At 36.2% G+C, this 116,698-nt stretch overlaps 8 protein-coding genes and 1 long non-coding RNA gene across 15 annotated transcripts; 7 read left to right on the forward strand and 2 right to left on the reverse strand.

Annotated features, from left to right (window-relative positions):
- Nucleotides 1-1,917: 1,917 nt before the first annotated feature.
- Nucleotides 1,918-60,019, reverse strand: LOC121739977 (phospholipase A1). The gene is made up of 8 exons (XM_042132645.1): nucleotides 59,984-60,019; nucleotides 53,731-53,845; nucleotides 52,636-52,781; nucleotides 51,464-51,557; nucleotides 50,905-51,056; nucleotides 3,855-4,055; nucleotides 2,992-3,160; nucleotides 1,918-2,013 (listed from the first exon to the last, which is right to left on the reverse strand). The coding sequence occupies exons 2-8, from the start codon at nucleotides 53,820-53,822 to the stop codon at nucleotides 1,953-1,955; spliced, it is 915 nt and encodes a 304-aa protein (XP_041988579.1). The 5' UTR covers nucleotides 53,823-53,845; nucleotides 59,984-60,019; the 3' UTR covers nucleotides 1,918-1,952.
- On the forward strand, nucleotides 18,311-29,693 carry LOC121739976 (aldehyde dehydrogenase X, mitochondrial-like). The gene is made up of 11 exons (XM_042132644.1): nucleotides 18,311-18,388; nucleotides 23,362-23,466; nucleotides 24,150-24,417; nucleotides 24,824-24,940; nucleotides 25,941-26,128; nucleotides 26,836-26,938; nucleotides 27,250-27,431; nucleotides 27,709-27,870; nucleotides 28,198-28,355; nucleotides 28,804-28,878; nucleotides 29,537-29,693. Exons 1-11 carry the CDS (start codon nucleotides 18,359-18,361, stop codon nucleotides 29,610-29,612), a joined length of 1,464 nt encoding a protein of 487 aa, XP_041988578.1. The 5' UTR covers nucleotides 18,311-18,358; the 3' UTR covers nucleotides 29,613-29,693.
- Nucleotides 18,328-42,001, forward strand: LOC121739975 (aldehyde dehydrogenase X, mitochondrial-like). Of its 2 annotated transcripts, none has more exons than XM_042132643.1 (11): nucleotides 18,328-18,388; nucleotides 33,358-33,462; nucleotides 34,506-34,773; nucleotides 35,157-35,273; nucleotides 36,032-36,219; nucleotides 39,089-39,191; nucleotides 39,649-39,830; nucleotides 40,057-40,221; nucleotides 40,654-40,811; nucleotides 41,093-41,167; nucleotides 41,850-42,001. In XM_042132643.1, the coding sequence occupies exons 1-11, from the start codon at nucleotides 18,359-18,361 to the stop codon at nucleotides 41,923-41,925; spliced, it is 1,467 nt and encodes a 488-aa protein (XP_041988577.1). In that variant the 5' UTR covers nucleotides 18,328-18,358; the 3' UTR covers nucleotides 41,926-42,001. The 2 variants fall into 2 exon arrangements, with proteins under 2 accessions (XP_041988577.1, XP_041988576.1); XM_042132642.1 differs by lacking the exon at nucleotides 18,328-18,388 and adding an exon at nucleotides 32,180-32,296.
- On the forward strand, nucleotides 54,342-55,495 carry LOC121739979. Its single transcript, XR_006037514.1, has 2 exons — nucleotides 54,342-54,551; nucleotides 54,664-55,495. It is a non-coding gene; the product is annotated as an uncharacterized LOC121739979 (long non-coding RNA).
- A 3,973-nt stretch (nucleotides 60,020-63,992) lies between the features above and the next one.
- Nucleotides 63,993-74,677, forward strand: LOC121739974 (sodium/hydrogen exchanger 9B2-like). Of its 6 annotated transcripts, none has more exons than XM_042132635.1 (13): nucleotides 63,993-64,139; nucleotides 65,636-65,717; nucleotides 69,998-70,021; nucleotides 70,933-70,960; nucleotides 71,046-71,188; nucleotides 71,292-71,523; nucleotides 71,611-71,780; nucleotides 71,860-72,074; nucleotides 72,245-72,416; nucleotides 72,560-72,714; nucleotides 73,366-73,530; nucleotides 74,002-74,185; nucleotides 74,562-74,677. In XM_042132635.1, exons 2-13 carry the CDS (start codon nucleotides 65,660-65,662, stop codon nucleotides 74,618-74,620), a joined length of 1,605 nt encoding a protein of 534 aa, XP_041988569.1. In that variant the 5' UTR covers nucleotides 63,993-64,139; nucleotides 65,636-65,659; the 3' UTR covers nucleotides 74,621-74,677. The 6 variants fall into 6 exon arrangements, with proteins under 6 accessions (XP_041988569.1, XP_041988570.1, XP_041988572.1 ...); XM_042132636.1 differs by having other exon boundaries at nucleotides 65,636-65,703; nucleotides 69,996-70,021; XM_042132638.1 differs by lacking the exon at nucleotides 69,998-70,021.
- A 3,402-nt stretch (nucleotides 74,678-78,079) lies between these two features.
- Nucleotides 78,080-80,413, forward strand: LOC121735953 (protein fuzzy homolog). Its single transcript, XM_042126963.1, has 8 exons — nucleotides 78,080-78,204; nucleotides 78,311-78,432; nucleotides 78,557-78,824; nucleotides 79,021-79,218; nucleotides 79,299-79,498; nucleotides 79,572-79,750; nucleotides 79,996-80,128; nucleotides 80,256-80,413. Exons 1-8 carry the CDS (start codon nucleotides 78,127-78,129, stop codon nucleotides 80,311-80,313), a joined length of 1,236 nt encoding a protein of 411 aa, XP_041982897.1. The 5' UTR covers nucleotides 78,080-78,126; the 3' UTR covers nucleotides 80,314-80,413.
- A 2,115-nt stretch (nucleotides 80,414-82,528) lies between these two features.
- LOC121735936 (polycomb protein Sfmbt-like) lies at nucleotides 82,529-91,294 on the reverse strand. Its single transcript, XM_042126940.1, has 10 exons — nucleotides 90,978-91,294; nucleotides 89,788-89,996; nucleotides 89,259-89,489; nucleotides 88,395-88,567; nucleotides 87,360-87,498; nucleotides 86,661-87,136; nucleotides 86,038-86,239; nucleotides 85,150-85,324; nucleotides 84,292-84,521; nucleotides 82,529-83,617 (listed from the first exon to the last, which is right to left on the reverse strand). Exons 1-10 carry the CDS (start codon nucleotides 91,087-91,089, stop codon nucleotides 83,249-83,251), a joined length of 2,316 nt encoding a protein of 771 aa, XP_041982874.1. The 5' UTR covers nucleotides 91,090-91,294; the 3' UTR covers nucleotides 82,529-83,248.
- Nucleotides 91,295-94,707: 3,413 nt separating this feature from the next.
- Nucleotides 94,708-109,388, forward strand: LOC121735943 (piggyBac transposable element-derived protein 4-like). The gene is made up of 7 exons (XM_042126950.1): nucleotides 94,708-94,869; nucleotides 95,423-95,506; nucleotides 95,789-95,872; nucleotides 95,949-96,019; nucleotides 96,105-97,685; nucleotides 102,652-102,654; nucleotides 108,220-109,388. Exons 1-7 carry the CDS (start codon nucleotides 94,732-94,734, stop codon nucleotides 108,260-108,262), a joined length of 2,004 nt encoding a protein of 667 aa, XP_041982884.1. The 5' UTR covers nucleotides 94,708-94,731; the 3' UTR covers nucleotides 108,263-109,388.
- Nucleotides 106,248-107,509, forward strand: LOC121735962. Its single transcript, XM_042126974.1, has one exon. It carries the CDS (start codon nucleotides 106,279-106,281, stop codon nucleotides 107,332-107,334), a length of 1,056 nt encoding a protein of 351 aa, XP_041982908.1. The 5' UTR covers nucleotides 106,248-106,278; the 3' UTR covers nucleotides 107,335-107,509.
- Nucleotides 109,389-116,698: the final 7,310 nt, after the last annotated feature.

The following is a 116,698-nucleotide window of genomic DNA, read 5'->3' on the forward strand; positions in this document are numbered from 1 at the left end:
CTGGCCTGGTTTCAATGAAACCGGCCACCGTCACCGAAACCGGTGTGGGAGCTATTATTATTATTATAAGTTTAGTGAAAGGTTACTTTGTAGAAGAAGAATTTTGTAAATATTATGTCCCCTACAGTTACTGTTCGTAGCACCCCTGCTACGAAAGCTCGTAGGAACATTCAGCGCGGCTAAAATGGTCGCTTTGGAGAATCATATTATGAATCATAATATGACTATTTTTTTTAAATCGCAAAATGCAAGTCTGCTTGCTATTCATGTCTAGTAATTCGTACTTATTTGACATTCGTCAGTTTGACAGTTTTGACAATTCATTTGCTGAATTGATTGAGAGGAATTGCTAAATGTGACCATTTTAGCCCCGCAGGACTCAGGATCACAATTCACAATATCCATACTTAATATTATAAATATGTAGGTGTGTCTGTCATTCTGTAACCTTTTTGTTGAAATTGGAAATAGAGATACTTAGTTTGAATCTTGGGCAAGGAGAAGTTAGAAGAAACTTTTAATAAATTGAATAATCTAATAATTTAACTTTAATTAACTTAGCTCTTAAAATAATGATTAATTTCTTAGTTTTAATCAAATACTCTTTCTTAATAAAATCTATTAAAAAATACTTGCAATTTTTTATTGTTTTATTACAACTAGAGTGGGTAACTAAGCAATTATCCATAATCTTAGTACTTGCTAAACGTTCGATAAAACATTATTTTTGGTCATCTTATAACAAAGAAAATATGGTAAAGAATGTAACTTTCTAAGTAATGTTATAACTTATAACTATTAGCTTGACACTAAAATAAATAATAGAAACTACATAATGCTAGAATAAATAAAATTCTTATCAATTTCATAGAAATCTTTACAGGGGTTCTAACAAAAAGAAACGAAAGATGAAGCTAACTAAGCTACCGCCTAAGGCTTAGAAGCACTGACCTCTATAATACACTGGACAGGCGATCGCTATCAATAAAATGTGCCTATTTGAAAGTCGCCATATTGGCGCTGATTGCTATGTGAAAGCAGTAGTGAGTGTACTTGGAACTACTATTTTGCAAATGGCGGTTGTAATTTTCTATGTAATTAGTTCACAGTACGCTCACCGCGGCGCTTCAAATCGGCACAAAAAATAGCTGTCATTTTGTATGACATAGCCTGTCCACTGTCCACAGTGTTCCCAACTTAGGGGTTTTCCCCCCAGATTTAGGGGTTAAATAAGTGAGATAGGATTTTTTTAGGGGTCTGAAATTTTTAGGGGTATTTACAGGGATTTTTTTACTTTTTAATATTTTTAAATTGTTGATATTAATATTAATTATTTCTTGACCTAGCGACTTCTAGCGACATCTATTACGTAATTCTATGACCACTCTGTGGTGACTGGCGGCAATACTGATGGTCCGATTTACATTAAATCGTAATGATATCACTTCTGCAACATTTAATCCAACAAATAAAATGTTGAATTTATTCAATAATAATACGACTTCAAAACATCTGAATCTTCAGATGAAGATGAAATATTTAACATATTAAATCAATTATTATAATAAAAATATTTTAAAACATATTTCAGTATATTATTTCTAAACTATTATAAATTTATTTATATATGCATATTTTAGGGGGAAAACAGAAAAATTAAGGCGATTTTAGGGGTTTTTGACACCAATTTAGGGATAAATATTTTTGAGAGGTGGTAACACTGACTGTCCAGTGTATTATAGAGGTCAGTGCTTAGAAGGCATAGTACTTGTAAAGTGTAGGCATTGCCGATCCTAATTAAATAAAATACTTAAAATATAAATAATATATAATTTAGCATAATTTGTGAAAATCCATAAAAATTTTATAAAAAAACTTGATGAAATGACGATACTTTAGTAACTCTTAAATTAAGTAAAACCTTTGACGAGTAAAATTAAACTAAACTTGTTCTACTCAAATGGACAACTCTCCACGTGGTCCGACATATCGACGCAGTACATTCCTCTTGACCTGAAATTAAACAAATAAACTGTAAAATAAAAAAAAATATCCATAGCCGAACGTATAACCTCCTCGTTTTTGGAAGTCGGTTAATAAAATCAAATGAACATGTCACATTTCATATAATTTTGCCATTTAATAATGAAAGTAACAAAAATTCATACAAAACTGTCATTTAATGAGAAAAGATTATCCGCATTATGATAAGAAGTAATGCGCATGGGCGTAGCGAGGTACGGGCAGGGGGGGGGCAACTGCCACTTTCATACCTAAACGTGGAGCGAAGAGAGTTGCGGGGTGAGAGGGGAGGCATTCAATCTAATTTTATTTTTACCTCACCTACAAGACTATTGTGAGATATACTCATATGTTAAAATAATCTGCCCCGCCCCCCCCCCCCAAAGACCTGTGGGCCCCCCCTATATAGAATCCTGGCTACGCCCATGGTAATGCGCTTCGTGATTTGGACCATAAATGCAATTTTGACGCATGTATCACTGGAAGCAGGCAGCAGCGAGAATTAATATCATAGTAAAATATTATCCGTTCGCAAGAATTCCGTACATTGATACGAGTACACGATAACACCACTAGTATTTTTCACTCGCAAGTTTAATATTGCTATCGCGTTGTCACAGGCGCACGATAGTAAGGGAATGTTTGTAAGTAAGGGATCCGGACACTTCAGTTTTGTATATAAAGTTAATACACCTAGCGGAATAGAGCAACAATCTCGTGCTGTCAAAGCGAAACCAAAATTTGTTAAATTGTCAATGTGGCGATAAGTGCCGACTGCCGACTGGACGTCAAACATATGAAAAAAATTGGTTCTGCTGTAATGTATCACACGTCTCTTTTTACCACGCAGTGCTACTGATAGTGACATCTCGCTTGCTTTTGTTTCTCTATTCCGCTAGGTATATTGACTTTATGGTTTAGTACTTGAAAATATCTTATCTCATATCATAAACAGTCAAGTATACTTACGATTCAGGCATCTCGTCACCCAACAGGAGTGGTTTCCGCGAGAAGTTGAGTCCCCACCGCCCCTGTTTGGGGCAGGTGGTGTCACAGGGCACGCCCACTACCTTCAGACGCCGGCGGACGCTGGCCGCGAAGTAGCAGGAGCTCATGAAGTGGCTGCAGCGGGCTACACCTGAAATTTAAAATAAAGGTATTGACGATTGGCAGCTGCCAGGTGATGTTTCTGATGCAGCGAACTGCGAAAAAGCAGCTATATTTTCATTATTCTGAATTTATAGGGCGATGCTACGATGCATTTTCGGGGTTCGCGGCGTCAGTGTACTATGGTGGACCGTGAAAGGAATGTAAGCTTTAAGTGATACCTATTAATTGTAAACACTGTAGGTAGGCACAAAGATTGTCCTGTAACGCAAGGGTCAATAATTCAGACCGCAACGTGACGCGTAGATGCATTTCTAAAGTACTAAATTGACAGATTTCAATAAGCTGAAATGCTGAGTACACAAAAAAAATACAAATACACACCAAATATTATCTGTCAGTCACATATTGAATCCTATTTGTGGAATTTTCCTCCTTAAGACCAACTCAGCAATTTTATGAGGAAACGCTAAAAATAAGAATCATCTTCCATATAACAATGCCGTTGTTGCTTGAACTAAAGGGAAATATTATAAAGATTTAAGATTATTTTTTAAGAATTAGGAAAAAAGAAATACCCTATCACTCGTCATTAGCAAAGATGCTATCTTCTGTTTAACGTACATACACCCTACAATTAAATACATAGACTGCCTAGTGCCTATATCATAGTAGTAAAAACATAAATGGTAGTTCTAATATATTCTAATTCGGATAAAACTTACGCATCAAATTAGGTCCCTGCCTGGCACACCCTGGCTGCATTCGTCCGCCGTTGATGCAGAAGTCTGCATGTCCTACCAGACCAGTTTCTCCCAGGAATCCGGCATTTGTGTGTAGTACCTGGACCACGTACGCGTCGTCTCGTCCTAATCGAAATTGGCTGGACCCATACTCTGATATTAAAGGGCGAGCGGGGTCTAGGCCTGAAAAGAAAAAATATATGTAGTAATTACATGTATATTATATTTTACTACATCGGTACTAATATTATAAAGCTGAAGAATTTGTTTGAACGCGATAATCTCAGGAACTACTGGTGCGATTTGAAAAGGCTATAGGCTTTTATAATATTAAAAGGTAAGATCAATTGGAGCGAAGAAACAGGAAAATGTGGAAAAAACGGGGAAAATTGTAATATGAAATTGCTTATTATCTTAAGAACTACGGGAGCAATTTTTATGTTATTTGGCACACATGAAGAATAGACCACGTGAAGTGACATAGGCTATTTTTTGCGGAAAAAGTTAAAATGGTTTCCGTGAAATCCCTAAATTACGCGGGTGAAGCCGCGCGAAACATCTAGTAAAATATATGTAGTAAAATATATTATGTAGTAATAATACATAATTATTATATGTGTACAGGGTGTAACAAAACAAAGTCATAATACTTTACGGTGTGTATGTGCCACTGATATAGAGTTTACTGTGAAAGTAGCAGCGCCGAAAGAGCAATTTTTATGTTAATATGGGCAAGGGCTCCAGCGTCATTAATTTGACCATACAAAAGTAAAAAATACTCTTTCAGCGCTGCCACTTTCACAGTGATCAGGAATCGATACACTTTGTTTTATTACAACTTACACCCTAGTTCTAGTTTGTGTCGTATCATTATATTTTGGCATTCTAATCATTATAAGATGCGTAGACAATGCTCAAGTCCCGTTTCTACCAGAGATGTGATTTGGAAATTTTCATTTCATTACATTTTATTTTGAGAACCAAAAGAATATACATTTACTTATATTGGATAAGTAAACAATTTCTACCATATATGGCTGCTGTTAAGCATTAGTGTTTCATTCCACATAAAATCGGATTTTGAGTTAATAATGCAGTTTTGTTCTGTATAACATAAGGTTTACGACGGTGAAATCCATTTTTTTTAAAACCAACTGTAGCATATTCTAGAGTACAAAAATGGTTAATGCTTATTCCTGTAAGTGAGGTTTTGTATATAGCATTTATGTACTGTTTCTAAAATGATTTGCGCTTAAACCGCTGAACCGATTTTGATAAAATTTTGTATGCAGATACTTTTAATCAATAAAAATGACATTAAATACTTTTTTCCCGGAAAATGTACGGTTCCCGCGCAGTCAACAAAAATAAATTTGGCTTATGATATGGATATAGAGTACATGTAGATATTACGTAAGGTTTTGGAGAAGGACATAGGATAATATTTTTTATCGTGGAAAATGTTCGGTTTTCACGCAATAAACTTTATTAATTTGCGTTTAAACTGCTTAACCGATTTTGATTAAATTAAGTTAATGTAGAAATAATTAGTTTATCACGTGCAGAGTTGGGCAAAAAGTAATTAGTAATTTTAATCAGATTACAAATTAATCAGATTGATGAAGTAATTGTTGTGCATCTGAAATTACCCGTAAGTTAATTAATTAATAATATGTATAAAATGTATTCTAATTTTAGTTTGCAATTAGATTAATAATTTAATTAGACTAACGAGTATTTCAATAATTATGCCCAATGTCCAATGCTGGTAATTATAATAAAAACCGGCCAAGTGCGAGTTGGACTCGCCCATGAAGGGTTCCGCAGCAGGAATAAGGTTAATTTCTATGAAATAAAAAGGTTTTTGATTTATTTTTATATTTCAGTTGATTTAATGAAAGGTAAATTAAAGTTTACCATTTATGACGTATAAAAAAACTACTTGCTAGATCTCGTTCAAACCAATTTTCGTTGGTAGTTTTTATAGTAATGTACATATATATTTTTTTAAATTATCATGAAGAAGTTACTTTAGAAGTTAGAGGGGGGGGGGGGGGGCACACACATTTTACCACTTTGGAAGAGTCTCTCTCGCAAACTATTCAGGTTACAAAGAAATTATATTAGAAACCTCAATATGATTTTTTAAGACCTATGGGTATCTATACCCCACACGAATAGGTTAGACAAAAAAAAATATTGTTTCAGTTGTACCTAGGGGAATCCCTAAAATTTTTGATAATTTTTCAATTTTCGTATCAAAATTTTAATGCGGTTCACAGACTACATCTACTTACCAAGTTTCAATAGTATAGCTCTTATGGTTTCGGAGAAAAGTGGCTGTGACATACGGACGGACAGACAGACAGACAGATAGACAGACAGACATGACGAATCCATAAATCTCTGCGGGAAGTGCGGGAAGGGAAGAAGAAGCGGGAACTCTCTGTCTTTTCCCGAGACATAACGTATATCTGCATACCAAATATCATCAAAATCCATTGTAGCGGTATAAGCAGAAATCATTTTATTTAGCGCCTGGGAACCGTATACATTTTTCCGAGATAAAAAGGATTTTCCGGGACTCAAAGTATCTCCATACCAAGTTTCATCAAAATTTATTCAGTTGCTTAGGCGCAAAATAGGAAACTTTATAACGCGGTAACCGTACATTTTTCAAGACAATAATTAGGTATCTTAATAATTATCTTATGTCCTCTCACGAGAGTCAAAGTATGTGCACACCAATTTTCATCAAAATCGGTTCAGCGGTTTAGGCGCAAATCATTTTTGTTTATCATACAGGTACCGTACCTTTTTCCCGGATGTAAAGTATCCTATGTCCTTTCCCGACACATAACGTACCTACATACCAAATATATGTATATATAATTTGCTTGGGAACCGTACATTTTTTCGGAATAAAAAGGATCCTAAGTCCTTTTCAGGGACTCAAAATATCTCCATACCAAATTTCGGAAAAATCGGTTCAGCGGTGTGGGCGTGACGAGGTAATTTTATATAATAGGACATTAATGTTATATGTAATAAGCACTATATAATAGCAATATAGCATTAACCATTTTTAAACTTTTTCTCTTAAAAACGAATGTAAAATTAATTTCTTTTTTCATAATCATAATCTACGCATTTCAACAAAAAAAACTGATACCGCACAATAACATTTTTTTGCTTAAAATAAGCAGAAAATAAAGATTATTCCAAAAAACCTTAAAACGCCGATTACACAAAACTAGTAACTACTAACCCGATGTAGGATGACACACCAATGCTTAACAGCATCGAATTATATGATAATGAAATTGAATTGTAATAATATATTTTGCAAAAATACATTATTATTTATTATTCATTATACTTACCTATGTATGAAGCGAAATTTATAAATAGGTACCAAGACACAGATTTTAAAATATTATGTAAATATTCAAATAAAATATGTGGCGCCATAAAGTGTAATAAAATGTATTAAGTATTTTATTTCTTGGTTTAGTATTATACTATGTTTATAACCATAATATTTCGTGTAGGTACCTACCTACACGAAATATTATGGTAATACATTATTATTATACCTATAATAATAATTAAGTAATTAGGTAAAATGCATTTTTACAGAAAACAAGGTTTCCGCAATTATTATTTCCCACATGAAATTGCGCGAAATAATAATTATTATAAAATATAATATGAAAACAATAAGCGAGAAAACATAATACCTACTATGAAGTTTTTCAATATATTATTGTATTGTATCATTCGATACCCACATTGCAGAAGTACATAAAAAATAACAATTCTGCTATCTTGGATCATCCGCCAATCGCCATATTATGGGATTTACCAATGATATTCTATGTTACTAACGTAACTAGATTGGAAGTTTACGGTAGCAACGCGTTGCCACTTCGAAGATGCCTGCAGGCATATCTCACATACATAATGACATAACGAATATATGACTTGACATTGTCTTTTGAACAAAAAAGTGGTTACGCATTTCTGAGAATCTTTTGTAAGACATTGCTACTCTAGTATTTTAGAAACTCATTGGGATTTACAATGAAGTTTTCGAGCTACTCTCAACCATCCCTGTCAATTGATACCCATATTGTAGATGTTCATTAAAATAACTACTCCGCCATCTTGGATGGGCCGCCATAATGGATTTAGAACGATGTTACATTATTTTTTGAGTTACTCTCAACAAACCGTTTCGTATCCATCTTGTTGAAAAAAATTGAATATAACTATTCCGCCTTCTTGAATTGTCCGCCATATTGGATTTAGAATGATGTCACACACCATATCGTGCATTGTCATCCAAACTAAGCGTGTAATTTGGATGACAATGCACGAATGCACAAAATTTCAGCTCAATCAGTTGAAGATGATAATATTATCTATACTCCACTCGGGCTAACTTGTCGCTAGCGGTCATTGCCTCCCTGTCAAAAACTTGTCATTTTTCATATAAAACCACGATAAACAATATCTGACACTTCATTGTCAATCGCGGTTTATATGGAAAATGACAAGTTTTTGACAGGGAGGCAATGACCCCTAGCGACAAGTCAGCCCGAGTGGAGTATAGTTAAAAATTGAGTTCAAAAATTCCATTCGAACTAACAAAAACTAACTAAAACTTTTAAAAATCGTTACAATATTTTAAGAGTTTGTTGTTAAGTTGGTTGTAAGTATATGAATTATTTTAATTAATAACATAATAATTATTATAACTATTTTTATTGCGTGGGACTTAGTGTAAAAAAAATATATTGATAAGAAACCGTACTATTTTCGGGATAAAAACTATCCTATGTCCTGTCCCGGGACTCAAAGTATCTGTATACCTTTCATCAAAATCGGTTCAGCGGTTTAAGCGTTAAGAGGTTACGGACAGACATACAGACACACTTGCATTTATAATAAATTAATATGCATACCTAACAAGTAACAACGCCAGTATCCAGCCACCCAAAATGTATGATTAAGATGAAGTTTATCTGTTGAGGGTCAAGTTTTCCCTGATAATAATTTATCAGTTCTAGTACTCTCTCGTACCTCCACATCCACATATAACATATTTTTGCAATGTCATAAGTCATAACAGTGACTTACTTACTGTTATTGATAAATGATAAGTACACTTTTATCATATCTTAGTCAGGTAGTATTTAGTAGGTAAGAACAATTAAGTCCAATTTTATTGACCGACTTTCAAAAAGGAGGAGGTAAATGGTAACACGTTCGGCTGTATGTAGTTTTTTTATGTATGTTCAACGATTACTCAGCCGTTTGTGGTACGATTTTCAAAATTATTTTTGTGTTGTATAGGGTTTGACTCGAATTTGGTACCATGTTCATAAAAGTGGTAACCAGATGATAGGATCCATGGACCAAGAGTAATCGAGGGAACTCGTCGAGTTGTTTTAAGAACAGAAAGTATATGCTACTGTGCAATTTATACTTATTCATCATAATCATCATCACTACCATTACACCATGCATCATCATTCATCACATTGTGGCTCTATTATATTATGCATTTTTCATAATTTTTTAGATCGAGGCGAGTTTTTCGAGTGATTTTTTAAATTATTTTGTTGTTGTCTCGTCGTTGTTTTAACCCATCGACCGTGGAACGGAAATGCTTTCCGTTCTTAAAACAACGCCGAACTGATGATGATGAATATAATTTGCTACTGTGCAAATTATATTCTTCATCATCATCATCATCACTACTATTACACCATGCATCATCACATTATGGCCCTATTATTAATACTTTTCACAATATTTTAGATTTTAGTCTCGGGTTTAACTGGCAATTTTGAAAATTATTTTGTCGTGTTAAAGCACATGATTCCAATTTGGTGCTACGGTTATCAAGGTGAAAATTTGATAATGGAATCCATGTCGTGTGTAGGGAACTCCTCAAAACTTATATGGAAACATTATATTATAGTGACTTCGGTTTTATTAGAAGTATTCTAAGCATATGCTATCAAAAAGTAAGATTTTGCACCAGGTATACCATGATCCCAAAGATGCTGAGAGAACTCCTGACTCCTTATAGATAACTAGTTTGGGGATTTCGGCGTTGTTTTAAGAACAAAAAGCATAATATGCTAGTGTTCAAATTGTATTCATCATAATTCAGTAATACTTAATCATAAGTCAATAAGTAATAAATAATATTTTACAGTAGCAATTTAATTACAGTTCAGTGCTTATATTAGATTTACACAATGGATTTACAGGTCTCTAATTATTCATATTCAGGGTAGTGTCATGGCTTTTAAGACATAGTGTATAACTTTTTTAAAACCGCCTAAGTACAGTTAATACTTGCAATAGTATTCATACTTAATCCTATCTACTTACAACTGTCAGCCTTATGTATTTACTTTAAGGTAAATAACTAAAAAGAGTGACATTATAATTTTTAACAAAAAAATTAAACTTTCAAGGTGGGAAGGACCAGTTAATTTAATCGTGAGTTCAGGCAATGTCTGAAATTTATGGGATTGCTATTTGGTACCGACTTCAAAGTAATGAGGACTATAATATTACGAGGGCTGCTATTTATGTATCCGGAACTGGCCACTTACAAGAACAATATTTAAAAAGTAATTACAACATTTGAAAATAGAACTCTTTGGTTGAAGAATACATTTTGTTTCATGTGACTGTCAATTATTTTTCCATTGTGGCGTCATTTTGAAAATTGCGTGTCTTCATTTGCCATGGATTTAACGCGTGAACATTTTCGTGCAATGATTTACTACGATTTTCGGCGTGGGCTAAATCAACAACAGTGCTTTATTCAACTCACCGCAACTTTTGGAGATGAAGCACCATCAAAAACCACTGTTTATCACTGGTACAGTGAGTTTAATCGTGGGCGGTCTATGCTCACGGATGAAAATAAAGAAGGTCGCCCAAAAACAGCTGTTGTCCCACAAAATATGCTGTGCGGGAAGTAATAATGCGTGATCGTCATGTTACATATCGCGAGATAGAGGCGTCCTTAGGCATAAGTATGACGAGCATACATAAGATATTACACGAACATTTGGCTGTAAAAAAAATATGTTCGCGTTGGATTCCGCACAACTTGACAATCGATCAAAAACGGGCTCGTGTCGATTGGTGCAAAAAAATGATAAAAAAATACAACCGTGGTACGTCAAAAGCCGTTTATAATATCTACACAGGTGATGAATCTTGGATCTATGCATATGACACCGAAATTAAACAACAGTCAACGGTGTGGGTGTTCCAAGATGAGCCGAAACCAACAAAAGTTACTCGTGCAAAAAGTACTTTGAAGCAAATGGTCGCCTGTTTTTTTGGAATTAATGGACATGTGGCTACAGTGCCATTAGAGAATCGTAAAACGGTTAATTCTGAATGGTATACGACCATTTGTTTACCAGAAGTCTTTGAAGAAATAAGAAAGGACAACCGACAACGCAGAATCATATTACATCACGACAATGCTAGCTGTCACACCTCAGCTGAAACAACTCAGTTTTTGGAGGGTCAAAAGATCGAATTGACTGGTCATCCGCCGTACAGCCCTGATTTGGCACCTAACGATTTCTTTTTATTTCCATACGCGAAGAACAAATTACGTGGTCAACGTTTTTCGAGCCGCGAAGAGGCTGTTGATGCGTTCAAAATGCACGTTTTGGAGATACCTCAATCAGAATGGAAAAAGTGCTATGAAAATTGGTTCCAGCGTATGCAAAAGTGTGTCGATCATCGCGGCGAATATTTTGAAAAGCAATAAAACCATATTAAATGATATATGTTTGTTTCTTTTTTTAATTCCGGATACATAAATAGCAGCCCTCGTATGTACAGAAATAGTTGAGATTTAGACGAATTCTGAAAAAGGCACTATTAAAGTGTAAGAATTATTTTATACTTACTTTTTAGTAAGGAAATCGATTTTTTTTTTGTTAATTAAGTTATACTTTTTAATTCATGTAAAGATGCTATTATTGTTTTTAACTTTTTACCTTGGAAGTCGGTTTCATTTTTTTGTTATCTAATAAGTATTACAATCCCGGAAGACGATTGACTTAAATGAAATTGATATATCATTGTTTTATCTGATATTTGCCTAACGGAATACACGATTCACTTATTTTGACTCGATAGTTATATTTTTCGAAATCATGAATCTGTCTGGGCTTTTCAACAAATATGTTATGTAACAGTTATTGAGTTACTATCATTAAATAACTTGCACTACTACAATCACACACTTTATAAAAATATAATGGCTAAAGGAAATATTAGTATTGTATTAAAATAAGTAATCATCAAAATCATTTTTGGGACTTACGACCTTTACTTTCGTGCTATAATGCGGGAACCGTTGTTGCGCGATATTTTCACCATTAGCTACAGCGCAAAGTACAATGGTCGGTGGCACGATTCCTGGAATAATATCACGATTGGAGGATAGCGGGGTGTGTAGGCGGGGCTAGCGTGCTTTGATATTTCTGACAGTAGGCTCTAAATTTCCCAATTCCGTCTCGGAAACGAATAAAACTCACGTTAGTTCACGATTCCGAGATTGGGAATTTTTGCACCCCGTACCACTTACCGTTATACCACCAATTTTTTTTAACGTTTTCAACGTGTTTTCAATGTATTTTAAACTGATTGAATAACGACCGTAGTCCATACAGCTGATCGCCAACGATATTACACATTGGTGTTTACTGTTTAATATCGTTGCTGATCAGTGATCACACTCAAACGCCACTAGCGTTATAAAGTAATTAAATAATAATATGTACTTACTGACTTTTGAGTTTAAATAATTCCTAAGCATAAAGTAATATTTTAGTAGTAGTAGTATAATTTTTGTCATTGTCACGGTCTGTCGGGGCACCGCCAAGTAAACTCGACAATAGCAACTTTTGCATTTTGTATCGACAAGTCGCTGATTTTCTCGATTCGGTTCGCTGTGAACTGACCCTTAAACTATACGTGCAGTCCCCCGACAACCTTGACAACAATTATGGACTAAAATATTACTTTATACTTAGGAATTATTTAAACTCAAAATTCAGTAAATATTATTTAATTACTTTTTAAAGTTGTTTGGCGGGGTTTTTTTTAAATTTCTTAATTTAATTTTATTTAATGCTTTTTAAATCTGTGTTGGTTCAGAATAATTCCTATCAACAGGATCATATTCCAATGAATACCATCCATGAATGTCTTCTTGGATGAGGTCGTCAATATGAGCCCAAACATGAAATCTCCACTTAGTGATGCTGCAGCAGCAGCATGCAAATATTTACTGTTTATCTACATCTTATTAGTTGTCACAATTAAAATAAGCCCAAACACGAAATCTTTGCTCTAAGTTGGTGAGGAGTTGGGTATCCTATTGATTACCAGGTGATGCTGCAGCACCAGATCAACTTTTCATTAATGTGTAAATACTAAATATTCATAAATGTCACAAACTAGAATGCAAATATATAAAACCTATCAAACGACTGCAAGTTGCTAATCGGGCTTTCGCGAACCAGATAAACCGTGATTTTCCAGCACTGAGCAGGCTGATGATGATGAACTATGGCTAAGAACACTCTCGATCATGTCAGCTTTCAAACAAAAAAAACTAGATCAAAATCGGTCCACCCGTTTGGATGCTACGATGCCACGGACAGATACACACACAGACAAACAGACAGACAGACAGACAGACACGTCAAACTTATAACCCCCCTCTTTTTTGTCGGGGGTTAATAAATAAGTGTCATTGAGATGTATGTGCTACTGGGTGTTCAATTTTTTACATAGATATTTAGTACTTTCATAATTGAATTAGATGTACTACGGAATTTGACCTTTTAAGTATACTTTAACAAACTTTGAATTACATCTTCCATAAAATACATCAAATAATATTCATGTAAATTTTTGAGCAGATCGGACTAAGGAATCGAGTAGTTCCATACTAACTTTAAATCCCCCCTTTTTTTACCCCTTCTCCGTATGACGTAGGCGTGCAATAACAAGGGATTTTTCGAAATTCCTCTCCCAAGGCTCCCAAGGGGGTGAAAGGGGATGTTAAAGTTAGTATGGGACAACACTTCCTTCCTTCCTTCTCCTTCGACGAACCGAGTCTTATATGCTCGAAAAGCATAAATATTATTTCATGTAGTTTATTTATACAAAATATAATTATTCATACTTTGTTAAAGTATGCCCTTAAAAGTAAGTAATAATAAGGAGATGAAAAGTTATTTTAGGTGTGAGTTGCTGCTGTATGTTGCAATAATCGTAGAAACTTGAAAGGGAGGACAGATTTCGGTATGACATAGGCGTGCATTAGGAAGAGATTTTTGAGATTCCTCTTCTAAAGGGGTAAAAAAAAGGGGGGATTTAAAGTTAGTATGGAACTACTCGATTCCTTAGTCCGATCTGCTCAAAAATTTACATGAATATTATTTGATGTATTTTATGGAAGATGTAATTCAAAGTTTGTTAAAGTATACTAATTAAAAGGTCAAATTCCGTAGTACATCTAATTCAATTATGAAAGTACTAAATATCTATGTAAAAAATTGAACACCCAGTAGCACATACATCTCAATGACACTTATTTATTAACCCCCGACAAAAAAGAGGGGGGTTATAAGTTTGACGTGTCTGTCTGTCTGTCTGTCTGTTTGTCTGTGTGTGTATCTGTCCGTGGCATCGTAGCATCCAAACGGGTGGACCGATTTTGATCTAGTTTTTTTTGTTTGAAAGCTGACATGATCGAGAGTGTTCTTAGCCATAGTTCATCATCATCAGCCTGCTCAGTGCTGGAAAATCACGGTTTATCTGGTTCGCGAAAGCCCGATTAGCAACTTGCAGTCGTTTGATAGGTTTTATATATTTGCATTCTAGTTTGTGACATTTATGAATATTTAGTATTTACACATTAATGAAAAGTTGATCTGGTGCTGCAGCATCACCTGGTAATCAATAGGATACCCAACTCCTCACCAACTTAGAGCAAAGATTTCGTGTTTGGGCTTATTTTAATTGTGACAACTAATAAGATGTAGATAAACAGTAAATATTTGCATGCTGCTGCTGCAGCATCACTAAGTGGAGATTTCATGTTTGGGCTCATATTGACGACCTCATCCAAGAAGACATTCATGGATGGTATTCATTGGAATATGATCCTGTTGATAGGAATTATTCTGAACCAACACAGATTTAAAAAGCATTAAATAAAATTAAATTAAGAAATTTAAAAAAACCCCCGCCAAACAACTTTAAAAAGTAATTAAATAATATTTACTGAATTTTGAGTTTAAATAATTCCTAAGTATAAAGTAATATTTTAGTCCATAATTGTTGTCAAGGTGTGTCGGGGGACTGCACGTATAGTTTAAGGGTCAGTTCACAGCGAACCGAATCGAGAAAATCAGCGACTTGTCGATACAAAATGCAAAAGTTGCTATTGTCGAGTTTACTTGGCGGTGCCCCGACAGACCGTGACAATGACAACAATTATACTACTACTACTAAAATATTACTTTATGCTTAGGAATTATTTAAACTCAAAAGTCAGTAAGTACATATTATTATTTAATTACTTTATAACGCTAGTGGCGTTTGAGTGTGATCAGCAACGATATTAAACAGTAAACACCAATGTGTAATATCGTTGGCGATCAGCTGTATGGACTACGGTCGTTATTCAATCAGTTTAAAATACATTGAAAACACGTTGAAAACGTTAAAAAAAATTGGTGGTATAACGGTAAGTGGTACGGGGTGCAAAAATTCCCAATCTCGGAATCGTGAACTAACGTGAGTTTTATTCGTTTCCGAGACGGAATTGGGAAATTTAGAGCCTACTGTCAGAAATATCAAAGCACGCTAGCCCCGCCTACACACCCCGCTATCCTCCAATCGTGATATTATTCCAGGAATCGTGCCACCGACCATTGTACTTTGCGCTGTAGCTAATGGTGAAAATATCGCGTAACAACGGTTCCCGCATTATAGCACGAAAGTAAAGGTCGTAAGTCCCAAAAATGTTTTTGATGATTACTTAATTTAATACAATACTAATATTTCCTTTAGCCAAAGCCATGACACTACCCTGAATATGAATAATTAGAGACCTGTAAATCCATTGTGTAAATCTAATACTGAACTGTAATTAAATTGCTACTGTAAAATATTATTTATTACTTATTGACTTATGATTATTACTGAATTATGATGAATACAATTTGAACACTAGCATATTATGCTTTTTGTTCTTAAAACAACGCCGAAATCCCCAAACTAGTATCTATAAGGAGTCAGGAGTTCTCTCAGCATCTTTGGGATCATGGTATACCTGGTGCAAAATCTTACTTTTTGATAGCATATGCTTAGAATACTTCTAATAAAACCGAAGTCACTATAATATAATGTTTCCATATAAGTTTTGAGGAGTTCCCTACACACGACATGGATTCCATTATCAAATTTTCACCTTGATAACCGTAGCACCAAATTGGAATCATGTACTTTAACACGACAAAATAATTTTCAAAATTGCCAGTTAAGCCCGAGACTAAAATCTAAAATACTGTGAAAAGTATTAATAATAGGGCCATAATGTGATGATGCATGGTGTAATAGTAGTGATGATGATGATGATGAAGAATATAATTTGCACAGTAGCAAATTATATTCATCATCATCAGTTCGGCGTTGTTTTAAGAACGGAAAGCATTTCCGTTCCACGATCGATGGGTTAAAACGACGAGACAACAACAAAATAATTTTAAAAATCACTCGAAAAACTCGCCTCGATCTAAAAAATTATGAAAAATGCATAATATAATAGAGCCACAATGTGATGAATGATGATGTATGGTGTAATGGTAGTGATGATGATTATGATGAATAAGTATAAATTGCACAGTAGCATATACTTTCTGTTCTTAAAACAACTCGACGAGTTCCCTCGATTACTCTTGGTCCATGGATCCTATCATCTGGTTACCACTTTTATGAACATGGTACCAAATTCGAGTCAAACCCTATACAACACAAAAATAATTTTGAAAATCGTACCACAAACGGCTGAGTAATCGTTGAACATACATAAAAAAAATACATACAGCCGAACGTGTTACCATTTACCTCCTCCTTTTTGAAAGTCGGTCAATAAAATTGGACTTAATTGTTCTTACCTACTAAATACTACCTGACTAAGATATGATAAAAGTGTTCTTATCATTTATCAATAACAGTAAGTAAGTCACTGTTATGACTTATGAAAACCCCCTATATACTAAATTTCATAAAAATCGTTGGAGCCGATTCCGAGATTCCAATTATATATATATATATATATATATATATATATATATATATATATATACAGGATGTAACAAAAACAAGTGATAATACTTTAGGGTGTGTACGTGTTCCTTGTAGAGAGTTCACTGTGAAAGTAGCAGCGCTGAAAGACCAAAATTTTTTTTCACTTTTGTATGGGGAAACTCGTGACGCTCGGGCCCTTGCCCATACAAAAGTGAAAAAATTTTTTTCGTCTTTCAGAGCTGCCACTTTCACAGTAAACTCTCTACAAGGAACACGTACACACCCTAAAATATTATCACTTATTTTTGGTACACACTGTATATATATATATATATATATATATATATATATATATACAGGGTGTAACAAAAATAAGTGATAATAATTTAGGGTGTGTACGTGTTCCTTGTAGAGAGTTCACTGTGAAAGTAGCAGCTCTGAAAGACGAATTTTATTTTTCACTTTTGTATGGGCAAGGGCCCGGGCGTCACGAGTTTCCCCATACAAAAGTAAAAAATTTTTTTGGTCTTTCAGCGCTGCTACTTTCATAGTGAACTCTCAACAAGGAACACGTACACACCCTAAAGTATTATCACTTATTTTTGGTATACCCTGTATATATAATTGGTTGCTCGTTATGTAGTAATTGGTGATAGATAACATTTTAATATTAACATGGATTAAAATTTTGGTCTTTCAGCGCTGCTACTTTCACAGTGAACTCTCTACAAGGAACACATACACACCCTAAAGTATTATCAGTTAGTTTTGTTACACCTTGTATAATGCTGTAAGCTGTTTGATGTTTCGCATGCTAGTCTGTGACCTTGACAACCAATTCTCACCTTATTCATCCTAATATGAATTCATCTGGAATCTACTCGCTGTTTTGTTGTTCCAGTTATGCTACACGATTTAAGACCTTACGCTCCTGAAAGAGGCTTGTATTTCGCGTGGCATTCCTCCGGTAACGTAATCTATTTTGAGATAATATACGATATATGTACAGCACGATAGGCGTGGAGGGGCCATTGGGCAAGTGGGCTCGCGTGCGGTGACATCAGTTATAGACGTGTTATAAATAACGTTTTGTATTCACCATGGCCAAGGTCGACATCAAATATACGAAGGTATGCTTATGATTTCTTGTACAAAGTACTAGGTTTTTGCCGGCCTATCGTTGTGTATTTTTATACTTTTTTGATAAAATATCCAACATGTGGCGTAGACGTCTTGCCACTTGCCTATCAACAAGATGTTAAGATTTATGCCTGAGATTTTAGACGGTTATGTTTAGTTCTACCTGTAAGCTGTATGCCGATTCCTGGCTATATTTAAATGCATTTTTGAAGCACTGCAGTTACAGTAGTTTCGGTAAAATTGCGAAATAGCATGTTACTTATAAAAATTTAATGTGACTAAAACACATCGACCGATAACAAACATGGAACGAAATAAGATGAAAGCTAGAGACAATTTTGATAATTTATACTAATGAATAAAAAAATCGATTATCAGCATTGAGATAATATAAGTACTTACTTAGGTACTTACAGTACTTATATCTCAATGACTAGCTAATATAATACTAGAGATCGCCCAATGGTCGAAATTCGACCTTACTTGCAACGACATTAGGACTACTACCTATATTTTTGTAAAATTTAGGTAGTAGTTCATCATAGTTTTTTTCAATTCTTGTCTCTGGGACTTAGCAAAATTGGTGTCAAAAGCTTTTTAAAACCCTGGTGGGGTACCAGGGTTTTAAAAAGCTTTTGACACCAATTTTAAATCAAAATACCCAAAACAGCCGTGTGGTGTGCACATAATATGTTTTTTTTTTACTTAATTAAACTTTTTTATACCAAATTTTAAAGCTTATTTAGCGTTACACAACTTAGCTGCATAATGCATTACACAACCTTAACTTTGCCCAATGCCCATAAACTATTTATTATTGGTAGACAGACTGTTTCTGATATCTATGTTGGTAGGTGAGTTATTTAATAACATGTATAACAATCGAAAGAATCGCAAATATTAACTCAACATGGTACCACCTCTTATAGAAATACATATGAGCAAGCGATAGCGCGATCTAGGCGACTCTTGGCGCCATCTGTTCCAGTTTTTGGAACTAACTTAATTTGAACAAATTTACGCATAAACACCCCCTTACAACCCCTTTTTCCAGTTAAAAAGTAGCCTATGTCCTTTCTCAGGCTTTAAACTATCTGTGTACAAAATTTCATTACAATCGGTTCAGTAGTTTTGGCGCTGTGAGTTATTACTTATTAGTTATTAGTTAATAACGTGTACTTATAACAATCGAAAGAATCGAAAAATGTACCTCAACAGGGTACCACCACTTATAGAAATACTCATGAGCAAGCGATAGCGCGATCTAGGGGACTCTTGGCGCCATCTATTTTGAGTTTTTGGAACTAACTTGATTTGACCAAATTTACGCATTTTCACCTCCTTACAACCCCTTTTTCCAGTTAAAAAGTAGCCTATGTCCTTTCTCAGGCTTTAGACTATCTGTGTACAAAATTTCATTACAATCGGTTCAGTAGTTTTGGCGTGAAAGCGAGACAGACAGACAGACAGAGATACTTTCGCATTTATAATATTAGTATAGATAACTGTGCGAAATTTCATGCACCTACGTTTCCCCACTTTTCGTATAAAATGGTTACAAAGTTTTTCTCTCACGTATTAATATACTCGTATAGATATATCATATCAGCTAATATAATAATTTTATCATTATTGGGTAGTTAGCCGTTTCGGACCAAATATCGCGATTCGCGGACCGCGGTATGATTTATGAAACACTCAAGTTATTTAATACTTAATAGTTAATATTTTTTTCATTGCATCATCTACCTTAAGAAGTAAAAATGTATACTTACTTAATTTGCTAACAAAAAAGTAACGTAAAAAAATCACACATAAAATTTATAACTGAGTAAATTTTTCACCTACCTCCATTACAATAATATGGTACAACGGAAAGCATCTCGTTATTTAATTAAATAAATTACTGATGTAATAAGTCCATAGTCATGGGCTGTGGTCATGGGCATAACTGAATAAATACCAAGCTACTACGTACTTCTTCGCAAGTCATAACTCATAACTGAAGACATGAGTAGATGAAGTGGATAACTAGCATTTTATAACATAAGGGCAAATACTGTCTGTCCGTCTGTATGTCACAGCCACTTTTCTCCGAAACTATAAGAGCTATACCTACTATTGAAACTTGGTAAGTAGTTGTAGTCTGTGAACCGCATTATGATTTTGAATTTTGATACAAAAATGGAAAAAATTATTTAAAAATTTAGGGGTACGTACAACTAAAACAATAAAAACCTTATTGCTGCTGCGGAACCCTTCGTGGGCGAGTCCAACTCGCACTTGGCCGATTTTTATTTTTACTTGTTTTTTGGAACGAGTTTTTGCTATAATTATTTACAGCTGATGTCCTTGAGTATGATAATATTATCATACTCGTATCATATTTTACATAATATGTAGTGATGACTCTTATTTTATTTTTCATCAAAACATCGCGCGTGATAAATAATAATTGATTAGGTTATAGTACTTTATATTCACAATACGGCACTCCGGCGATTTCTAAATTTGTGTTGTGTCACGTTGTGTTGTGTAGTTACAAAGTTGTAATTCGGCATGAACAATGAACATAATATAATGATACCGACAAAATGGTACCGTATATAAAATCTTAAAATAGTACAGGTAGGAAAATAAGAAATGTCTCAGATCACGTCATGTAATAATGTGAGCTGAGGCTTTCTTATTTACTGCCCATGGTGCGTATACTATTTTTCTCATCGACGGAGGCGGAAAACGGCAACATCGGTAAGCGCAGCGGGAAGAAAGTTGACGTTTTCCGCCCGGAGGTGAGAAGAAATATTTTTTATGGTACCTCCCCTACACATCAAGTGGGGATGATTTTTGTTCGCGTCCACCCAACCGTATGGGCTATCGTTGGATAGGTCTTTTGAAAACCATTTTTGAAGGATCATTTTCCGATTTAGGGATCCATTTGTGATACTATACGAGCTTTTGCCCGCGGCTTCATCCCCTATTTTAACCCCTTGGAGGTGGAATTGATCAAAATCCTTTCTTAGCGGATGCCTACGTCATAATATCTACCTGCATGCCAAATTTCAGCCCGATCGGTCCAGTGGTTTGGGCTGTGCGTTGATAGATCACCATGTCAGTCAGTCAACTTTGAGTTTTATATAATTACTAGCTGTCCCGGTGAACTTCGAGTCACCAGTCACTTTAAAACCTTCCTTGGACTTCTACGAATATTTTAAAACTAAAATTAGCCCAATCCGTTCAGCCGTTTTCGAGTTTTAGCGTTACTAACACAATTGAAAATTCATTTTTATACTTATAGATATAGATGAAGTTTTGAAGTGAAAAAAATCGTTAGAGTCCAGTGCCCCCCCCCCCCCCCCCCCATGAACCGCATGAAGGGGGGGGGGGGCTTCAACCAGCTAAACAGCTAAACGGTTGCTTCTGGAAATGTAAAAAAAAACACAGGTGTAGGAAATATGCTGAATTTAAAAGGAAAATTATCACGGACTTCATAAGTTATTGAGTAATTTTATAGTCGATCGACTAAAAAAATGTATTCCGCGAAGTTTATAGGAACTTTTCGTTGATGATGTTGTTACTTGTGAAACACGTGTAAAACACATTATAAATGTACATTCATTGCCCAGCTCATTCAAAAACTAGCGGTACTGCGGAACCTTATATTTTTTTTACATTTCGAGGATCCACATAATACCAGGGATCGTGGTACAGTATCCTGTGCCATGTTCATTTACCTGAGTGGAGTCCTATTCAACAACTTTTCGCACTGCACTGCCCTAATACTGCACCAAAGCACTTAATCCGCGCCGCACCAGCACCACAAAAATATTATATAAATTAATTATTGTGCGTAAAATGTTTTAATTAAACGCACGTAAAACGTTTTAATTAAGTGTTCTCAATAGTTTTTTTCTGTTATCTTAGATACTATTTTCATTCATTTTCATTTCATTTCATTTCATTCATTCAATCATTCATATTATGTAGTCAGGCTTAGTATGAATTTTTGTTGTTTTGTTTGTGCGTTTTTGTTTTCTCTGTCTCTATTGTTGTGCTTTGTTTTATTGTAGTGTACTGTGAACTTTGTTGAATAAATGTCTATTATTATTATTATTATATTGTCGTGGCCTGACACGCGCTTGGTCGGTTTTTCGGGTTCCGTACCCAAAGGGTAAACACGTTTTTTTTTGTTTTTAGATTGTAATCAATAACGACTACACTTGAAATATTCATAAAATCATTTATTACTTAAGTATATTATAAATATTTTGTACTTTAATAATTAATAATAAAAATAAAATACAATTTCCTTACAAAAAACACAACATTTGCTCTATAATTTTACAAAACCCTTCGTGCGCGTGTCTAACTCGCACGTGGCCGATTTTTTTATAGGTTATCTATAAGTATATTAATAAGTGAGAGAAAAACTTTGTAACCCCTTTACGAAAAATGGGGAAACGTAGGTGAATGAAATTTCGCACAGTTATAGTTTATATGGTGAAGGAGTGCATCGAGCTAATATTATTTTCAAATTATGCTTTTATCATATTATATATTTTAAACAAATAAAACGTTACACACACTACGACACTACTACTAGGAAAAATGACAGATTTTTGAGTGACAAGCCTATACATACAAATTATACTCTTTTATTTATGGTTGAAGTCTGTTGACAACAAGTTGACAAATTGAAAATGGATGTTTTTTTTAATTTAATTTTAGATACTATTAGACAATGCGCCAGTCTGAGATCAGCTGAGTCCTAAAGACAAGAATTGAAAAAAACTATGATGAAGTCAATCAGATGTGGTCGCTGAAGTCAATATTTTTTACAAAATATAGGTAGCAGTCCTAATGTCGTTGCAACTTGCAAGTAAGGTCGAATTTCGACCATTGGACGATCTCTTGTAACAATTAATTAGCTAATATCATAATATGGGTAATATATTATTTGCAGCTGTTCATCAACAACGAGTGGGTGGACTCCGTGAGCAAGAAGACCTTCCCCACCATCAACCCCCACGATGAGTCCGTCATCACCCAGGTGGCTGAGGGAGACAAGGTAACCTTACTATTTCTATTACCTAGCTGTTCCCGTAATTTTATTCTTTCACTTCCCCGTAATCTACGAATTTCATCATTTAATCGACGCAGTTGATCGACGTTGCTACTTGCTGTTGTATGACCAAGGGACATAGGGTTTTATTTATATTTTACTTTAGGTAATATACCATCATTATTAGTTCACAAAATTGAACTAACAATGCCACCCAACAATCTATTGTCCAAATAGGCAATTTACAAGCTTTAGCATCCTACGTAGTCTGTCACAAATCACAATTAGCATTGTTGTGATCTGAATAGTATGAAAAGGAATTTGACTAAGGGACCTATCAGACAAAGAGCAGTCACGCATTCAAGCATTCTGCGCGGTTCGCATTCTACGTTCGAGCAGTCATGCAAGATAGCAATTCTAACGCGGTTAGAACGCCCCCTGTGTGAGTATCTCTATGTAACGTAATACAAGACAAAGAGCGCAAAAGTGGCCGCTTGACCGCTCTCTATCTGATAGGTCCCTATAAAGGACAAAAATTTGTAAATCGTGGTAATTAATTTTCACATACATTGTTTTCTGAAAAGAGAAGACAAATTGAGTTAATTTATTGCTTTGTGAAATCTGGATGTCGAGAAACGTATAAGGCTTACAAATAAACCAACTGTATAACCATAAAATTTGCTCTCTAGGCTGACATAGATCTGGCTGTCAATGCAGCAGTCAAGGCCTTCCACCGGTACTCCGAATGGCGTACCATGGACGCCTCCCAAAGGGGTCGCCTGCTCAACAAACTCGCTGACCTCATGGAGAGGGACAGCGAGTACTTGGGCAAACTGGAGACCTTGGACTGCGGGAAACCCGTCAAGACCGCAACCGGAGAGGCTGTGTGGTCAGCGCAAGTGGTCAGATACTTCGCTGGCAAGGCCGACAAAATCCACGGCAATACTATCCCTGCTGGTAAGTTGATAAGCAATGATTCATTAGAATCATTATATTGTGCACTATACGAATAGCTGCACGCCGAATGACGGTCTACGCTTTTTTCCTTCTCAAAATTATTATTAACTAAAGCCAGCAACTGTTGTTAGCATCTTCGTAGAAATTTTTTACACATTTGAACATACTACAGAAACGTAACTGTGCCAATGCCCAACAGTTACGTTTCTTATTGCTCGTAGATTGTGATGAGATGATACAATACTTAATCTCAAGATCTGTAGTCTACAGTCATCGTGATCTATATCTTTTTAATGATCAATAATTTTTTGTGTTATCAATGTAAATATTATAACTTCATAAGTGACGATCAATATACCTGAAATACTCTTTGGAAGAATAAAACTATGAATTTATGCGACTTAAGATGGACCCGTCATCTCCATGACCATGAAGGAGCCAGTTGGTGTTTGCGGCCAGATCATCCCCTGGAACTACCCGATCCCCATGTTCGTGTGGAAAATCGCCCCAGCCTTGGCTGCAGGTAAATTTGAAGCTATGAATTATCCGACAATTTTGAGAATCGTGCAAATTCAACATAAGCTAAACCTAGGTCATATAAATAGCATCATTAAGTACTTTTATAAATGCCTACCACGTAAATTCGTTTGAGCTTAACACTACCTGCCTTGCCTTGTTGTGCACACAATATTTCAACGACCACAATATACCAAATGATGTGGTGCATTAATTCAAAATGTGTAGTCGCTCGTGAAACACAATCATGTTTGATGGATTCTCTAGACTTGAGCAATTTAAAATTTAAATAATGCAAACATGAATTTGGTGGTCTAATTTTTTTAGGATCCTGTAACGACATACAAAGTATATTTACATTTTTATTTAGTAGCAATGTATCGAAAATTTTTGTCTGTTATTTGCATCTCAAAATGGAACGTATATGTTCAAATACTAAAGAAATTAGGAAAAAACTAATTAATTAAACTAACTATTTCATTAAGCTTTGGCGTCTGTAAAGACCTGGATTCGTGGACATAATTCTTTAGGGATTATAAAATTTAGGATGGGAATATATAAATTAGGGTCAACCAAGTATTCTTGATTACAGAACCCTTAATCGGAACCCTAACAAGCTGATTACTATTTGTGTATAGATAGGTTAATAATTATTAACCTAACCTAAGTTAATAATTATTAACCTATCTATAGGTTTAAGAGTAAGAGCACAGAATAGATAATAGTACAAGTAGTAAGAGTAAGAGTTTATCGTTATGTATCTATAAGTATACACAATCCATATTTTAGGACCATCAAATCAAAGTATGAAATCCTTTCAATCTCTGTTAGCTTTCGAGATTTTTCGCAGATAAAAATGTTGTTCGTCTTATCAAAATGCAGCTTCTCACAAAAACTTTGCTTAAAGGTATTTAATCAAAATAAATGTTCTAGGGAACCCTGACTATAATATTATATTCCCATCATCAATTTTAATGTTATCTAAAATTCTGAAATATTTCATACAGGTTGCACAATCATCGTGAAGCCTGCCGAACAGACACCCCTCACAGCGCTCGCTATGGCTGCCCTCGTTAAGGAGGCTGGTTTCCCTCCTGGTGTGGTCAATGTTGTGCCTGGTTACGGACCAACCGCTGGTGCGGCTTTGACCAGCCACCCCAAAGTAGACAAAGTAGCTTTCACCGGATCCACTGAGGTGATTTTTGAGATGATATTATAATTACGAAAACTTAATAAGCGTTGACTATTGAGTTAGTTGGATTAATGAACAATGACAAGCATTATTATTATTTTTATTATTATTATTTATTAATTATTTCATAAGTTTGGATTAACATAATATTTTAAAAAAATTCAAAAGAGGTATAAACCTGCTAGTGATGTTAAATAAGTGTTATTGTTATAATTATAAAGGGAACTGAAGTCGATCATTTGGATAATGGTGTTGTTATCCTTCACAGACAATATTATCACTCTTAGCATAAACAATTAAATGTAAGTACTACAATAATGATAACGTTGTCAGAACAATATGCTATGGAAATAATTATTGAGATTATTTCTATAGAGCCTAATATTTATACAATAACGGAATGAGTATACTTTTAAATGAGAGACTTCTTGCCCATTTCAAAAATTTCCTCAACTTTAAAAAAAAATGTTACTTCGTTTTTATCTTTAAAGTTGTTATCATATTATATACTTAATTATAATAGGGGTCGTTTGTCATCTAAGTATAAAACATTATTACATCATCAACATTGTTATCAAAATTGTTATATCGTTCAGTTTATCTATGCTTACCAGTCTGTACTCGTTAAGCTGTAATCTGATTTTAAGACTTGGCAATGACTTTGCTAACTAATAAACATTAATCGCAAATTCTGTCATCCAAATTTTCAGGTCGGCCGCATCATAATGACTGCAGCATCCCAAGTGAACCTGAAACGTGTAACCTTGGAGCTCGGTGGAAAGAGTCCTCTGGTGATCTTCAACGATGCTGACAGTAAATATCAAGCTTTATCTAAAGTTATTAGTGGCTTGGCCTTACAATCTCATGAGATTCAAGTTTTTGCAACATTCAAAACGATTATTCTGACATCAAGTCTTAACAGCCATTAAATAATGTTATCAACACATTGAGGAAAAACAATTACAAATATAATTTTTGGTAGCAACAACAAGTCTTCAATAACAAAATTAGCTATATTAAATATCGAAGCAATTGAAATTTATCAAGGTCACAACATTAGATTAGAATATATACAATATAGGAAAATTGTCAGTGAATGTAATTTAATAGAGTGTATTTTTTAGTCGACATGGCTGCGGAAATCGCTCACGACGCTGCGTTCGCCAACGGCGGACAGTGCTGTGTCGCTGCCACCAGGACTTACGTGCAATCTGGAATTTACGACAAGTTCGTCGCCAAAGCTGCTGAGGTTGCCAAGAAGAGGGCCGTCGGCAACCCCTTCGATGACGTCCACCAGGGACCACAGGTTTGTGAAAATATCTACAGCCTCACATAGAACCTCATCCTTTTTGAAAGTCAGTCAAAAAGTTGCGTAGTCTAGATAGTAATTAGTAACCTAATCTCATTTCATGTTATCATTATTCATATCATATTATGTATTTATTTAAATATAAAATAGAGCTTGAGGATAAAACTTATTCTATTACAAATTTAAAAAAAACAATTAAAGAGATAATAATAGACTGTTGACTGAGGAAAAAAGCTGAGTTTTATTTAATTTACATTAAATTTTAACTTTACAGATTGATGATGAAATGTTTAATAAAGTGATGAACTACATCAATATCGGAAAAGGCGAAGCTCGTTGCGTAGCCGGTGGTGACAGGAAAGGCAAGAGTGGATACTACATCGAACCCACTGTCTTCGCTGATGTTAAGGACAACATGAAAATCGCGAGGGAAGAAGTGAGTATTACTAATGTAGTTTGAAGCAAAATAATAAACGAAACGCCATCCGCTACAAAATAATCAATATAAAGAAAACAATGCAGAACTTCATAGTAAGATAATAAATGAAGAAATTAATGTCCAGTTTTGTCTAAGCAGACGATAAAGCGGAAAAAAAAAACAAATTATACGAAGTGGCTGGCACTATTCAAATCATATTGGCATAAATAAAACTGTTATCTTTTAACAATGCTGTTATAAGCAGAAACCAAAAGATGACAATTCGTGTTACATTATCGAATCCATTGGAATAATTTTCATGAATTTTTTATCTTTTTCTTATAGATCTTCGGCCCAGTCCAAAGCATCCTTAAGTTCGAGACCTTCGAGGAAGTGCTGGACCGCGCTAACGACTCCAACTACGGCCTGGGAGCTGGTGTCATCACCAACGACATCAACCTCGCCATGAACTTCGTCAAACACGCCAGAGCTGGCTCTCTATGGTAAGTATTGAGATACAAAATATGAAATCTCCTACTCCTCCTGCTTCTTCTGATTAATTTCATTGTGAGTCCCAAGACAGATTTGGCTTACCCCTCGGGCACCCCTGAGATCATATCAAAGGGTTTTTCGTGGTTCCACTGTTGATTCTGGCGACACATTAATTGCAGTGGGGGCCATTTGCCCGTATAAAGAAATACAAAATATGAAACTGAAACAAAATCCTTTGTAGAGTTAAAGATGGATAAATATTGAAAAAGCTTGTAAATGTTGTGGGTACATTGTCGTATCGTACCTATATTCTGAAACGCCAAAATTAGTAGATACATGACATATTTAGGGAATTTTAGGGAAGTAAAAATGTTGCTAATATTCATATTATTTTTCAAATACCGTGGTCTTTTTATGTTTTAAAATAAAGAGCTGACGATCCTTACCTATTTATTACAGGGTCAACATGTACAACTTCGTGACACCACAAACACCTTTCGGCGGATTCAGAGACTCAGGACTTGGACGCGAACTGTAAGTATCTTAAACCTTTACCTAATTCCAGTTTTACTCTAGGGGCAATCGGGGCTAGTACCCAGGACAGCAAATTTTCTAGGGCAGCAAAATTTGGAAAGTAGATAAATTTTTAATATAATCATAGACAAAGGAAAATATTAGTCTGGTCTCTGCTTTTAGTGATATTTCAGTAGGTGATGGAGCGGCAATTTTTCAGTGCCCCGGGGCGGCAAAAGTTTCCCGTCCTGCTTATTTGTGAATGCAAAGTAATTGGTTTATTCATAGGCAAATCACGGATGTACGTAATTTAGTCACAATCCGACTTTCAATTTCGGTGACGAATGTCCTTCTAGCTTGTTACACGCGCCTAATAACTATGTAGCTAAAAGCCGAGCTTTGTGAGGACTCGCGTCGTTTTTCGCACATCCACATATTATTATATACTTAAATAAAATTAATAGGCGTGATAGTTTTTCCATAAATAGTAGTCACAAAGTGCTCAGGTTGTGGGATATACTAGGTCTCGCTCCGCTCGCTTACTAATTTAAAAGAGAATTTTCGTTTAGATTTAGGCAAGCTAGATACCTCTTAGTAAGGCAACTGCTAGCCACCCCACTAAAAGCAACACCAGAGATATGATTTGGTAATATTTTCATTCTGTTTTTTTTTTTCACAGTGGTGAAGATGGAATCCAGCAATACCTAGAGACGAAGACTGTCACGATAAGCCTGCCAAAAGCCCAATCAAAGTGAATGAATCGTAAACTGTTATACCCAGACCAATTTTTTACAATGTTGCTATTATATAAATAAAATATTTTTTTTATTTAACAATATCTTGTATTTTTCCCAGCCCTAACATTTTTTTAAAGTATAAACTCGACTAATAGCTATGTCCACACTATGCAATTTCATCTTCAATTTTCGTCATCATCTTTTTTTCAACTTTCGTTTGGCATCTATACATATTAAAAAACAAAGTCGCTTTTTTCCCTCATGTCCCTTTGTTCCCTTTAATCTTTAAAACTATACGCAACGGATTTTGATGATTCTTTGAGTGTTAGATAACCTATTTATCGAGGAAGGCTTATAGGCTATATTTTATCACGCTAAGACTAATAGGAGCGAAGAAATAGAGGAAAATGTGGAAAAAACGGGGAAATTATTTGAAAGGGCTAACTTGAACGCGCTAATCTCAAGAACTACTGGTCCGATTTGAAAAACTCTTTCAGTGTTAGATAGCCCATTTATTGAAGAAGTCTATAGGTTATATTTTATCACGCTAAGACTAATAGGATAATGTGGAAAAAACGGGGGAAATTATTTGAAAGGGCTAATCTCGCGAACTACTGGAACAATTTTTATGTTATTTGGCACAGATAAGAAGTGGACCATGTGAAAGATCATAGGCAATCGATTTTAATCATTTTTTCAGTGGCTATATATTTTATACCCGTGCGATGCCGGGGCGGGTCGCTAGTATTCAATAATTGAATGCGTCAAAATTTACCCGCGTTGAAGAAAAGTGTCATGCCACACGTGCGATGTTGACTGCGCTATAACGCATGCCCTTGATGAACAAAAAAAAGGCACAGTGTGGACAAAGCTAATACGAAACAAAATAAAAATCACTTTCCTTACGCTCATTTTGGGTAACTTTGACTTGCGGCTTAACTTTGAACAATACATTATTGTATTGTTCAAAATAAAAACGTGGTTCAAAGTTTCCCAAAATGACTGTACTTTTAACTCAATTATGTAATATTATGTACAAAAAGCTGTCGGCTGTCGTACTCCCGTGAATATTTGACATTTCCAGAATTTGGTAGAGGGGGACTGGGACTGGACTCTAACGATTTTTTTCCAATTTAAAACATAATATTTCACAAATGGATCCCTAAATAGGAAAATGATCTTTGAATACATGTAACAGTAGTTAGGTATGATTTATCGATACTTAATATTATAAATAATAATATCTATGGACGCTTCACACCACGTCAGTCTGGCCCCGTGGTAAGTACCTGAAGGACTCGTGTATATAAAGCGGAAGAGTTTGTTTGTTTGTTTGAACGCGCTAATCTCAGGATCTATAACTAGTCCGATTTGAAAAATTCTTTCAGTGTTAGATAGCCCATGATCTATATTTTATCACGCTAAGACTTATAGGAGCTAAGAAATAGAGGAAAATGTGGAAAAAACGGGGGGAAATCATGAATACATTATTCATTACTACCCTTGGCCCGCATAATGGCCGATACCGCCGCAAAAGCTACGTCCCGCAATTTTGAAATCAATACTAATATTATAAATGCGAAAGTGTGTCTGTCTGTTACATCTTCACGCTCAAACCGCTGAATTGATTTTGCTGAAATTTGGCATAAAGATACTTTGAGTCCCGGGAAAGGACATAGGATTCTTTTTATCCCGGAAAAATGTACGGTTCCCTCGCGATAAACGAATTTTGGCGCAACAGAGTTGCGGGTGTCATCAAGTCTGTAATATCTTCGAAAATATTCATTTAAATCATATGCTGTAAGGGGCAAATCAACGATGTATTTAAAGTATTTTAATTGAATAAGGATTAATGCCGTATTTGTTAAAATCGCTTCAAAAATTAGCCCCTATTTGTAGTAAAAAGTAAATTTAAAAAAAAATGTTATTGTGGGATATCTGAGATAGAGATACCATCGCGAAGTTTTCTATACTTAGACCTTTTTCATTGTGTACATTATTATACTTAGTACTTACATTATTTTGATAAATCTCGTAGGTAGGGTACAGCCTGCGTTTGCATTGTAAGCGGAAAAAATGTAATTATTTACGACATCAGATTAAAAACCTCAAAAACTAACAATATTTCTCCACTACCTAATGAATTTATTATACTTATAAACCTTCCTCTTTAATCACTCTATCTGTTAAAGAAAACTGCATCAAAATCCGTTGCATAGTTTTAAAGATTAAAAACAAAGGGACATGAGGACAGAAAAAGTGACTTTGTTTTATACTAAGGTGATAAGTACCTAATATATTATATTAACATAATAATATATATCTATTACGCGCTTGTCTGTGACCATGACAACCAATTATAACCCCCTTATTCACCCTATTATGAATTTATAAATCACGCTGGAATCATTGAACTGCACCATATACTGGCTGTTTTGTAGTTCCAGTGCTGCTACACGATTTTAGACCCTATTCTCCTGAAAAAGGCTTGTATTTCGAGTAGCTTTCTTCCGGTAACGTAATCTATTTCGAGATAACACACGTTATAACTTATATACAGTATAGCACACGATAGGCGTGAAGCGCCCTGCGCAGTGCGCCAAGCGGTCATTGAGCAAGTGGGCTCTCGTGAATTGACATCAGTAGACGTGTTATAACGTTTTGTGTGCACCATGGCCAAGGTCGACATCAAATATACGAAGGTATGCTTATGATTTTCTATGCAAAAAACATTAATCAAGTTTTTGTCGGCCTATCGATGCGTATTTTTTATACTTTTTTGATAAAATATCAAACACGTGGCGTAGATTTGCCAATAAACAAGATTTTAAGATTTGAGCCGGGTATTTTAGACGGTTATGTTTAGTTTTACCTTTAGGCTGTATCCTGGCAATATAATAATTTACACAGATCACCGGTAGAACTAGACATATTATATTTTTATGTTTTATACTCACATTAAAATTACGCAGTTTTAAAGCACTGCAGTTTCATTAGTATGCCGGCAAAATTGCGAGTAAGTTATAAAATTCAATGTGGCTAAAATATTTGGAGGTATTTTAGCCACATTAGTTCCAAAGTAACCAAATTCAAATTTAAAATAATTTGCTAAATATAACACAAATAATTGTAAAAATAGTAAGTATAAAATAATTATTTATTATTTACAGATGTCCTTGAGTATGATAATAAACCGGATTATACATAATATACGCCCTCTTTTTAGGGTTCCGTACCCAAAGGGCAACAACGGGATCCAATTACTGAGACTTCGATGTCTGCCCGTCTGTCTGTCTGTCTGCTGTATCTCAATAACCGCTATTTGGCCGTAACAGGGCGACCAGCGTCGTGCATCTTTGATATCAAAATTTCCAGATTGAAAACGCTTAAACCAAATTTGTGCTAATCTCACAGATACTGCATTAGGTCCATAAACATCACAAATTTTTTAGCGGCTTGTGTTGCATTTTTACCTTTTTTGTAATAAAATTTTAAAATGTATCGAATTTCTTCATTAGAATCACTCATTTTAACAATAAGAAAAACAAATGAAAATCTCACATTTACCTACTTAATTTAAATTTGGAATTGTCTTCTGGAAAATTAAAAAAATAATGATAGGTACCAAAATCAGCCATATACAATTGGTATAGCTCAAGAGATTTTAAGACAAGTTCATACATACTTTAACGCGAAAAGACTTTTTCCCCAACCTATTAATTAATTATCAAACATCATAATAAGGGAAATATTTTATTTGCAGCTGTTCATCAACAATGAGTGGGTGGACTCCGTGAGCAAGAAGACCTTCCCCACCATCAACCCCCACGATGAGTCCGTCATCACCCAGGTGGCTGAGGGAGACAAGGTAACCTTACTATTATACCGTAATAACCTGAAAGTCCGAAACCGTGTACATCCTACTCTTCCTAATAATCTTCGTCTGATTAATTTCGTTGCGGGTCTCAAGACAGCTTTAGCATGTCCCTCTGAGATCATATCAAAGGGTTTTCGTGGTTGGATACCGCTGTCAAACCTGGTGACACAGGAGATACAATGGTGGGAATGTGTGGTGGGCCAAAGCCCGTTAAAAAATAACCTTACTATTACTTAAGCAGCAGGGTTAGCATAACAACATTAAGAACGGGAAAGAATAGTCATATTGTCAGATTTTAGTTACAAAATGGCGGAATTCCTTTGCCAATCTGTCACTTAGCCTGTTCTTCCGTGGAAAAAAATCTTTCTATTGTGACTAATCCTGCTACTAGCTGTTACCTTCTCACAAAATGAAAGTTCTTTCACTTCCCAGTAATCTACTTATACCTGCGTCTCATCCTAGTCGATGCAGTCGTTGCTGTCGTTCATGACCAATAGACATACTTTTCTTTCATATTTTACTTTATTCTTCTATGGGTATTATAATATACCTAAACTGGAAGATTTAACACAAAATTTAAAACTAGCAATGCTACCCAACAATATTTAGTCCAAATAGGCAATTTTTAAGCTTTAGCATCCCACGTAGTCTATGATCTATCACAAATCACATTAAGCATTGTTGTGATCTGACAAGTATGAAAATTAAAAAGTAATTTGACTGGGAGTTGGGACCTATCAGACAATAGAGCGGTCACGCATTCAAGCGTTCTGGTTAGACGCCCCCTGTGTGAGTATATCTATGGAACGTAATACAACACAAAGAGGGCAAAACTAACCGCTTGAACGCCTGACCGCTCTCTATCTGAGAGGTCCCTAAAGACTGCAAATCGTCGTAATTAATTTTCACACACAGTTTTTTCTGAAAAGAGAAGACAAATTGAGTAAATTTATTGCTTTGTGAAATCTGGATGTCAAGAAACGTATATGGCTTACACATAAACCAACTGGATAGCCATAGAATTTGTTATCCAGGCCGACGTAGATCTGGCTGTCAATGCAGCAGTCAAAGCCTTCCACCGGTACTCCGAATGGCGTACCATGGACGCCTCCCAAAGGGGTCGCCTGCTCAACAAACTCGCTGACCTCATGGAGAGGGACAGCAAGTACTTGGGTCAACTAGAGACCTTGGACTGCGGGAAACCCGTCAAGACCGCAACCGGAGAGGCTCTGTGGTCAGCGCAAGTGGTCAGATACTTCGCTGGCAAGGCCGACAAAATCCACGGCAATACTATCCCTGCTGGTAAGTTGATAAGCAACGATTTATTACGGCATGGTCTTAGCTTTTTTTCTTCTGAAAATTATAAACTAAAGCCAGTCTATTGTCACACATGTGACATGATGGACATTATGAGCTATCCATATCAGTGTTCCACAAACTTTTTTATTCAAGGTACATCTAGGAAAATAAAAATATTTGGTGGTACACCACAAATAAATCAGTGTGTATACTTGTATAGGGCTTACTCTGAGCTCCTACTGCATCCGTTCGTCGATCGTCTCACACTTTTATCGATCAATCAATTTTCGAGTAATCAATGTTAGTATAACTTCAGAAGTGACGATCAATATACTTACCTAAATTACTCTTTGGATGAATAAAACTATAAATTTATGCGACTTAAGATGGACCCGTCATCTCCATGACCATGAAGGAGCCAGTTGGTGTTTGCGGCCAGATCATCCCCTGGAACTACCCGATTCCCATGTTCGTGTGGAAAATCGCCCCAGCCTTGGCTGCAGGTAAATTTGAAGCTATGAATTATCCGACAATTTTGAAAATCGTGCAAATTCAACATAAGCTAAACCTAGGTCATATAAATAGCATCATTAAGTACTTATATCAATGCCTACCACGTAAATTCATTTGAGCTGGATACTACTATATTTCAACGAACACAATATACCTAATGATGTGGTGCATTATGGTCAATAATTGTATATTGCATGCAATGGTTAATTCAAAATGTGTAGTCGCTCGTCAAACACAATCCTGTTTGATGGATTCTCGAGACTCGAACACCTTAAGTAATGCAAACTGATTGAATTTGGTAGTCTAACTTTTTTAGGATCATGTAACGACATACAAAATACAATCGAGGAAATTTATTCCTAGGCAGTTGACGGACCTGCGTCATGTGGTCGGCTTATGTCAATTCAATGTTAGCTGTGATCGGTCGCCGGTCGGATCGGTTTGACTTAACGCGACCAAATTACTTAGGTCCGCCATCTGCCTAGGAATCAACTTCTCTGATAGTACATATAATTGATGACATTTTAGTAGTAACTTATAGAAGCTAATTTATGTTTGTTATTTGCACCTCAAAATGGAACGACAATGTTCAAATACAAAAAAAAATCAAGAAGAAAACTATATTATTATTTTATCAAACTTTAGCGTCTTTAAAGACCTGGTAACTAGACACATTATTATTCAGATTTTAGGGAATATACTGTTTCTATTAGAAATGATATCTAAAATTCTGAAATATTTCATACAGGTTGCACAATCATCGTGAAGCCTGCCGAACAGACACCACTGACAGCGCTCGCTATGGCTGCCCTCGTTAAGGAGGCTGGTTTCCCTCCTGGTGTGGTCAATGTTGTGCCTGGTTACGGACCAACCGCTGGTGCGGCTTTGACCAGCCACCCCAAAGTGGACAAAGTAGCTTTCACTGGATCCACTGAGGTGATTATTTGAGATGATATAGCTATAATTATTACATTACGATTGCACTGTACTGTACAACATTTGCAAACTAAATAAGCGTTGACTATTGAGTTTCTTGGATTAATGAACAATGACAAGCATCATTATTATTATATTTATTTCATAAGTTTTGAACTTTTGAATTAACATAATATTCTACAAAATTAAATTACTGAAATTAAAAAAAGCCCCCTCCAAACAAATTTAAAAAGTAATGAAATAATATATTTACTGACTTTAAGTTTAAATAATTCCTAAGTGTAAATGAGATTAAATATAGCTAAGAACCCTCTCGATTAAGTCAGCTTTCAAACAAAAAAAACTAGATCAAAATCGGTCCAGCTGTTTGGATGCTACGATGCCACAGACAGCCAGACAGACAGACAGACAGACAGACAGACAGACAGAGCGACACGTCAAACTTATTATAACACCCGTCTTTTTTGTCGGGGGTTAAAAAATGTAAAAGAGGTACTAACCTGCTACTGATGTTAAATAAGTTGATAATTTAGATAATGGTGATGTTATCCTTCACAGACCAAATTATAAATACCTAAAGCGGGAAACAAACCTCCTGACGACCCAAAATCTTACCGTCCGATAACGTTACTGCCTTGCTTAGGTAAATTACTAGAACGTCTCATCGTACCTCGCCTGCTACCCGGTGGCCCTAAATTCCATAGCCACCAGTTCGGTTTCACCGCCGGGAAATCGACTGTGGACGCGGCGTTAGAAGTAAGAAAAATAGTTAATTTGTCGGAAACTAAATACGTGGTCGCTATTTCATTAGATATTTCCGGGGCCTTCGACCATGCCTGGTGGCCGATGGTGCTATTAAAACTAAAAAATCGAGGGTGTTACTGCAATATTTATTCTATAATACATTCTTACTTTTCTAACGGTCAAACTAAGCTTCGTCTAGGACATTGTACACATGTCAAAGATTTAACGTGCGGCTGCCCTCAAGGATCGGTAATTTCGCCTAAATTATGGAACATCGGATTCGACGATTTGTTAAGTCTTCCACTTCCACCGCTTTGTATACTAGTTGGTTACGCCGATGACGGGTTTCTTATCGTTCAAGCAAACTCGCGTTCCGAAATTGAGTCTAAAGCCAACAGTAGTCTTAATTTAATATCTGACTGGGGTAAGCGTAATCGTCTGAAATTCGCCGCGCAAAAAACTTACCAAATTCTTTTAAAAGGTTCCCTTATATCTTCCCCTAGCATTAAACTTGACAATATTAACGTTAAACGCAAACAGTCGCTCTGTTATCTTGGTTTTTACTTAGAAAATAAATTTACATTTTTAGAACATATAATTCAAACCGGTGAGAAAGCGAAACGCAACTTTTACTCCTTTACCAAAATATCTACTTCGACATGGGGCCTTTCATTCAAAACCCTAAAATTAATTTACACTGCTACTTACCTTGGTAGCATTTGCTACGGGGCCCCCGTGTGGGCCGACAGAGCAACTATCGGCGCGGCTCGTCGCAAGTTGCTACAGCGTCGTGCGACAATGTACTATCATAACAAAAACATTGACAACCCGTTCTTTTTAAGCGCTCGCGATAAAAATAAAATAGCAAGATTGTTTGAACCTTTAGAAAACTCTTTGCAAAGCCTAATCTCCGAATGGCAGACGCGTTGGGACTGTTCCACCAAAGGGCGACATCTTTATAATTTTTTCCCTAATATTCGTGAACGACTATCCAAACATTGGATGGATATTGATCACTGCGTTTCTCAATTCCTGACCGGTCATGGAAATTTTAAGGCCAAACTCTACGGATTTAATCTGGTAGCATCACCCATGTGCGAGTGCTCGACCGAAGGCAACATGTTTGAACAAACAGCTCATCATGTTCTCTGGGAGTGCAGTCTCTGGCAGGACGAAAGAACTACAATGCTAAACAACCTACTCTGCACATCTGGTGTCGCATACTACGGTGATCTCGTGGACAGCGCTAGGAACTTCCGTGCCTTCAAGCGTTTTTGTCACAATTACTATTGGCAACAGTCTAACACAATAAATTAATTTAGCTGTAGCATAGTAGTCACTATTATTATTAACGTTAAATTCCCGTGGTGCTTTTCCCCTTCAGTTCTTTGACTTTCGGTCACTGCAACTTTGTGCAGTCTCCCGCTTTATATTGGGGAGGGAATCTGGAATTCTTCCTACTCCTCCTATTTTCTTCTGATTAATTTCGTTGCGGGTCCCAAGACAGCTTTAGCATGTCCCTCGGGCTCCCTGAGATCATATCAAAGGGTTTTCGTGGTTGGATGCCGCTGTCGATCCTGGCGACACAGGAGATACAGTGGTGGGAATGTGTGGTGGGCCAAAGCCCGTTTTAAAAAAAAAAAAAAAGACCAAATTATAGACAATATTTCTGTTAGCATAAATAATAAAGGTACTTCAATAATGATAACGTTGTCAGAACAATATGCTATGGAAATAATTATTATTACTATAGACTAGAGCACAATAAATATGTTATTATAACAACGGAATGGCTACTTTAAAGGGCTAAAGAATATGAGGGACTTATTGCTCATTAAAAAAATCCTCAACCTTTAAATAAACATGTTATTTCTGTTTATATCTTTAAAGTTGTTGTCATGCAATATAATAGCATTCGTTTATCATATACATAGGAGAAATGATTACATCATCAAACTTGTTATCAAAATTGCTATTTGTAGTTTAGTTATCTATTTATTACTTATGAGTACTCTAATCTGATTTTAAAACTTGGCAATGACTTTACAAACTAGGAATAGGAGTATAATATTACGTCGAATTTTTCATAAACATTAATCGCAAATTCTGTTATTGAAATTCTCAGGTCGGCCGCATCATCATGACTGCAGCATCCCAAGTGAACCTGAAACGTGTAACCTTGGAGCTCGGTGGAAAGAGTCCTCTGGTGATCTTCAACGATGCTGACAGTAAATATCAAGCTTTATCTAAAGTTATTAGTGGCTTTTCCTTACAATCTCATGATATTCAAGTTTTTGCAACATTCAAAACGATTATTCTGACATCATCACATCAAGTTTCAACAGTTATTGAATAATGTTATCAATTCATTGAGCGAAAACAATTAAATAATATCGTTTTCGTTGGCAACAAAAAATCTTCAATAACAAAATTACCAGCCATATTAAATATCGAAGCAAGTGAAATTTATCAAGGTCAAATTAACCATCTTTGGTACAGAATTCAATTAGAATATGTTACTGGTTTTCTGCCTGGTTTGCGACTGCGCCCGCACAGCTCGAGGTTCCCTGGACATGGGACGGGGCAAGTGTGTCGACACAAGTAGCGTTCCACACAAGGGCCCGTCCCACATTCCAGGGGACCAGCGTCATTCCATCCATGTCATTTAATAGAGTGTATTTTTAGTCGACATGGCTGCGGAAATCGCTCACGACGCTGCGTTCGCCAACGGCGGTCAGTGCTGTGTCGCTGCCACCAGGACTTACGTGCAATCTGAAATTTACGACAAGTTCGTCGCCAAAGCTGCTGAGGTCGCCAAGAAAAGGGCCGTCGGCAACCCCTTCGATGACGTCCACCAGGGACCACAGGTTTGTAAAAAAATAGCCAAACTTAGAACCTCATCCTTTGGGAGTCAATTAAAAAGCTGCGTACTGCGTAGTCCAGATAGTCACCTGATCTCATTTCATGTTATAATAATTAAGATGCAAAATAGTGCTTAAGGATAAAACTTGTTTAAAAAAAACTATTGAAGAGATAATAATAGACTGCTTATGGCATGTAATAGTTATTTTACATTATATTTTAACATTACAGATCGACGACGAAATGTTTGGCAAAGTGATGAACTACATCAAAATCGGAAAAAGCGAAGGAGCTCGTTGCGTAGCCGGTGGTGACAGGAAAGGCAAGAGTGGATACTACATCGAACCCACTGTCTTCGCTGATGTTAAGGACAACATGAAAATCGCGAGGGAAGAAGTGAGTATTACTAATGTAGTTTGAAGCAAAATAATAAACGAAACGCCACCCGCTACAAAATAATCAATATAAAGAAAACAATGCAAAACTTCATAGAAAGATAATAAATGAAGAAATTAATTTTAAACCAAATTATGGAACGCTAAAAATAGCACTATTCAAATGCATAAATAAAACTGACAACTGTTATCTTTTAACAATGCTGTTTATGCAACCAAGCCAAGTAGATACCAAGCAGATTAACCAAATTTAGATGACAATTCGTGTTACATGCTATTCACATTGAATTAAAATTTAATTGAATCAATATATTTTAATGACATAGCAGAGACCAAAATTAGCTGACACTATCATTTTGACATTGAGACACATAGATGATAGAATCCATTGGAACAATTTTCATGAATTTTTTATCTTTTGTTTTATACTTAGATCTTCGGTCCAGTCCAAAGCATACTCAAGTTCGAGACCTTCGAGGAAGTGCTGGACCGCGCCAACGACTCCAACTACGGCCTTGGAGCTGGTGTCGTCACCAACGACATCAACCTCGCCATGAACTTCGTCAAACACGCCAGAGCTGGCTCTGTATGGTAAGCATTGAGATACAAATGAAACTCAATGAGGATTCTCGGAGTTATAATAAATTGAAGATGCTGAAAAAGCCTGTAAAATTTATAATTTGAATGAGGATTTTGTATGGTTTTGGATTCCCGGCAACAGCTTAAAGCAACTTTATGAAATTTTGTACCTATTTAGGGAGTATTAGCTAGGTCTAATTGCGAAGAAATGGCGCTATTTTAGGTAACAACGCTTTTCTCTTAGCGTTTTTAAAATTGATGATAAGAAACTTGATCATCCTGATTTGTTACAGGGTCAACATGTACGACTACGTGACACCACAAACACCATTCGGCGGCTTCAGAGACTCGGGAATTGGTCGCGAACTGTAAGTACCTTCCATATTTTTTGCTCTTTCCTTTTTCCTTCTCGCACATTACACTATACGTTAGTGGTTATATGTATAACATATACTTGATTTACATTTTATATCATGTGCTCTGAAAATATAATTAGAGGCATCAAAGAAAATAGTGAACAATTTAAGTTTTTAGTTAGAAAATAGTGAAAAATAGTGAAATTTATGCTATTTAACCTTTTTTTTTTGTTAAGGAGGGGAAATACGTTACGTATCCCCCACCCCTTCGGGGGAAGGGGCGGGGGTATGTGGGACTCCATCTACGAGGTTTACCCACTAAAACCCCCCCCATGCCCTCCTTCCAGCACCATTTCAGTGTAGCGAAATCAATTTTACTGCTATATTAGTAAAGTAACTAGCCACACAAGTACGACGAAAATCATACAGTAATATAATCTATATATATAACTCAAAAGTGACTGACTGACATGGTGATCTATCAACGCTCAGCCCAAACCACTGGATCGATCGGGTTGAAATTTGGCATGCAGGTAGATAATATGACGTAGGCATCCGCTAAGAAAGGATTTTGATCAATTCTACCTCCAAAGGGTTAAAATAGGGGATGAAAGTTTGTATATAATAATACTTCTTAACGCGAGCGAAGCCGCGGGCAAAAGCTCGTATTTTAATAAATTTATTATTTTTTCAGTGGTGAAGATGGAATCCAGCAATACCTAGAGACCAAGACTGTCACGATAAGCCTGCCAAAAGCCCAATCAAAGTGAATGAAGAGCTAACTGCAGTACCCGGACCAATTTTTTACAATGTTGATAATATAATAAAACATTTAAATATATTTTACGATCTCTTTTATTTTTCCCAGCACTTAATTTTTATAACTATGAAAAATATTCTACAGAAACAGAAATAAGATAAAAATAAAAAACAAACCCAGCCGACAGATCACAGCTAACATTGAATCGACATGATCCGACCAAATGACGTTGGTCTGTCAACTGCCTAGGAATCAATTTCCTCGAAGGTACATACAAAATACATAAAGTCATAGTTATTATGATAATGACCATTTTGGTATGTTTTGGTTGGTAATAGCCTTAATACAGCTTTTTGAATGTTGATGATTATTTGATTTATCAAATACTGAGCTGCCCTACTGATGTTGATCACGTAGAACGAAGATAGCAATATCTAAAGTAAACAAGTAGTTCTATAAAGTAGCAATCACTATACAGTAAAGTGCATCTGTATTCTTCACCTTGTATTTTCATTACTATACATTATGTAACGTTATGATAGGTTATGATAATATGCAAATAAAATAGGATAAACAAACCCATAATACTTCTTGATGAATATTTCTTTCCAATGAAAACTTTATCGATTTTAAGCTTGAGAATAGGTAAAAAGGAAAACTCTATGCCCTAGTCCACTTTAATGTTTCTTACAAAGTTACTTTAGCTTGAGTAGCAACTATTTAGTTAGTAACATTATGTTAGCTAAATGCTAAAGTATTTTTTCCTAACAATTTGAACTCACGCAATATTATTCAAATCAAAAATAATTCCAGGTGAGACCAACGTATTTTTTTACGTCCGTGGGTGAGACCAACTGGCTTAAAAAGTCTATCGGCCTACCACAAAAATGGAAGAAACATTATGATTATAATTTGCTCTAAAGATTTTTACAGGCATTAAAGAAAAATTGCTAGCTTGATCTATTGTCTGTAGCCTTGGTAATTTTACTAATAATAATTAATCTTGTCATTCATCGTTCTTTTGATGAAAGCGACTTATGTATTAGGAACTATTCCTTAAATCTTATAGCTTTAAACGAGCAATTCTTGTATACAGGGTGTAACAAAAACAAGTGATAATACTTTAGGGTGTGTATGTGTACCTTATAGAGAGTTCACTGTGAAAGTAGCAGCGCTGAAAGACCAAAAATTTTTTTCACTTTTGTATGGGCAAGCGCCCGAACGTCACGAGTTTCCCCATACAAAAGTGAAAAAAAAATTTGGTCTTTCAGCGCTGCTATTTTCACAGTGAACTCTCTATAAGGAACACATACACACCCTTAAGTATTATCACTTATTTTTGTTACATCCTGTAAGTATATATATAGTTGGAATCTCGGAATCGGCTCCAACGATTTTCATGAAATTTAGTATATAGCGGGTTTCGGGGACGATAAATCGATCTAGCTAGGAATCATTTTTAGAAAATGTCATTTTATTCGTGTTTCATCGAATACCGAGCAAAGCTCGGTCAAATGATCGGTCGGTCGGTATTACTAACGTTGTTTACAACATAAACACGTGCTCGCATTATGGGAGAAAGTGTTTTGCATGATATTGTTATTATCAGCTATCTACTTTACTAGTTATTATAGCAATACCTACTGTATTTTCTTCTTAGGTAAGTACAACCTAATATAAAGTAATCTAATATTAGGTATATAATAACCCTCCCGGCAGTCGGGTAAAAACAAGTCGGGCTTTTCTTTCTGACGCTACAACTCCACTCCCCACCCTAATGGCTGGTTTACACGTATTAAGTAGATAAATAGTAACTGTTGGCGACTGGCTGGACAGACCATTCTGTTTTTAAATATTGTATTTTTTACTTTTCTATGTCACATTTTTTCCTTTTGACGTTTTTACTGTTTTTGTGATTTAGTCTATCTTGGAACATTACAGTTGTCGCTTCACTTGGTGTTATCATTTGGTAGTTACAGTTTTCCTCATCTTCGTATCATACAGTCCATCTCTCCCGTCGTTATCATTTGGTCCTTCTTCGCTGTAATTTAGAACCATTATTTTGTCTTCATCGTAGTTTTAAAATCGTCTTAGTTCTAGTTCATTGTCGCCTTAGCGTAGTACTATCATTAATGCGTTGTAGTATCACCTTATTTCACTTTATTCGTAGTATCCTTCTCTTCACCGTAGCTTATTTTCGTCATTTACTTCACTTTACATTTTAATCTTTCGTTTGCGCATTTTTTTAGAACTTCATCATGTTGACGCGTTCTAAGAGTTCTAGAAAATCCATCGCAGAAGCGGCAACTGCCGAAGCCGAGCAAACCCAGTGCAGTGATCGTTCGCTTCACGACGTTCGCCTGGTTTCGAACACTGGTTCCGAGATTGACCCGGCATCGTTGGCTGGGAGAGTCTTACAGCCCACAGACACAGCGCCTTCCGGCGCGTCGCCAGGGCCCGAGGCAGACGACCATCCCAGCCGGCGCCGAACAGGGGAGGCTTTCTTTCAAAGCACTAACGCGAGTTCTTGCAGTGGTCGAACCGGAAACGAGCGCACGCAGTCTTCGCGCTCTTCAGCAGCCGTAAGGGCAGAAAGGTTGGCCCTGGAGGCGGAGTGCACGCGGCAGCAACTGAAGTGGCAGCGCGAGCTCTCACAACGCGACGCCGAGCGCGAGCGCGAACTCGCGCGCCTAGGGGCCGAACGCGAGCGCGAACTCGCGCGCCTGGAGGCCGAGGTCGAGCAAGCGGAGCTTCGTGCGAAGCTTGCCGCATCGGAGCTAAAAGATAAGTCTCGTTGTAGTTCTTACTCTAGTTTACGACGTACCGCGTCATGGGTACGCGGGCAAAACATGGCAATTGCAGGTGACAGGCCAGGTAGAACCCCAGCTGTGACTTTGGGAAACACCCAAGGTCCACCCGTACAGCTGGCGGATCTGACCTTCGAGGCCTTGTCACCACGTGCTACCGCCAACCCTTGCCCACCCACACAAATGACGGGTACTAACGGAGGACTACCGAGAGCTGATTCATCGTCTGAACCGATCGCTCGACTCGCCCAAGCCATCAATGCTCTCGCCGACCGCCCTAAAAGACCCGAACTGGTCCCCTTTGCTGGTGAATTAAGCCAATGGCTTGCCTTTAAATCCAGTTACGATAGAAGTAACGCAAATTTTTCCGCAGCGGAAAACATTTCGCGGCTGCAAAACGCGATTCGCGGACCCGCCTACCACTCCGTGGCGTCCTTGCTGTGGACGTCTCTTGACCCTCAGGAGATTATCGACGCCCTGCAGCAGACATACGCCCGGCCGGAAATTCTGGTGGCCCGAGAAATCTCGGACATACGAGGCAGTCCTAAGATAAGTACCCCTGAACATTTAAATGCACTTGCGAACAAACTGCGAAACTTAATTAGTACAATCAAAATTTTAAATCAAAATGACTACTTGTACTCGCCCGAGCTTTTCCGCTCTATTCTATTAAAACTAAACGAGCATACGAGGTCTCGATTTACCGACTTTGCCGCCGCTTGTATGCCTTCGTCTCAAAATATGACAAAATTAGAGACGTTGTCAAAATTTCTTTTAGCGGAGGCGGACAAACAACTTAAGTATAACTTTGTATCCGATATTGTTAACGTGACGCCCAGGCCGCCTGTTTATACTATGCACAAAACCTTTCCCAAACGAGTTGAGTCGGTACACGCAACAACGTCCGGCAACTCCGTACCCACTTGTAGTTTTTGCAAGAAAGGACAACACCTCATAAGAGCGTGTCAACCATTCCTTTCTCTATCGGTAAGCGACAGGTGGCAGTGGGTAAAAGACTCAAAAGCGTGTTATCGATGTCTTAAAACTTACCCACACTCGTGGAATAACTGCCGCGGAACTAAACGCTGCGGGGTCGACGGATGTCTCAGACGACACCACGCACTACTTCATGGCCAAACTGACATTACATTACGCGCACCGGCCGACGTGCAGGTAACCAATACCAGTACCGACGTTCAAAGTGCCGTCACAAGCGCCACCATACGTAACAGTAGCGAAACAGAAGCACCGCTACAGATATCTAATACTGACCTCCCACAATTTCCAGAAACTCCGCAGCCCGTCAACTTCCCGCGCGGCCTTCTTAAAATCATTGCGGTCACTATTGAGGGCCCCGACGGCGAGTATGAGACGACGGCACTACTGGACGAGGGCAGTACCGCGACGCTCATCGACAGCGAAGTAGCGACTCGTATCGGTGCTGTTCCCATCCGACAGGAGCGGGTCAGGTTAGAGGGGGTTGGCGATATGTCGAAGGTCGTGGACGTAAGTTATGTCAACTTCTACATCCGTGGTCGCAATAAAACCGAACGACACCTTGTCGAAAACGCAAGGGCCATTAAACCCCTTAATTTACGGGTGCGTAACGATAAAGTGAGCGTGGTAAATTACGACCACTTGGCGGCTTTGTCCACCGACCTGACGACAAGCAGCGACCCCCCTTCCATACTTATCGGTGCCCCTGACTGGCATTTGACAGTCAGCCGTGAGGTGCGTTGTGGACGGAAAAATGAACCTGTCGCCTCGAGAACCCTCTTAGGGTGGGTACTCCACGGTGCCTCGTCTAACTCTTCCAAGCCAATGCAATTCGTGAACCAGCTCAACGTTCACCAGCACTGTGACGAGTTGGACGCCTTGATTAAAAGTCAATACGATATTGACTCTTTAGGCATTACAAAAAGCCTACCTCGCCAGAGCGTCGACGATGCACGCGCCGTCAGTATCATTGACGAGTCGGCTCGACGACTGGCGGATGGCAGGTTTGAAGTTGCTTTACCCTGGAAGGAGCACTTACCAAACGTTGTACCCGATAGTTACCCACAAGCGTTGTCCCGCCTTAAGGCTCTTGAAAGGCAAATGTCAAAGGACCCAAAGTTTGAAGTAGCGTTTAGAAAATTTATTACGGATATTCTATCTAAAGGATATGCCGAGGAATGCGAACCTAGTACCTACCACGGAAGCGACCAGCATCGTAGTCGCGTCCGCTGGTACCTACCTATATTTGGTGTCTTCCATCCGCAGAAAAAGAAGTTGAGAGCCGTTCACGATGCTGCCGCTACGACACGAGGTGTCAGTTTGAACAGCATGTTGTTACAGGGCCCGGACCTCCTGCGATCTTTGATAGATATACTATTCAGGTTTAGAGAAGGGCCCGTAGCTTTAAATGCGGATATAAAGGAGATGTTTCCCCAGATTAAAATAAGTCCTAAAGATAGGGACGCTCAGCGCTTTCTTTGGCGGTCAAACGGAGTGGTACGCGAGTATCGTATGTCGTCGATGATCTTTGGCGCCGTTTGTAGCCCTTTTATAGCGCTCCACCTTAAAGATAAAAACGCTAAAGAATTTCAATCGACTCACCCAGAAGCCTGCAGCGCCATCTTAAACGATCACTACATGGACGACTACCTATCTAGCCATTTTAACATCGCTGACGCAGCACGAATAGCTTCGGAGGTAGTCATGGTTCACAAAAATTGCCAATTCGAAATGCGATCCTGGATCTCCAACGTGTCAGACGCATTATCTAAAATTCCAAAAGAACTCCGAAGCGATTGTGATGACGTCTACTTACCCTCTAACAAGGAAGTAGGCGTTCTTGGCGTCAAATGGAATCCCGCCCGAGACACTCTCACCTTTCGGGCGACCACTGAAACGACTGACGAAGCCGTTACCAAACGAATTGTTCTCTCAAATGTGATGAAGCTGTACGACCCTTTAGGTCTTCTCATGCCCATCACAATTTGGGGACGCATTCTTATACAAAAATTATGGCGCGAAGGCGTCGGTTGGGATACGCTACTGCCAAGTAAGTACGTAGAAGAATATAAAGCATGGTGTAAACTCCTAAGGGAAGCCTCCTCTATAGAGGTGCCACGATGCTACCTTCTCAACCTGGAGCGGAGTGACATTCAACTTCATGTCATTTCGGACGGTGGAGAACAAGCATACGCCTGTGTCGCCTTCTGGCGCGTGATGTACACAGATGGCACCGTGTCTGTAGCCCTAATCGGTAGTAAAGCGCGAGTGGCGCCACTGAAGCCGTTATCGATACCCCGATTAGAGCTACAAGCAGCGCTAATTGCATCACGTTTCTCGCAAACAATTAAAAGTGCCCACCGTCTAAAACCGTCGCGGACAATATTTTGGACGGATTCCACTACAGTTTTGAAGTGGATTAGGAGCGACGCGCGTAATTTTAAGCCCTTCGTAGCGCATAGGTTGGGAGAGATAGCGGAACTCTCCAACCCGTCTGATTGGAGATGGCTCCCTACCTCTCTCAACGTGGCTGACAATGCCACGAAGCCTAAAGTTTTGAAACTCGAGGCTAACCATAGATGGTTTTCTGGCCCGCCTTTCCTTTTGCAGACTGAGGACTTTTGGCCAAAGGAAACGCAAGCCAATACCGCGAACCTTTCAGATTCCGAATTAAAGCCAGAAATCGTTGGTCTTCTTACCGAAGAACCTTTTTCAAAATTCCCAGTGCCCGATCCGAGACGTTTTAGTAGTTGGCTGCGCCTTCTGCGATCCACTGCACGCGTTTATCAATTTGCTAGATTGTTTATGTCCAAAATAACTCGTTCGGCTGATCTTAATTCTTCAATTTTCATGTCCATAGGTCCAGGGAGCACCACGTCCCTTCAACTTCTAGAGTCCGACCTCGCCTGGGCGGAGAAGACATTATTGAGACACTCGCAATGGGATTGCTTCGCCGAAGAAATCACACACCTGCGGGCCTCGCAGCCCCTCCCCAAAGCCAGCCGAATAGCGTTTCTCTGTGCGTTCCTGGACAAAGATAACCTCCTGCGGGCGGACACCCGCATCAAATTGGCATTAACGGCTACCGAAGACGTAAAAGCCCCAATAATATTGGACGGTCGGAGCCACATCGTGCGATTATTAATAATGGAACTCCACGTAAAGATGGGACACGGGTTTGACGAAACTGTTCTCAACGAGCTTCGACAAAGATACCGAATTATTAACGCTAGAAAAACCATTAAAAGCGTCTCGAGCTCTTGCGCTGGGTGTCGAAGATTTAAGGGTCGCCCGGTCCTACCACCAACTGGAGACCTGCCCCTGGAGAGGCTGAACCACCACACAAGACCATTCACGTTCACTGGCCTAGACTATTTTGGTCCGTTCGCCGTAGCTGTGGGCCGTCGTCAAGAAAAAAGGTACGTCGCCCTTTTCACATGCCTAGTTACGAGGGCTATACACCTGGAAGTGGTTACAACGTTATCTGCCGACGCCGCAATAACGAGCCTAAGGCGGTTCATCGCTCGAAGAGGATCGCCCAAGCAAATCCTCTCTGACAACGGAACGAATTTTGTCGGTGCAAGCAAAGAAATGAGAAAACTCCACGGTGGCCCCGTTATTGACTTCGCTACGAATGGAAGAATACGATGGCGCTTCATCCCCCCGGCCGCGCCTTTTATGGGGGGGGCCTGGGAACGGTTAGTGCGCACCGTGAAGAACGCGCTCAAGACAACTCTCAAAAACAGGTCCCTCCCCAAAGAGGACACATTCAGAACATTGCTCTTAGAGGCTGAGGCAATCGTCAACTCCCGGCCACTGACGTACGTCCCCACGGCGACCGACGCTCCAGAAGCGATAACACCATTCCACTTTCTAATAGGCACGTCATCGGTGGTTCCTTGGACTAACGACCTGACAGATGGGGAGTTTTCACAACGCCAGGAGTGGCGGAAGGCACTTCGGCTGGCGGACCACTTCTGGGCTCGATGGCTGCGGGAGTACCTGCCAACGCTGAGAGAGAAACTGAAGGAGTCCCAACCATATCAAGACATAAAGGAGGGGGACGTGGTGCTGATCGTGGACCCTACCCTTCCGCGCGGCTTGTGGCCGCTAGCTAGGGTCTTGAGGACGTACCCCGGTCAGGACGGTCGAGTCCGCGTAGCGGACCTCCTCACAAAGGGAGGTACGCTGCGCCGACCGGCTAGAAAATTAATTGTACTGGAGGCCCAGCCAGTTGCCACCGAGTTTTAGTGTCCCACTGGGGGGGGGTATGTTGGCGACTGGCTGGACAGACCATTCTGTTTTTAAATATTGTATTTTTTACTTTTCTATGTCACATTTTTTCCTTTTGACGTTTTTACTGTTTTTGTGATTTAGTCTATCTTGGAACATTACAGTTGTCGCTTCACTTGGTGTTATCATTTGGTAGTTACAGTTTTCCTCATCTTCGTATCATACAGTCCATCTCTCCCGTCGTTATCAGTAACTAAATTCTAATTATTGTCATCTAGTTTAGTACCTACTTACTAAATTTTAACTTGCTACTTGCTACTAAATTTTGTGTTTACATGCAATTAATAACTTAAAATTAAGTTACTTACTTAGTTAACTACTTATCAACTTAACACGTGTAAGCCAGCCATAAGTGATACCTATTATTTTAATTAACTATTAATACTTATATCGTGCTTTTAAAATAGATTTTTATGCCTTTAAAGACATTTTTTAGGTTTTGGCGCACCACTAATTCCCACCACTGTAAGGAAATCAATCAGAACATAATAAGGAGTGGAAAGAATTCAGCTTTTAAAGCCAGTTATGTGAAAACTTCCTCTACGTCAGGGCCTTTTCCTTAGAACCTTAGAACACCCCTTAGGGGGGCGAGCCGCGCATTTGCCCAGAGCCGCAAAAAAATGAGGGGCGGCATAATTGATTACTCCTATCTTCCAACGCAACCATTAGCCATCTGACCAAACTTTGAGAATTTTACCTTGCAACTTACTTCAGGTGAGTAGAAATATTTGAGTAGTTTACATTATATTTCCCCCATCATCCCTCAACCTTAAACTAACATAATAATATGGCTTTCTGCATGTAAAGGGCGGCGAAAATTATCTTTGCCCAAAGCGGCTAAATAGCTAGACCGGGCCCTGCCCTACGTAAGGCATTGTAAGTTTGTAACTCACCAACAATTTTGTACTGCTTCTCGGTTAGATGCTTAGACATCATACCGCAGACGTGGGCGCCCAGGGAATGGCCCACGCAAGTTATACCCTTGGCCTTAGCTCCGTACTGGGTCAGGTACGAATAGAGTTGGGCAGTGCACTGGGCTGCTAGTCTGGAAAAAAGGTAGTCTTGTAGATAGTTAGATAAAACTCAACAAAACAAACAACAAACCCCAGAATCTTGATTGGCGTCAATTCCCTAACTTTTACTTACTCGTACTAATTTTTTACCTTTTTCATACGATCAAAAAATGTTAGTGTCTGTTGCAAAAGCTTTTAAAATGTCCAATTTAATATTCAAATTGGTTATCTCTTTCTTACTGAGCAGCTTCAGTTTTATGCTAATTGCTAAGGTACATAATATTATAACCGATAACGTAATATAAGAGATATTTTGGGAATCATAAGAAGAGAAACCAAGAACCGTAAACGATGAGTCGGAAACGGTCGGTTCGTACTAGTATAATTCCGTAGCATTAGCGTTGAATCAAAGACTAAATTCTCGCAAACAATCGCTTACCTCATATTAGAGAGTGCGGACAGGTAGCATGGGAAGCGGCTGAGAGGCGACCAGTCTACCATGAACACGTTGTAATCCTTCCGAGACAGGTAGGCTGTAATCATAACAGAAATTGTGATGTCGTACGCCTATTTCATTTGCTAGCATTATACAAACCAGATATCTTAGAATTATGGTAAAAATATTTGAAAGAGATGGTGATAAGGAAAAGGTGTAGCCTCATCTTATCCGTTTCATTTACGATAGAAGCTATCGATCGCAAATGAGTACACATGAACCCTAAGTCACCTTTATCGGAATAAGTTTTACGTTCGTCCCTACCAGGGTAAAGTTTTATAATTTTTGAGAAGCTCCAATAACACGTAGGTAAATACGGGGATTGTTATTCTATGCCTTTTAAACTCAACAAGAGTCAATAGCTTACATACCACATACCACGGCATCACAGAATTCCGATGTGTGAATAAATAAAAGGCAAATGTGCACTTTTTATTTATCGACTTTGTGGATTGCAGTAATCTCTTACTATCAGGCGATATATCTGCTCGCATCTATCATTAAAAAATATATAATGATACTCCCCACACCGGTTTCGGTGACGGTGGCCGGTTTCATTGAAACCAGACCAGGTACGCAGGAGTAATTTTATAGTGCTCAAGTGTGTGCGCAGTACACAAGAGCACTCTCTATTCCTTTACTCTCATAACCCAGTGGGACGGAAGACCGACACGACTGGCGAGAGATCAGGCGCAGGACCGACTTTTTACATGCCCATCCGACGCATGGATCATCTTAGTGGTCTAGTGGTTATAGAGCGCGGCTCTTGACTCGGAGGTCGTGGGTTCGATTCCCGCGTTGGAAACATGTTATTTCCAAGTTTGGTTAGGACAATGAAGGCTGATCACCTGATTGTCTGACAAGTAAGATGATCCATGCGTCGAATGGGCATGTAAAAAGTCGGTCCTGCGCCTGATCTCTCACCGGTCGTGTCGGTCTTCCGTCCCACTGGGTTATGAGAGTAAAGGAATAGAGAGTGCTCTTGTGTACTGCGCACACACTTGGGCACTATAAAATTACTCCTGCGTAGCTGGCCTGGTTTCATTGAAACCGGCCACCGTCACCGTAATCGGTGTGGGAGCTATTAAAAAATATATATTACCTCTACAACTTACCATCTCTAAGGAATGTCATAGGAGTTTTGGAGTGGGTTCCATTGAAGCCGTGGACGATAAACACATTCTTCCTCGAAGCCTTCCATCCTCGGTAGGGTAGTTTCCTGATTGTGCGCATGTCTATCCATTGGTTTATTGGAAATTCTCTGGAATTGAGGTACCTTTATTAATTTATTTTTCTCTATAAAATATGTTTAGTGTCGTAACAGTAGTAACAATTTTATTTAAAAATCGTCAACACATAATATCTCTTGGTCAGATCAAAGACATTTTGTTTGTTTCAAACAAAACGTGTAAGGCATTTTAAAGAAGTGAAAATGTATGTTTATATTTTAACGGTCTTATGAATTAAAGATATTTTTATGGCAACTTTGAACTACTTCCAAAGCCTACACGTTCGAAATTGTTATTTTACTCATCCTACTAATATTATAAAGGCGAAAGTTTGTATGTGTGGATGTATGTATGGATATTTGTTACTCTTTCGCGCAAAAACTACTGAGTGGATTTTAATGAACTAGGTACAGCTTATAAATCAGAATACCACATGGCTACAATTTTTACCGACTTTCAAAATGGAGGAGGTATTATTTTCGTTTTTTAATGTTCTTTTGATTGATTACTCCGCTGTTTGGGAACCGATTTTCAAAATTTTTCTTTTGGTATAGGTTATCATCCCAATTTGGTATTATATTTAAAAAAGTGGTGGCCTGATGAAGGGATCCATAAGTAATCGAGAGAACTCCTCAAAATTTATACGGAAACATATTATGGTGACTTCAGTTTTGTGAGAAGTATTCTGAGCATATGCTACCTACAAGTAGAATTTTGCATCAACGTATATCATGGTCCCGAAACGGAAAGTACATCTATGTAAATCACATTCATCATCATCACTACCTTTACACCATGCATCATCACAATTCACAGCTCACAGTATGATCCGATTATTGATATCAATTAAACCGCGGGTAACACCGCGGGACACAGCTTATATCATATAAAAATATGTACAGAGTGTTCCAAAAAGTATTTTTTGTTTATTATTCATTTAATAGAATTACTATAATATAATAGTGGGTATATTTTACTTACGGGGTGTACAAAAAGAAGTTAATTTCGGAACTAGGACACTGGTTGTCCCTTTTCATAATACAATGGAGGTAGCGGAAATCCAACATGGACATAACATTTGCATCTGCTTCATATCCTGTAAAAAAATCGCTTAGATCAGAATTAGGTAATGCTGCTCTACGCATAATATCTTATAATCTAATTTATTTATTAAATACTATTAAAATTAACAAATAGAAACGCAATTGTTACATAAATATCTTCTTATAGCAAATTAGTAATAGTCGAAAAATATGCCGCTGTTTATTATTTTTGGATTATTTTATATAATAATAATAATAATAATAATAATAATCATTTATTTGCCAGAGTGAAATGTACAGTTAGATGGTCTTCATAATAAAATACATAATCATAACACTCAACTAAACTAATAGTATGCAAATGTCATATTTTATAAAGTTTAGTCTAAAAGGTGAAGGAAAGAAGTAGAAGTACTTAATACTAAATGTCACATGTCATTAATGGAGAACTGTCAGAAATAAGTACCAACGAAAAAATCTTTTACTTCATAAAAACAATTATTTAAAAGCCATTCATTTAATTTTCTTTTAAAAGGAATGAAACTTAATTTTTCTAAATCTTTTGGCAAGTTATTATAGATTTTAATAGCCATAGAATAAGGACTTTTAAGAAACGTTGTGCTGCTACATTTGGGCATGATTAATTTATTAGGATAACGTTGTGATCTTTTTGCAACATTGTTATCCTTGTTTTGTACAAAGTATTTTGGATGTTTTTTAACAAAGATGCACATGTCTCTAATGTACATACAAGGCAGCGTAAGTAATTTCAATTTTTGGAATAAGGGTTTGCAACTTTCAAGCGGCCCTACACCACAAATTGCTCTAACACATTTTTTTTGCAATTTAAAAACTGAATCAAATTCAACAGAGTTGCCCCACATTATAAGACCGTAAGATAAGATGGATGACACATATCCGTGATATGCACATAGAGCTGCCGATATTGATACAGTCTTTGCTAAGCGTCGCAGTGCATACACGAACTTGTCAAGCTTGCTACAAATATAGTCAACATGTGCTTTCCAGTTGGAGTGCTGGTCAAACATAAGTCCTAAAAATTTTAATGATTCCACTTCCTCTACAATAATGTTGTCATAAGTGATTTTCTTGGGTATCTGCATTGCATTATAATATTTAAATTGCATTATTTTCGTTTTATTAAGATTAACTTGTAAGTCATTTTTGATCAACCATGATATTATATCATTGAGTGCATTTCTTAATTCTTGTTCGTAAAATAATATGTTTTGGCATTTGACCAAGATTGTAGTGTCATCAGCAAACAGAATTTTTAGATGTTTAGTTGCAGTTGTGACGTCATTTATGTATACCAGAAAAAGAAATGGACCAATCATACTTCCTTGTGGAACTCCTATGTCTAAATATGCATACCTAGATTTATAAGTTTTTTTAAAATTACCAACAATTTTTGTAATTACTGTACACACCTTCCGATTACTTAAATAGGATTTTATCCAGTCATATGCCTTGCCCCTGATTCCATATTTTTCTAGTTTAGCCAGTAGAATGTCATGATTAACTAAGTCAAAAGCCTTGGTCATGTCTAAAAATATCCCTGTGATAGGTATTTTGTTATTTAAACTTTCATGTATTATTTTGCTCAAATAAAAACAGGCTTCTGTAGTAGAGCTATTGTCTCGGAAACCAAACTGTTCATTAGCTAGCAGATTTTCTGAATTGAAGAATTTTTTAATACGTTTTAGCATGACTTTTTCAAAGATCTTTGCTAAAATCGGAATTAAAGTTATTGGGCGGTAATTATTTATTTCAGTTTTATCATCTTTTTTGAACAGAGGCCTAATAATTGAAATTTTTAGTCGACTAGGAAAGACACCTTGTTCTAGTGATTGATTTATAATTTTGGTAAGTGGATAGCATAATTGTACAGCACACTTCTTAATAATATCTGTCCGTATCTCGTCATAACCCACAGAATTGGTATTCTTTAAAGATAATATTATGTTATAGACTTCACGAGGATCTGTAGGGTGTAAGAAAATTGTGTTTTTATTCGTGTTGATCGGACAAGTATTTTTTTCGTTTGTACTTTTCCCTTTCTTTGGTCTTATATTTCCTATATTAGTAAAATAGTCATTAAATATTTTGCAGATGTCATTAGGTTCAGTATACACATTCATATCTTTCTTAATATACGCAATGTCATTATCTTCATTATTATTTCCTAAGTTTTCATTTATTATCTTCCATCCTGCTCTGCACTTGTTTTTTTGATTATTTATATATTTAGTGTTTTGTATTTGCTTTGATTTGTATATACATTTTTTTAGTAGATCATTATATTTTATTAAACGCTGTTTTGTATTGTAATTATTTATTTTTGAGATTCTACATTTTAAATACATTTTTCTTTTTACCAAACATGATTTTTTTATACCTTTAGTTAGCCATAATGTTCGTTGTCTATTCTTGTTATTACGTACTTTTATCAGTGGAAAACATAATTTATAAAAAAGGACTATTTGATCATGAAATGTATTGAATGTAACTTCCACATTTTCTTCTTCCCTTAACTCTGAAAATGACAAGGCTGAAATATATAGAGATAGACTTACTTCACTAACTGTTGAACCTCAACTTATAATCTCGGCTTATACAGTATACTAAGTATAGTATGTATCTTATTTAGATCATATCATTCAAAGGTCAATGGAGGCTTAACATTTTAGCCACATAATATCTCGTAATAGCTATAAACTATAAAGTAAAAGTGTAAAGTGACTTTCACCCCCTCGTATTCTCAGACAGGTTTGTAGACAGGAAGAATATTACTACAATATTCAAGACGTATTTCCTGGTAATTCTTCCCTATAATTGCTACTACGACTATTGAATAAATCTAATAATAAGTAACAAAATTCTAGTGTCGCGGCGTGTGTTATCTCTTCAGAAACGGCTCGACGGGATGAGTTCAAGTTGTTAGAGAATCGGCCAACATCTATTTTTTTTTATTTAAAAAGAGAACTATCCTGAATCATTTTATACGTGGGAGAGCCATGCTTCGGCACGAATGGGCTGGCTCGACCGGAGAAATATCACGTTCTCACAGAAAATCGGCGTGAAACAGCGCTTGCGCTGTGTTTCGCCGAGTGAGTGAGTTTACCGGAGGCCCAATCCCCTACCCTGGTCCCTTCCCTACCCTCCCCTATTCCCTTCCCCTCCCCTCCCATCCCTACCCTCCCCTATTACCCTATTCCCTCTTAAAAGGCCGGCAACGCACCTGCAGCTCTTCTGATACTGCGAGTGTCCTTGGGCGACGGAAGTTGCTTTCCATCAGGTGACCCGTTTGCTCCCTTATTTCATAAAAAAAAACATGCATAGCTTGAAGTTGGTATCGAGATGCTGAGATTATGAGGGTAATGTACTTACAACATCAGACATGACAACTCCTCTCGGCAGTCGGCTATGGCAGAATAGCAATTGCCGGATCAGTCATCACTCATCAGTCATTCACCAAACAAAGTTATTGCGTATTCGATAAGAGGTATAGTATAATACTTTTGAGTATTTAAGAACAAGATTAAAAACACGCTGTAGATTACAGTTTTCACTTTCGTTTAATCGATGGGAAACGCATTTTCCCTTTTACAATGGATGTCTTAATGGTTCATAGTTTGTTTTGTAACATAAACAAATATTTTGCGGTTTAACGCTTCCGTGATCTTCTGTAGGGTTGCTTAGAACATTGGGTCGTCGAAAACATTGTCTGTTCTTTTTTTTTTTATACACGTTTAGAGTTATTTTACCCTTAACCCAGAATATGAAGTAGTTAGTATTCATAACCTTTTAATCGTTATAGGACTTTATGTAAGTATATTACATTTTTTACCGACTTCCAAAAAGGAGGAGGATATACGTTCGGCTGTATGTATTTTTTTTGTATGTTCAACGATAACTCAGCCATTTGTGATCCGATTTTCAAATTTTTTTTTGTGTTGTATAGGGTTTAACTCGAATTTGGTACCATGTTCACAAAAGTGGTGATCTGATGATGGGATCCTAGAGGAATCGAGGGGACTCCTTGAAATTTGTATGGAAACATATAGTCATTTCAATTTTTTCTGAAGCATTCGAGGTAAATGCTACCAAAAAGTAAGATTTCGCACCAGAACTTTTGAATCCTTATAGATACAGGTTCGGGGATTTCGGCGTTGTTTAAACAACTGAAAGCATAAGCCAACACATCAATTTATTTGATCATCATCATCATCAAAATCATAATCATGCCAAGGGGCATCTCATTATGACCCAATTATTGATGCTTTTCGTGATATTTTGCATCGAAGCAGATGTTTTTGATGATCATTTCGCTATTTGTGGACCGATTTTCAAAATTCTTATGTTGTTGTATAGGGTATAATCTTGATTTTGTATAATAATTACGAAAGTGGTGAGCTGATGATGGGATCTATGAGCAATCGAGGAAAAGTCTTGAAATTTATCAAAAGACTCATAGTGGTTAAAATGTTGTTTCTAGTAACTTAAACATATGTTACGAATAAGAGAAAGTTCATACGAAGGTGTCTCTTGGTCCAAAGGCACTGAACAGAACTCCTGGACCTTTAAAGATAAAACTTTTTAAATTGCAGCATCGCTTAGATAACTGCAAGCATTTACCACAATTTCGCTTACAGTAACATAATGTGAATAGTTAACATTCGTAGTGGTTATTTACGCATAAAGCCTCATCTTGTAGATAACTAAAAAGAGTGAAATTATTATTTTTAACAAAAAATTAAAACCGACTTCCAAGGTAAAAACAATAATAATATGAACTAAAAAGTGTTAAATAACTCTTACTCTATAATAGTGCCTTTTTCAGAATTCGTCTAAATCTCAACTATTTCTGTACATACTACAGTCTTCATTACTTTGAAGTCGGTACCAGTCCCAAAAGCTTCAGATATTCTGACATTGACTGAACTCACGATAAAATTAGCTGGTACCGACTTCAAATAATGAAGACTGTAGTATGTACAGAAATAGTTGAAATTTAGACGAATTCTGAAAAAGGCACTATTATAGAGTAAGAATTATTTAACACTTTTTAATTATTAATATTATTATTGTTTTTACCTTGGAAGTCGGTTTTAATTTTTTGTTCAAATTAATATTTTTTTTGTAAATTTAAGTAAGTAGGTAAGTTTGAAGGTAGATAACTTTTGAAAAAGGTTTTAGAGATTAATTAATGGCTTTCAATTAGTTACAGAATAATTCGCAAAATACGTTTGATGATAGTGATGATGTAGATTGTAGAGTATATTTAGCTTGATCACAACTAGGTATTTGATATTTTCACAAATCACAGCGCTCTTTTGAGAGATTAATTTTGGAGAACGATATACAGGAGTTTCATAATTTGCTTGATCTTAAAGATACGAGTCGTAACGGATTTTGCGATCATTTTTGAAGAAATTTACGCTTGTTTTTTACCTTTTAAATTAAAATAGCTGTCATTCAGATTCTCGTACTTAATTTAATGTGTTTTATGGCTAGACTGTTATTAACTATGTAGGTAAGTTGCTAACTGGTAAGTCATCAGGAACATATATCATAACTTTATATTATAAATACTAGATGTTGCCCAAAACTTAGTTTTAACTTTACCGGGTCTTATGGTACATAATATTGACTTGCGCACCCAAAGATATTAAAATATTATGATGATTACAATTGAAGAGATTGACAGATAATGTATGTAGTATGTATGTATGTATGTCAGAACATGTTATGGGGTTTATATCACTCTGAGTGCGGCAGTTATCTAAGTAGATGAAGAGTTAACAGATAGAAAGACAGACACGTACTTTGCCATATAAAAATAATTATATTTATTACTAGATGACTCATGACGCCCGCAAGATATATTATGTATTTAAGGATCATCTGCTAGACTGTAGATTACTATTACATAGTACAGATAATATCTATTAAGTATCTGTTGGTGTCTGTGTACGTTATAATATTATCTTTCTGTCGCATCGTAGCTCCTAAACGGATGAACCGATTTCGATTAAAATTTTTATTGATTGTTCAAAGAGTGACTCGTGTCTTCTTAACTGGTATTCGTCACCAGTTTAGAAGTGCTTGAAATTTTCAGGGATAACTAAGCTTTTTAAATATGACAAAACATATTTAAGGGTTCTTACCAACGTTGACGTACAACAGGGTGAAGAAAACTAACGTTTTTATAACACACATGATTCGCTTTGGATCTATCTCATAAAACTAAAATCACACCACTTTCACCATCACAGAAAAATTGCACATTATTTTAAAAATATAATACTACCGACCGCCGTGTGATCCAAGCATAACGGACTTGATTCAACTGGCTCGAGAAAGGCTCGGTTTTCACATTCGTATCAAACGAGTATTAGCCTTAAGTCGAATATCCATTAAAAATACGAAAAAGTTTACTCATTATTTCGGTATTGTCAATGGCTGGTTTCGGAGGTTTTTAGGAAAGAGTTAATCTATTAGTGCTTTTGATTGGCTAGCGTCAAAATATTAGCCAATCAAAAACGCTATTGCAAAAATAAACTCCAGTTATAATAAAAAACCTTCAATATCTAGGAATAAAATTGCTTTTGCAGCTTTAAACAGTACTGTGTTAATAGCTACAATTAAACTATAGACAGATGAGAAATTAATTTCGCCATGAATTTTCGAAACCTGTTTATATAAAATATAGATATATATATATAGATATAGATTCACTTTCGTTGGGCTGAGCATTCTCTATGTAGAGTTCTGCAGAGTAAAGGATGTGTATTATTTTTACATTTATTTTTAATCGTGGTATTACCTATTGCATACCAGAAAAAAGTTTCATTTAAGTATCAATATAATTATAAAAAAACTCTAAAGCCTCTGCATATATGGTAGTTGTTTGAGAACCAAACTTGACAACGAACGGTACCCTAAAAGGAAAGTAAGCAAAATTACACCGCGGTCGATCAATGTGCGACTTTCAAAATATGTAAATTAAACCATTGAGTAACTTTTTCTATTTAATTCGTCAGTGGATAAGAGCCATAAATAATAATAGGTGTCCCTCAAGGTAGACTTTAGGTAAGTACCTAAATAATATTTCCAAAATATAGAGTTTGAAAAAACATCATGTCTACACAGCATGTAACAAAACTAAGGGTCAATTTATACTAGCGCAGAGTCGAAGCGTATCGAAGCGAATTATTCTGAGAATTTAAAAAGGCGCGCGCATCCGCGCGCACTTTCGCGAATTCGCTTGACCACCGCTTTTTGGTGCGCGCGCATTCTCACGCTTCCAAGCGCACACAAGAGAATCTACGCGTCGTCACTGTACTACACTCTGGCGAATCCGCGCGCATTCGTTCGACTTGTTGCGAATTTGACGCTTCGACGCGCTTCGCTGCGCTTCGACTCTGCGCTATTATAAATTGACCCTCACCTAAGTGATAATACTTTAGGTTGTGTATGAGCCCCCTATATAGAATTGGCTGTAAAAGTAGCGGCGCTGAAAGAGTTAATTTTTTTTGTTACTTTTGTATGGAAAAATTCATGAGGCTGGAGCGCTTACTCATGTACAAAAAAATTTGCTCAGTCAGAGCTGCTTCTTTCACAGTGAACTCTATAAGGGACACATACACACCCTAAAGTGTTATTTTGCTATACTTTGTTTTGTTACACCTTGTTTTGTTCTTAAAACAAAACTACTTATTAGAAGAAGACCGTGGTAACTTCAATTGGTTGGAGATGGTACTTGCATAATAAATAATAATCAATCCATATTAAATAGATATTAAACTTACTATACCAGTAATTATACTAAACTCTTAACGCTTTAGCCATTGAACCAATTTCGATATGTGTGAACGAAACCGCGGGTAACATTATTATTGATTATGGGACTCAGGGAAAACTTCATACTATTATCACTTACTGTTTATCAAGTATTTTAATGTTTACATGCAGTAGGTGATAATCTTATTAGAACACTAGCTGTTGCCCGCGACTTCATCCGCGTTAGGAAAATGTGATAACAAAGATAATGAAAAAGAATAAATTTTCCCTTTTTAAAACCCAAATAGTAAAAATAAGAATTTATTACAAAGACTTTGAAGATTGTCTGTCTGTCTGTCTCCAGACTGTATCTCAAGAACCGCGCTAGCTAGATAGTTGGCATAATTAATCGTTTTTCTATTGCCGTTATAGCAACAAATACTATAGACAAAATACTTAAAGAAAGTATTTGAAGGAGGCTCCCATAGAACAAATGCCTTAATTTGGCCTTTTGCCGTCAATGTGATTACAAAATACGTATTTAAATTTTATTAATCACTAAGTACATGCTATAAAACAAAGTCCTTAGTTTTGTCTGTCTGTATGTATGATCGTGGTATACTTGTATGGTCTAATGTAACGTGATGATACACGGCCTAATTATAGTAATGATAATGATTAGTATTTAAATTGACACATTGACATTTAAATATGCTTTTAGTTGTTGAAACAACGCCGAAATTGCCAAACAGGTATGCCGTATCTAGAGGTATAAGGATTCAAGAGTTCTGTACAGCACCTTCGGAACCAGGGTATACTTCGGCGCAAATTCTTATTTTTTGGTAGTTTATGCTTAAAATCCTTCAGAAAAGCGTAAAATTACTATGTGTTTCCATATAAAGGAGTCCCGTCGATTTCTCATGGATTGCATCATCAGATCACCACATCAGATCATTTTGTGATCATGTTATCAAATTTGGGCTACATCTCATTCAACAACAAAAGGATTTTGGAAATCGGTCCACAAATGCCGGAGATGTCCGCGAACCATTATAAAAAAAGTGAAATATATCCTCCTCCTTTTCGGAAGTCGGTTAAAAAGTAGCCTAAGTTATTCCTTACTACATCAGCTACGTGCCTAAAAAAGTCCTGTCAAAATCGCTTCAGCCGTTTCAGAGATTAGCCGGACCAAACAGACAGACAGATAGACATACAGACAAAAATTGTAAAAAATGTTGTTTTGGTATCTGTAACCTATAAACATTCTTATGAATGTAGTAAAAAACGGTTCTTTCAATATTACAAACAGACACTCCAATTTTATTTATAGAACTTATTATTATAGCATGACACGCGGATACAAACAAACTTTTTAGCTTTAATAAATATGTGTCTGTGTGTATAATAAGTGTTTACACCTACGTTTACACAGATAAACGAGTCACATGATAGTGTCACGCGAATTTGTTGTTTTTGTAACTGCCTGTTACCATTATTGATATAGAGCAAAAAAGGCCGAAAAAATCTCGTTTGTTGTATGGGAGCCCCCTTTAAATATTTATTTTATTTCGTTTTTAGTATTTGTTGTTATAGCGACAACAGAAATACACAATCTGTGAAAATTTCAGAAGTCTAGCTAAAAGCTATAGCGGTTGTTGAGATACCGCCTGGAGGCAGACAGACGGACAGATAGACATCGAAGTCTCAATAATAGGGTCCCGTTTTTACCCTTTGGATACGGAACCCTAAAGACCCGACCAAATTAACGTGTTTGTATTTCGTTTTCGTAGCATTTACGTAGACCTTCAACAGCCAGCCAGGGGCGCCGACTCCGTGGGTGCTCGGATATCACCCACGAGAGGTAAATAGTGGGTGCCGAGCACCCACGATTATGATTAAGTATCTAAAATAATTCTCTTTCTCATCTTTTAACTAAATCTAAATAATATAGATAGACTGTATGGGTACTGTAGACTGTAGGGGTATTTGGGAATAATAAACGTAATTCGCGCGCCTAAAAACAAACCTAGCTTTTTGTTAAAATAAAATCGCATTGAATAAAAAATAACGTCTGCACTCTGCACATGTCAAACTACTGTGTGTTTAATAAATAATTAAGTATCTTTTCTAGTTATCTTGTATTTTACTGTGTGATTTAAATCAGAAAAAATAAGTAAGTACATAATATATTAGTATTATTAGTAGCTAGGTTAATTACAAAAGCTGGAGCACCCACGAGAATTTTAAAAACTCGGCGCCCCTGCACTGCCCTGCAGCCAGCCATTGGTATGGAGCTTTATTTACATTATAAGATCTAAATTCTAAATGAAACGAAATAAACCCTTGCGCATGTGACATTGCAGTGAACTTTAGTTATAATATAGAGCGCTCGCTGCGCGTCATCATAACCTTCGCCATGACTATACGCGGTACACGAACACCCGGTTTGTTTTCACAACAACATGGACTTCGACAAGAGCGCGTGTGTCGTTTAGTTTGTGTTCTTATTACCATTTAACGTAATTTTCCGATACTTATTAGGTAAGTTATCTACTGTTTAAGGAGACGATTATCATCAATTCGTGAATTACAAAAATTTTCAGTAGCTTTATAAGTAACTAGGTATGCGTACTAACCAACTGTATGTTACTTATAAATATTGAGTAGTTTATGTAGACTGGATAGAGTTACTTCGGATGTACTAAAATATAATAGTGATATTCAAACTAGGTAAGTTTGGAGTTACTATTTATTTAACTAAGTAAGTATAGTTAATTGATGAATTAATAATGCGTTAAGTATGTAAGTACTTATTATAATAATTAAGTGGTGAACTAATATTACAATGTTTACTTATAGTTTTGTGGCAAAGCAAATAAATTTTATATTTTTGGTAATTTTCAACTCTCTACCTCCAAAGTTTATTGAAATATTGTTCTCATAATAGATTGACTCATTGACAGCTGATAGTTTTGATACTTAAGCATTTTTGGACGTATTCCGAATCTTTAACCATCTTAATAATAAAAATATATTTACAACAAACTTCTATTAAAATATTTTAATGTCAGCTTGCCTTTGTCTGGCACATGTTGGTAAAGTTGCATCACAGATTAGTTCATGACCGACAACGGCAACGGATCTTGAGTAGTTATTCGCCCTGTAAATATTTTCAGTAGTCAGTAATCAGTCGATAAGATAAGAGTGCCAGTGCGGTGATTGGCTTCTGAGCTCCGAGTTCTGACTTCCGACACATTATGGATCTGAGATTTTAGTTTAGTTTAAGAACGCGCTGATTGTCAGTGTCAAATGTCAAAGTAAAAATTCATGTCTATTTCCTTCTTTTTGTTTGTACACCACTAAATATTTTGCCAACAATAATAAAAAAAGAATTGGTTTCGTACATATGGCAATTGGCAACTGTATTATTATAATATTATAGCCGTAAAAAAAGATAATATTTATAATTTTTAAACTGAATCTAGTTTCAGTTTAAAAATTATAAATATTATATTTTATTAAAATACATTGAGATATAAGTACCTTTTTTTTTTTTTAATGAAATAAGGGGGCAAACGAGCAAACGGGTCACCTGATGGAAAGCAACTTCTGTCGCCCATGGACACTCGCAGCATCAGAAGAGCTGCAGGTGCGTTGCCGGCCTTTTAAGAGGGAATAGGGTAATAGGGGAGGGTAGGGATGGGAAGGGAATTGGGGAGGGTAGGGAAGGGAATAGTGTAGGGGATTGAGCCTCCGGTAAACTCACTCACTCGGCGAAACACAGCGCTAGCGCTGTTTCACGCCGGTTTTCTGTGAGAACGTGGTATTTCTCCGGTCGAGCCGACCCATTCGTGCCGAAGCATGGCTCTCCCACGTATATTACCTACTTAGAATATAGATTAGTGGGAGTACATATAATTAATGTCTTATCCCCTTTCTTACCAGTATTAATCTTAGACAAATATTGAGTTTAACAAAAGCACATAGAAGCAAACTAACACTGCATAATACCTATTTCATAATGTTGACATTTCCAGATAACACCGTAATTTAAGAATATCATGGTAATAATATACGGAACTATGGACTCTTACGACCGCGACACCGATGTAAAAGCAGGTTTGTGACCTATATTAAGTATAGTCTTTAATTTAATATACTTTAAATTGATTTGTTTGCCTGTTTTTTTTTTTGACATGCGTGATGCGGAATTTTAAATTTTAAATCAACAGTATGTTTTGATAAATCAAGATAAATGTCTAGTACCGACATTTTATAAAACACTAGCGACCCGCCCCGGCTTTGCACGGGTATAAAGTATAAATAGCCACTGAAAAAATGATTAAAATCGATTCAGCAGTTTTGATTTATACTCATTACTAGCTGTTGCCCGCGACTTCGTCCGCGTGGACTTTATAGTTGTTACCGTACATAGATTGAGTCGTTTACGCGCAAATAAGAAAAGTATATTGTGTGGGAACCGCACATTTTTCCGGGACAAAAAACATTCCTTGTCCCAGATTCAAATTAGTATCTCCAATCTCCATGCCAAATTTCATCAAAATAGGTTAAATAGTTTATCATAAAAGTTTATTGTGCGGGAACCGTATATTTTCCGGGATAAAAAGTATCCCTTGTTCTTTCCCGAGACTGAAAGTATTGCCATACCAAATTTCATCAAAATAGATTGAATAGTTTAGACTTTAGGCGATAATCATAAAAGTTTATTGTGCGGGAACCTCCGGGACAAAATTAGTATTCCTAGTCCTTTCTCGTGACTCAAAGTATCTCCATACCAAATTCCATCAAAATAGATTGAATAGTTTACGAAACAGTTTTAGTTTACAAATCATAAAAGTATATTGTGCAGTAAACAGTATTTTTTCCGGGACAAAATGTATCCTATGTTCTTTTTCGGGACTCAAAGTATCTTTATAGCAAACTAGCTGTTGCCCGCGACTTCGTCCGCGTGGACTTCAGTTTATAGTACTTTATAGCGCGCGATGTCAACAAAATTGGTGTCAAAAGCTTTTATAAAAAACCCTGGTACCCCTTAAATCAATACAGCTGTGCAGTGTGCACACAATAAGTATTTCATTTTTTTATATTAAACTTTATATTTTATGCCAAATTTTAAAGCTTATTTAGCCCTCCGATTACACAACTTTACCCATAAACTATTTATCATTGATAGATTTAAGGTTACGTCACAGATAAAGTACTGAGTTATTTAATACCGTAGAATAGATATAACAATCGAAAAAAAATCGAAACTTAAATGTAAGATGATACCACGTCTTATAAGAAGACTTTTGAGCAAGCGTCAGCGCGATGTAGAAGACGCACGGCGCCATCTATTATGAATTGTTGGAACTAAATTTGAACAAATTTACGCATTTTCACCCCCTTACAACCCTTTTTTCCAGTAAAAAAAGTAGCCTATGTCCTTTCTCAGGCTTTAGACTATCTGTCTACAAAATTTCATTACCATCGGTTCGGTAGTTTTGGCGTTTGGCGTGAAAGCGAGACTGACAGACAGACAGACAGACAGAGATACTTTTGGCGTTTGGCGTGAAAGCGAGACTGACAGACAGACAGACAGACAGACAAAGATACTTTTGCATTTATAATATTAGTATAGATTATGTGCACACTGCACAGCTGTTTTTGGGTATTTTGATTAATTAAGGGCCGCGCTACACCGGAATGGCAGCGGCGAGGCGAGCACTTTCAGCGCTGCCATTCCGGTGTAACGCGGCCCTAAGAGGGGTACCACTTACCAGGGTTTTAAAAAGTTTTTAAATTTGACACAAATTTTGTTGACACCGCGCGCTATAAACTAAAGTCCACGCGGACGAAGTCGCGGGCAACAGCTAGTTAATATTAACGTGTATAACAATCGAAAGAATCGTAAAACCTACCCCAACATGGTACCACCTCTTATAGAAATACGCATGAGCAAGCAATAGCGCGATCTAGGGGACTCTTGGCGCCATCTGTTTTGAGTTTTTTGGAACTAAGTTAATTTAACCAAATTTACGCATTTTCACCCCCTTACAACCCCTTTTTCCAGTTAAAAAGTAGCCTATGTCCTTTCTCAAGCTTTAGACTATCTGTGTACAAAATTTCATTACAATCGGTTCAGTAGTTTTGGCGCTGTTGTTTTTGAATTTGATGTCTAAGTTGGTAGGTGAGTTATTAGTTAATAACGTGTATAACAATCGAAACAATCGAAAAATATAGCTCAATATGGTACCACCTCTTATAGAAATACGTATGAGCAAGCAATAGCGCGATCTAGGGGACTCTTGGCGCCATCTGTTTTAAGTTTTTGGAACTAAGTTAATTTGACCAAATTTACGCATTTTCACCCCCTTACAACCCCTTTTTCCAGTTAAAAAGTAGCCTATGTCCTTTCTCAGGCTTTAGACTATCTGTGTACAAAATTTCATTACTATCGGTAGTTTTGGCGTGAAAGCGAGACAGACAGACAGACAGACAGAGATACTTTCGCATTTATAATATTAGTATAGATAATATTCTAACGTATTAAAAACTATAAACAAAAACATACTAACTAATAAGTATGATTAGTTCTATGTTATAATAAAGTAAAAAATAAAACGCCATCTGTTGAATCGTATTAGAACTAAAATGTTCATTCCATCGATATATTTCTGGATTTTTTATAATATTATACATAAAATATGTTTAAGATTTTTGAAATTTTATTTTAATACACATCCAAGACCCAGGAAAATTGAAAACTTTTTGTTCCGCCTGCGGGACTCGAACCCAGGACCCCCGGGATGAGCGCTGGCCACGCGCAATGCGAATTCATTTTCATCGAAATTTTCATGGAAATAAGATATTTTCCCACATCAAAATGTAGCCTATGTCCTTTCTCAGACTCTAGAATAACTGTATACAAAATTTCATTGCAATCGGTTCAGTAGTTTTGGCGTGAAAGCAAGACAGACAGACAGACAGACAGACAGACAGACAGACAGAGATACTTTCGCATTTATAATATTAGTATGGATTAAACATCATATTCTAACGTATTAAAAACTATAAACAAAAACATACTAACTAATAAGTATGATTAGTTCTATGTTACAATAAAGTAAAAAATAAAACGCCATCTGTTGAATCGTATTAGAACTAAAATGTTCATTCCATCGATATATTTCTGGATTTTTTATAATATTATACATAAAATATGTTTAAGATTTTTGAAATTTTATTTTAATACACATCCAAGACCCAGGAAAATTGAAAACTTTTTGTTCCGCCTGCGGGACTCGAACCCAGGACCCCCGGGATGAGCGCTGGCCACGCGCAATACGAATTCATTTTCATCGAAATTTTCATGGAAATAAGATATTTTCCCACATCAAAATGTAGCCTATGTCCTTTCTCAGACTCTAGAATAACTGTATACAAAATTTCATTGCAATCGGTTCAGTAGTTTTGGCGTGAAAGCAAGACAGACAGACAGACAGACAGACAGACAGACAGACAGAGATACTTTCGCATTTATAATATTAGTATGGATAGCGGTCGCCCGCGGCTCCGCCCGGTGCAAAAAGCATTAAGACTCGGTCAGCAAAATGATAATGCCAGGTCAATTCACAGACTCCGACACTAAATCGACAACGACGCAGTCATTATAGGTACCTATAACGCAGGCTGCACACTGCACAGGTTGTCTTCCTCCCGCACGCGCACCCTCGCCTTGGTGACGCCCACTATCGTAATATTTTAATTTCGCCATATACTTCTAAACCAAACGTCCAATTTTAATCATTCAAAGACCAAATATTATCTACATAAAATTTACTTAATGATGAAATAATTTATTTTGATAAGGATTATTAGCATGAGTAAAATAAATACGTTTAAATGTAGTCCAAAAAAAACAAGATTTTTAAATAAAACAATGGTTGTTGTGCCTCACTTGACATAGATAGGTATAGTGTGTCGCGGACATTTTTGTAGATCTTTATTTACTTAGAACATTGTATGGTTCTATCTTTTATAGTTTAGGCAGCGTACGCAAAATAAGTAAATTTTCTGGTTGTCTCCGAAAAACTAAAATATCTTTTGAGCCTATTCATTACAATTAAACAAACAAACAAACATACAAATAAACAAACAAAGTTTACCTCTTTATAATATTAGTATAGATAAAAAGTAACCTATGTTACTCGTAAATAATGTAGCTTTCGAATGGTGAAAGAATTTTTAAAATCGGTCCAGTAGTTTTTGAGCCTATTCATTACAATTAAACAAACAAACAAACAAACAAACATACAAACAAACACACAAAGTTTACCTCTTTGTAATATTAGTATAGATAATATGAATGACATTATTTTTGTATTTTCACATTAAAGGTGTGCGTGTTTATACGTTTACCGGTAAAACAAATTTGTTTACTTTTGGGATTTTAATTATTATCTAATTCACAACTTTCATTTTTTTTTTCGCACATTTTATATCTTAAGTAACACGGATTTATGGCAATAATTCGCCCAATGGGGTCTGGGGTACCAGCAACTGGAAGGTTTAGCTGCTCCGCTACTGTACTGCAAAGGGCTGCTCAAAGTACTAGCTAAGGTGTGATCTTAGTTGGTGTTATCACCAATTTTTCACTGGCTATACAAGGTGTCTCTCCGTGTGGCTAAATGATGAAAAACCATATTTTCAAAGTCAGAATCGCTTGCTTGTCTATCATGGGTTAACGTAGAGAGGCCACCATGGTATCACAGTTGGCGAAAGTCCCTAGTGTTTGAAATTTGAAAAGGTTAACATTATAATTGACATGGAAAGGTAGTTTTAGGTTTTTCAGGTGTGCACGTATTGTATTGGGGTTATTAAATTCTAGTACCTATATAGTACCTACCTACTACGTTTGAATAGTCTAATACGATACGTATAACAACTATTTTTTTTAAGTCTAACTACTTAGTTATATCGCATACTTGAGTACATAAGAAAAACATTATTTTTTGGGAAATTTTTGCATGCTGCATGCTACTGACAAATGCATAGAACATAAAAATATAAATACTTATGTACTTAAGTAATATTTTTTTTATTAACATTCAAGTATTTTTCGTGATTAAAACTACGATTCTATAACCAGAGTGTAACACCTGCTTTTAAAAATGGAATCACGAGATCTAAGCAAATCTGAAATTAGCTTTTCATTGGAATAAGTTGAACCTACACCAATTTCAGTTTCGCTTAGATTAGTGCAGTTCCAATTATTGTATTGCAAGTAGGTACCTAATTTAAATAACTAGTATTTACACTTGTTTTTTCACAGATCGTCCCGACAGGGAGAATGAATTCAAGTAAGTACATACTACAATCAGATGCACTTGAGTATTACCAAAAGTATACGAACTAACGTTTCTCAGTCAGGACGTGACATTGCAGGTGGTGGCATTCGTTTTGTTTACGATGCCACGAAGAGGACCGTACGCCGTCCCATGAGCCAACATGGTGGAAAAAAGTCTTCCCCTTTCCATTGTTCCCGACGTTCCGACAATCAGCACAACAAATATGCATAGCGATGTTCTGTAAGAATAAAAAAACATATTTTGATCTGAGAAATGCAGATAACAATCACTTCCAAAGTCCAAACAGAGCATTTGACAAAATCGTCAAAAAAATATTTTTCAGTTTTACTTACTTGGGGGATTCTATACGCCGAGCTCGGAAGCCCATTCAGCATAAATGGAGAGCTCCTGAGCATGACAGTTCTGGTTATCGCAGCGTACTTAATCGGTTGGGTCTGGTTAAAGATTACAACCTTGCCTGCTCTTATTGGCATGCTGCTTACTGGAATAATTTTTCAAAACTTGGGTTTAGTCCATATAAGTGATACTTATAGAAAACTTAATCAAGATCTAAGGTTTGTGTTAAGGATCTTTAAAAAAATTAATACTTTCCTGTTAGGTGATGGTTAATGGATTCTAAGTAACTTTTCTTTTTATTTTAGGAAAATCGCCTTAGTCATAATACTTACGCGAGCGGGCTTAGGATTAAACGCCAATGTTCTTAAGAAACACTATGTGGCTGTTTTGCAACTGGGCCTTCTTCCTTGGCTAGTCGAATGCTTGGCCATTGGAGTAACTACACACTTCTTGTTATATTTGCCTTGGATTTGGGGTAAGCCACAGTGCGACGTTATAGCATCAGAATACAACGTGATATACAATAATTACAATAAGAGTTGCTTTCTTTTCAGCATTTCTCTTGGGCTCCATGATTGCTTCCGTATCTCCTGCAGTGGTTGTACCATGTTTGTTCAGATTACGAGATGTTGGCTATGGGGTGAATAAAGGAATACCAACTTTGCTACTAGCTGCAGCAGCTATTGATGATTCAGTTAGTGTCGCTGTTTTTGCGATAATATTAAATGCTATGTTTTCTTCTGGTTCTATGACTTTTAATATCATCAAGGTATGTTTTATTTATTGTTGTTTTTCATTTAGGGTAATAATTCGAAAGTGTAGTCGTAGCTCTATAATCTTTATACTTACCTAAGATATGATTTTAATAGGAGTCCACTTACGTCTTCTGCTATGAACTTTTTGAAGCTTTTTAACAAAGCAAATCTTGTAACATTTTAGGGACCTTTATCAATATTAGTTGGAGTTTTATTTGGATCTTTATGGGGTGCGCTATTATCATTTATGCCAGAAAGAAACGACACTTACGTAGTTACTCTACGATTCCTGGGCCTGTTCTTGGGGGGATTATTCTCATTATTCATATCAAGTTTAATAGAATGGAGTGGTGCTGGTAAGTTTCAATTTATTTAAAAATCGTTTCGATAAAAATATAATATTAATATGATAATATGTACCTAGGTATTGTGACCTTAGATTTGATGAGCAAAATAAAAATGATATCACAAAGTCTAACCCTATTATTCAAAATTCTAGGTCCATTAGCAATTATATCATCCGGGTTTATTGCTACTTATTTCTGGGAGAAACAGGGATGGCCTGTAAATAAAAACCCAGTCAGCGATCTGTTTAGAATCCTGTGGATATTCTTCGAGCCTATACTTTTTGCATTTACTGGTGCTCAAATAACGGTAATTTGATTAGTTATTTCTTCTTTTCTCTTTTGATATTTAATAATGTTACGTGCTAGGGTTCGAGGATTTGGAGAGAAAGACCTGGTGACTCTCTTGAAGACTTTATTAACACTGCACTAAACACTAGGTCACAACACTTAGCACTAAGTCCAAACACTAATCACTAGGTCCAATCACTAAGCACTATCACTGTCCTAGGTCGTAGCCAAGTCGTAGGTTTCACTGGTTCACTCACTATTGATCACTTGTGTTCACTCCGAAATCACCTTGATGATCGCTCGAACCGAACTGAATTGCCTGGCCTGCCTGCGGCTCTTTTTATATGGCGAGACGAATTCCAGAAATTTCCCGATTCACGTAAACAAGTAAACAACCGTGGGAAATTTCTAGGCGGCTCGGGCATGTACCACAATAAAACTGCCGTCCTTGCGATAAGTGCAGTAAGTTGAATTTAATTTAGACCTTATGGACTCAGTCATAAGGTCTAAATTCAAACACGCTAACAAATAAAGGGTAAACACGTAAACAAACATTGGACCTTTTTAGAAGGTTCGAGTATGTACTTGCGCACCACGTGTCCGTATACCATGTACCGTAACAATAACAAGCTTTTAATGCATAATTATTACTTTATCTTTTTCTATCCAGCTGAGCGCTTTGGATCCGCAAGTGATTTCTATGGGAGCAGTGTGTCTTGTTTCATGTTTGATGCTCCGTATTGTGTCAACATTTCTTTTGAGTTTTGGATGCGGCCTTAATAGCAAGGAGAAACTATTCATTGGACTGACATGGTCAGCCAAAGCTACTGTTCAGGTAATAATACACACTGCACCGGTTTCGGTGAAACCAGGCCAGGTACGCAGGAGTAATTTTATAGTGCCCAAGTGTGTGCGCAGTAGACAAGAGCACTTTCTATTACTTTTACCCAGTGGGAGGGAAGACCGACACGACTGGCGAGAGATCAGGCGCAGGGCCGACTTTTTACATGCCCATCCGACGCATGGATCATCTTACTTGTCAAACAATCAGGTATCAGTCTGCATTATCTTAACCAAACTTGGAAATAACATGTTTCCAACGCGGGAATCGAACCCACGACCTCCGAGTCAAGAGCAACGCTCTTAACCACTGGACCACGGAGGCGTTACTGTTCAATTAAATTAAATCATATTAGGTAAATACTTACAAATTTGTGGTAATCGACAGACATCAGTGAAAGTCACCTCATCCACGCAATATTCTTTCAACAAGATAACTTTATGATAATTGATAATAATGTTCCAGGCGGCTTTGGGACCTGCAGCGCTAGACTTGGTGAATAGTGGGCTAACAGCTGGTGGAATTTTGGCAGAGGAAGAACATTTTGCCAAGGCAATTCTTGCAGTCAGCGTGTTGAGCGTCATCATATCCGCACCACTAGGAGCCATTCTGATAGCGATCACTGGACCACGTTTGCTCAGTTGTGATGGTTTGCCATTTTTTACTGATTATTATAATTATTACTAGCTATTTGACCGAGCTTTGCTCGGTATTCGATAAAACACAAAAAATGACATTTTCTAAAAATGATTTCTAAGGTAGCTAGATCGATTTATCGCCCCCGAAACCTATACAAAATTTCATGAAAATCGTTGGAGCCGAATCCGAGATTCCAATTATAATATATATATATATATATATATATATATATATATATATATATATATATATATATATATATATATATATATATATATATATATATATATATATATATATATATACAAGAATTGCTCGCGTAAAGATATAAGATTACGATGTTCTTTACATATATTAAGTATAGCTATTTTTTCTTATTTTTTTAGGAAACGGCGTTCAGAAAAGCGATCCACCTCCAAATGAAGATTTACAGTCTACTTTATAATTTATAAAATATTTATTTCGAACGTTATTAAATCCACCAAATGTAGTTATTATAATATAATATTATGAATTATTATAATAAAAGCTGCAATTATAACATTTTAATTGAGTATACTTATTAGTCTACGAGTAATAAAAACTACCTACTTATCTTAGCTCATTTATCGAGGAAGGCTATAAACTATAAGGGTAGGTATTTATCCAAAGAATTCTATTTAAACTGGGTAAATAGAAGTCTTTGATTTTATCACGCTACCCGCCGTACTTAAGAGACATTTAATTATGATTAACCTTCAATTTAATGAAGAGTTGGACAGGTAGGTAATGTTTCAGGATTAAGTTTTTTAAATTAATTACATTTAAGTAGGTACTTCATTAATGTTCCGAATTAATGACCGAAGAAACAGAGGAAAATGTGAATTAAGTATTATTTTTAACAAAAAATTAAAACCGACTTACAAGGTAAAAACAATAATAATATGAACTAAAAAGTATTAAATAACTCTTATTCTTTAATATTGACTTTTTCAGAATTCGTCTAAATCTCAACTATTTCTGTATATACTACAGTCTTCATTACTTTGAAGTTCATATTATTATTGTTTTCACCTTGGAAGTCGGTTTTAATTTTTTGTTAAAAATAATAATTTCACTCTTTTTAGCTATCTACAAGATAAGGCTTTATTCGTAAATAACCACTACGAATGTTAACTATTCACATTACCTATGTTACTGTAAGCGAAATTGTGGTAAATGATTGCAGTTACCTAAGCGATGCTGCAATTTCCAAACTTTTATCTTTAAAGGTTCAGGAGTTCTGTTCAGTGTCCCTGGGTCCAGGGACACCTTCGTATGCAATTTCACTTATTTCTAACGTATGTTTAAGTTACTAGAAACAACTTCTTAACCATTAATTATTATTATATGTGTTTTAATATATTTCAAGGATTTACCTCGACTGCTCATATATATATATATATATATATATCATATCATCAGATCACCACTTTCGTAATTGTTATACAAAATTTTGATTATATCCGATACAACAACACAAGAATTTTAAAAATCGGTCCACAAACAGCGAAACAATCATCAAAAACATCAGCTTCGGTGCAAAATATCACGAAAAGTACCTGTAAAAGTATGCTTTCAGTGGTTTAAACAACGCCAAAATCCCCGAACCTGTATCTATAAGGATTCAAAAGTTCTGTGGGGTACCTTCGGATCCAGGGTATAACCTGGTGTGAAGTCTTACTTTTTGGTAGCATATGCCTCGAATACTTCAGAAAAAATTGAAATCACTGTATGTTTCCATACAAATTTCAAGGAGTCCCCTCGATTCCTCAAGGCTTCCATCATCAGATCACCACTTTTGTGAACATGGTACCAAAATCAAATGAAACCTAAAAAGAATTTTGAAAATCAGACCACAAACGGCTGAGTTATCGTTGAACATACAAAAAAAAAAGATACATACAGCCGAATGTATTACCTGCTCCTTTTTGGAAGTCGGTCAAAAAAAACAGTAAGTGCTTATGAAGTTTATCTCACGAACTACTGGAGCAATTTTATGTTATTTGGCAAAAATATAGAGATAACCACGTTAAGGGACATAGATCTTTTTTTTGTGGAAAAATTCACGGTTTCCGTGAAATTCCTCATTTGCTAGTACTCGTACTACTTACAGCTAGATTAACAGATCAGTGATCAGTCTTCACAAATCTGAAATCACGTGTGCAACCCAATAATTACTGCTTGGTGAATGTTTTATTGTTGGGTAAATGCGAATAATATGTGTGCTGCACAAAATTTAATATCTAATGTAATGTAATGTAATGCAATGCAATGCAATGCAATGCAATGCAATGCAATGCAATGCAATGCAATGCAATGCAATGCAATGCAATGCAATGCAATGCAATGCAATGCAATGCAATGCAATGCAATGCAATGCAATGCAATGCAATGCAATGCAATGCAATGCAATGCAATGCAATGCAATGCAATGCAATGCAATGCAATGCAATGCAATGCAATGCAATGCAATGCAATGCAATGTAATGTAATGTAATGTAGGGAAACATGTGGTGACTTCGGTTTCATGAGAAGTACTCTAAGCATATGCTACCAAAAAGTAAGATTTTGCACCGAGATATACCTGGTATACCGTGGTTCGGAAGGTGCTGAGAGAACTCCTGATTCTTTATAGATACAAGTTTGGAAGTTTCGGCGTTGTTTTAAGAACAGAAAGCATATGCTACTATGCAAATTACATTCATCATCATCATCATCATCATCATCATCATCATCATCATCATCATCATCATCATCATCATCATCATCACTACCATATTATACCATTTCATAGTCTTTTAGATCGAGACTCGAGTTTGTCAAGCGATAATTAAAAAAAATCTATACCTACCTAATATTAAAAACCTGAAGAGCATGTTTGCTTGAACGCGTCAATCTCAAGAACTACAGGTCCGATTTAAAAACTTATCTCAGTGCTAGATAGATCATTTATCGAGTAAGACTATAGGCTATATTATATTATCACGCTAAGACTAATACGACCGAAGAAACTCAGGAAAATGTGGGAAAAACGGGGGAATTTTTTTTATGGGAAAATGTACGGTTTCTGTAAAATTCCTAATTTACGCGGGCGAAGCCGCGCGGGACATCTAGTATTATATAATTATGTAGGTATCATTTTTTTTTCTTCGCGGCTGGCATACTTAATATAATAATAATAATATCTATGGACGCTTCACATCACGTCAGTCTGGCCCCGTGCTAAGTACCTAAAGGACTTGTGCTACGGGTACCAGACAACAGAAATATATTTAATACTTTTATACTATACATAATTATATTTAAGATTTTCATTATATCATACACATATTTAATACACATCCAGACCCGGGAACATTGAAAACTTTTTGTTCCATCGGCGGGATTCGATCCCGCGACCCCCGGCTTGAGCTACCAACGCGCTCACCACTGAGCCACAGAGGTCGTCTATCGATATTCGATACCTTGTCGATAGGACCGATTTTTTTTTTTTGCATTGTAAGTGTTCTGAAACGCTTTGACTTGAAATATATCTAAAATAACCAAAAAATAAAACTGGCCAGTATACTGACACAATATCACACAAGTCACAACTCACAACGCAAAGAACGCTTCCTTATGGCAAAATTGCCTACTTAATGTTTTAAGAAAAGAATAAAATGTCAGCCGTCCGATTCTGTCTGTCAAGTGTAAACAGGTAGTTGACGGCTTCAAAGATGCAATTTGCAAACACGTCTTGTTACTTCACCAGACCTTCGCTACATAGAGCAAAGTCCTTTAAGCCACTCTGACATTGGCAACTCACCGAGGCGGCCATTTTTAAAAGAAGAAGAACTAAAAAGTAAACAAAAACAAAATCAGAAACATTAAAAAAGTTATGAATTATAATATTGTTATAACTTATAAGTTATACATTCATATACCAAAGAAATGTCAGTTATAATTATTGCTGTAGCGGCTGAAAGTGGCGTTCCAATATTCTCAAGAAAACGAGGAAGCAATGATAATGTAAATCCCAGTATAAATTGCTTACTTGGTCTTTATTACACATAGCCTAATTGTATTATTTTAACATTCCTTTCCATATTATTCAATTTATTTTACAATTTTCTAGGTTCAATTCTCAACGATTGCATCTTTACATGGCATCAATATGTTTAGTAAATGCCATAATATATCAATGGTAGACACCAAAGTTGATAATGGGACGATAATTTGGAAAGAATACTGCAAAAGGTTTGTTAACAGAATTGCCAACACTGCATACCTTGTATAATGAAGTGTAAAAGTTAAAACTAATATTTAAAATTAGATGAAAGACTTATGACAAACTACTACTGCTATTTTCTCATTGTTTCAGCATTACTCTCATAGGGATTGTAACTGGTGGTCTAGATTGTGACATAGAATTACTGCTGTCCTACATTTATGATTTGATGATATTTTGCATTGGCAAAAAAGAACTGGAAAGTTTGAAAAACATTGACCAAATAAAAAGAGATTTGAGACAGTGTTATCCTATTATGGACTACTTTTTAGAGTCCTTAGACCCAAATTGCATTCCGCAAACTACTATTATATTGGATCTCATACAAAGTATGCTATGTCCTCAAGCTCAACAGCTACAGGTAAAAATAACAATAATTCTTGATGTCAAATAAATGGAAACATCAAACATGGAATCTTTTTATCTAAAATATTGTGCTGTATTTTTTTGTTGCTACTAGAGATAACAAAAATTGTGTTTAAATATCTTTACCTATTTATGGGTACAATTAAATTATAAAAATACAGTTAAAATTCTCTGTTTTATAATTGTTACAGCAAGTTTTAGATTCTTATGCTGAAAAAGTGACAGGGAGGTGGGCATGTTTGAGTATCCATGGTAATTTGGTGGCAACAAGTTCAGATTTCTGTGAACTAGATCCAAGAGAAGCCAGGCTTCTTTTGTTACTGGCTTCAGCACAGAATGGGGCACCATTGAGAGATACTTTGGTGTACCTGCCTCAGATGAGTCCCAACGTAAGTGAAATTAATGAACAATTTATATTTTTTTAATAATTACTATCTCAGAACAAAAATTATTATTTCTAAACTTTCAGGTTGCATTTAGAGCAGTGACATGCAAACTTCTAGCTGATGTGTATGTACTGGTAGTATGTGGTGCTACCCCAGCCTTATCAGAAATTGATGAAATCGTACTCCAGTGCTGGGAAGGTTACACACAGATCATAAAGGAAGCTAAATTAGTATATCCAAGAAATGTTCCAGCAAGTATTACATTTGAACCTGTGTTGTTAGGGTATGTATTTTTTTTTCATTATTTTCATAATTATCCTTGACTAGTTAACTTATAACCTTTTATTCTGTTCCAGAATCCTATTTATAAACATAGCAAAAAGACGCTGTGTGTTTTCGAGACACCTCCATGCAACAAACCAGAAAAGTAGAACTATGTCGGCCAATCACCGAATTGATATTCTACGCACATTTTTTATAACCACTGCAAAAGATCTAGCGACGGAATTTAATATAAAAAGTCTAGATGAAAAAGGTATGAAAAAAATTATACAAACGTTTTTGGAAAAAAAACTGAAGCTTGATCTATTTGTGGAAAGGCAAGGGTAAGGCCCAACTCACACTAGGGCAGTTGAAGCGTTACGGCACGTCATGTTTTTTGCCTACAGGCTACAGTAGTACTAGTACTAGTAGAATAATAAAGAAATATGCTTTGGCGAAAAACATGACGCGTATCTTCGATGCCACATGAGATATGATCCTAATTCATAATTTTTTCAGATACAAATAATTCACTGCCATGTATGAGTGAGACATACTGGTGTTCGGAATACCACAAATGTCACGCGCAGCGGTCGGGAGACTTCATGTGCTGCGCGCTGTACGCACCTTCCGTTCACACGCACACTATGAGGTAAGAGCTGCAGTTGAAAAATTATTCCTAAGTTCTTTGAGTATTATGTTGTTCTTTTTTATTATTCTCTAACAATAATATTATGTTATGTCCTTTCTAATATAATATAAAATGTGCTCAATTGCAGATTGCTGACCAGTAAAATTCTTCAAGACTTGATTACCAGCAAAGAAATATACTGGTAACTTTCAACACCAGTTTAAAATCTTCGAAAATCGTGTGATCCCATGTCCGTCCATTAATTTACTACTTTTATAGTTAGGTCTAAATAAAATAATACAACATGATAAAGTATTTAAATATATTTATTTCTAAGATTTTCAAAAACTAAAACCCTGCAGTCCAGCAGCCGTGGGCACATCGACCATGGTTGCTGGAAAGTTTTCGAAATGTCGGGAAAAAGAAAAGTAAACCGCCATAAATACATGTTTAAAACTATGTATAATATTCGATAAACATAAGAAACCAATACAGTATAACACAATAAAATCTGGGTCTTATTTATCCAACATCACAGTTGGACAATTTTTTTGTAAAAAAGTTACCCATCAAGTTAAAATAATGGTAGTTTTACAAAATTGACGAATTGTAATGTTGGTTATATAGGGACCTGGTATATAAGTCACTATCAAAGGCAATTCGATCAAATCCGCAAACCTATTGTAAGGCTAAATGCTCATAAAAATACATTTTCGACTTCGATTTATTGATAACACGAATTTGTCAGCAAAATCGTTTGCAGTTAAAACTTATTACACAGGTAATGTTTCTTAAAAACATAAACGACTGTTTCTAAAAGTTGAAAGCAGTTATTTAACTGCTTAATATTATGAAGAAGAGATTTGAAAACATTTAATTAATGTTTAGGTACAATTAATTCGTCAACAACCTTAGTCTTCTACGATTTACAGTCTACACTACTATTATAAAGAGGAAAGATTTGATTGTTTGTTTGTCTTGAATAGGCTCCGAAACTACTGGACCGATTTGAAAGATTCTTTTACCATTGGAATCCTACATTAATTCTGCTGAACATAGGCTAAATTTTATTTTGGAAAAAAATAGGGTTCCGTAAGATATTTGGGATTTTCGGACGCAAGGTGTAAAAAATCAACCAGAAATGTTACTTTTTTCGCGTACGCTGCCTAAACTATAAAAGATAGAACCATAAAATGTTCTAAGTAATTGTAGATATTTTAAATATCTACAAAAAAGTCCGCGACACACTATACCTATCTATGTTGAGTGAGGCACAATAACCATTTTTTTATTAAAAAATCTTGAAATGTTTTTGGACTACATTTAAATGCCTTTTATTTTACTCATGGCATTAATTCTTATCAAAATAAATTATTTCATTACTAAGTACAGTTAATGTAGATAATATTTGGTCTTTGAATGATTAAAATTGGACGTTTGGTTTTAATGTTATGGCGAAATTAAAATATTACGATTTCTGCTGCACGTCGTCAAGGCGCGCCGCGCGGGTGGGCTCGCCCGGAAAGTCCTCGTAAATATTAATTATTATTACCTCGATCATGGGAATCGCAGACACAATAAATTTATAATATAATAGTTATGCGACAGCCGGGTGCCGCTTCATAGATGGGATAATATTATAGTGCTTCATTAATTCATTACGTTTTGAATGACTATTGACTAAGAAATAAAGATTGAAAAAAAAATATTTAAAAATCAATGTCCACCCGTGCGAAGCCGGGGCGGGCCGCTATCGGTGTATTAAAACGACGATACTGAAGGCATTAACGAGGTTTTTTTTCCAGGTCTGACTTCATAAAGTATCAGAAGTGATTTGACAAATCCATTCCCGTTAAAAATTACATTACAAGGCTTTGAAGACTACAAGCTAAAACTTACAAATTATAAAATATCACAATTCATTTCCACGAATACAAACTTAGTTTAACAGTTGCATCGAGGGGGAAAGGTATTCTAATCACGATATGATAAAATACTGTACATGCATGCAGTATCAGCAAACACCGAGATAAAAGTATGAAAAAAATTGTCTGAAGCAGGCACACAACACAATATTAGCACCGGAACATCGCATTATCTTTTTAAATAATATTGTGATATTCATAAAATCGACCAATATTTTTTTTTCCTAGTCTTTACATGATACCATTACGATCTACTGGTGTCATTCAAATCTTTGTCGACGAGTTCTTGATTTAATGGCGGCTCTCGACATAGGCGAACGCGTTGGCCAACGCGTCTGCAGACGCGTTGGCCCAATGTGTAGAACGGGCGTTCGCGCGTTGGCCAACGTCTAAATACCTACGGCCAACGCGCGAACGCCCGTTCTACACATTGGGCCAACGCGTCTGCAGACGCGTTGGCCAACGCGTTCGCCTATGTCGAGAGCCGCCATAAGACAGACCATAAGATGGTGTCTCAAGGTTGCAATACATGATATTTTTCCGACTGCGCAACACAAATAGTTATGTATTATTTATATGGCTTAAACGAGTTGTAATCCGTTTTGTAATGCCATGTAAATATGTAAGCTTGGTGCGCATCTGGGGGCACGGGAGTGCCCCCCGCCAAGATGAGCCAAGCGAAGCGCGCAATAAAATATACTGCTTGTGACTGAACAGACAACATGATTTTTCATTTTTTCAGGCATTTACAATGCATGTGACTAGTGAATTAATATATTCAATCAAAAATGAATACAGAGTCATGTTTGATTGAATATTTGTGTGTGAGTGAAAGCATACTTAATTCTAAATAAAAAACACATTATACCGTAAAACTAAAAGCTGCAACGTGTAGATTAATTCCTAGTAGGCAATTCCATTGTAAACACGATTTTAATTTAATGACTATAAAAATAGTAACTCTCAAGGAAACCAACAGTCAAAGAAATGGTAAAAAAGTGACAGTATACATAAAAGAAACCATACATTATATTCATTTCAGATAAAAATTTCATGTTTCCACTCCAGTCTCTAAGTTAAAATCTGTGCTGATTTCATTGAAATTTATCGTCAAATTTATTATTCATACTAGTTGTGATTTTTTTCGTAACTTATAAAATATATCATTTGGCTGTGAGCGGCGATCACTGCATACTTAAACTGGTTATTACCTGTGCTATTTAAAGCCTAGCAATCTGCACTGTGGTTGCTTAATTTTACACTTCAATTGCTGTATTAGATCGAATATCTTCAACGAGGGGCCGACTTTCATCTCTAGGAGCTCGATTATTTCATCTTTAGTGAGGTGCAGCATCGCAGATCCGGTGATGTGTGCGAAGTTAACACAGTACGGCTGACAGTCGTTCACTGTAAGGAACTTCGCTACATCCGCTTCAGTCCAATTCTCCGGGTCCACTGAATTTAGTACATCTAAGGGCACACTTGTGTTCACTAACCTAGGTATAACTTTGTCATCTTCGCTTTTTAATTCAGGCTTGTCTTCTGTCATCTCACTAGGAACTTCCGGTGGTATTTCGGTGGGAATCTAAAAACGATAAATCTATATATTAATACGCGAGCGAAAAACTTTGAAATCCTTTTTACGAAAAATGCGGAAACGTAGAGCATGAAATTTCGCACAGTTGTAGTTTATATGGAGAAGGAGTGCATCGAGCTAATATTGTTTTAAAATTATGCTTTTATCATACATTATTTTAATAAATAAAACATTACACACACTACAATGCGCACACTACCATGTTTTGACTGACAAGCCTATACACACCGCACACGAATTATACTCCTTTGTTTATGGTTGAAGTATATTGACTGTTGTCAAATTAAAAATGGATTGTTGTTTTTTTTTTTATTTTAATCTGAAATATGCAATACTTTAAACGGGGAGCCAAAACAAGAAGATAATTATTATTAAGAAATTTTAAGGTCGAATTTCGACCATTGGATGATCTCTAGTACAAGTTTAAATATAATGATGATGCTTCAGATTATTATTAAACAGAAGCTGCTCGCAACTTTGAGATCATTCTTTCTTAATAGAAGGGGAAAGCGCAGTTTACGTATCTTTGGCTTGGCTACTTGGCTCTCCTTTTTAATTTTGACGAATATTTTGGGCCGGTGCGCGTAAATATGGGCACGCTATTGTTATAAGTTAAAATTCTAAAATATAATAATCGTGAAAAAAAAAAAACAATATCTCACCGGAATTTTCATGTCTTTTTCATTCTCAACTTTTTTAACTACTGGTTCGTCCACCTCCATTTTGACTTCAAACTTTACGTCGTCGGGTTGCGACTCGGGCTGGGAATGCTGGGAGTGCTGGGACACTTCCGAGACGCTGGTCGGCGGGGACAGACTCTTCACGTCGCCCATGTCGGAGTTCTGGGAACTCTCCTCGGTCGTGTTAACCGGAGGGGCTGCTACTTTATTGCCTGTAAAAACATTGCGCACTTCAATTTGTTAACCTTGTTGCTATGATAATATATTTTGTGTTCCTATCCAAATTTGTATTTAATAAGAGACAATAAAGTTTTTATTTATTTATTTAATTCCTGTTAAGTTTACTTCACTTACGTGTCGTTTCCAACAGCAGAGCATAATGAGACTTGGTGGCGCACAATGTTATCCATACTAATATTATAAATGCGAAAGTGTGTGTATGTCTGTCTGTCCGTTACCTCTTCACGCCCAAACCGCTAAACCGATTTGTCTGTTTGCTATGAATATACTGAGTCCCGGGAAAGGACATAGGATACTTTGTATCCCGGAAAAATGTACGGTTCCCGCACGATAAACGAATTTTGACGCAACGGAGTTGCGAGCGTCATCGAGCACTTAGCAGACGAATAAACGCCCTAAACGTCTAAACCACCCCCTTGACCCCAACTCACCGTTCCGTCGTCTCCGCCTCATGGGTCTCGGCGCGGGTCGTCGGGGCGCGCGCGCGGGCTGCAGCGGCCCCTCCAGCCGGTGGCAGACGGCTCGACACCAGCCCACAGGATACATGTGCCACTGTATTAGGCCCTAAACGCCCCTTAACCCCCTATAACCCCAACATACCGTTCCGCCGTCTCCGCCTCATGGGTCTCGGTGCGGGTCGTCGGGGCGCGCGCGCGGGCTGCAGCGGCCCCTCTAGCCGGTGGCCGACGGCTCGACACCAGCCCACAGGGTACACGTCGGTGCTGTGCGCCCACAGCCACTGGTCGTACTCGCCGCCCCAACCGTCGAAGTGGACCTGCAATGGAAATGTTATACCAGTATTACACATGGTTGTTGAAGATATTGAAGGCCCTTTTCGCCCATGTTGATAAATCGTATAAGAAACTTTCTATATAAAATCTACCATGTGAGTCATGCTCACAAAGTATAAAAATGTTGAAGTAACGTTTGAGTGTCATAACTTAGACTAAAGTTTTATAAACTACAATATAATATGGCACTTTTCAATGTTTCTATGTTTACTTTTTCGTATATAATAGACTTGAGTCTCTACAGGTGCTCCCTCACTTAGAGCATTCGCTTGTAATGTAATGTTACAAAGTCCAGCAAAGCAAAGTGAAGGAGGAGAACCGAGCATTATAATGAGCACCTTGTAATGATACAATGTGTAATATCTTGATACAACTTGTAACATCAATGCTACGTGACAGTGAAGTCAACTTATTATAATAAATCTATGGACGCTTCACACCACGTCAGTCTGGCCCCGTGCTAAGTACCTTAAGGACTTGTGTTACAGGTACCAGACAACGGAAATATAACGGAACCAGGAACTTTTGAAAACTTTTTGTTCCGTCGGCGGGATTCGAACCCGCGACCGGACCGGAGATTTGTAACTTAATTTCATCTGGATGAATTTTAAATTGAAAACGTTGGGGTGCGCTAAAACATAATTTGTTCTCTAAGTGGGCAGTAGACAAAATAAGTTTAGGAAGCCTTGTCCTATACCTTGAGAAGATCAGCGACAACCCTGGCGACAGTAGCGACGCACACGAGTCGCGGGTCCATCAAGTCCGCGCACTCCAGCCGCATGCCCGCCACGAAGCCGTGCGACACGACGTGCCCGCGTGCGCCGAACAACGTGCGCGGCGCCGCGACCCCGCCCCCGTCGCGCAAATACCGCTCCCAACTGAACTGCTCGGCCGTCCAACTGAAATATGATATAAAATTATATACAAGGTGTAACAAAACTAAGTGGTAACACTTTAGAGTTTGTATATGTCCCTTATGTAGAGTTCACTGTGAAAGTGGCAGCATTGAAAGAGCAATTTTTTGTGACTTGTATGGGCAAGCACGCGTCAAGAATTTGTTCATACAAAGGCGAAAAAATGTTAGTCTTTCAGCGCTGCTACTTGTGTAGAATGTGTGGCCTTAAAATAATTATAATTATTAAATCAATCACACTCAGCTGTAAAAGTGAAATATTATAATTTGATTTTTAATAATGTAAGGCCTGAAAAATAATGATTTTTAATAACACTCACATATTATAAGGCCAGTTACTTTTTAACACAAAAAAGGATTTTTAATTAAGACATGCAGTGAAGATAAGGCTAGGAATTTAAACTTACCCCGCTGGAGGAACTAGAGGTATATTGTTGGCTAAGGCGAAACCCACGGGGAAAATACACGGAGATCTTTGATGGTAACAAAACCAATCCGCGCCAGACGCGTCCGCAGGGTAACAATCAATTCGGATCATCATGTAGCCCTCGTTCAAAATCTGCATCACGGTAGCAGCACAAACGGCTGACAAATTTAAAGGATCTATGGCTTCCAACTTCATTCCCTCGGTAAATAAAGGTGGTTCATTCGTTGGATATTTATAAAACATTTCCTGGGTACTGTCGCTGGGCATAAGTCGTCCGGCTGCTACCCTCTGGCAGTAGCTTTGAGGAGCGTCTAAGGGATGGCCCACTCTGAACGCCCAACCGACCGGATGTATAAGTGGTGAATCTTCGTGACACCAAAATCCGTTATCTTCAGGTGAACTATCATAGTACTTAACATGTAATCTTTTACCAACTATTTCAACCACACTTGCTACCTGCAATTTGCATAGTTCAATAAAAGATAGAAGTCTTGCATAAATAATATTATTCACTCTAATAGTAGCTGGCTATCTGGCTATTAGTTATGTATGAGTCTTTAATCTATATGTGATGAGTTTTATAATGGATTTACACTAAAACCTAGTGTTGATTGAAACAAAGAACTTATTACATAATTTTCCAAATAGTTTTTGGAAAATAACAAAAGTTGTTGCTTACCTTAACTTGTGATATTCTATTTTTATCTACCACTTCCATGACTGAACCAACTGAGAACCTTGATATGATACTATCATTTAACTTAGTATAAAAGTTGGCTGGCAAAGTTCTTGCTCCAGTTAATTGTTTTACTAGAAACCTGAAAAGTAAATTGGAAAGGCATTTTATATCACACTTGACACTCCAAGCGGCTCCATCTGCGTAAATCTGTGGCTACTAACATAAAACTTCGTCTAGTAAGTTCGTGAGAAGCGCATTCGAACAAATAAACTTTCCAGCTTTACAAAGTTAGGCGGGTCCACACCAAGGTCCACACTCCACACAAAGCGAGCCGCCTCGGGCGAGGCCAGCCGCGCGCGGAATGCGCCGTACGCTCGCTTGGTGTGGACATTGCTCGCCCAAGGTATACAAAAACGTCATTTTGACAGTTCTCCAATTTACCAGTAAGTATTCATTTAAAGCCTTGGTGCACTATATATATGTTTTAAATTGTAATTTTCCATCTTTTTAGTAAAAGATGGCACCGTGCGAGTTTCTTACGCCGGTTCTTCTCGCCGGGTTAGTTTCCGAACCGGTGGTAGGCACCTTAGTATCAATGTTCCTCAAGGTACCTCAGTCGTTTGCCTCGCACAGTGTGGATGTCACGTGTTTTGGTTTGTGCCGAGTCCGATCAGTGTCGACAAATAATAAGTTTGTACGCCGCAAATGTATGGCTTTGGGATGCCAGGGATCTCAATTACATTAACAGGGGAATGAGGGAAGAATCTTTGAGAGAAATCAGCCGCAAAATGTAGCGCAATATGAATATTCCTGTTAAGGATCTAAAAAAATCATATTATTTCTTCTTCTCCTATTTTTTATGTGGACCCGCCTGTTATAGTATAGGTATTTTATAGAATTTTGGTAACCTTTAAAAAGTGCAACATAGTTGTAAGTCTTTAAAAGATAATTGTTTCATTTTGTAATGCTGGAAAAATTATACTTAAATGAGAATAATCCACTTCCTAAAACTCCAGAATTTAGGAAGTTACATACTTTTTCCAATCTGTATATTTATCTTCTATAGTGCGAGGTGGAATGAGAGGTTTCCCGCGGGTAGCACACCAGCCCACTGGATGCACTTGGGAACAGCACAGGTTAACCCAAAAGTCTTTTGAGTCGTCACTGCCAAATCCTTCATATCTCAACAATCCCATGTAACCTTTCACCTGCAAATATATAATTATGTATTTCATTTGTAGCAGATTTGATATTATAGAAAGTGTGGTAAAATCTATTATGGGTAATTTAGGATTTACTGCTTTTATTTCTTTGTCTTAGGCCGGTATAAATAGTCAGTACTTAAGATGCGACCCGGTCTCAAGAAGCGGTTCGGCTCTGTGATTGGTCCAAACTTTGACAGCCAACCAATCACAGAGCCTGAACTGTGTCTTAAGACTGAGTTATGCATCTTGAGTACTGACTATTTATACCAGCCTTAGTGTCTTTGTATTTAAAGCAGTAGACTGCCCTCAGACCAAAATATCTGCTATCTAAGATTTTTCCTCACCTTATGTTATGTGATAACACTGATAAGCATTTGTTACACAATAAGGCACTAAGCGTTAATTACATGCCTAAACATTTGCAACTGGGCTGGTATAAATAGTCAGTACTCAAGATGCATCTCAGTCTCAAGACACGGTTCAGGCTCTATGATTGGTTGGCTGTCAAAATTTGGATCAATCACAAAACCGAACCGCATCTTGAGACCGGGTCTTAAGTACTGACTATTTATACCAGCCTAAAAATTGAAAATTATATAGGCTCAACTGGACCTTGCAAACACTAACAACATAAATAAACAAAATGAAATGAAAAACTATTTTTTGTAAAAATATTATATATTCTTCTGTGTACCTTTAATACAGTAGCTACCCAGAAAAAGTCACTGTGCTTCTCAGAACAATTTTCACAATCTGTATTCTTCACTTCCACCTTCATCCCTTCAAAAGTGTTATCCCACATTTCATGGAGTGGGGCATGTTTGAACAGACTCACAGGAGCCGCCAGGAAGTCACAACCAAACAGCTCATCCTTCCATTCGTAACTATTTGCTAGTACTGATGAAGATGTCTTTATTGGACCAGCCTTGAAATTGACAAAAAATTAATTATTTTAAGTTTAAATAATAATACACTTAAACTCGAAATAATGAGGCACAGAATTTCATGCAAATTTTGACATTTTATTTCTAAGTTATGTTAGCATAATTTTTTTGCTTAAAACTAAAAATACTCACCAAAGCTTATGTTTTCATGTTAAGCTGTTATGTACACAATAATAATGCAAAATGTGCATCAACACACAAAAGTGATATGATAAGATTCAAAGTTCAATCTATACAAAGTTTTTATTTAGACTGAGTTTTAAAAATAATAAAAGTTACCTGCAAATCATTGAATGTGGTTTGCCAGTGTTGCAACTGAGGCAAGGGCTCTAGGGGTATGAGGCCCTCCATGTGTTCCGTTCCTTCAGTGAATTTAAACCTCCAATTACAGTAGCGTCTTCTTGAGTGACAGCTCAGTGAGCAAACTTTATTATTGCGCAAGTAAAACTGAGACCGCCTTCCAACATGTCCACACTGTTCACATATTGCTAAACAGAGAATATATTAATCTTTTAACTCCTCAAAATGTAGTAGACAGTAGACACACAGTTGGATAGACAGGTGTGAGGTGGGCTAGTCTCAATAATAATAATTATTATGATATAGCCTAGTGTGTGACAGATAAAATAAAACACTGTTATTTGTTAAATTCTTATAAACTTACACTTTCGGAAATATTCTACAACTCGGGCGAGTTAACTTGACACCTGGCTTAAATTTTACCCCTCCCTCGCTTCCCCGCGCAGCACCCCGCTCTCGTCGTACGCGTCCAGTAGCGTTAGCATATTATATCCGTTACCGTTACACGTGTGTTATTGAGTTTGCGTTTCGGAGTTATTTGTTAGTAGTTAATGGTTATTGTTTTTGGATTTTTGTTGAGTTTTGTTGTGTTATTTGTTAGTTGTTACGTTTGAACGTTAAATTTGTTAAGTTTTTGTTATTCGTATTAACGTTTGAACATTGCCGTGCGTCTGTGGTATGAATTAGCTACTCACGGAATATATTAATATGAAGCTAGATACAAATTATCGGACGCATCCATAAACCTCGTATTCCTGCTGGGGAACCCTTGGGCGAGTCCAACTCGTACTTGGTTAATACTGTGGTTAGTGTAGCCCTATAAAAATAACTAGTTCCGGTAACGTAATTTTTTTTTTGAAATAACTTAAAATAAAAAAACTTTTTTTGCACTCAGTACTTAAGAGAAACGTCAATTGAACCAGGTGTCATGTTAATTCGCCCGAGTTGTACATGACTCGGATGGCACAAGAGACACAACAGCTGTTTCTAATTATTATTATAACGAGAAGTTCATATTAAACCATAACTTTACTTATAAAGGTATTGTAGCCGACAATACAGTTAGTTAATATTGAAAACATAGAAGAGGGACAGAGTTTAAGAATTTTATATTTAATCGATATGGACACGAGACGCATACGAGAGTAAATATGATGCTTCCAACTTACCAAAGCTATCCTTTTCTAATGGAATAACTGATAAGTTATCCACAACATATGATTCATCTGCAGAGTCACTTAATTTGTTTGTATTGTTATTACCGGCATTGTAAAAAGCCATAGTCGAAAGACACTACACCAACCACGATAGTTTCAGACACCACAATATCCATGACTTACAAGATGACACAGAGTTTAACTTTTAATATATCATTACATAAGTATTTTAATGTAGATTTAGTGCTTGCTAATTATAGGGCAAAAAATTGTTATAGTTTCACGTTATATGTGAAAAAATCGTAGGAAAACTGATAAGTTTGCTTAACCTCTAGTCCAGGGGGGGGGGGACAGAACAGGGTTGCCAGATGCAATTTTATGATTTCCCCCAAACTGATTTTTATATTTCCCCAAAATGATACGTTTTCAAAAAAAAAAATCCCCAATTGCTTTGTTACAGAAAAAAAAACGAATATAAAATTGAAACTACTTTTATTCGATTTAGTAGTTTCAATCACTCGACAGTTAAATAGATACACAACACATGGTCGCTCGCTCGACCAAAGAGACAATTTTTTTAAGGGGGTGACAGACGTGCGTGTAAGTACGCGGACTATGGCTCGACGATCTTAGGAGTTAGGCTGGTATAAATAGTCAGTACTTAAGATGCGACCCGGACTCAAGACTCGGTTCGGCTCTGTGATTGGTCCAAATTTTAACAGCCAACCAATCATAGAGCCTGAACCGTATCTTGAGACCGAGACGCATCTTGAGTACCGACTATTTATACCAGCCTTAATCGCCTGTGTGTCAGCAAAGAGCCGCGAGCCGCGAGCCTGGGGGCATGGTAATCCGGTGTGAGCGATTCTCGTGTGTCACCAACGCGAGCCGAGTAAGTTCGCGAACTTAAAACCCGCGTAATTTAAGTTCGTACGTCTGTCAGGCCTTTTACGCACTCGACCAAACAAACCAAAACAAACAAACAACAAAGCCAGGATGTTAATCGAATGAAAAGGACGTTGGTTTCATTTGTTTGTTATGTTTTTTAGAAGTGCTAACCCCCAAAAAATCCCCATAGTGTATTTATTTTCCCCCAACATTTCCCCAAAGATACTGTTTCCCCAAATTTTCACCTAGAGTCAAAATTTTCCCCAGAATTGCGAAAAAAACCCCCAATCTGGCAACCCTGGGACAGAACCATGTAATTGGTGCCCCTCAAGGTCACACCCACACATACACATCGATACAAAACTTTTCCTTCTTCTTTTTATATTGTTTTCCGGAGCTTTGATCATAACATTGTAAATTGCCAGTGGCAAAGAAACTTTAAAAAAATTGACGTAAAACCAAAACAGAATTTTGGTAAAGGAATTGAATATTCTTTTACATAATATTATTATTATAAAATTAAGAGAAAGAATAAGGGAGCTCAAAGGGGTTTCTTTTTAAAGAGTCGTCGAATGAAGTCACCTTACAAGAACCTTATTAAATTGATTTAAAGTTTCTTTTATTATGACGTGTGTCAGTTGACAGAAAAAATGTGTCAGTGGGCAAATTTACTCTTATTTGTTAAGCAAATTACTTGTATAAATAATGTGTAGTTTTGATAATTACCGGCATTATATTTATTATTAATTATTAACTACGCTAGCAACATTTCATATAATAACTGGGCAGATAAACAAAAATAATTGGCAACATTATTTAGAAAACGGTTGCCGGGAACTGATTTCTAAATAATTTATTCAAAATTTCAAATTTGTTTTTTGTTCTTATAAGGCAGGACTGCCGGCTTAGCAGGATAGTGAATGGTGTTGCAGGCCTGCACGGCAGCTTGCAACACCGAGTAGGACGTGACCTGAGTCACGTCCTGCAAATAAACGAATAAAGATAATAATAATATTATCTTTATTCGTTTTGCCGCATTCAAACGCTGATAGAATTTAAGTTTCCAGTGTGCGTCTTCAAGGGTTAGAAACATAATAAAAAAAACTAGTGGTTTAACGTCGAAGCTACCACTAACTTAAATAATCTAATCCACTAAGAAATCCACTAGCCACTAAAACCAAATTTTTCCTGCCGAAAGGTACGTCTAAACCACCAGATCTAGTGGAAATTCCACTAAGTTGGCAACACTGAGTCCGCCGCAAAGGACCGTGAATGGGGTCCTGGAAGTTAGCCCCCCAAGATTTTTTGATTTTTATACTCGTATATCGTTTGTTCGTCGTTTGTTCGTGATTGTTCGTTATAAATAATCGTTTGTTCGTTACTTGTTTATTTAATAAAAAATATTTTAAAATATGATCTTAAGTTAGCCCCCGGATTTAAAAATTTTAATAAAATGTCAATATTGAATTATAATTATTCATTAATGTTTGTTCGTCGTTTGTTCTTAATTGTTCGTTATAAATAATCGTTTGTTCGTTACTTGTTTATTCAATAAAAATTAATTTAAAATATGATCTTAAGTTAGCCCCCGCATTTAAAAATTTTAATAAAATGTCAATATTGAATTATAATTATTCATTAATGTTTGTTCGTCGTTTGTTCTTGATTGTTCGTTATAAATAACCGTTTGTTCGTTACTTGTTTATTAAATAAAAATTAATTTAAAATATTATGATCTTAAATTAGCCCCCTCATTCTATTTTTTAATGAATTTAAGACAATATTGAATTATAAATATTCAATAATGTTTGTTCGTCGTTTGTTTTTGATTGTTCGTTATAAATAATCGTTTGTTCGTCGCTTGTTTATGTAATAAAAGTTAATTAAAAATATCCTTATAAGTTAGCCCCCCAGTCTAATTTTTAATAAATTTATGTCAATATTGAATTATAAATATTCAGTAATGTTTGTTAGTGTTTAAAACACAGACTACTTTGGGATACTGGTTTAAAAGACGTTTAAGTTCTTCCTTCTTTTTTGTTTAACCTCTCAATCCCCGTAAGGCCCACTTGGGCCGCGCCAAATGTACGGCGCCATTCCGTCAAGCACCATAAGGCCCAAGTGGGCCGCGCTCTTTCATTCGACTATATTACGTATTTCGTTTATTTAGAGACTACTTTTGTATGAAGAAGTTTGGTTAGTTACGATCTTTGATATATTTACCACATTCTGAATGAATAAAAATACTTTATTTCTTGGGCGACCATTTTGAATTAGTCATTTCAAAATCTTCGAGTGCGTGTGGTGTGTTTTTGTGATTTTGACTGTATTTTGGATTTTCACGAATGTAAGTACTGTTTTATAGTAGTATATAGTTTATTTTACTTATTATAAGTATTTTTAGATAATAATTTGGAAGAAATACATCGTAATAATTTATATTTTTCACTCGAAAAAATTGGTTTCTATAGGACTGATTCAGACGTGTTTTTCTAACTATTTTTGTAAATAAATGAAGTAATAAGCCTAAAGAAGTAAATATAACTCGTCTACAAAACGGTTTATCCTAGAATTATGCCTAATTTTAGTAATTTTAGTAACGGTCGCCAACGGTAAAAAACGGCCGCCCGCCGGCCACGGCCATTTTGAACTCTATTTGTACTGTACTAAGAGCTAAGTTAGCTTGTGCATTTTTTTTTGCAATTTTTTCGTACGTTTTCAATAGGGATAGCGTAGTGTCGATTGATTATCGATAAAATTTTTGTAATATCGATAATGATGGCGGTTTCACGTAATGAATTTTCTTTTATTTCTACGTTATTATGTTGATATTTATTTTAACGTTTATTGATTTTTCTTATTTGTTTTATATTATAGCATGTCAATCTGGCGCGTAGGAACTGGCGAGGAACCACCGCAGGAATACCTGGATCTCCTCTATGGTAATGAGGATCCTGACGGTGGTTCCGATGCCGATTCATCGGATGGGGAAGAGGTGGAGTACCTGGAAGACGAGGTTGGTAACCCATTTTTGATTATCCATACTAATATTATAAATGTGAAAGTGTGTCTGTCTCTCTGTTATCTCTTCACGCCCAAACCACTGAACAGATTTTGCTTTTTTTTTTATTAAATAAGGGGGCAAACGAGCAAACGGGTCACCACGGGTTTATACGTGGGAGAGCCATGCTTCGGCATGAATGGGCCGGCTCGACCGGAGAAATACCACGTTCTCACAGAAAACCGGCGTGAAACAGCGCTTGCGCTGTGTTTCGCCGAGTGAGTGAGTTTACCGGAGGCCCAATCCCCTACACTATTCCCTTCCCTACCCTCCCTTATTCCCCTTCCCTTCCCATTCCTACCCTCCCCTCTTAAAAGGCCGGCAACGCACCTGCAGCTCTTCTGATGCTGCGATTGTCCATGGGTGACGGAAGTTGCTTACCATCAGGTGACCCGTTTGCTCGTTTGCCCCCAATGGTAAGCAACTGTCGTCGCCCATCAACTAGTGGTTACAAATATTTATATAACTTATGGATTGCAGTGTATTTATGCTTTTTATTTTGGCCTAGTATGAAGATGAAGAAGATGAAGTGGAGGCTCCACCATACTCCCCTCTCACGTCCCCGGAGAGCCGCGAGAGGCGGTCGCGAATGGTATGCATTGGTTATTTTATTAGGTTTATAAATGTGAAAGCGTGTCTGTCTCTCTGTTATCTCTTCACGCCCAAACCACTGAACAGATTATGCTGAAATTTGGTATGGAGATAGTTTCAGTCCCGGGAAAGGACATACGATACTTTTTATCCCGGAAAACTGTACAGTTCCCGCGCGATAAAGGAATTTTGGCGCAACGGACTTGCGAGCATCGACTAGTGGTTATAAATATTTATAACACTTATGGATTGCAGTGTATTTATGCTTTTTATTTTGGCCTAGGTTGGAGATGAAGTGGATGAAGTGGAGGCTCCACCATACTCCCCTCTCACGTCCCCGGAGATCCGTGAGAGGCGGTCGCGAATGGTATGCATTGGTTATTTTATTAGGTTTACGATAGTGATATATATAGAATTTCTTCATTGTATTAATGTTTTTTCAGGACGATCCAATAATGCCTCGACGAGAGTTTCGGGAGAGGTCACGCTCGCCACTATCATCTCCGGCAGAACCGTAAGTGTGCTGTTGTATGTTGTTCACGAGTTAATTTATGTCTGCGTAGATATAAATCAAGTCTAAATTTTTTTTTCTTTCACAGTGCGGTGCCTGCAGAGCCCCTTGTTCTTCTGTTCGACGAGTTTGGTGCGCTGATCGGTGACCAGCCGACGGGCGACGAGTTTTTTGCCCCGGATGCCCACCCATTGTATGTAACAGTAGAGCAAGTAGAGCGTGAAAGAGCTTCTATAGCGTTTAGCAATAGAAGAGGAACGAGAGGGAGAAGGGGTGGCCGAAGGGGGGTCAGGGGTGTGCGAGGACAGAGTGCACGCAGGGGTGGGTATCCAATCAGGGGCCGTAGAGGAGGACGGCAGTGGGAGGTGGGACAACCACTTCACCAAATATGGCTGACTGATGCCGACGTTCCTCCCGAATTGGTGAGTTTGGCGACGGATGTAGTGAGGAGACGACAGAGGAGATTGCAAGGTGATGCCGTGGTTGATAGTACCGAACGAGGAAGGGTTGATAGTGAGAGCGAGGATGAATTTGTCGACGCCAATGATGGAGGTGATGCTGACTTTGAGTGGTATCCTATGGATACTTTTCAAGGTCAGGAAGAAATTTTTCAGCCAGAGCGTACCGGTTCGGTTCAGTTTTTCAATTCAGCCTACGACGCTTTTCGTTCCTATTGGACCGATGAGGTCTTAGGATTAATTGTGGCTGAAACGAACCTTTATGCTACAAAAATTTCTTCTGCTTCATTCCAGGCTGAATGGGTCCCCACAAATTTGCATGAAATTTTATGCCTTTTTTCGTTCTGGATGATGTTGGGGATCGTCAGAATGCCAACTGTTACCAGTTGCTTTTCGGTCGATCCTCTCTTGAAAACGGAAGTTTTCAGGCGCATCTTCACACGAAAAAGGTATGAAATGTTAAATAGAGCTTTACATTTTATAGATTCCCCCCCCGTTACGGATAACGAAAATCCCTCCAACACTGGCGCCAGAAGCTTTGACCGTTTACACCGTTTGAGACCAATTTTAACACATTTAAATTCAACTTTTCAATCTAATTATATTTTAAATAAAGACATTTGTATTGATGAAAGCCTTACACTTTGGAAAGGCAGATTGAATATCAAACAGTATATTCGGAACAAAGCTTCTAAGTTTGGGATCAAAACATTCGAGCTTTGTGAGAGCACCACTGGTTACCTGTGGTCGTTCATTGTTTACACCGGTAAACAATCCGCAACAGATCTGGAGCAGTCGCCCGGAGAGCTTAAAAGCACAGCTGTTGTAAAAAAGCTCATTGGTCCCCTACTAAACAAAGGGTATAGATTGTTTATGGACAATTGGTACAATTCACCCCTATTAGCTAGGTTTCTGAAACTCAATGGTACTGACTGCATTGGTACTTTGAGAGCTTCCCGAAGCGATGTTCCCACTGTAATAAATAAGGCTCCTCTTAATAAGGGAGAGTACATCGCCAGGCACTCAGGCGATGTCACTGTTTTAGCATGGCAAGACAAGAAACGAATTACCATGATTTCCACTTGTCATGGTGCATCTACAGCCTTGCCTACAGTCTCTTCTAGACAATTGTCGCGTAAAATACCATTCAAACCACAAGTCGTTCTGGACTACAATAAATTCATGGGGGGTGTAGATTTAAAAGATCAAATGTTGGAGCCTTATTTACTAGAGAGGAAACGTTGTAAAAAATGGTACATGAAACTTTTTAAACGCCTTCTGAATGTATCCATTCTTAACTCTCGCATTCTTGTAGAGTCATCCACTCATAAAAACGTTGATCATTTAGCTTTCCGCCTTCAGCTTGTAGATACCATCCTTTCAAATCATCTATCACATTGTCCGCAAAGCCGTAGACGTACTGCGTCTAGCAGTAGATCTGCGCACCTTCAACCTAATAGATTTATCCTCTCTACACATTGGCCTGTGTCATGGGAATCAATAGAGGGCGCCTCAGCAAGCAACCGGAAAACCAGGAAGCGTTGCTTTGTGTGCTTAAAAAATGGCAAAAAAAATATAAGAACGCCCTACTGTTGCGAATCCTGTCGCGTGCCATTGTGTATAGAGGAATGTTTTAAGGCTTATCATACATTACCATAATACCTTTCTTACCAATTATTCATAAACAACTACGGCGGGAAGAATCGACGTAAGAAACTTGCACAATTTAGGTAACCAACCCGGCGAGAACCGGCGTAAGAAACTCGCATTCGCATATTGTGATTGCTAAGTCACATTCGTATGATTGGTATTGTATGAAAACAGAGTGGAAGGTTTAGAATGTTTCTGTATTTTTTGTATATAGTTTAGATATGCCTTTACAATTTTTTTACAATTTTATACATTTTTTTTTTACTTTACATTGCAATTTTTTTGTTTGCTAATACTGTTTGTGATTTGCATGTACACATAATATAATATGTGTGTGTCACTTTTTTACAAAATTTCCAATCTAAAGGCATTAGGCATTAACTTTAGACAATGTGTGCGTGTGTCATTGTCTTTGCAACATTCGAAAAAGATGCCACGGTTTTACTGTAACGGCATATCTACGTATATTTTACCGTAGTACATAACCCTTTAACTTTTGATACATTTCGTTGAAACACATTTTCAATTAAATAAATCTATCGTAGACAATAAATCCAAGCATTTGCTGGCTTGCTAAACATATTCTGTTCCTAATTAATATTATCCTTATGCATTATTGTTCTGAAAATGCATTGAAAATATAAGACAATACAAACCGTACATGTGGCGGTCCATGCGGTAGGGTTCATTATCGTTGTGTCCCCACAGTATATCGTAAACTATATCTGTCCGCTGTAACTTGCACGAAGTGTACATAAAATAATAAAGATGGCCTACAGTCACTTCTCATGGCTCTAAAACACACTTACGACGAGGTTCGAAATTTGACCCTTGTCTTGAATAATTATTTGTGCAATATGGCCGCCACAGTTGAAGGGGTATGTAATACGATATTGTATTCTAAGTTAAAACTGCACTATTTACCTAAGACCTGATTATGTTGTTTTGTTGAGTAAGTAATACCTATTATAAGATTATGTAATAGCGACTCGCTGGAACCCAGATAAACCCTGCGAGGTTTTCGGGTACGGCACATTGTAAAAGACTATTGTTATTTTTTTGATAAATTAGCGACCCGCCCCGGCGTCGCACGGGTATAAAATATATAGCCACTGAAAAAATGATTAAAATCGATAGCCTATGATCCTTCACCTGGTCTACTTCTTATCTGTTCCAAATAACATTAAAATTGCTACAGTAGTTCGCGAGATTTTTCCACATTTTCCTATTGGTCTTAGCGTGATAAAATATAGCCTATCTAACACTGAAAGAATCATCAAAATCCGTTGCGTAGTTTTAAAAATTAAAGGGAACAAAGGGATATGAGGGAAAAAAGCGACTTTGTTTTATAATATGTATAGATAAACGCTTTAAATTAAAAAAAATTAAAGTACTTAATTTTTTATTATGCACACAATAATATTATACTTATAATAGTATAAACTAGGTAGCGTACATCATGTCGTCTCATGCTCAGTAAAAACTTGTGTTATGGCAATCAGACAACGGATGCATGCCTAACAATTTTTTCCTATGTAGGATAAAATATTATAATGAAAATTGTATGTTTTTTTCTATATTTAAATATTTTGTTTATAATTTGTGCTGTAAATAAATATATTGCTGTATAAAATTGTATTTTTATTAAATTCAGAAAGAACAACGAACCTCATTGGCATACCTAAACTTACAAGTGCATATAAAATGTATTTTGGTGTACACCTATGAAACATACGGCAATGGATAGAGAATATGTTTACAAACAATAAATACTCTTTGATAAAATGTAGTATATGATATACTTTCGGAGTTATTTCAGTTTGAAAATGTAAAATAAATAATATTTTAGATATATAATCTGAAATATTTCAAAAAGTATATCATTTACGACATTTTGTCAAAGAGTATTTGTTTTTCTCTATCGATTGACGTATATTTATTAGGTTTTTTTTTTTTTTTTTTTTTTTTTTTTTATGAAATAAGGGGGCAAACGAGCAAACGGGTCACCTGATGGAAAGCAACTTCCGTCGCCCATGGACACTCGCAGCATCAGAAGAACTGCAGGTGCGTTGCCGGCCTTCTAAGGGGTAATAGGGGAGGGTAGGGAAGGGAATAGGGGAGGGTAGGGAAGGGAATAGGGGAGGGTAGGAAAGGAAATAGGGGAGGGTAGGGAAAAGAAAAGGGTAAGGGATTGGGCCTCCGGTAAACTCACTTACTCGGCGAAACACAGCGGAAGCGCTGTTTCACGCCGGTTTTCTGTGAGGACGTGGTATCTCTCCGGTCGAGCCGGCCCATTCGTGCCGAAGCATGGCTCTCCCACGTCAATTGTACACGAAAATAACTTTAGGTATGCCACGCTCCATACAAAACTCGCACTCTCGCGAGATATTCGTATATAATCGTCCATAGATATTATTATATTATTATTATTATTCGTGAGAATCTTCAAGAGATTCCCATTTCTCATATTCTCCCAAAATTCTCACGAATATCTCGCAAGAGTGGAGCGGGCAAAAAAACTATCGATAAAATCAAATCGAAGTGAAGGACATCCCTAGTTTGTTTTTGTTATGTTTTTGTTCGTCGGAGGGTACTATTATTACATATTTCAAGTGCTTTGTTTTTATGAATCTCAAGTTCTTGCGTTGAATTGTTTACATAACCGGTTTGAATAGGTCTTTGTTATTGAGATTATAATAATATTTTCATTCATTTCTAGCGAAACAGTAAGAACATGGTTTCCAAAGTTTATTACTTGTGAAACGAATATCACATCGGACTAAGTACTATATTATGATGGCTTGATAGATTGAAAATTTAACATATATTATAATATTTTTCACACAAACATAAAATATGGATTGTATGTAAGGATAAATACATTATTTGTTCAAAGAGGGTAGGCCGGGCGCCATCTTGTTTTGCAAAAATTTGCAAAAAAAGTAGGTAGTATTTTTTTCGCGATTTTTCGCGTCTGAGGGGTTAACTAACAATTTTTATAATAATTATTTTAGTCTGGCTTACCCAGCATATATTTCGACTGGCAACATTATTCTGAAGTTGTATGATTATTACTAGAAGTCCCGCGCAGCTTCGCCCGCGTAAATTAGGAATTTTACGGAAACCGTACATTTTCTCATAAAAATAGCTCTTATGTCCCTACTCCCTTCACTTACGTGGGAGAGCCATGCTTCGGCACGAATGGGCCGGCTCGACCGGATAAATACCACGTTCTCACAGAAAACCGGCGTGAAACAGTGCTTGCGCTGTGTTTCGCCGAGTGAGTGAGTTTACCGGAGGCCCAATCCCCTTACCCCTACCCTATTCCCTTCCCTACCCTCAACTATTCCCTTCCCTTCCCTTCCCTACCCTCCCCTATTACCCTGTTCCCTTTTAAAAGGCCGGCAACGCACTTGCAGCTTTTCTGATGCTGCGAGTGTCCATGGGCGATGGAAGTTGCTTTCCATCAGGTGACCCGTTTGCTCGTTTGCCCCCTTATTACATAAAAAAAAAAAAAAAAACACTTGGTCTACTCTATATCTGTGCCAAATATTGCCATAAAAATTGCTCCAGTAGTTCGTAATTTCTAATATTTCCCCCGTTTTTCCCACATTTTCCTGAGTTTCTTCGGTCGTATCAGTCTTAGCCTATAGTCTTACTCGATAAATGAGCTATCTAACACTGAAATTAGTTTTTAAATCGGACCTGTAGTTCCTGAGATTAACGCGTTCAAGCAAACATACTCTTCAGGTTTATAATATTAGGTAGGTATAGATTTTTTTTAATTATCGCTTGACTAACTCGAGTCTCGATCTAAAAGAATGGGATGGCTAACTTATAAGGATATTTTTAATTAACTTTTATTACATAAACAAGCGACGAACAAACGATTATTTATAACGAACAATCACGAACAAACGACGAACAAAAATTAATGAATATTTATAACTCAATATTAACATAAATTTATTAAAAGTTAAAATGGGGGGCTTAGTTAAGTGGAAAATTTTAATTAATTTTTATTACACAAACAAGTGACGAACAAACGATTATTTATGACGAACAATCAAGAACAAACGACGAACAAACATTAATGAATATTTTTAACTCAATATTGACATAAATTTATTAAAAGTTAAAATGGGGGGCTTAGTTAAGAGGAAAATTTTAATTAATTTTTATTACACAAACAAGTGACGAACAAACGATTATTAATGACGAACAATCAAGAACAAACGACGAACAAACATTAATGAATATTTATAATTCAATAAATATTGAATGGACGCCTCCGTGGTGTAGTGGTATAGAGCGCGGCTCTTGACTCGGAGGTCGTGGGTTCGATTCCCGCGTTGGAAACATGTTATTTCCAAGCTTGGTTAGGACAATGCAGGCCGATAACCTGATTGTCTGACAAGTAAGATGATCCATGCGTCGGATGGGTATGTAAAAAGTCGGTCCTGCGCCTGATCTCTCGCCAGTCGTGTCAGTCGTCCGTCCCACTGGGTAATGAGAGTAAAGGAATAGAGAGTGCTCTTGTGTACTGCGCACATACTTGGGCACTATAAAATTACTCCTGCGTAGCTGGCCTGGTTTAAATGAAACCGACCACCGTCACCGAAACCGGTGTGGGAGCTATTATTATTATTATTATAAAAAATAGAATGAGGGGCTAACTTAAAATCATAATATTTTAAATTAATTTTTATTTAATAAACAAGTAACGAATAAACGGTTATTTATAACGAACAATCAAGAACAAATATTAATGAATATTTAAAACTCAATATTGACATAAATTTATTAAAAATTAAAATGCTAACTTAAGAGTTAAGAGCATATTTAATTATTTTTTATTAAATGAACAAGTGACGAACAAACGATTATTTATAACGAACAATCAAAAACAAACGACGAACAAACATTAATGAAGATTTATAACTCAATATTGACATAAATTTATCTAAAGTTAAAATGGGGGGCTAATTTAAGATCATAATATTTTAAATTAATTTTTATTTAATAAACAAGTAACGAACAAACGCTTATTTATAACGAACAATCAAGAACAAACGACGAACAAACATTAATGAATATTTAAAACTCAATATTGACATAAATTTATCTAAAGTTAAAATGGGGGGCTAATTTAAGATCATAATATTTTAAATTAATTTTTATTTAATAAACAAGTAACGAACAAACGCTTATTTATAACGAACAATCAAGAACAAACGACGAACAAACATTAATGAATAATTATAATTCAATATTGACATTTTATTACAATTTTTAAATGCGGGGGCTAACTTAAGATCATATTTTAAAATATTTTTTATTAAATAAACAAGTAACGAACAAACGATTATTTATAACGAACAATCACGAACAAACGACTAACAAACGATATACGAGTATAAAAATCAAAAAAATACAAAAAAAAAAATCTTGGGGGCTAACTTCCAGGACCCCGGCCGTGAATGTGGTTGCAGGATGTTTGCAGGCCTGCATTTTGACATTTTGTTTTCTTAATATGGCACTTCGGCGGAGTATATTATGGCGGGAAAACAATTTTTTATAATACAATAATTTTCAGGATCGTTTTTCTATATTGTCAGGTCTAAAAGTCTAGTCAAAGTCTAAGTAAAAGTCAATACAGTCAGGAAGTCAAGTCGATCGATTCAGTAAAGTGGTAGACGCTTTACTGAAACTTTCGATGGAGTTTTGGAGGGAACACAAAATAGCACGTTTCTAGATATTGCATCACTTTCCCACACTTGTGCACGATAACGAATATCTAATGGTTAACATCCTACCAATATTACACATTAAAAACCCAGTTAACACAATTTTAGGAAAATAATGCAAAAACACAACATCACTCTTTCCCATTCCTGGCAAAACTCCTTGTTGACACTTGACAGCAAAGAGAATAATATTATTATTAATTTACTAGCGACTCGCTCCGGCTTTGCACGGGTATAAAATATATAGCCACTGAAAAAATAATTAAAATCGATTTAGCAGTTTTGATTTATATTCATTATCGAATTGAGATGAAACGAATGCAGGCCACGGGTAACCCGTGGCCTGCATTCAGTACCGCCGCAAAAGCTACGTCTCGCAATTTTTAAATACAGTTCGACAAGGCTTTATATGAACGTGGCGAGAAAAGGAACTAAACGTTTCTATCATAATGCTATACTTAATGTATGATGCTATCATACAAAAACGTTATTTTTGACATGTGTTTGACAGTTCTCCTTTATCAGCAGGTCAATGTCACCCACGTTCATTTAAAGCCTTGTCGAGCTGTATGTAATATTATCTTCGAAAATATTCATTTAAATCATATGCTGTAAAGGGCCATATAGATCTATATTAAATCAATAATATATTTAAAATGTTTAATTGATAATGCTGTATTAGTTAAAATCGCTTCGAAAATTACCCATTATTTGTCGTTAAAAGTAAATAACAAAAAACTGTTATTGTGGGATATCCATAAGAGACAGACATATATACCTACCATCGCGGAGTTTTCTGTAGACCTTTTTAATAAGTATGTACAATACTTGGTACATTATTTTGATAAATCTCGTAGGGTTCAGCCTGCGTTTGCAATGTAAGCGGAAAAAATGTAATTATTTACGACATCACGTCATTAGAAATCCCAACAATAACAGTATTTCTCCGCTATTTAATGAATGTTATTATACTTATAAACCTTCCTCTTGAATCACTAAGGCTCCCTGAAAATCTGTATATGTATGGAAATAAGGAGCAAAATCGTGTAAATAAATAAATACTTTAACTGATTTAGTGCGGATGACGCGGCAGCCGTGTCATATATGTTTTTAACATGTGGCGTATGACACGTGAGCCGTGTCATAAAAAAAAAACTATTGTTTCTGCCTCAAATAACACTTTAGAAGGTTCTACTCTGAACAAAACCATCTTAATTTTCCACGTAGAGTATGCCTATATGCTTCGTTTCGTTACGTATTCGTACATAGAAGCCCTGATATTGAATTTTGCAAGTATATCACATCCCTAGATGGACGGCAAAGCAGGATAATGTGTGGGCCACGCACTGATCTCTATTATACAACTTGTATAATGGAGGTCAGTGGGGCCACGTCATTTCGCAGTCCTACACGGCGGACTGCAAAGCAGGATAATGAATGGGCCACTTTAGTAGTCTGTGCATTCAAGAAAATAATGAGGCATTTTCTTATTTTTTTAATTTGATTGTCAAACAGTTTCCATTTTAGTAACTAGATGGCGTATGGGTAGACAACTATCAGTAATACCAGGCAATACCATCAATAATTTCTACAAAAGTGGGCAAAAGAATGTAAAACTTGATACATTTCAATTTGAAAAAGACACGATGATATTCCAATGAATAGGCTAATAAAGTTATTATAACGATGTTTAAAGTTATTATAACGATGTTTAAAGTTATTATAACGATGTTTTAGTTAAATCTCACGGAAGAAATAGCCCTATTTATCGATATTCACACCAAATGTCACAGGAATTATAAATGTTTGTTTTGACAACATCTTACCTGCACTTTTGCACGATAACGGATATTTAATGGCCAATATTTTACCAATAATGAACATCGAAAACCCAAATAACACAATTTGGGAAAAAATAATAAAAACCACACCAACAATAAAAAGTAGAAGAAGTTTCAAAGTAACATGGCCGCCAAAACTCTTTCAGTTGTCAGTTTGACAACTTTTTATTATGTCAGGGTGTTCCTAAACTATTACCAGTATACTGGCCTAATCGCTTAGGTTCAAGCTTAGGTTTAAGATATTTTGATTTATGTCACACTTGACAGTACACTGATATTTTTTTGAAACACAACCCATATGTAGGCAGTGATGCCAACCTGCAGATAATTTCAGATCGGTGAGGAACCAATAGAAAATCTAGAAGTGTTTATCCTTACGCCATCTAGATAAGATTGTTAAAAATAAAATTAAAAAATATAAATGAAAATCCCTCAATCCCTCATTGAAATCGATTGGGGACTTGCTCTTTTTGGCGGGAAGAGGAAGGCGCCTTTTTTGAACAAAAATTTGTTAAAATTTTTATTTGCTAGTTTTCTTACATAAAATAAAAGGAAAAACAAACAAAATGCAAGGTGAAAGCGATGGAGATGATGCAAGTAGTTACAAATCGTCTTCATCAAAGAAAAGAAAAATTTTCGACAGCCCAGGCGATAAGTATAAACCATTTCAAAAGCCTTCTTACACAAGAAAATATCCCGATACTACCTCCAATGGAGAATTCATAGTCTTCGTAGAGCATTGCAATAAAGACACCAAAATAGGGAATATGAACCCCCTAAATTTATCAAAAAATTTCAAAAATGCTAAAGGGGTCCATGAAAGATCTAGAATAAGCGCCCGCAAAATAAAAATAATATTCAAACAAGCGGCACTAGCAAATGATTTCCTCAATGCCCAATTTATACAAGAGAATAACTTAAGAGCTTATATCCCAGCTGCCTCTGTGGAAAGGGTTGGGGTAGTCAGGTACATTCCTAAAGAAATTAGCAATAGGGAGTTATTTGAAAAAATAAGTAGTGATCTTGATATTATTGGTGTACGTAGGTTTATGAAAAAAGAAAATAATACATTTGTTCCGTTAAATACTATTACTGTTACTTTTTCTGGCACTGTATTACCACAATGCATTTTCTTAGATGGATGGAGATATAAGGTTCATAATTATATACCTCCAGTTTTACAATGTTTTAAATGCTTACTTTTCAATCACTCTGCAAAATATTGTTTTAATGAACAAGCATGTTCTAAATGTGCAGAGAATCATTCTTATAAAGAATGCACATCAGAAGTTTTAAAATGTAAAAACTGTGGAGGTAATCACCTAGCTATTTCTAAGGAGTGCCCAATTAAGGCTTCTAAAATTAAGAAAAACATATCTTTGAGAGTTAATAATTCTACTTATGCAGACATAACAAATAATTTAACATCTTTCCCACCTCTTACAAAAGCTAATCCTCAAAATGTTAAAATTGTTCCAGAAAAGATATCAGCCCAGGACATTATTAATAATCAAAAAATTTTAGAAGCCATAATAAGCACTATTGTAAGTATAGGAAATTCTAATGAGATTAAGACTACAACACATATTAAAGAAACATTCATTAAAAACTTTAATAAGTAATGGATAGTATTAATATTGTACAGCATAACATCCAGAGTTTAAATAATAAAAAACCTTTACTTCAATCACTCTTAATAGATAAAGAAATAGATATAGCTTTATTAAATGAAACATGGCTTAAAACTTCAAGTCCTCGGGTTCATTTCCCTGGGTATAATTTCATTTATAAAAATGCTACAAATGAACACGGAGGAGTGGCAATAATTATTAGGAATTCTATAAAGTATGTGCAGCATCCGACTCCAAATTATCAAGATATACAGACTATTGCCATAACCATAGAAACAGGTATAGGTTCCATTACAATCCTTTGCATTTACAGTCCACCTAGAAACAAAATTAATAAAACAAAATTAAAAAGAATAATTAATAATCTTCCTAAACCTATTATCATATCGGGTGATTGTAACGCCCATCACATAGCTTTTGGTTGTACAATAAATAATACAAGAGGACGAGACTTGTATGAAGTTATAGATGAATATAATTTATGTATTTTAAATACAGGTTGTGCTACTACAGTAGGCAGACCAAACAATAACACTTCTGCAATTGATGTTACACTAGTGAGTCCAGAGTTGGCTCCCTATTGTGAATGGCATGTCGGTGACGATCCGTTGGGAAGTTATCACTTTCCAACTTTTACAAAACTTAATACTTCTCCTATGCAATATGACAAATAAAAATGTAAATAAGTATTTATTCAAAAAAGCTAACTGGGATAAGTTCTTTAATATGTCAAAAGATCTATTTCAAGATTTTGAATATAATTTACAAAATCCTTTAGAAAGTTATAATCATTTCTGTGATCTACTAAACACTTTAAGAGATGAATGTGTTCCAAAAATTATAATAACTAATTCATCTAAAAAATTTAAAAAAAAGGTACCTGCTCCGTGGTGGAATGATATTTGTGATAGGGCTGTAAAGGATTGTAGAGAAGCTTTGGAAAAATATAGAAGTAATTTAAGTATGGAAAATTATATAAATTATAAGAGATTAGATGCACTCAAAAAAAGGATTATAAAAGAGGAAAAGAGAAAAAGTTGGCAAAATTTATGCTCTACATTTAATAGATACACCCCAGTCACGAATATTTGGAATTTTATCAAAAAATATAAGCGTGTAGATTCTAGCATACATAGTAAATGTGATAGTTTTGTACCAGAATTTTTAGACAAATTTACAAATGATGAAGAATGTGAAAGTTCATTAGAAGATATATTTAAAAGTAATAATGATAGTGAATATTTCAACTTCTTTATGAAAGATTTTAGCTGGGATGAATTTTATAGTTCCTTAATGTCAAGAAGAGATTCTACTCCTGGACTGGATAATTTTCCATATTTAATGATTAAAAACTTACACAAAAATGCACAAGCAGTTCTTCTTAATATCTAAAATCACCTATGGTCCAAACAAGTTATTCCCGACGAGTGGAAAACTCAGTGTGTTTTGCCCATTCTGAAAAAAGATAAGCCAATCCATGATCATAATTCTTACCGTCCAATATCACTCACTTCATGCATTGGAAAAGTTTTTGAAAATATGATAAAAGTTAGGTTAGACTATTTTACAGAAACTAATTCAATATTACCAGATTTTCAGTTAGGTTTCCGTAAAGGAAAAAGTACAGTTGATGGCTTTGTTTCATTTATAAATGATATTAAGAATTCTATAATGGCTCATTCAAATGCAATTTGTGTATTTTTAGATGTGCAAGGTGCATATGATAATGTTAATTTGTCTGTACTTATTAAGGTTTTAAGTGAATTGGGGATTCCTGGTAGGTTTTTAAATTGGATATATAGATTCTTAAATCACCGTCTTGTCTATGTGAAATTTAATGATATACTACATGGTCCAAAATTTGCACATAAAGGCTTAATGCAAGGAGCGATATTGTCTCCAATCCTGTATAATTTATATACATCACAAATTTGTAAATATGTAAAAGTATTAGGTGTTAATGTTCTACAATATGCTGATGATATAGTTATCTATTGTATTAATCGTCTACTACGCTCGGCCAATTGTAATATTAATTTAGCTCTTAAGCAACTGTTAAATTATTATAATAACAAACTAAAACTAAATATTAATTCTTCAAAAAGCTCAGCTATGACTTTTGGTAAAAGTCAATGTAATGTTCAAGTTAAATGTAATAATGAAATCATCTCACTAGTAAATGAACATAAATTTCTAGGTATAGTTTTAGATAACAAACTTAAATTTAATGTACCTACATATAGATTATATATGTAATAAAGCTTACAAGCGACTCAATATATTGAGATGTTTAGCAGGAGTTTTTTGGGGTGCTGATCCAAAAATTCTCTCAATGTTGTATAAAAGTTTAGTTAGGAGCCACTTTGACTATAGTTGCTTAGCATATATTAATGCTAGCGCTAGTCTTCTAAAAAAGTTAGATATCATTCAAAATCAAGCACTGCGCATTATAACTGGTGCGATGAAATCCACCCCTATAAACTCAATGGAAGTTGAAACTTATATTCCTCCTTTATTCTTGAGACGACTCATGTTAGCTAAGAAATACTTTGTTAAGATGATTGCAATTAAGTCCTCACTTCCTGTAAGAAAACTTAAAGTATCTGAGGAAATAACTAGTTTATTAGATTCTTCTGTAATAACATCACAAATTATTTCTACAAGGATTTTGCCACAGATGCCGACTTTGTTACAGTCACAGATTACTAGTATATATTTGTAGAGTTACAGTTGGTTTTAAATATGACAAATGACATTTATTCTAGTGATCTATGGCCAATTTATGACAACTTTGAAGGTTCTCTAGAGAAAAAATATTTGGTAACAACTGGAGACATCTATGGTAAGACCGACTTTCTCAGTTTTATAGAAAAGAAAACAGACTTTTACAAAATCTATACAGATGGGTCGAAAACTATAGATGAGGTTAAATCGGCATATTATGATGAATTTCTGGATGTTACCAAATGTTTTATAATCAGTAATATGTGTTCTATCTACACAGCCGAATGTTATGCTGTTTAAATGGCATTACAATATATAAAAACTTTGTCATATGTAAATAATTTTCTTGTAATATCAGATAGTAAAAGTGTGTTAGTAGCTCTAGATAATAGTAATTTAAGTTTCAAAAGTAATTATTTAATTTTTAAGATCAAAAACATTCTACATGAATTAGTCAGTAATAACATTAATATTGAATTTCTATGGGTTCCCTCCCACAGAGGAATTGCTGGAAATGAGAGGGCGGATACTCGTACAGCCTCTAGAGGACCACCAGATGAGGATCATAAGGACATCATAAAAGTGCCATTTACAGACCTCTTTTTGACTGTCAATGATGAAATGTTTGAGCTATGGAAAAGAATCTGGAATATAGTAAAGGTTAATAAGGGTAAATGGTACAGTGACATAAAGAAAGATTTTTCAATCCCATGGTATTACACTGTACAGTTTGAATCAAGAAAATTCATATCAGTAATAACAAGGATGAGATTTGGACATTGCTTGGTCCCCTCCCACCTCCATAAATTAAGAATTTTAGATGATGCAAAATGCCCCAAATGCTTAGAAAATGATGCTGACCTCAAACATATAATCTTTGATTGCAAAGCACTAGGTCTGGACAGAATTTTACTCTGCTCTGAAATAGATAAAATTTGTAAAGATGAAGATATAAGTGTACCCCGCCGCCCAGAAGATTTACTGTCTAATTACAATTTCTTCAAATGTTTATACCGTTATATATGCTCAACGATGGAAAAAGTTTAAAAATAATTGTAAATAGGTACCGTCAAATGTGGCAACTTGACATATACCGGTCAACTTGACCTAAGGTTCCGTTTTATAACAAAATATTAAGTTTCGTAGGATTGCAAACAAGTAACTTTTTGTATTAACGGTAGTAGTATTTTGAAACTGTCACTGGCAACATATTGTTTTTTTAAAGTAGCAACACTGTTAGTTTATGCAATATGGCGTTTCGAAGTGTCATCAACGGAAGACGTTTTTTGCTATTGTGGTCATAATTGAGTTTATGGAACTATAAATACTTAATTCAGGTGAGTGCAATTTTGATACTTTGTGTAATAAACGCTGGAGATTAATATTAACTTGTTTACTATACGTTTCTAGTTCAATCTACCGAAATATTTGCTTAGGTATTGTTGGCTAAGGTTAGGTCAAGTTGCCATTGACAGCAGCGTGGCAACTTGACCTGCACCTAGGGTTGACACAAAATTAAGTGCAATTATTAGTGGCAAGTAAGTACCTATGTCGCACATTCGGTTTAGCGAAAAATGCCTGCCTATAATATGAAATGTTATTAAGTTACGATTATGAACAATCTCTACTATTTTATACTGAAACTATGTTCGTTTAGCAACCGAAGGCGTTTCGTCGACCCGGTAATTACCAAATGTATAGAGAAGGCAATTTAGGAGTTGTCACCAGGAAAAATGGTTCAGATTTTTGGTACAATCATAACGCTGTGACTTCCAAACGAATATAGTGTCACATAATAATGCACCTATAATATATGCTTATGCGTACAAACATATACACGGTTACTGGTAATTTGATATAGTTCTTTGAGAATTTGATAGTAGATATAAATGCATTTTTTTGTCATTACTTAGATAGTCCAAAAGAGAGGCAATTTTTGAATTTCGTATGAAAATTCCAGTTTCTGTAATTCTTCGCGATACCGTCTTAAAATCTTATACTATTGTTATTATGCAAAATATGGGAAAAGCTTCGTCATTTTATCAGCCTTCGAAACTGATATAAAGGTTTAACAAGATACAAGCAAAATCTGGAACAACCTATTGCCACCCTCTCTTCGCGAATTGAAAACCATTTATAATTTTAAGATAAAATTGAAGGATTTCCTATTTCGACAACAAATACCATAGTAGGTGGGCACACGTTTCCTTTTTTTTCCTTTGACACGTTTCCTACATAATATTATCTTTGCGCTTATATTTTATTAATTAAATTTATTAACTTTTGTCTTAATATAAGACAATGCGTTACTTACCTATTGTTTCTCGATCCGAAACATAGTTTCACAGACGTTTTCCAGAGACCTAGTCCATTAGAATGCATATTATATTATTATTATTTATTACATCAGATGAGCGCGGTGCATGCGCGGTTTGTGGGTGCAACACCAGTATCGATAGTCTATCTATAATATATATATATATATATATATATATGTATGTGTGTATATATATATATATATATATATATATATATATATATATATATATATATATATATATATATATGTTTATATATATATATATATATATATATATATATATATATATATATATATATATATATATATATATATATATATATATATATACATATATATGTATATATATATATTTTTGTTCTACTTTAATTACACACACAAATTATATTTTTATGTATATATTATAATGCTTATATTATTATTTACAGTCAATGTTATCTATTTTATTTATGTTTATAATATTTATTAACTATCTTACACACAACCCATACATTTACTACACATAATATTATAATTATTTATTGTGTGCCTCAAGAGTCAAGACGTAGTCTGTCCAACGCCGACAAAATGGGTCCACAGAATATCAGGGACTGTGGAGCCCACAGTCATGAACCTGAGTGGATTCCACTTCAATAGTTTGGGCATTACACCACCAACCAATTCGTATCTGGCGCCTTGCTTAATGCATTATTATGTTTTGTTTTATGGTTATTATTATTTATTTATTTTTTTTCTCTTGCATTGTTGTTGTTGTTTTTTTTTTTTTTTTTTGTATTTCTGATTACTATCAAGCTACTTGTATTGTGTGGTGTTTTTAAATTTAAATGTACAGAACTTTGTGTAATGTCCAGATTACTGAATAAACGTTTATTTATTTATTTATTTATTTTATTCCTAAAATAATAATTTCTGTAGGGTGCATCATGTCCCATACAAATCTTTTACTCTTTTCTACAATATAAAAATTCAAGTCTCGATTATTTGGATTAGCCTGCTAATCAAGACGGGTTACATAATGCTAGAAGATAATAGACGCGTAATAATGCAGAAAACTTAGTTAAACTCGAAAATAAAAAAAGTCTTCGCTAATTTGTATGGGACTTAATGCTCCCTTTTAATGGAAATTTTATTTTTTTGCCAGAAGTTGCTTATATTTTTAATTTTTTAAACCTGCTTGGAAAGCTAATGAAAAGAGAAGTTTTTTCGTAGGTTGTATAATTACTGTAAGTACGTTTTTAAGACCATAATGCGTTGAATTTCAGAAACTGATTTTCATAGATAATTTTTAGGTATTCTAATTCTCATAACTAAAAAACCAGGCAGTTTAGGACAATCTTTGTAAGAACAATAATTATTGCATCTAATATCTACTATTACATGATCAAAGCATTTATCTAATTACCAGTAAAGTAACCCTGTACCTATATCTAAATTTGTTTTAGTGTAAAATGGCACCAAAAAAACGAGATCGTCGGAGAATTGGGGCAAGATCATATAAAAACTACAGCGACGAAATGTTATCATTAGCAGTTGAGATGGTCCAGAATAAAAAATATTCATCCTACGATGCCGAAAAACAATTTAACATTCCCCGAAGAACAATAGAAAGAAAAGTTAAAAAGTTACATATGAGAAAACCAGGATCTCCGCAAAGGCTATCTGAAGAAGAAGAACTGGAATTTGTTAAAGTTTTGATTGTAGTTGCAGACTTCGGTGCTCCTCTGACCTTATTAGATCTCAGGATACTTGTACATGAGTATCTGTTGAAAAATAATAAGGTGCACATTTTTGATGGAAAACCACCTGGAGAATGGTGGGCTCGGTCTTTCATAGAAAGGCATCGTGACCAATTAACTGTCAGGTCAGTGCAAAATATAAAGAGAGCACGGGCAGAAAAAAGTACAAAAGAATTTCAAGATTACTTTAAGAATCTTGAAAATCTGGTTAAAAACGTTCCTCCTACTCATTTGGTTAATTACGATGAAACTAATTTTAGCGACAACCCAGGTTCCGTAAAATGTATATTTCGTCGCGGAATAAAATATCCAGAGAGAATAATGAATAGTACAAAGGGCTGTATTTCGGTTATGTTTGCCGCAAGCGCGAATGGCAAGGTATTGCCGCCATATATCGTATACAAGTCCGAAAATTTATGGAATCAGTGGGTCGAAGGAGGTCCCGATGAAGCTCGTTTTGGTAGAACTAAAAGTGGGTGGTTCGATTCGAGTACATTTTTGGACTGGTTCACTCACATAATTGTACCATGGGCGCGAAAACTTGAGGGAACTAAGATTATAATCGGTGACAATTTATCCAGCCACATAAATTTCGAAGTTTTAGAATGTTGCGAGAAGTACGATATTAAATTTGTACTGTTGCCGCCAAATTCTACACAGCTCACGCAGCCACTTGACGTTGCTTTCTTCGGGCCTTTGAAAAAAACGTGGCGCAAAGTTCTCACACAATATAAAATTGAAAACCCACGACAAGCATCATTAAATAAATGTCACTTTCCGCCTCTTTTGAAAAAAGTAATGGATGATGTCAACATGGGTAAAAAAGAAAACATGATAAGTGGGTTTAAAGCCACGGGTATTTACCCATTCAACCCAGAAAAAGTATTGAGAAAGGTACCGGAATATGCTTCCAATGAACCAGAATACTCAGTAGACCAAGTGTTACTAGAATATTTAAAGAAGAGTAGGCAACCCAACGAAATGAAAAGAGGGAGGAACAAGAAACTTAATGTTGAGCCAGGAATGTCTGTAACAGTATCTGACCTCGCCAAAAGGGAACTGACTGAAAACCATGTGGAGAAAAGAGAAAAAAAATCTGGAACCAACAAAATCAAGAATGAAAAAGCAGGTCAGATTACCGTCAAAAAGAGAAAAATAGGGACTGAAGTAAAAACTGATGATTGTACTGGTCAGCAAAGTCATATAACCGTCAATATCTGTGGAACTTTAAGTGACAACGAAGATCAAGATAGCAGAAGCAAAGAAAATAAAGAACCTACTTCTGGTCGACAGGGTAAGAAACGAAAACATACTAAAAAGACAAATAACAAAAAAGAAAAGAAGAAACCCATTAAGACATCAAAAAATGAAGAATGCGGATCTACAACAACAGAAGATTTAGAAATAAGTATACACAGTGATAGCGATATTATCGATATTAATCTAGATGAGGAAGATGACTATAATATAGAACTAAATGAGGAAAGTGAAGGTAAAGTAGAATGTGATAATAAATTATCGGAACTAATTGACCGTGATGGCAGAGATGTAGCAAGAAATGTAGATGAGATGGAAAAAGAAATATTTGAAAAGATAAAAAAGATAGATCAGGGTGACATAGAATTAGAAGCTCGCGACATAAGCGACTCAGAAATATTAAATGAAAATATTTTTACTGATAAAGAACAAAGGAATTATAAAAATCAGAATTCAAGATTTGATCAAGACATATGTGGACCTTTACATGAAAATAATAATTTAAACAAAAATGAATATAAGTGGAATATAGGAGACACTATATTGACGCGTTATTACTCCTCTCACAAATGGAAATATTACATTGGCGTTATTGAGAACATCAACAAAACTGAGAAAGTTTATTCAGTTATCTATTACAAGACAATACCCTGGGGTGATAACATTAAATTTGTAAAGCCCAAGCGTGAAGATAAAGATTCTTCTCTGCCTGAGAATTTTATTGTGAAATCTATAAATTTGCTGCAAACATCAGAAAATCCAGTCGAGTATGTTCTCTTTGATGATGATGACATAGTTTATTTTAAATAAGTTATGTTTCGTTCAAGCAAATTAGGGAGCGTTCAAGTACATATTACGTAACGCAATTTTTGAAGATTTTAGACCTTCCCTCCCCTCATGTAACGCACCGTAACGTTTTTCTGTACCCCCCCCCCCCCCCCCCTAAACGTTACGTAACATTTAATAAAGTAATAAAAATGAAAGGTTTGCCAAGTTAGCAAACAAAAATAAAAGTACGATGTTGCGTAATGCGTTGTTTAAATACTCCCCATCCCGCCCTTGTAACGCACCGTAACGTTTTACAAGACCCCCCCCTCCCCCCAAATTGCGTTACGTAATACTTGAATGCTCCCTATTCTACTAAATATATTCGTGCCATTAGATGTACCTGTTAGAACTAAGTAAACATTTTTCATAAATAAACGAATACTTAAAACTAGTGCTACATTTTTGTGACAACCCTATTCAGTGTTTGAGTTTTGTATGAAAACCGTTACATATCCTGTGGCAACTTGTCCTAGTAGCCAGTACTGTCAGT

This window comes from Aricia agestis, chromosome 2, assembly GCF_905147365.1.
Source record: "Aricia agestis chromosome 2, ilAriAges1.1, whole genome shotgun sequence".
NCBI classification, from domain to species: domain Eukaryota; kingdom Metazoa; phylum Arthropoda; class Insecta; order Lepidoptera; family Lycaenidae; genus Aricia; species Aricia agestis.

Bases quoted from the DNA above. Each gene is read 5' to 3' on its own strand.
- LOC121739977 (XM_042132645.1), bottom strand. From the start codon at position 53,822: ATGTCCATGTTGGATTTCCGCTACCTCCATTGTATTATGAAAAGGGAC. The intron at 51,558-52,635 runs GTAAGTTGTAGA...TTATGATTACAG, and splicing joins TATGACATTCCTTAGAGATG to CCTACCTGTCTCGGAAGGAT. The intron at 2,014-2,991 runs GTAAGTATACTT...GTTTAATTTCAG, and splicing joins GGTGACGAGATGCCTGAATC to GTCAAGAGGAATGTACTGCG.
- LOC121735943 (XM_042126950.1), top strand. From the start codon at position 94,732: ATGTCAATCTGGCGCGTAGGAACTGGCGAGGAACCACCGCAGGAATAC. The intron at 95,507-95,788 runs GTATGCATTGGT...ATTTTGGCCTAG, and splicing joins GCGAGAGGCGGTCGCGAATG to GTTGGAGATGAAGTGGATGA. The intron at 95,873-95,948 runs GTATGCATTGGT...ATGTTTTTTCAG, and splicing joins GTGAGAGGCGGTCGCGAATG to GACGATCCAATAATGCCTCG.
- LOC121735953 (XM_042126963.1), top strand. From the start codon at position 78,127: ATGTCAGTTATAATTATTGCTGTAGCGGCTGAAAGTGGCGTTCCAATA. The intron at 79,751-79,995 runs GTATGAAAAAAA...TAATTTTTTCAG, and splicing joins AAAAAGTCTAGATGAAAAAG to ATACAAATAATTCACTGCCA. The intron at 80,129-80,255 runs GTAAGAGCTGCA...GCTCAATTGCAG, and splicing joins GTTCACACGCACACTATGAG to ATTGCTGACCAGTAAAATTC.
- LOC121739975 (XM_042132643.1), top strand. From the start codon at position 18,359: ATGGCCAAGGTCGACATCAAATATACGAAG. The intron at 34,774-35,156 runs GTAAGTTGATAA...ATGCGACTTAAG, and splicing joins CGGCAATACTATCCCTGCTG to ATGGACCCGTCATCTCCATG. The intron at 39,831-40,056 runs GTTTGTAAAAAA...TTAACATTACAG, and splicing joins ACGTCCACCAGGGACCACAG to ATCGACGACGAAATGTTTGG.
- LOC121735936 (XM_042126940.1), bottom strand. From the start codon at position 91,089: ATGGCTTTTTACAATGCCGGTAATAACAATACAAACAAATTAAGTGAC. The intron at 87,499-88,394 runs GTATGTAACTTC...TTTACTTTTCAG, and splicing joins AAATATACAGATTGGAAAAA to GTTTCTAGTAAAACAATTAA. The intron at 86,240-86,660 runs GTAAGTTTAAAT...ATCATATTTCAG, and splicing joins CCTCTAGTTCCTCCAGCGGG to TTGGACGGCCGAGCAGTTCA.
- LOC121735962 (XM_042126974.1), top strand. From the start codon at position 106,279: ATGCAAGGTGAAAGCGATGGAGATGATGCAAGTAGTTACAAATCGTCT.
- LOC121739976 (XM_042132644.1), top strand. From the start codon at position 18,359: ATGGCCAAGGTCGACATCAAATATACGAAG. The intron at 26,129-26,835 runs GTGATTTTTGAG...CCAAATTTTCAG, and splicing joins CTTTCACCGGATCCACTGAG to GTCGGCCGCATCATAATGAC. The intron at 28,879-29,536 runs GTAAGTATCTTA...TTTTTTTCACAG, and splicing joins TCAGGACTTGGACGCGAACT to TGGTGAAGATGGAATCCAGC.
- LOC121739974 (XM_042132635.1), top strand. From the start codon at position 65,660: ATGGTAATAATATACGGAACTATGGACTCTTACGACCGCGACACCGAT. The intron at 71,189-71,291 runs GTAAGAATAAAA...AATATTTTTCAG, and splicing joins AATATGCATAGCGATGTTCT to TTTTACTTACTTGGGGGATT. The intron at 72,075-72,244 runs GTATGTTTTATT...GTAACATTTTAG, and splicing joins TGACTTTTAATATCATCAAG to GGACCTTTATCAATATTAGT.